A 105,475-nucleotide genomic window follows, 5' to 3' on the forward strand; every position below is an offset into this window, starting at 1 on the left:
ACTTCTATTCATTTTGCATCAAATTAAAACTTTGGGTGTCAGATAATTATTTATTAAAAGCTAGACATTTTAAATGAGAATAAGAAAGAAAAGTATGTCTTTGTGCCCCCTTTTCCCTGTTAATGCCCTATCGGCCCCCCTGGCTAAACTTTGCTAGATCCGCCCCTACACAGTTACCAGCCGTCAGCTACGTAGAAAAAGATCCTCGAGTAGAAAGTAATATTAAATACATTCTAACAACAGCTGATCAAGCTTAAACGTGCTGCTGTTGTTCAGCCGCTGGTTTCCTCTTTCTGGTGCAAAGTGGGCCAAAAGCAAACTAGAGACACGGACTCGCGACAGAAAAGCCGATCAGCTGATCGTTAAGCAGTTTCATGATTGAAGTAGCAGCAAGAAGAGGCAGTCGCTCCATATATCGCTTGTTAAGCTTAACGCAGGAATGCTTTACAAACATTCAGAGATGGACTTACACACTTGCTTTACTTCTCTCGGGATAACTTTGTCGGAGATGAAATGCCGGGTTGCTAGCGAAGCTCCACATGCTATCCAGACCACCGACAGGTCCCGCATGCCACAGCCGCTCTATCACGTGATGCATACTGCTCCGACGTGCTAACGTTCTGAGGTGAGTTACGGCGTGTTGCAAGTTTTGTGAGGTGCTTTCGTGATATTTAATGGATCGGATTACATTTTTTATTTTTCTCCGATATCCGATCCAGTAATTTAGGTCAGTATCGGACCGATACCGATACGTAATATCGGATCGGTCCATCTCTAGTTTATTTATACAGAAACACCAGATGAAGATATATACAGTGCGAGGGATCAGGGGCTCCAGGGATGCAGGGAAGGAAGGTGTTAGAGTGAATTGTTAAATGTTGTCATTTTATGCATGCCAACTCTGATGAAAGGAATTCCACTGCCCCCCTCCCCAGATCTCGAGGTTCTGGGTGGGGGGGTTGTAGTCCTTTATTACAGACACATCCTTGTGCTTTTTGATGTAAGCTTCCTGTGTTTACGACCCTTTGGTCAGCAGGACGACACACGCACATTCTTACTTAGATACAGAAGTTCACACATATACATACAATGCCTTGTCTTAGAACCATGTGGGCGTTGCTTTGCTGTGATGTGTTTTGTGTGAACTGTTTCTCAATAAAAGGCAGCGAGAGGAGGCCGGATTTGGGGTCATTTCATGGTAGACATCAACGAGGCCTTTGCAAGTGAAACGATCGATCGCTGTTGCCTTGTTTTTCTTTCACGGGAATAAGTCCTGGATACAGCGGGGTCTGAGTTTAGACCCAACAGAAGGGAAACAGGTCCAAAATACACACTCCTCTCCAGTGTTGGTCAAGTTACTTGAAAAAAGTAATCAGTAACTAATTACTGATTACTTCCCCAAAAAAGTAATCCCGTTACTTTACTGATTACTTATTTTCAAAAGTAATTAATTACTTAGTTACTTTTTAAAAACCCGATTTACAACCTGAATAGGTGATAAAGCGATAGATCTCTCAGCCCAATTCTACTTTTTCTACATAATCCATCATACAAAATGTAATCAAATGGAAAAGTATCTTTTTTTTAACTTGTTTTATCAGTTTTAATCTTTTAACTTTATGCATCAAGCAAAACTTAATTATATGCAACATTCTCTGACTTGACTAAATTAGTTTAACATTTAAACCTATTTTCTGCACATTCCAGCACATAAAATAAAATATTTTTTGTGTTTACACTCACTCTTTCAAATAGATGCAAGTAAAACACAGCAGAAAATAAATAAAGTCAAAGACTCAGCGGTCCTGTTGCTCTATTTTCACCTGTAAACCAGGACTGCGGTAGGCGGAGGTTTACCCTGGTGCAGGTGTGCCACGGTCAGTTGAAGAATCCGCGAGTTTCTCTGTGAATTTCCCATTACGTCATTGCGCACTCGGTGCTTGCTTGGAAGTTTAGGGGTTTTTTTTCGCTGTAAAAATAAGTTTTCTTCCCACGCACAACGGACACTAATGTTTTTGTCACTTTTTATGGAATCAAACTCAAAGTAAGGTCAGTACTTCCGCGCTTTAAACGCTGCACGCTCATACTCTCTCCCACAATCGATATGTGATCCATTGTTGATCTGCACACAGCTGTTGTGACGGTTTTAGTAACGCAGTAACGCAGCGTTACTACGGGAAAGTAACGGTAATCTAATTACCGTTTTTGCAATAGTAATCCCTTACTTTACTCGTTACTTGAAAAAAGTAATCAGATTACAGTAACGCATTACAAGTAACGCGTTACTGCCCATCTCTGCTCCTCTCCAAACTCCTCTTCACGCACTCGTGCTCACACTCCAAAAAACTCCACACCAGACTTCCAGACTCTCAGATAGGACAGGAAACAGGGATAAGTCCAGGAACCTAATTTTTAAAAAAAGATACAATCAGAAAACACTCTAGAGTTACATAACTAGAGATCACCAAGGCTGTACTGACTATGGTTACTCTATGATCCAGCAACAAGACACACTGAGCCGCCATCTTATATAGTAGCTCAGCAATCAGACAGATCAGAGGCAGGTGGTTGATTAGACCAGGTGCGTGGGCTAAGGGCAAGAGCCCGTGATGATCTCCACCCAAACAGACGGGAGAGAGGAGAAAGGAAGAGATGACAACAATAACAAAAAACACAAGACCTGAATCTATATCAGCCAAGGAGACACGGAGACCAAGACACCACTCCTGCACAGCTTCTAGTTATGTGATTTCCATCCTTTTTACCCATTCATGAGGTCTTAATGGTGTGCTGATAAGAAATTCTCATGCCTCACCTGTTGAAAATGGTGGTGTTGGAGGAATAGGCTGGAATTCAGGAAATTCAAAGATGGGTCAGTGGAGAGTGGGCAGGCAGGTGAATAACACATGAGTTCTTGTTTCCACTGAGGTGGGTTGAGTCTCAGAGAGGAAAATGAAGTGACTGGCTGTAATCTTGTTGGTTTTATACTTATTGTACTTTGGTATTATGTTACAGGCCTTCGATGGGGTCTGTTTTTAAACTGTTTTTTTAACAGAAAAGCAGAGACAGGAGACATCAGTTGCGTTCGGTCTGCAGGCTCTTCCTCGTCTCATTTATTAACAGAGTTTAACAACGTCCTTTTCTTTTCATTTAGACACACACATTTCGCTTTTAACAACACAAACATTCAATTAGGTCCATAGCTCAAACCCTTTTGGTTACCTTGCACTCTCACAAGAATAAACTTACAAAATAATCATTGTATATGAACGTCCTTATTTACAATAAATCTGTAACCAATTTTACTGCATTTCAGCATCAAAACATTTCTGTGCAGCACCACTAACACTGCAATTAACCCGCTTATATCACCTTTATACTTTTCTTATACTTTAACAGATTCAAACAATATATTACATTTGTAACCAATAAACAAAAATATTCTTCCATTGCTCACAAACAGTTCACAATCATCCACAAACAGTATACATCAGACTATTTACATTTGACACATAAGAACTGGGTAGGTCCTAATCAACTGTAACTTCCAATAATGCCAGGATAAAAGAAGTGTCTAAGAGCTCCATTTGTCACAAAATAAAACAGGTAATAAGACCAGCTGCCTATTTAGACTACGAGTGAAATGGCGGCTGCCATTACAAATGGCGGTATAGTTAGCTTTCTCTCAATCAGTGAAAACACACTCTCTCACAACATTTGCGGTCTTTAAACTAAGACAGAAAAAAGTTTCTTGCCTTTATATGTACATTGTGGTGAGCAAACTTGAACTACTGACCTGTTTTTTTAACAGAAAAGCAGAGACAGGAGACATCAGTTGCGTTCGGTCTGCAGGCTCTTCCTCGTCTGAGGCCGAGACGCGTTGCAACAGCCTATCGCACTCACCACTATCTCCCCCTTGTGGCAATGCCACGCAATTACATTGTCCATAACGCTAAATGAAAAGTGCAATACCACCATAAAATCAGGTCTTTTACATCAAAAACAATTCACAACAAAATTACAATTGTGACCATACACTTGTGGGCGTCACAATTGCAACATTTGAAATTATAAAATCTACTTTAAGGATACAATATATCACAAGATTATATTTAAGAGAATTTACATTGTACTGTGCCCTGTTTTTCTTTAAAGATACTCTTTATAAGTGCTTGTGTTTAAAATTAAAGCTTCCATAATAAACTAAAACAATCAGCTCCACCTCTTTTTTTTTTTCCTCTCGTCTGTCCCGTTTGGTTCTTTTGCCATCAGAATTATTGTCTACAGGCAAAGAACGGATTTACTACCAAATGGACCATCCCAGCCTTGTTGTATTGGTCTATTAGATTTACTTTTGCTTTTATTGTTTATTTTATTTTATTTTCCCTTGCTAAACACGGGACAGACTTGACTGGGGAAAAGAAAAGGAAGAAAGAAAGAGGGAAAGAAAAACAGCGGGGAAGAGGAACGGTGATGAAGGGCAAAAAAAACAAAAACAAACAAAACAAACAGACAAAAAAAATACATATATAAATCACCTGGATCACCTGTTGAGAAAGAAAAAAGAGAAAACAAGCAAAAGAGAGAGCAATATAATAAACAACATCATCGCGAGGATCTATGTGAATATAACAGTAAATACTAAATATTGACTATTATTGTGCAGCACGTAGGATTGACAGGGCACTGTGTGCTTTGAGGTGGGAGCCAAAAAGGGTGTAGTTTGTGTGTGTGAGCACCTGTGTGTACACCTGTGAGCATGAGCGCACTTGTATTTAAAAGGTTCCTTCATGTAATGATCTGCTAGAGGGTGTGGGGGGCCATAGTCCCGCCCTCCAGGGCATGAAGCAGGTATGGAGGAGATCCAGGCTCCAGACATCCAGAGGCTCTCACAAGAGACCAAGGAAGATCAATGGAGGGGCAACCAAGTCACTATCCCGGAAAGAGCTGAGGAGAGCCCCAGATGAGGGGTCACTCAATAGCCGCGGGGCAGAAGCCAGGGGGGGTTGCTGTGACGTGCCCGTGAGCTCCGCCGTCAACCAGCTGTGCCAGAGTGACCGAGCCCCAGGAGCTCCACCTCTTCAGTGCAAATCTCCTTACTTATCCAGTCCAAGAACAACTAGTTGTAGATTCTGGTGAGGTGGATCTGTGAGCTGGTGTGTCATTCACTCATGGCATACAGTTTGCCGTCATCCATGTACGGGAGGGGACTGACAGTCACTTCACTGCTGAATCAGTATCCATATCTGTTGTTAGTGATGAGCTGGCTTGGGCATAGAGACCCAGCAGAACAGTAGCAAGGACAGTGAATCACCAGCTTAATTACCCTTGCATACACAGCTGTGGTTCTGTGAGCTTTGCAAAGTGTCTTTTTCACTTGTTACTTATTTATTTATTTGCCTGTCCCATTCGGCACTGTAGCAATCAGAATTGTTGTCTGAAAGCCAAGAAAAGATTTTTCCAAATTCTTAATTATTTGTTTGATTTTTTTTTTTTTTTACTTTTAAGTTTTTACAAACGGAACAGACATGGCTGGAGGATAGGACAGGGAAAGATGTAGACAAGAGAAGTTCAAGAAAAGGTCCCAGACATCTAAAGGCCCTCCAGAGCGCGAGAGCCCAAGGAGGACCACTGGAGGGGCGGCCGCGCCACCCTCCTGGAACGGCCTGAGGAGATCCTCAGACTGGGCGTCACCCATCAGCCGCGGCGCTAAAGCTACAGGGAGCTGCGGCAATGTACCCGCAGGCTCTGCCAGCTGCGCCAGAGCGGACTGAGCCCCGGGACCAGAGGCTGAAGGGGCCCCCCACCCTTCAGGAGGGGCCTGACCAAGCCATGAGCGCCAGGCCCCGCCAAGCAGCCACTGCAAGTGAGCCAGCCACCAGCAGGGAGTGTGGTGGCTGGCTCAACGTGGAGACAAACAGAAATGAACACTGTCTTCTTGTCTTTTTCACTTGTTAAATATCAGTGTGGGATTTATTTTCAAGATAGACATCCAACATTTCAGTATAGAGTCATTTGGATTACTGAGCGTATTGCTGCTGTCACTGGGAATAAGAAGCTCAGTCGTCTGAGCAGCAAATATTGGAAAAATCACATTTTATTTTTTACCCTAATTTGTTTTAAGCTACTCACATATTCAATATAAAAGTCTTTATAAAGAAAAGGAAAAGTCTAAAAGAAACAGTTGTCGTCTTGTTAAGGTTCAAATATTTGCACACAACAATCACCCCCTTTATGCACTTTAACATACTTAGATTCAGCATAAGATATTAACCCCCTTACAACAACATATCATCACTAAACTATAAATTTCCTATCCAAATCTGCACTCCTGAACAGTCTGCTATACTTCCTCTCCTGAAAACCTCAGTCACACACACACACACACAGGAAGCTTCTTCGTCACCACTTACTCCAGCTAATTTGCATACTGAGTCATATCTCAAGAAGTTGCCGTAACAAGAGAAACACATGTTTAAACATTACCAACTTATTAAATTATTTTATTTCTTTCTACAGTGATCACTGGTTTTGATCACTCAGTACCAGGGCACTCCTAAGTCACTCTTTTAAAACTACTTCAATCACTTTTCTTTTTTCATAACTCACTCCCTTGTCATAAAGCTTCTTTTGGGCTATTCCTCAACTTCAAACTCAAGTGTATTTTATTAAACTTTCACAGCATTCTGTCACTCATACAAATAGCAAGCTGATCTTCATTGCGTATGTTTGTGTTCTTAGCCAGGTTTAATCAATGTCTATGCATTAATCTTCATGAGCTTGTCCTTGTAAGGTTAATGCATTTTCTGCTTATGTATGTGAATTTGCATATGTTGCTTTTTGCAGTGTTTCAGACTCCTCCACAATTCTCCACTTAAACAGTCAGTTTTCTCTTTCCCAAAATTTGCTAACCCAAATTTTAAGTTCCCACCTTAAATAACAGCATTCCTGGTCCTCAAACATAGGTCAGAGTTTGATTGTGAGGTTCAGGGACAGGGACACATGGCGCTGTGAACAATTCAACCAGAAACTTGCCTTAACATGTCCAGTCATGTTAACCTATAAGTTTCTTCCGACCACTGCATGTGGAGAATTGATCCAGGTCTGTTTCGCCCCTGAAGAAACACAACTGAGACATTTTCATTATTATCATGAGGCATCTGAATGCAATATCAATGCTGTAGATTATATTATTAATGCAATGGTAATGATGATGATTATTAACAATAGCAGCAAAATAATTTCCCTGATCTCCACACTCTTCAGTGAATAATGCTCATAACTATATCTTGTGACATGAGCTGTGTGTAGTGATGGTAAATTCGATTCTTTTTACTGAATCGAGTTTTAATGAGTCACTCACCAAAGTGAATCGGGGTTTTTGAGTCATTTGATTCACTGAGTCAGTTGACCAGAGAGTGCAAAAAATTTACATTTTCACTCAAACTTAATTTGTTTCTCTTTTCATGTAAATCCCACTGCTAAGATGAATGATTCTAAAAAAAAACCAACTATTTTATAGAGCAAAAAAAGAGCAAAAACATTTCTAAAATTAAGCAATTTCCTATCAAAATTGCTTAATAAACATTTATTTTGTTTATTTTTATTTTATTAGTATTTTCCTTAAATGTGTTAAATATATATTTTCTCATCGAAATGTCCACTGAGCTGCCAGGGGGCGGTAATGCACCTTAATATTGGTTGCCAACCAAGAAGAAGAAGAAGAAGAAGAAGAAGCTGGTTTTTTTTTGTTTTTTTTTTCCAAAAATTTTAACTTTATTAAGAAACAGTATACAGAACATGTATACAATCAGAACAAAATTAACATATGCCAGGGGGTGTAATACAAAGAATTACAAACATTCAAATAATTTGTAATTACTACAAATAGTAATAGTTTTCATAGCCTTTTTGTTAAGTGATCCACTAATCAATTTTATGTAACATAAAACATCATTATAGTAATGTTTAAAATTAGGTTTTTTGTTACTGTATTTGCATTTGTGAAAATAAAATTTAGCTAAGATAACTAACAAGTTTATTATAAAGTAAACGTCTTCTTTTTTTTGCCTTCGAAAGAAACAAAATACAACATTTTCCCATTTCACAGTAAAGTCTTTGTAGAGATGTCCAGCAATGAATCTACTGAAGTCTTTCCAAAATGTTCTAGCGTATGAACAGATCCAGAAGAGGTGTTGCACAGTCTCAGGATGGGTAGTGACAGGGTGAGAGTGATTCGTTCGTTCGCTCTATGTTTCAGCACAGGAGGGAGGGGGTGAGTGAGTGAGTGATTCTTTCGCTCGCTCTATGATTCAGCACAGGAGGGAGGGGGTGAGCGAGTGAGTGATTCGTTTGTTCGCTCTATGATTCAGCACAGGAGGGAGGGGGTTAGTGAGTGAGTGAGTGAGTGATTCGTTCGCTCTATGATTCAGCACAGGAGGGAGGGGGTGAGCGAGTGAGTGATTCGTTCGTTCGCTCTATGATTCAGCACAGGAGGGAGGGGGTTAGTGAGTGAGTGAGTGAGTGAGTGAGTGATTCGTTCGCTCTATGATTCAGCACAGGAGGGAGGGGGTGAGCGAGTCCTGAGTGATTTGCTTACGCTTACGATTCAACACAGGAAGGGAGCGAGTGAGTAGCTCAAATGTGCTGTTAGCATGTTAGCAGAGCGATGCTACTGTGAACCGAGGAGCTATTTTCTTGATGTGAGCTTCTACTCAGGGTTTTTTCTTCCAGTTCAGAGCAGAAATGCTTTTGTTAAGAAACTGGCTGTTGTGTCCCCCCCCCCCCCCACACACACACAATTTTAATTATAAGCTAGATATATTTCTACTAAGCGAATTAGTTTGCTAACAAAAACAGGGATGAGTCAGTGAGTCAGTTGGGCTTGTGAATCATGATTCACGAGTCAGTAAAGTGATTCTCGAGTATTGAACGATTCGTTCACGAATCGAACATCACTAGCTGTGTGCAGCAGTCAGGAATGGAGGACCCAAATGCAGACTCCAGGAGGCAGAAGGTGAACTCAAACAGCCTTTTTGCTGGACCCAGTGAAAACTAACCTAACTGAGGAACACAAAGGCAGACATAAAACACAGCCTGATGAGGGTACAACATAACACTGACGAAGAGAAACACACTTTTTTAAATACACTGAAAAGCCGGCGATTGAGACACAGGAGAAGAGCACAGCTGGGAGCACAGCTGGGAGCAAAGCAAAACTAGAAACACTAACATGAGACATGGACTTTCAAAGTAAAACAGGAGTGACACAGAGACGCAGACTTGACTGAACTGAACTTGAATGAACATGACACGTGGAACACAGGGAAGGTACAGATACTGAAACTAGAAACTACTACAACGAAATAACCCGAAAAGAACTAAAACCACGAATAACAATAATCAAGAAATATAAATAAAACACAAAACACACCCAGGACCATGACAGGTTAATGCCTAAAGCATATAAACTTAGCACAAAAAGTAAGGAAATTTATTTCGTTTGCTTATTTCTTTGTTGTTCATGTTGGCCATAAATCTTATACTGTTGGAAAACTTATTTTCCCTCTGTATGGTGCCATATTTGGAAGTACAATGCATGCAGGTATGTGTCCAGAGGGTATTTGTGGATTGGTACTACCATTATATCTGGCAATATTAAGGGTCAGGTTAAAGCCTTGACTTTGACTTTTCCTTTAAATGGAGAAGAATAATTTGCATTACTTAGTCCAGATTTCCACAGGCTTTGCATACTGAGGAAGAATTATTTGCGCATACAGGTAAATGTGTCAACCACTACCACCTCTTTCTGATAAACCCTTGTCAGTATCACATTTAGGTCCAAAGACTGAATCAGTTCTAGCATAGTAACAACTGCAGTGCAAACTGCAGAAATTTAGGACACATTTGCTCGTAAATGTAATTTTGGGACAGATCATGAAGCAGTTAACATTAGGTAAGATTCTTTCATTATCTTCTTTCATGTCATGTTTACATTACTTTTTGAGAGATAGATAGTTGACTGGCAACCCTTTCCAGGGTGTACCCCTAGGAAAGCTTGGATATTATTTAAGGCAGTACGTAAAGGTTCTGCTTTAAAGGATCTTGATTATTTAAAATATGAGGAAATAAATGTTCTTACATTATTCTTATGAATGTCTTTACAGTCTTGGAAACACACCTAATTCTACTTGCAGGTCAGTGAACTCCCAGTATTTCTGAAAGCCCTGTTTCTCCTCGGGTAGTATCTCCCACAGCAAATCCCTGTCACCTTCTCAAATGATAAAATTTACTATTAGTTGTTGTCTTAATTTCAGAATTAAGTAGCAATGTGTTATGCTGGCGTAAAATTATGACCTTTCTTCCACAGGGATGTGTTTTCTACCTTTGTATCCCTACCAGATCCAAAACGTCTTATTCTATAGTCCAAAAACATGGTATGAGGCACAAAGCTACTGCAGAGAGAAATGCATTGACCTGCTCACCTTTGACAACATGAAACAGATAGAAACAATTGTTAATTTTCTTGAGAACAAATACAATGATGCTGTGTGGTTTGGGCTTTGGAAAGGCAAGACTCAGAGATGGCACTGGTCTATGCCAAGTAACGATTTCTACAATTATTTGCCTTGGGGCTCCAACACAAATTACAACTGTGGTACATATGAAAATAGGAGTTTGTCTTCAGACCCTTGTCATTACGCCAAAAATTTTTTATGCTTTGACGGTAAGAGAGTACCACAGCTACAATATACCAATATACAAATTAAGTATATTAAGTTTGTTTGCTTTTCTTTAATTTTCCTTTCTTTTTATCAGGAAAGAAAAAAGGTGCTGAGCAGTATATTCTCAGTTCAGCAACAATGGGTTGGAGTGAGGCTCAAAACTACTGCAGAACCAACCACACAGACCTGACCAGTGTGAGGAATGATGCAGAGCATCAGATAATTCAGAGTCTAGCTAATGGTATGGATGTTTGGATTGGACTCTTCAAAGACCCCTGGGAGTGGTCTGACCAGAGTAACTCCTCACTGAGATACTGGCCAGTAGAGCAGAAAATTTGGACTGAAGAAACTGAGCACTGTGGTGCTTTGATGAAGAATGAATCTGGTAAATGGGGGCAACTGCCATGTTCTAACAAATACCCATTCTTATGTGTCTGTAAGGTCAAAGGTAGGTACTTAATTTACAGCATCTCTTGTTGTTTTTACTGTGTAAATATCTGAACTAAACACACAGAAATGATGAATGAACAATTTTCTGCTTATATGTTCCTTTCCACTTATAATAGAAACCACAGTCAAAGTGATTAAATTGAGAATCAGCCTGCAAGACTCTGGGCTGGATCTAAATAACCCTACCATACAAGAGAACATCTTGAAGCAAGTAAGTCTTGCAGATCTTTGCTCTAAGTGTTTTGCCTCCTACATTCTGCTCAGAGAATAAGAAAATACAGTATTAATGACCTACTTAAACCAGGCCAAAACATGTTGTCCAGTCCTACCTGCAAGGTAGTAGCTGGGTTCAATGCAGGCTCCTCCAGTCTGTATGCCAAATATCCTTGGGCAAGAGACTAACCCTATGTTGTTCTCCAATGCATCCATCTGAGTATGAATGTTAGATACTAAGCACTTAACAAAACGTGATTGGGTGAATGAATTAGTTGAATAAAGCGCTTTGAGTGCTCAGATAGAGTAGAAAAGTGCTATGTAAGAACCAGTCCATTTACCATAGCACTCCTTTAATGATAATTTACTTGCTGTTGTTGTTGTTGTTTGGTAACGTGGCAAGTTAAATAGTTGATCACAGAAAATTTGGACATGTGATGTATCTACAAGATCTGAAGATCACATTATGTGCTTTTTGTTGTTCTGTTAGAACATTTTGTGTAAGATGTCAGATCCAAATGATCCTATAAACAGGTCTTGTTTTTTTTCTGTTTTCTAGCTGATGGCTTCAACTGGAGCTAACATAAATCTGAAGTGGAGAAAGCAATCCAGTGGAAAGGTTTTCATCAAAGAGATTCCCTAAAGTGGCTGAGCGCTTAACACCAGTTTTCTTATTTATTGATTGGTTTGATTTGATGATTTTGCCAAACATATAACAGTATGCTAAATCCAACAGCACAGAGGCAGTGTAGAAGCATAACCTACGAGTATAAAACAAATAATCCAAACTGACACTTTTTCCAGGTTTAATAAATATAGGCAACTATCTTACAAGCACCAAAATTAGATCTGTTTGACACTGTCTGAACAGCAAAACATTTCTGGATTTTTATATATATATACATATATATATATATTTATTTATTAGGGGTGCAACGATTCACAAAATTCACAGTTCGATATTTTTTCGATACAAAAAAATGTTCATGCCTTTTTAATTTGTCATTTATTAAAATTATAAATATATATTTTAACTCAAAAGTACAAGATTTCAATTTTATGTTGCTGAAACAACAAAGTAATAAAAAAATTTATCTATCTGATCGACAAATCACTCATCTTTGGAAAAGAGAGTTTATTACAGAGAAATGGCTCTTTCCAAAATAAAAGCTATACTATACGCTTCTTCTGGGCTATATTCTCAGCAGCATATTAAACATATCAGGTCCCCATAAGGACAATCATGTGCTAACTCAGTGAATCTGCGTTCGACTACGCCTAGGCTGCACTGTCGAGCGCAGATCCACTGAGCGCTCAACACAGACAGCATCGTCAGAAGAAAAGTTGATAAAATAAATTAAAATTCTTGTATTGTTCGATACATATGCGTACCAAACCGAAAGCACTGTATCGAACGGTTCAATATCGATACGAGTATTGTTGCACCCCTAATATATATATATATATTCCTTACTTGGACTGACATTACAGAATGAAATGTCATTCATTTCATCTTCTCCTAATTTACATAATCCACACAGGTATCCATGTCTGCCAACTTCACAGAGTAGTGCAAGGATTCCTGTTTGGAACTCTGCAAGTAAACAACTCATGTTGCTGATAAGAATTCCTGATAAGTTTGCAATAACATACCGTTCAGGACTGTAGTTTTGCTTAATTTGAATATATATTTGTAATTTTGGCTTTCATGATATTTTAATGAAAGTATCTTTCTTTTAATTGTGTTCAAAATGAGTGTGCAGCACTTTTGCTTCCTCAAAAACAGTATAGCCTACAAAGAATTATTATTTATGTATTTATTGATTGTGTTCAGCTTAATTAACATCTTATAGTTAGATTATATTTTTATCGTATTTATCCAAGAATTAACTTTTTCTTAGGAGTCAATCAAGCATCTAATAAGAGTTTATTTTGTCTCCATGTAAACACCCACCAAGCAAGTTCTGTGTAGAATCTGCTGTTGTGGAGATCAGAGAAATATTTTACTGCTATTGTTCATGGTCATCATCATTATCATTGCATTAATAACATAATCTACAGCATTGATATTGTATTCAGATGTTTAAACATATTGGCACCCAATTAGCCTTTATTACAGGTGCAGTTATAACCACTTTAAACTGTTGAGTTAAATCTATAATCTTAAATGCTTTGGAATGCTTTTCATAATCTTAAATGTTTATATGTAGATTACATTGCATTATAAAAAAAGGCCTAACTCTGAGTACACTCTGTGCCAAAGTAGACAGGGATCGCAGGCTTTTGCAGAGCGTGCTTGTGAAAGTGAAACTAAAGCAGAGTCTAAGTGTAAGTTACTTTGAGGAGCTGTTGGGAGGATGCTACTCATTTATAGGTGAGAGGTTAATCATATTTTGCTTGTGACTGCAAAACTGTGCCTGCAAAAGAACAGTTTGTTGCAGAATGTGTGCCTGATGTTCCAGACGATAAGGCAGCATCCGGCAGCGACAGGAAGACACCTGGCATGGAGATGAGGCGATGTTGCTTTTTCAAACTGTGTTAAAAGTCATTGTGGTTTTGAAACTTATGCATGTGATGACCCATGAGGGGGCGTCATAAATTTCCCTGATGATATAAAAACAACTGATTGTGTATTGTTAGAGAGAGATCGATGCTGTCTGCGTACAGTGTTCATCTCCCACACGTGTGTTCATTAAAATCATCGTTTGACTTAACCCGGCCAGACCAGTGTTGTTATTTTGGATTTCCTCCTATATCCCTCCTCAGTATTTGAACCCTTAACACTGTTTTACATCCTTTACATTACCCACACCCTGTATCATAGTTGTATATAAAACAGACACATGTACGATAAAGCTGAAATTAAAACATCCAAGATCTTTTCCTACAGTTTGCTTTCCCAGTCAAATTGAACCATCTGAATTTTCAGTTTCACAGTCCCTCAGAGTCTTAGAATAATAATAATAAGAGTAAATCCTAACTATGTGAACTGATATGTATATTAAAATGTAAAATCTTTAAAAGCCAATGCCCTTTTTTCTTCTTTGATTACCTTTAATATTACCTTAAAAAAACAGAATAAAACAGCTTTCCACTGGAACCTATTTGTGAAAGCTGGTATGTAACTTGTAGCACTACGTAGTCTCTATATATGAAATCTTTGCAAAAATAAATTATTATAAATGCAGCAGGTCAAATCAGAACAGACTTTCCTGTCACTGCATCTACTCAAGTAATTTATTGTATTTATTTTATCTCATTTTATTCTTGTATACCGTGGCACATTTTTATGTTTATTTTATTTTGTTAATTTATGCGCTTGGATGACAATGAAACCTTGAACCTACTGTTCAACATTTGTTTTAAGTCAGTGTTTTTGACCACAAGTTGATGAAGCCTTCTAAATTTATTTCAACCTAGCATATTTGCCATTAACATGACTGTGGCTGAAAAGTAAAATGCCTACAGATTTTGACTTTCTTAAAAAGCTTTCGCATCACAAGTTCATACACCATAAACCTCACTACATCAGTAAACACATACATAATAAATTAAAAATTTAATTCAAATTTAAAAAAGAACACACACATCGGTCTCCTGTCTTTAGTATCTTTATTCTTATTATTTTGTGAAAGCTCATCAAAAAAACATTAATTTGAACTGTGGCTGATCTACGTGGGTTGGAGAATTTAACATCTTAGACAAAAAACTGCCTCAGCACTTGTTTATGACCTCTAAAATAGCCTATTAAATCAGGACTTCCCGAAAAAGAGCTAGGATGTGCCAAGATTTCTCCTGAAGCTCTTTGCATGCTGATGTCACAAACCTAAATCCAGACAGGAGACTTTGCATATAGTCAGGCTCAATCTCTTCAGAGGAAATTACATGTATTTACTTTCATTCCAGTCGTCTAGCTCTACTTGCCTAAATATGATCATGAGATTTTAAGACAATATTATTTAATGATCAACAAAATGCATATAAAGTGAAATGCAAAGAGAATTCTAATCAAACAGACCAATTCACGTATGTACCGCGGCACAGAGGTTCGGAAACACTGGGCTATAATACATACAAATCTAAAAAATATTTTAATGAGGGGCTACATAAATAATATTTTTGTCACCTCAGACACATCACAGCAAAAACTTTTTTGTGTGATTTTCAGACATTAAGCTTGTTATTGGATTGCATTTAAACATTGATTAATTGAGGTATTTTATTTCCCTTTATCTTGTTTTACTTCTCTCTTTTCTTTTTTTTTCTTTTCTTTTTTGTCTTTTTAATCGTGGTACTTTATTTGTGTAGACTTAGACTTCTTTTTTTTAACTCTTTTGTCTTCTCATTGATTTTTTTTTAATTTCATTGAACTATATTCTGCTTTTCAGTTATTTAATTTTTTTTTATTATTTTATCATTTTAAATTAAAATATCAGAGAAAGTTTAAAGGGTAAATTGATTTTTGCTGGAATGGCAAACAGCTGTGAATCAAAGAGTCCCAAAATACACATTTGTAAGATATTATTTTATCTTCGAAGTATATACTAACTATTGTGCTACTTTACATTAAATAAATGTAACATTACATTCAAAATACTAAATTGATTAAAATGCTAAACAAGGTTTTTGTTTTTCTACTTTATATACCCTAAATAAAGGACAAATCTAATAAATGGTTGCTGCATTCCAAAGAATCCCCTGTGCTGAAGTAATATGCCTGTTATCTTATTCATGTTGCTTGAGTGTGTGCAACTTATTTTACAATTTCTTACAATTTGATGAGAACAAGTCTTTTTTTCTTCTTTTATTTGTGTTCTAATTGTACTTCTTCATAAGCACAAAAAAGTAGAAATGTTCAAAAAAGAAAGACAAGAGAAAACAAGAGATAAGACAAAAAACAGCTCACATTGTGTTTATGTAACCAATACGTCTACTCACCAAAGAATGACTGAAGCAATATGGATAACAGCAGAGGACAATTTATTTAGGGTCTGATGCCGATTTACCATCGGTGTCCAGCACTTTAAAGGATTGATGGACTGGAGCACATATCCCTCAAAACATTCTATGTACAGCATATAATCTTTTTCAAAACCCTGACTATAGATCCCCTGACCTCCCTGAACTCTTGGTAAATGGGCATAACATTACAGCTAACAGTCTAAAAAAACTCCCAAATTAGGGAATTATTTACCAATGTTTTTTTTCCCTTATAGATCCAATCCAAATTCCATCTCACATCTGTTCCTTGGTGATCAAAAGAAAGAGATCAGAAACAATTACCTAAAACTTCCCATTCCTCAAAGCTAAGGAGGTCCACTACAAAATCCTTTCTGGTATTTACCCTTCCAAAGAATTTCTCAGACGTCGCTTTGCTATTGATAGTAATTCTTGCTCTTTTTGTGATGGGGATATTGAATCAACAGAACATTTATTTTATAATTGTATATTCTGTAAAGCCCTGTGGAACGATGTGCACTACTGGCTCTTCCCAAAGATTCCAAATTTACTTGAATTTTCTAAAAATGATATTATCTTTGGTTCTCTAAGAAAAGAAAAGAAGCTTGAAAGTGTTCTAAATGTAATAATTATTATGGGCAAATTCTTCATTCACAAATGTCGTTTTCTGAAAACAAAGCTGTCCTTTTGTACTTTTCACAAAGAACTCTGCCTCTTCCTCTCATCTGTTAAATTTATGGACAAAAAACAAGCTCTGGTTCTGAATCATATGATTATTGAATTAGATCTGCTAGAAAACCCCTAAGGTATAACGTCTTTTTTTTTTTTTTTTTTTTTTGCTTGTTTGTTTGCTTTGATTCTGTTTGGGGTTTGTTTTTATTTATTTATTTGTTGTTGTTTGTACTTCCTGTTCATTATCTATCTTCTATATGTTGGAATTCAGCCTGTTCTGATAATATTTCATGTTGGGAAAATAGAATCTTTGTAGAGATTGCCATAATTGTTGTACTGTGCAATTAAAAAAAAAAACAAAAAAAAACTTTCTAGACTTCTGTGGAACTCATCAGTTTTTTAAAGGGGTGTTATCTCTTGCACTTCACTGTTGTGACATATGATGAGAAAATGTGACATTATATCTAATCCTCATATTTCTTAGATTTTTTTGTTGCATTGTTCTAAAAAGTCAAAAAGTCCAGACGGTGGATTAAACGTTGACGTATTTTTGACTGTGACACATATCCTCCCTACTAGGGGTTGGCAGTGGTACGTTCCAGATGACAGCTCGTTCTGAGCTAGCCTTCATGCCTGAGCATCAGCATACTGTCGGAGCCACGGACAGTGTAGAGTTATTTGAAAACTCGGTGGTTTATTTGTGCCATTATCGTCTCGTTTGAAGCTAATATTGGCCAGAATGTCTGCTTTAAAGAAAGGAGACTTGTCACCAAGTGAAAAGGAGTTGTTTGAGGTTATTACTGCAGGTAAGCTGGCTAACGCTAATCCCTGAAAACACCATACCGCAGTTAGCTCTTGTTAGCTCTTTGGAGAAAATGTGACTGAATTAAATAACTGAACCGCAGTTAAAGCCGTGATGCATGTTTGCAGCTTCTTTATTAATAGCAGTTGACTTTAAAATTAGCTGTGTCAAAGCTTGTGAATAGCTGATGTTAGCTCAAAGCTAATCATTCAGGCTAAAATGTAGTCCCACCTCACTAATGCAAACTTGCAGGATAACATGAGTTTTAAACGTGATCTAAGTGGACCGAACTACATGGTAGATTAGAATGATTATGCAGTGTATAAGTTGGACTATGGCAGACTAATTTAGAAAAAAAATCTTAATTTAATATAGTTTAGTAGCTGTAAATCGTAGTGTTGTGTGTACTGAAATAATACTGAGGGGTTTTTTGTCTTTAGGAAACGTTCAAGAGGCCTCAAGGTTGCTGGGCTGTAAGGATGTTCGAGTCAACTGTTTGGATGAGGTAAAAGAGTATGTCTGATCGCAATATCGAGAAAACAAAACATGCACATGTAACAAAGCACGTTATCTGTCTCGTCTCTTTTACGTATTTAATCGAATGTTGACTTGCAATGATAATTTTTAGTTACGTTTAATTTATATTAACAGCGTATGCACTAATAATTCTTTTTTTGAGTACAGATACTAAATCTGGTGTCAGAAATTGACAACTTACTGGACATTTTTCAAAAGCTCCTCTCTACCTCGTTTACAAGGGTCAGGGGGGCGGGGGCATCGATTTATATTATTTCTTGTGTCTTATCCTTGTGACAAAAATCGCATTCATCTCTAATTACGATATAATCATCAGGCCAAAAGGTTCAAATGGTAAAATAACTACATCTGAGACACCATCTGTGGTTTCATCTAAAAAGTAAGTCTTTTCATTTCAGGACTGCAGTGTATTTGTGGAGCACACATGATGAGCTATTTAAGACAAGGTCAAACACATGTGTTGCTGAATAAAAGGACAAATTATAAGTCACCACTCTGAAGGACTTTAGAGGACGTTTGTCCTGTCCACCTGTCAGAAGCAGATGGTTGTAGTTTGATGGTTTTTAACTTTACTGTACCTGTAGCAGATGGTGAAGGTAAGTACAGACAGATAATAAAAACAAGCATTTTAACTGTTTAGAAGCAATTGTAACCTTTTTTTTTTAATCTATTAGTTTTGAATTTTTTTCTGTAAATATTTCCTTATTTCTAATCTTTGCTTAAATGCAATAAATATCAGCAGCTTTTCTTAACTTTTTTGTCTTATCCACAGTATGGGATGACTCCTCTCATGCACGCCGCTTACAAGGGAAAAGCAGACATGTGCAAGTTGTTGCTTCAACACGGTGCAGATGTGAATTGTAATGAGCATGAGCATGGATACACAGCGCTGATGTTTGCTGGCCTGTCAGGTAAAACCTGTGTGTGCATGTTGGTTTTAATCGCTCCAGCAGCATCACTGAAGAATCAGTTGTTTCTTTATTAAGTGTTGTGACTTTCCTTCTTTTGTGCCTGCAGGAAAGACTGATATCACATGGATGATGCTGGACGCAGGGGCAGAAACAGACGTAGTTAACTCTGTCGGAAGGACTGCTGCACAGATGGCAGCTTTTGTTGGTACGTTTGGAGTAACGGTTAGCTTTTAGGTCTAGTGGTCTACACACAAAGACAAAAAGACAGAGACAAAACCTTTTTAGTCAGATTTTTTTTTTCTTCTTTTTGCATGGGAAAAAAAACTAGAGATTGGCATTAGCTTCAGTTTTTTTTTATGTATTTCTTTTTCTTAACATCCCTTACCTACCTACTTGACCTACATTAGATACAAATTATTGGAACTGACTGATCTTGGGTATGATCACTTTTTTTGATTACATCACTTCATTTTTTGCTAGCTGGTACATTCCACCATCCGTGCCCTCCATACACACTGAAGAAATCTTAGAATTGCCTTTAGTATTTCCGTTTGACTGGTCATTTGTTGTACATGTGCTAAAACAAATGAACAAACTAATTTGTTCTCTCTTTAGGGCAACATGATTGTGTCACAGTGATCAACAACTTCTTCTCCCGTGCCAGACTGGATTACTACACTAAGCCTCAGGGTTTGGAGAAGGAACCCAAGCTACCACCCAAACTTGCTGGACCTTTGCATAAGGTCATCATGAGCACCAACCTGAACCCTGTCAAGGTAAAGCTTCCCTGGTTTCTAAAAGGTCATGATATAAAAATATATAATTGATGCAGCTATTGTTATTACCCACTGATACAGATTAAAGTGCTGTTGCAGTCTTTATTTATTCATTTGCAAATATTACTCTGATTTCTTCTGGTTATGGGCATTGTGCAGCAAACTTTCAAATACATTTTGTCACTGAGCAATGGGGTATAGTTAAAAACAGCCAGATACTGGTTTAGCTCTGATTGACTGGTCAACAGCAGGGATGTCCTGTGGTGCACTTGGAGCTATGAACGGAACTGAAAACAGATTTTTACATCACAGATTATGAGCAAAGACATGTAAACTGCATTTCTTTTACTAAGAAGAACCTCGGTGTTTGATTTGTTTTCCAGATGGTGATGCTGGTGAAGGAGAATCCTTTACTGGCGGAGGTGGAGGCGCTGGACAAATGTCGCCGGGTGATGGAGCTTATCTGTGAGAAGTGCATCAAGCAGCAGGACATGAACGAGGTGTTGGCCATGAAGATGCACTACATCAGCTGTGTGCTGGGAAAATGTGCCTCCTTCCTCAAAGACCGTGAGGACAAGCTAGACGGTCTCCTTAAGAGGTGTGTGACCTACAATAATCTAGTGTTTACTTTCTGTGCTTTTTGTGTGTGTTAAATAAATGTAATGATAGCACAGGTTAGAATGTGTTCTTAATTAATTTTTTTAATGCTTCTAAGCAGCTTTTCATGGTAGGGCATTTGTTTTTGTCAGTGTTGTGACCAATATGGAGCGTAACAACACTGATGGTGACAGAATTGTTGGTTATTCTACCCACTCTAAGGCTACGTTCACACTGCAGGTCTTAAAGCTCAATTCCGATTTTTTTTTGGTCAAATCCGATTTTTTTGTCTGCTCGTTCACACTACAAATAAAATGCGACAGCAAACGCGCTCTAGTGTGAACGCTCAAAGCGGCCCGCATGCGCAAAAGAAGACGTCACACACAACGCGCTCTGTTTAGACCCAGAGCAAACCGTATTGTTTGACTGCTGGCCCTTAATATAAAGACTTCGGACTTCATGTTTCCCAATTTTTGCTTTAAGTTATTTTGTTATTTACATAATAATGTAACCTAATAATGATCCTTATTGCTGTTTTAGAGGAGCGGTGCTTCAAAGGATAGTTGCAGATTTCTGTCAGAATCTGCAGGTTATGCAGTACAAATAAAATGTTCACGTTTCTCCAACGTTGTCTTCCCAGCAGTCTCACCGGATGGCCAGGAAGCATTCGCAATTTCTTCTCGGGCGCTTCTCCGGCGCTGATAATTGGCGTCTGTCTTGTGTCAGTGACATAAAAGACGGATTTAATGCGACATGACCGTTCACACAGCAGTCGCTTTCTGAAACATCGGATATGTATCAGATTCAGTACCACATACGAAAGTGACCCAGATTGGATTTGAAAATATCGGATTTGTGCCGTTCACACTGTCACACCATGATCGGATATGGGTCGCATAGGGTCAAAAAAATCGGATTTGATGCGCTTTTGCCTGCAGTGTGAACGTAGCCTAACACTCAAGCCTGATCCTGAGTGGAGCTATGTCTGTTAAAACCAAAAATTCCAAAATGCAGTGAATTTTATTATTTTAAGTTATTTTTGAGATGACATCCACTGTACAGTTATAAATGCCTCTAATCCTTGTTTTCCAGCTTGCTGAAGGGTCGGGACTCTGATGGTTTCCCCGTGTATCAAGAGAAGTTTATCAGAGAATGCATTCGCAAATTCCCATATTGTGATGCTACTCTGCTGCAGCAGCTGGTGCGGAGTATCGCTCCTGTAGAGATTGTGAGTTTGCAAATCCAACTCACTGGAAAGCTAAATGGATCAAAAGGCTAAATTAAGCAATGTGTATCTTTTCATGAAAAAAAAAAAAAGTCAGAACTTTGTTTTGAATAGGTTTCATTCAAGCTTAATGTATTTTGTAATTAGCTGTGTGTGGTGGTTGATTTGTGTCTTTCTTTCTAACATCATTGCAGGGTAACGACCCCACAGCTCTGTCAGTGCTGACTCAGGCCATCACCGGTCAGGTCGGCTTCATGGACGCAGAGTTCTGCACGACCTGTGGAGAGAAAGGAGCCGAGAAGAGATGCTCCATCTGTAAAATGGTGAGCGTCAGAGCTACAACAGATTGTCGGTTTTACCTCAACAATGAAGCCTGTTGTTGTTTCTTTGTTTTAATTTGATGTGAAATTTTTAATTATGACCTTTTCTGAGAGTCCTTTCTTTAACTGACTGCTTGGATTGTTTACCTTTTTTGACATAAACGGTGTACAAATAAAGTTGTTGTTTTTTTTTTCTCACCAGGTGATCTACTGTGGCCAAGCTTGCCAAAAGATGCACTGGTTCACCCACAAGAAAGTTTGCAAGAAGCTCCAAGAGCAGAGAGAGAAACAAGAAGCAGAAGCAGCCAAACTGAGGATGCAACAGAACAAAGGTATTTTCTTCATTAGAAAGCTAAAATAAGTCACACAAAATAGTAACGCAAACATTTGTCCCACAGAAGCTACTAAATGTAGCTTCTGTGTTAAATGTTACAAAATGTGTGTAATGACAGCGTTCTATTAAAGTAGAATCAGTTCCATTTTAAGGTCATTTTAGCATCAATATCTGACTTTTTACTTAAAATCGTCTGCTTCAGGATCAGTGTGAATAGAGCCATCATGTTTCAATACTTTTCTTTAAATTTCACTTTTGAGAAAACCCTTAAAAGCTCTAATTTTCTGCTTATGGATTTACAACAAAAAATATTTTCAAATTTTAAAAAAAATTATGCTTTTCTTTTTACATTCTTAAAAAAAGAAAATTTAAAAAAGGGAGGCATACAAAATAACATCACTAATTAAGAGCTCATTTGAATTTTCTCCCATATTTAAATAAACTCACAGTAAAAGCATGCTGTGAAAGACTATATTAAAATATGATCAGTTTAATATAGAATTTTAACTGACGGTCATCAAGAGTTGATCAGGGATAAAACACAAAGCTGCATGTGATTAAAATAGGTTTGAATGACTTGTCTTGTTTGTCTTTCAGAGGAGAGTAAAGCTGTGCAGGATGCCACAGACTCCATGCAGGAGCTTTCAGTAGACACTAGCAGTGAGGTCACCCCTTCAAACACTGCAGCAGAAACGGTAACATCAGACCCTGCAAGCACCCCAGCTGCTGGCAACTGATGAACATCTGACAGTTGAAGACAATGACCATCTTCTCTAGGGTCTATCCACACACCACAGATAGAGAGCAAACTGGCCATAAGAATAAACGCCAGATAAAGACTCGAAGAAGGACTCATATTTATTAACAATCTAAGACTCTCACCATAACGGCAAGACACATCCGAGGAATGCCACAGTCTTTGTGTCCTTTTTCTAAGTTAACTTTTCATATGGAATTGTTATAATATCTGAATGTGAACACTGCATAGGCTAAAGTGTTTTTGGTAGACGTCACTGGGAGGGATTCGTAATGGCTCACATCCATTATGGAAAGCAATTCTGCCTTAAACTGTAGCAAACTGTGGGAATGAAGTAACCAATCAGAGTTGTTTCTTTGCAGTTATTTGATGTATTTCTGGGACGTCTTTTGTACTGAAAACATTATGGGAGCTGTGAGTGAAAGGCATGGCTGAAAAATGTTGACCAAAAATGTATATTTTTAAATATAAATGCCATCAGTTTATTTTTCGTGAATGATGAGATGTGACTTTAATTCTCAGGATTTTCCAAATTCCGACTAAATGGAAACATTTACTCCAGCATCCACTGTTGAACAAGGACATCATGTCAGGATGGCAAGTGTCAGTTTGTCTTGAAAGATCTCACTGTTTTAGTTTTGATGTTCTTTCATTTGTTGTGCACCATGAATTATTAGAGAAGCTGAAGTCAAAATATCAAGTTCAATAAGGCTGTGATTGTTCTGAGAGCTGGTGACTTCAAATACATTAAACAGAGACCAACTTCACTGAAATATGCTGTAGATTCTCATTTTTTAAGTGTATTTATTTATGTTTGTTCACTCACTCCTGAAATTATCAGGGTGTGTTTAGTGCAATCGATAGCATGTAAATCCTGTGAAACACACTTGCCCCTGATCACAAATCATCACAAACTGCACATTACTTTTGTGTTTCCAGCTGTGCTCGATGTGCCCTATTGATTTGTTTCGAGTCTTCCTGAGGCCTTGACAAACATATTCAGCATAGCTTTCCTTTATTGTTCAAAATGCCAATTAACACTTTAAACTTTTACCTATAAACATTAAAAGTTACCAAGATGCATTCTGGGACTTGACACCTTTTCATAGTTTAGTAAAGACGTGGAAAATCATTTTGGCATAAGCATAAATGTCAGCGATGGACGAGGAGGCAGAGCGGTTCTGCTAATCAGGTGTTTCGATTTATCCAGTATGCATGCCAAAGTGTCCTTGAGCAAGATACTAAAACTCAAATTCCCCCTAATGCATGGATCTAGGTATGAGTCCATGATGGGGTAAAGACATTCAAGGAATAGAATAATGAGCTGTATTGATGTGCAAATTTGTGAACGGGTGAATTTGAGAAGTTCTTTGAGTGCTGGTATTATTTATCAAGTGTATTACTTTGAGTTTTTTTGGTCAGAATAAAGTGGAAATATGTATGTATGATATATTCTGAGTGATAACTGGACTATAAATCAGTTTTTATTCTGTAATTGTTAGCTTTAACTTTGCTAATTAGGACCAAGCATGAAAACATCAAGTATATATGTGACTCACATTGTTTGTGCTGCTGTAACTTTACTGTATGGTTTCCATTGGTGGTATTTAACATCCAGAAGTGACGCATGTGAAAGAGCATGGAAATATCTTTTACAAGGAATCTGTAGTTCCGAGTATGTTGTCCAGGAAAGAACTGGTTAAAATGCGACGCTTCCTACTGATTTGAAATCAAGTCTGAGTATATCCTGTTCAGCAGACATAAACCACATTCTCCTGTCCATTAACCCATTAAACTCTCTTGTTTAGTGCACACTTAAGATGACTGTACAAACTGTTACTGCCAGTTTGCATCTATCATTTCATTTTGCATTTTATTCTGTTTGACATTTGTTTTAATTTCTTTTCATCTCTGGGGTCATCTGTGGCTCACTTTGTGTCAAATAACATTTTGACACAAAGTGATTTACTTTTACTTCCTGTGATTGTTATTGGTCTTGGGGGAAATCATCAGTTGTAGCTCTTTTTTTGTCTCAATCCTTCACTGTTTTGGTTTACTGGTACTTTAGGCTATTCAAATTTACGTTTGCAGTGCACCTTTTGCTCTATTTTGAACATATCACAGAAATAATGAGAATGGAGGAGAAACTTTGCACTGTGTAATGACTGAACTTGCATAGGAAGTTAGGAAGCTATCACTGGCATCTTCCAAAAGCCACAGACTGGAGGATGCGGTGACAATCCTGACTGTAAATCTGGAACGACGTCTTCCTCTCTGCTGGCTTCACTTCTAATAACACAACAGAGACAGTTCCTGTGTTTGTAATGACAAACCGCGTGTCCGATATGTCAAAACATTTCAACATCTTTACCTTTTCCATCTAAGATCTGGAGTGAGGGCAGGCGATGGATTACATGTTGGCGATAGCCAAGTTCATGAGAGATGGGATTGAGGAAAAAAGCTGCATTTTAAAATACACAGTATAGTCAAACATCCACATTTGCAAATGGATCTTTAAAGCATGAACAGAATTTCTCAGGCCAGGTTGTTGATCGGTGATGGGTGTGGTTGATGGTTCAGGACTCACTGGCATTTTGGAGCTGCTGCATCCTCCTGAGCTCGTGCATTGTGTCCTCCAACCCTCTGATCAAGTTGTTGTGAAGAAACAGGATTTGCAGGCAGGTCAGATGACTTAGAGCACCTGTGTGGGAGAGAAAGTTTTAAAAAGTCATGACTACATAAGTCTTCTTTTCTAGAACTTTTTCTTCAGGTCCCTACAGCATATCTATATGCACAAATGTGCATGTCGAGGTGAAAAATTACTTTTAATAATTAAAAATAATTTAAGCATTAATTCCAGCACATTAGAGTAAAATGTTTTTTTCACCACTTTATATTCATCTGATTTGTGTAGTAACTTTAAAAAAAAAAATCAAATAACTAATCTAAAAATACATAAGTAAGTATATATGAAAGAAAATAAATTGTTAAATGTTAAATCATTAAAAAGATGGGACTGTGTTATAACAGAGGAAACTATGTATTATTTCAAAATAAAAGTACAAAAGTGTTTGCCACAAATGTGTTGTAGCCTCCCCCAGTATTTCAGGGAGTTTCAGAATTTAGTTTAATAAGGACCTTATATACATGATTTTTTCTTGTAATTCAGGTGATGCTCTTTCTTAAAAGAAAGACTGCAGCACTTGTTTCAACACCTAAAAATTAAAGTACCTAACTAAATATGTTGCAAACTGTGAGTAAAAATAGAAAAATATATTATACGCATATTTAAAAAAAATCTACCATTAGACTTTCTTTTGACCCAGTAAAAATTACGAGTTTGTGTTTCTTTTTGTTGTTGTTGTTGTTTTTTGTTTGTCTCTTTTTTCATTCAGGGGAGAATGAGAGGTTAACCTGAGACAGACTTGATGTTGTTATTTTGAAGGTAAAGCTCAGTCAAGCAACAGTTGACGGAACGGCAGCTCAGCTCTCTAATCTGTAAGAATTAGAGAGAAATAAATTTAATCGTCTGTTCCATCCTGTATGCAAAAAAAAAGCTGTAAGTAGATTACCTTGTTGTTGTTCAGCCACAACGTCCTCAGAAAGTGAAATCTTGATAAATCAGGAACACTGGTGAGTTTTCTGTTTAACACAATACAAACCGTCTAAATAATCTCTGGAAATTTTTCCTCTGTAAGTTAAAGATATACATATATTTTAGAAAAGTAAATGCTTTTCTTACTTTGTGGCAAGGCTGAGTTGACAAACATCGCAGTCCCTTCTTATTCCACGCTTCTGGAGAGTCTTCGATGACCTGTGGGTAGTAGGAAAAGGAAAAAAAGGGGTAAAACTTACATTCATGGCTGTGAAATGGTTGTGAGTGGTGTTGAGGTTAAAGCCGATTCACCTTGCCCACCTCCATCTTCTGCTATATTTCCTGACCAAGGCACACCTGTTGCCAGGATACACCTGTTGAAATCACAACAAACACAAAAGTTGCTCTTCTATTTCAAAAAAAATATGTGATTGTGATATGTGATGTTGTTGGTTTTTCTCTCATAGGGCTGTGGGAGATTTACGCACTTTTTGTTCATTTTTGCACAGGTTAAAGAGTTTATGTTTGTAACATCTGCAGGACAGCCAGAGATCCAGCAGAGGGCAATGCTTCACCAGACCTGAGTGGCAAAGTCAGTAGAATTCATTTAGGTTAACACAGTACATGCAGCAACCTAAATGATTAGTCAGATTTTTCTATTATCGCCAGCTGCATTTCAGCCACTTAGTGCAGTGATTCACATTTAAGTAACAACAGTTTAAGTCTCCATATGTGGAAAGTCATGTTTAAAGTACTTTTTTCCCATTTACTTTATCTGAAATTTGACTGTTTGTTTTTATTAACGTGCTTGCATGAACTATGTGTGCAACAAGGATGGCTTTTTGACCCCAGATACTATGTTTAGTGTCTGTTAGTCATAAGTAGAAACTGTCTCTTATGCTCTCAGACAGTTAACTGTTATTTAATGTGACTGGGCATGAAACAGAGCACTAAAACCTATTTGTGAAACTGACAATGGGAAAATTTGCTAAGTTACTTGTTCTACATTTCTTTCTTTGTCATGGCTCACTCGTCTTCACATTGTTGGAAATAGTTTTACTTGCATAAATGTAAAATCAGGCTACACTGTTACATCTTCAACATTACATAAATATTTTAAATAGAAAATATGTCTATGTAAAGTTTTAATAATCATTTTCATTTACAAATATTTACATTATTATTTTATTTAAGTCCTTCATAGACTTCCATACATAAAACTGAAATTATGGCTCTTGAGGAACTTGTGTTTGGTCACATCTATTCTCAATCTAATCTTAATTGACTTAATCGCTTTTGATTAATCAAAGTACTGATATACTGTAAATAGCCTCAGCTTGCGGTCAATTTGATGGGTGTTCAATCACATTTCATAATCTTCTTTATCAGCTGGAACAGGCTGATTGTAAAGTGGTTGCATAAAAATGAAAACTGTCAGTGGGAAGCATGATGATGACAAGAGTGATACCACTCCCCCTCTTTTGTTTGTATTATACATACAGAAGCTGACTAGCTTTGTTTACCACAAATGCTTGAAATGCAAAAACAGCTTGTTATAAATGGTAACTTAAGACAGCTAGCAGCATTTCTAAAACTCACAAATAACAACACATTTATTTGCCTTACATTGGCGTTTTCTACCTTTCCTTTTCACTATAACATTTCAAAAGTGTAAAAAGCAAACTGGCTAAACTCTGTATTGGATTCCACTATGACACCATGAAATCTTGTTGTTCTAAGCACCTCGGAGGACCTGCCAGTGTTCCTCCATAAATTTCGTTTGTCACATTCTCTTTTATCTTTTTGTGTAATCTGGGATTATGATGTTGAAATTTAGGGCTGGATCAGGTGACCCTGAATCCTCCGTTAGTTACACTGCATTAGGCCTAGGCTGCTGGGAGTTCCCATGATGGACTGAGTGCTCACTCAACTCTTTTCATTTCAACATCATTTCATTTAATCATTAGTTATTATTCATCTCTTGCCGTCTTCCAAAGTGTGTGTTTTATGCTGTCTTCCCAGCCGGTCATGGCAGATGACTGCCCCTCCCTGAGCCTGGGTCTTCCGGTTGTTTCTTCCTTTTGAAAGGGAATTTTTTTCTTCCCAGTGTCGCCAAGTGCTTGCTAATAATAACAGTGTAAATACCAGACAGGTAAACTCGGGAGAGAACAGCAGTGACTGAGACACCAGCCACGTTTTGTTCAGCTTCTGCTGAGAACTTTTCCAAACTGTGTTGCCACATTGACCCTTCCTTCTTGGCTTTGTTCCAGGTGTTGTGCATACCTTTTGTACCCCTCCGGTTGCCCTCGCCTCACCTCTCATTACTGCATACGGGCACTTCCTGGTCATGCACACACTCCTGCTTGTCAATATGCTGTTAACCCGGCCACCTTTCATTTCCCATGAGGGTTGGGGGAAGCGTGTTCCTGCTGCTGAGTTAGAGCGTGTGCAGAGAGGGAGTCGCTCTCACCTTTTTTTTTTCTTTTATATGGTGAGGACACAAAAGGTAGAGCCTATCATGTTTACCCTTCGGCTTTCACCCACTCCCATAAGAAGCTCAGAGGGGCGTCAAAGTGTAAATAGTCCTCTGAGAAGAGTTGGCCACGTTGTCCTTTATTTTCTCTCGGAAGTAGAGTGAATGAGCCCCCGGTGTTCCTGTTTGAGGAAAAACAAAAGAGAGAGGAAACAATAACAGAAGCTCAGTGTCAAGCTTAATGACAGAAACCAATCATCTGCGGAAGGGATAGAAAGGAATTACATTTATGCAGGTGTGGTACTACACTGCAAAAACACCACTTATGAATGAAGCTTCCAATTTAATGTCCATCTCCAAAGTCATATTAATCTGTCTTGAGAATTGTATGTAGTCAGTAGCATTGATCATGTTAGAAAATCCTGAAAGGTGTTGAGCAGGCCAGTCAACGTCTTTCTCACAAACTGGGAAAACCATTTCATTATGAACGTTTCTTTCTCTCCTGCACAATTAAATTTTTCTTTTCACTCAAACTTTTTTCTTACTTTCCTCCCTTATTTTGTCTTGTTTCTTTCCTTCATTGTTTTCTCCTTTTATCTTTCCCATTTCTATTTTTCCTTACTTTACTTAGTTTGTTTTTCTCAAGTCTCTTGATATTCGTTTCATCCTGCTAATGTTGTTTCTATTTGTTTTTCCTTCTTAATTTCCTTTTTCCTTTCCATTTTATCGTTCTTCTTTCTCTTTCCCTTTTGTTTCTGCCTTTCTGCCTTCTTACATTCTTTAATTTGCCCATCCTAACCCACTTCTTTCCTAAATTTTTGACAATTCTTATTAATTTTTAAACAAATTTGGAAAATTTTGATTTTTAACATCGTAGTCCATCTGAGTATTTCTTCCATCTCACTCAGCAGAAGAATGACATCCTCAGGCTGTCTCTCCTGAAAAGGGAGACCAGCCCTAAAAAGTGTTTGTGTTATAATAAAAGCAAACAGGTAAGAGATCTTGCATATCAACTTTCATTCACATGAGCAACAATTAGTGCCTGTGCATGACACCGCTTTTCATATCTGTAAGACAAGCCTGGATTGAGTGTTCCCCACAAAAGTAATTATATCTCTTGTTGTTTTGTACAGCGAACATACAAAGACTCCAGTTAGTCTGGGCACTTGAATCATTAGACGTGTAACTGACAGGAACTGAGGGGTCGGCAGAGGGAGGATACAGCAAATTACCCACACACAGTATCAGCTTTCATCACTGAATTCAAGGCAAGTCCCAACGTGGAGTATGTCTAATGTGACAAACTGAGCAGGAGGTACAGCTTAACCCGGTGTCTTTAACCGTCAGCCTTGCAGACGTTTGCAGTTAATTTTCTAGTATCACTACTGAAGACGAGCACTTTCATCTGCACTTATAATTATCAGGTTTAGTCATGAGTGATGCATTTTTTTTTTTAAACTTTCTGCGATTGGTCTGGAACACAGAAAGTCAGAGAGGTTAGATTTTTATTTTATTTTGAAGAACATGCTGTAAAATTGTTCATAGTTCAGTCATATTTACCTTTATTTAGAGTCAAAGAGCATATTATTATAATTAATCCATTATTTTCATTTCCAGCTCAACTCTATTTTTATTCTTGGACTTCATTAGACGAGCATGAGTCACCATTCTTATGTAGCTTATACTGAATGTTGGTTCAGTCCTTAAGTTCATGCACAGTTTGAAGCCAGCTGTTTTAGCTCATGTTTTTTTAAGCCCACCGTTCCTTTAAGCCTGCTTTGGCTACTCCTCACAAAAAAGAAGGTTTGAACAGCAGGTGGGTGAGGCTGTGTGCCTGAGGTTATCATATAAGGGACATCCACTCTTTGACATGATAAATAGCCAAGAGTAATTTTTTTTTAGGGTAAAACTGAGAGTTTAGAGCAGTTTGAATCTCGAGATTCTGGCTCACAGGGACTCTGCACATACACAGACCTCATTATTATGAGGTCCACTTTATAGACTCTACCTATTCTGGACAGAGTATATATTTTTCAGCCGCATGCAGTTTGGATTTGTCTCATGTTTTAAATTTCACTGTAATTTAGGAAATCAAATTCACACGCACATGGATAGATGGATGGATGCCACATTGTGAATTATACTGACTTTGCTTTGCTGACTCCTGCTTCTCTCGTGCCACCATTAAGTTCACAATTGAGGTTGTATGAGTGCCATGAAATAGCATGGAGATGGTGTGATGGTTTGCACTGTTGCCTCACAGCAAGAAGGTTCTGGGTTCAAATCCAGACTGAGCCTTTATGTGTGGAGCCTGGCCAGCCTGTGTTACCTCCAGTTATTTGAACTTCCTCCTTGTATAAAGACATGTAGGTTGAGTAAATCAGTGACCCTAAATTTGCTCTAGGTGTGAATGGTTATCTGTCTCTATGTGAAGGTGGTATACCGTGCAACTTGCCCTATGACAGCTGGGATAGGCTCCAGCTTTCCTGCAACCCTCATTTAATATGCAGAGGCGAACAGATTTAGCACAGACATTTATGATCTTCCCAGGATGAGCCTAAAATTTGATGACCCTAAAACTTTCGCTGTAGTACCATGTGATCAGGTATAATTATTAATTTGTCAAATCAGTAATGATGTTTATAAGCTAATATTTACATTGCCATTGTGTTCACTTGTAATCATCACATTTAGGAGTAATTAGCAACTTTGAGGAAATCACAGGCCATCTTCCCATGAACCTCTACCAAAGAGTCTTTTCATGACTAGATGAGCTGCGCCCTGCTGGCGCAGTTGGAATCAACTGGAATCCACCATTTATGTGTTTGTGTTGAAAACACAGACGTTCCTGAGCCTCCCATAGCTACTATCAAAACTGTTGCTTTTTCTCTTCTTCCATCCTTATACAGACCACTTCGTGTAAGGTACTTTTTTGTACTTGGTAAGAATCAGCAGGTTTGGCCTGAAGTGAAGTCCCGATGGCTTTAGCAGATATCACATACATTGGGAAGAGGCTCTGCACTGAAGAAATCCACCACTTTCCAAAGAGCTTGGGAAAGCCAATATCAGCTGCCATGACCGCAGTAATGGCACCATATTGGGAGCTGAAAGTTGACCTGGAGAAGCAATTACAGTCAAAGTTGGTAAAACAACTTCAAGGTCAGACATGGCGCTCATTTGTTTCATGAGGAGGATTGTTGTTAATGAGCCAGCCATCCACAGGGGCCAGCAGGCAGGGGCTGTTAAGCTGGGCAGTGTGGTGGCAGAGGTTTTGGTTGGTTCTGGGGAGCCATGAAGCTTCCCAAACACTGTGTGATGATAAAAGATCTGGAACAACCAATGACCCCAGGAAGCACCATATAAGCTGTACAGGTGCATTAAGAGTTTCATGAATTATTTCTACATCTTTTTCAGCTGACATAAAAAAAAAAGCCTCAGAATTTAAGGTATAAGACTTTCACCCAACAAGGACCATTGCTGCCGATTGCTTTCCAGGATGCATTTCCGCCAACATAAGCAATTACTAACGGTACACTATTTATATGTGTTTTAGAACTTATGTAATGATGCTCACACTTAAGCGCATTTAACCAATTTGGGTTTTCACTGCTCTGTTATGTTGTATATCCAGTGCAGGTCTGGAATATTTTAATATTTGTGTTGCTGAGAAATTATTATCTAGTAAATAATATTTAATTAGAGCAAACAGAAATCAGTCATGGTATTCAGAGTTGAAGTAATCTGGAATAAAATGCAACCACTGATTTAGAAACTATAACTGTACGAATAAGCAGCAAATAATTGACTTTGATTGGTCAAAAATGTTTATTTAAATCAATACTTTGTCCTCCTCTTTGGACTTAAAGTGGCCCATACACCTTTAAAGTGGCCCATACACCTTTTTAAGCACCTTATGCCCCTTCATGCCACTTAAAGGATACACTAATACAAACCAGCTTTGCTTTTTTATAATATCAACAGCAGGAGTCACTAAAAGCTAATCTGTTTATTATGGGAACCCAGTAGCAGTCAGTCTTATTGTATGACACCTCAGTGAAACTATTACTTCAAAACACTGGCACACAATAGAGCCCTTTTTTTTTTTTCTTAAGCAGAGGAACAAATCTGATTTAAGAACGTTTTGGAAGTCAGAATCATTCCTGATCTCTAATAAAAAAGGACTGACTACTCAGCTGCCTTTTCTCGAGAATGGAAAAGTTTTATATGATTGATCTGTTTTGACTTATTCTCTGTATTTAAGATGTATAGCTAAACTATTGCATTCAGCTAACTCAAATTCAGACAAAAAACTGCAATGGACTTCCAATCTAATCAGCATTTCTTGGCTTTTCTGCCCTCTTGTAGCAGATTAAATTAAAGGTTAAGCTCTCTGATATTTGATTTTGGTACGCCGTCTCCAAAGAATACATGCAAACTTGTAATCTTGTTTCCATTCACTCGATTCTGGTATGACAAATGAGATTATAAAGAATTATTCTGAATCATGATGAAATTTCTTTAATGAAATCCCAAAGATAGTTTTACCCACACTGTGCCTGTAATTGCTGTTCTTATTTGGCTGAGTCAGAAATTAGTTTTTATGCCGATAAAGGTCAGAGCTGTGGAAACTTGGGAGCATTATATTTCTGTTTACTGCTGTTTGTTAATTTAGCCCAAACTGAATCTGAATGTTTAAGTGAACCAGCAAAACCTGTTGATGTGCCAACTGCTCACATAATCCCATCATGCTCATCACCCTTTCTGCATACTGTTTAGCTCTCCAAAATGAAAAATAAAAAACTGGGCGGGGTTGTCTTACTGGGGTATACTTTTGGCGACCAATCAAATCTTCTCGATGAAACGCACCTGAGAAGCTGCCAAAGCGAGAGGCGGGCGGGCTATATAAAACCCACTGCCCTCACATGTGTCCCTCAGCATCGGTTCGCTTATAAGAGGCGACTGCTTCTCGTTTCCAACGTTACACACTCTCTCTGTCCCCAAACGCAGCCATGCATCTCAGCGCGCACGAGTCTTGCCATTCCCTCTTCTTGTTTTGCATCCTGCTGAGGAGTTGCCAAGCCTTCAAGAACGACGCAACGGAGCTCCTGTTCTCTCACGTGAGCGCCCCGGTGCCGGAGGTCCAAAGCAACGTCTCCATGAACCGTCCACGAACCGGCGGGAGAGGAGCGGGCAGCGCGGCGCACGACAGAAGCGGTGAGTGGAGTGAAGGGACGCATCTTGTTTCAGAGGACCAGAGGATGCTCCTCTGCTTTGGTATTTTTGGAGTTTGCAATGAAGTTTATTCTGCTTTAAACTTACTTTAGAGAAAAAGGTTCTGCTTTGTTGCAGAATGTGTGTTTTTTTTTTTAAATTGCTTATTGTAAATTTCTGATGTTTGGAGGTGTTTCGCATGATATGCGAATATATCCTACCATGTGTGCCTTTAGCACATTGTAGACTGTTTTTGCATCTTTAGAAGCTTGAACGTTTTTAATTTATCTAGTTATTCTTCTCTATGAAAAGGTGTTTGCAACTACAACTAAAACCAGTTTATGAAGATCAGGTTATAATGCTTTTTAAACCACAAAGATCAAATGTCTTTTAATCAGGCACTTAATCCCATCATCACCATACTGTTCCCATTTACACATTCCTACATTCTTAAAAGGGATTATTTTACACTAAATCATCACCAGTTTGCAGACATGACTGGAAGCTTATCGGAGTGTCTAGACTGGAAAGACATGGAGCAAATTTAGGGGTGTTATAAAAGGGAAAGATGGGCAGTGAATGCAGTGAATTTGAGCACACCAACCACCCCCCCCCCCCCCCCCCCCCCCCCCCCTCCCCAGTGATATATTGCTCAGTGTAACACACACCTGATTGGCTGGGGTCCAGACAGGGATGCAAGGCTCTATCAGGCCGAGCAGCGGACTGGATGAAAGTGTTCTCCCATACCATTGTGGCGGATTACTAAACAGGGGGAGGGGGTGAAGTGGCAAAAGGGAGGGAGAGATCAGGCTGGAGCCTTCCTTCATTCATCAAACACTGTCACTGAGAAGGGAGGGCATTGTATATGGAGTTGTTTCAATGGACTCAAGCTTGGGTTACAGTGACAGAGGGGAGAGCAGTGGGACACTGTTTGTAGCCTACGGGAGAATAATGTTGCTGTACAGAAGTAGACCCGCTTCCCAGATTTAAAGAAGAGAGTTTTTCTGTTTCACAGTGCTGTAATTACTGAAGTAGAAATGTCAGGGTGCTCCTCTTGTATCGTGTGACTTGCCAGAGGCTGCAAAAGGACTTATGACTAGTACAATGGGGGTAATCTTCAATCAGACCAAAAACTAGAGATGCAAAATTGTTCTGCAAGGAAAGCAAAAACTCTAAGTATAGCACTTGATTGGAGCTTTGCAACTGTGAGAATCTTCTGCTTTTATTTTTCACTTTCAAAAAGAGTACACAAAGAAATCTGTGAAGTAACTAATAGTCAAATAATTTGTTGCAGCCCAGTTTCTGTCTAGCTGCCTACATATATTTCTTCATATTCTCACACGTCTTTGTTTCTGCCTACAGAGCAAAGTCAAATTGGATGCAGAGAACTGAGGTCCACTAAGTACATCTCTGATGGTCACTGCACCAGCATCAACCCCATCAAGGAGTTGGTGTGTGCAGGCGAGTGTCTCCCAGCTCAGATGCTGGAAAACTGGATTGGCGGAACCCATGGCAGAAGGTTCTGGAATCGACGGAGCAGCAACCAGGACTGGCGGTGCGTCAATGACAAGACCCGTACCCAGCGCATCCAGCTGCAGTGCCAGGATGGCAGCACAAGAACTTACAAGATTACAGTGGTCACCTCCTGCAAGTGCAAGAGGTACTCGAGACAACACAATGAATCCGGAAACAAGTTTGAGGAGTCGGCCCTGTCGCCACCGAGGCTTCTCCACAAACACAAATCTAAGAGCAAGAGAAGGTCGGGGAAGAACAGGCTGAGTGAAAACTGGCACGAGACTGAACCCTGAGAGACACTGAACATGCAGAGTGACTCTAAACCTCAAGAAGTTTTGTCTCAGTGATGTTAAGACACGACATCCAGAAACAGCAGTTGTGGATTATATGTGTGTGACTGGGACTTGATTTATGTGAACTGGTTCCTCACCATGATGAAGAACTCCAAGCAGGACTCTGAGAACTGTTCTTGACATTTTAATCCACATGCTTAAAGCTAATATGACCAGGACTTGTCTGCAGAATGTTCTCCAGCCATGAACCATGCATAGACTGTCCTCTAGCCCTGTGCATGTGTTCATATAGTCATTTGATATGCAGATGGAGATCTTTAACTAACGAAGCGCCAACACCAATAAACACTACCCAACATCTTAAAATAATATTGTGTAAATAGATGTACATATATAAAATTCATGCTTTATAAAGTATGTCCATTTGTATAAAATTTTACCATGTAAGATTTATGATGTAATATATTTTATTTGGCAGCGAACCTGATAAGTGTGGCTTAAGTGCAGTCAGCATGTGGGTGAATCCTCTGGAAAAAGCTTTGTCATCAATCAGTCGTGTAAAAATAACATTGTATGAAATAAATATCCTTTTTTTTTTTTTAATCATATGTGTTGTTTCTAGTAGGAATTTTTGGTTTGATGTGTTTCATCTTCAAGAGGGCTCTCATTAAAACTTAAAAAGCCTCGGACATAAAATGCACCAATAAATTTATATTTTTCAGGTAAGAAAGCTGGATGGATTCAGCACTGGCATATAGCATGATTTCTGCCATAAACACATTTCCACCTATCTGCAGTGTAAATGGTCTTGAAACATCTCAGGAATTAGGACCTCCCAGTCCTGACCAGTGGTCCTGCGGACAGGAGCAAATATTTCCCATAATTCTTTTTTGGAATTACTACTTTACTAAAATGGGAAATTAAACACCGTAACGTTTAAATTATACTAATACAAACAATAAATGAAAGAACAGTAGATGAAACTGATTATGATGCTTCTGGACTCAATTAAATAGTTTGAGTATTGTTAACATTAGGGAATTACCGGGCTAATTGTGTTAATCAAAAATAAAAATCCCCTGGACTTTTTTGGAAACCAGAAAGACATACGTACAAATGAATGCATCGAATAAAAAGTACATTATAGGTGCACAAATGTAAGTATTTCTAAAAGTTCTCTCTTTTACATCCTGCGTTTTCCTCTTTAAGGACCACATATTAAAGGGAAAACACTGTTTTCTTACTTTTCTTCAAGTCACATAAACTTCACAAAGCGAAGTTCACAAACTGTTACCTTTAATCCTCTGTTGTGAAGTGTAGTTAACTTTTTAAAATCAAAATAAATACTCTACGAGCTGTTGTAAGTTCATAAATTTTACATTTGCAACTTTCAAACGCTTTTATATTTATTTTGAAGCGTTCACCGGAAGTGTTCGCCATCGATAATCTGCCCGCTTCACAGCGGTGGTTCCCCCTTTTCCTCTTTTCCATCCACGTTTTCGGTATCTTACCCACCCCGCCCATCAGAAGGGAATGGATAGCTTTGGAAAGTAACCTACAGTGAAACCCCTCACACCCCTATCTGTAAACATATTGAGGTCAGTAATATGAACACGCGGGGTGATAACTGTGAACCGCACAGGCCCGCTCATCCCCGGATTTTCACAATGTGCGAGGCCGGGAAGAGCGACCACCACTCGGCAGAACGCTGCGTGGACTTCCCTGTATCGGTGGTTCTTCCTGCCGGAGGCACCGGAGAAAGAACGGGACTACAGACACCAAAACAGTTCTGCACGTTTCTTGGCAGACCGCTCATAAGCTACACTATTCAGGCTTTCGAGAGGTAGGAAACGTCTACGATAGGAGAGGCGACAAGATTCAATCCCCGTTAGTTATTAGGGAGACACGGAAACAGAAGGAAAAATGCCTCAGCTACTACCACCATGGCCGGATTAGTGGCTCGGGTGGCCCATGGGCAATATTTAATCGTTGGGCCCCCGCAGTGCACAGTACAGTCAATATCTGATTGCTCATTAATAATCATATTAAAAATATATATAAATACTGAAATTGGGGGGAATCCTGGTTTCTTATTCAAAAGAAAACAGCTTTGGCAATTTGAGTATTTGCTTTGGCTTCAGCAAATATGGTGGGCATATTCTCCTATTTTGTGACATATGCACAAAAATTGTGGATCATTTCTATTTTCAGTACATTTCCTGGCTTCCATTAGTTATGAAAATAATTTAAAATAGAAAAATATCTCATTCCCACTCATGCATTTTCAGCCCTAATACAGCAGTCATCCCTATCCATTTGAAAAGGAGCTGTACTGAAAAAATCTAAATCTGGTCACTTGTTTTACGCAGTCCTCTATTTGATGTGCAGATGTGGCATACATACATGTTATGCTTTGCAGGCGACTGAACCCTAAGATCAGGTGTACTGTAGAACTTCTATTTTTACAATAGAAGTTTTTATGTCGTCATCCGATATATATCGTTATATTGAACAGCCCTATGTACTGATGCAGTATGAGGAAAATAATTACTTGGAAATAAGTTGCATAATATTTTTTTTTGTTCCAGTAGATTTTTCTTTGCATGCATATTGGGATTAGCTAAATTTTGCACAACTGGCAGAGGGGGTCAATTGATAACTTTTTCTCTGTCATGCTCCTTCAGCTTTTCTAGCATGTTAATTCTACCTTTCTTTTTCAACCTATAACAGTCCATTAAGTGTTTGTACCCTTTCACATGCTTTGTCCAATTTGGTGCCTCATTCTGATACACCAGAGACATTTTTGTGACTTATTAACCTTTGTAGGAGTAAAATCTGCTCACTCAATTTTTTTATTTTACTCAATTTATGATTGTCAAAGCATTAGGGTATTTTTGTTCAGCAAACAAACATATTTTCTACAGATTTTTGGCTCAGTAACTAAAGTGATGAAAAGATGGAGCTACTCTGTGTTGTGATCATTGTTTGACCTCCATTACAATAATACCAAGACAGCTGGTTTTTGAAATCTGATGTGTCTCCTAGCTTGTTGTCAGTTTATGTGCCTGTCAGAAAATTAACAAGCAGAAAAGACACAGCCTGTGTGCCCCTCCTCGAGGTTACAGGGAGGCTGCCAGGGGTCAGGGGCTGCCAGTTTGCTGGTAAAAAGTGGCTTATTTGAACCCAGAACTTTTATTTTGTTCATGTTTTTCATGCATTTTACAATCAGCTACAGCTGCAGGTAGTACCTTATTAGCTTGGTTTAACATTAAGATCCAAAGCTTTTAATTTTCTATAAAAGATGAGATGATACATTATAGTTATAAAACAAAGGTGCTGGCTGGCAGATTTTTGAACTAGTGGACATCCACTAGTCCCCCCACTTCACTTCTCCATGCTAAGCTAACGGTCTCTTGGGGCTACTTTCCTATTTAAGTCAAGTATGTGAATTTAATGTAAACTGTTTGCAAGAGAAACAACTATACTATTTTTTACCCAAATGCATATGTTTTACTAAATAATAAGAGTACTTTAAGCTAAAATAAAATTAAAACAAGCATTTTTAGCGTGTTAATTGTCATATAAATATTATACATATTTATATTATACATGTTTAAGTGGTCAGAAAATGTCATCCAGTGTTTTGGGAACTTTTCAAATCTTTCCTGACTTTTTCCACATTACACAGCCTAAAAAATACTAAATATTTGAGTACTTGCAGTCCCAATTCTCCATCTGAGGGCTCAGTTTACAAATCAGGCATTTCTGAGCTGATGTTTCTTTTTCTTGCAGTATGCCATGGATCCAAAGCATTGTGGTCGCTGTTGCCAAAGAAAACATGGACCTGATGACGGACATCATCCAGCGGTTTAAGCACAGAAAGGTTCGTGCGGTGCCAGGAGGCTCGACGCGTCACAGGTCGATATGTAATGGAGTCCTGGCTCTGGGTGAGGAGGAGAGGCCAGCAGTGGGCAGACCGAAGGTTGTCATCATACATGATGCTGTTCGGCCTTTTGTGGAGGAGGATTTTCTGTGCAAGATAGCAATGGCTGCCAAGGAACAAGGGGTTAGTGTGACTAAAATGATTCATATTTAAAAGATTAATCACGTATTGGAACCTGACCTGAAATCCACTCAACATGTTGTTACATTTGGTGCTTATTTTGTGTGTTGTTTAGAACAGAGTTTTCATCCTTAGATTGTCTTATTTCCAGCACCTCAAATCTGACCTTTCCTGGAGTAATCTGTTACATGGTCATGTAATCATCCTCTGTGTGTATGTTCCTCTTTTGCTTCTGCCTTGTAATGATTGTTCTTAAAATATCTTCAAATGTTAATATGTACACAAGCTGGCTCATAGCCAGTAAAAAAGAGGGAAGACAACATTGGTTGTGATGCCAGTAATACTTTAATTTACAAAAGTAAAAAATAATAAACATGACATCTGAGGAATCAGAGGTATAAGTCGTGGCATGGAGGCATAGATAAGTGAAGTGTAAGTGAGGTGGTCTGGGCATCAAAGCAAACAACAAATGGAAACCTGGAGGTGTCATTCCGAGGAGGTAGAGAGAGATGACGCTCAGGCTTACTTGAGGTATAATGCAAACCCTGCACAGATCAGTCAGTGGAATGACTCTGTCCACCACCGAGCCTCTGCAGGAGAAAACCTGGCAAAGTATACAGGAAAGGTACTCGGCCTAACTCGACTCGCTTATCTATAGGGAAAAGAATACAGAGCTAGGGAGCACACGGCTCGGCAGGAAGACTGTAACAATATATACATGAGAGGTAACGAGGGAAGGAGAAACAGATGGGGAACTAAACACAGCTGAAAGCAATCTAGACAACGAGCAGGGGGAAGGTTAAACACAATACAGTAGATGTACACAAGATACAAACAAACCACTATCAAAATAAAACAGGAAATAAAACAACTAAACATGGAAACAGCAAGGCAGTGGAACACTAAAAGGCAAAAGAAAACAGAGACAAGACTGGAGGAACAGAATGGAAACAGCAACTGTTAAGAATAGTAAAGTAAATACTAACCCAACCATAGAACCACAAACCTAAACTGCACGTCCTGAATAATCAGCTAAACACAAACAAGAGCCACTGGGAAAGTATAATACATAAAACCAACATATAAACAATGTTATATTTAAAAATAAACATCAGTCAAACATAAATCACGTCAAAAAAACAATGACAAAAACAGGATATCTGAAGGTGCTACCGTCAACTAGGAAGGAGTCATTACTTAAAGCTAGGTTCTAAAACAAAACTTCCTCATTTTTCTATGGTGTTTCCATCTTCTCTACCCGTCCTGCCACCACCACTTTTGAGTCTTACACTGCCATTACATTAATAGCAGTGTAAGGTTGGACAGCTCTTTTAAACTCGAGAAACAAATCTCCTCTGTGGTAAAAAGCAGTTTCTACCAGCTGCGTCAGATATCTAAAGCAAAGCCATAACTTCCTTTGAAGGACCTTGAAAAGCTCATTCATGCTCTTATCACTTCCAAATTAGACTACTAATTCTCTCTACTCGGGCCTCCCATCTTCCTCTATTCACCAGCTCCAGTTAGTTCAAAACGCAGCTGTGCGTCTCTTAGCTGGTACTAGAAATTCTGCCCACATCACACCAGTTTTAGCCAACCTACATTGGCCCCCCGTTGATTATCGTATCAATTTCAAAATTCTTTTGCTTACCTTTAAAATTTTAAACAATTTGGCTCCCAGCTATCTATGCGAACTCCTTCATTTGTATATCCCTAACAAGGCACTTAGATCTTCCAATCAAAAGCTCCTGACGCAACCGAGGTCTCGTCTGAAGTCCAGAGGTGATCGGGCCTTTGCAGTCATAGCTCCCAGACTCTGAAATAACCTCCCTCCTTATATTCGTTCTTCCGAGTCTTTTAAATTGCGTCTTAAAACGTATTATTTTAGTCGGGCTTTTGATTCAAACTAGTATGTTATTTCGTGGCTAGTTTTTGTTTCAAACAATTGTCATATTGTTTCCTGCCCTCCTTTTAACTGTTTCTTTTGTATTCTGTCTTATGCTATTGCTCTGACCGACTGTGAAGCACTTTGGTCAACTTTGTTGTATTATTATGTGCTATGGAAATACATTTTGATTTGATTTGAATAATAGTGGCATCATTAGGACAGATGTCATTAGATGTGAAGGTTAAGTACCACATGACTGTAAACGCATACAAAACAGCAGAGTGTATCTAACAGCGATGGCAGGTTGAAGGCAGGATTGGACACCACTGGTGTGTCTGCTATGTGCTCAGCAGACACTGGGTTTGCGGTGAAACCCAGTGTCTGCTGAGCATACACAGTTATTTTCATTACAAACGTGTTCTCTGTTGTCGTAAACAACACACCTAGGGCCTGTTCTTCGTACCTCGCTAAGTAAGTTAGCTGGATTAGATTGTTGACGATTTCGCGTGATCCCGGATCGTTCGGTTCCCCGAAGCTCATCCGGGACTTGCTGTCATAGCAACAGAGCCGTAAGCGTAAACCTGCTCGGGAGCAGGTTCACTTTATGTAAACAGGATTAGATCGCGGCCACGCAGGTATGTCCGCTTCATTTATACGAAAGCAACAGCGATATTCCACCACTGTTTCACCATAAATAAATAACATCAATGTAACTAAAGATAATGCAGCACCTGATCCTTTTATTGATGTCACACAGATACATACAGGTCATTTCCTAAAAAAGGGAAATGTACTATTAACATTCTATTACATGTATGTGATTATTACAGATGTAATTCATATTTCAGAGTAGTAATTGTAAATTACTTCGTGTAATCAAGATGAGAGACCACGGCTATAAAAGCGAAGGTGGATTTGGGAAGTCTGTCGCAGCCATGTCCTGTCCGTTTACGCGAGCCACCCATTGCGGAAGGTGCAAGATTGATAAGGAGAGTCCTCAGAATTCAGCGTATATTGCGGGATAGACAGGATCCTTTAGCTCAGCGCGACAGTGTGCTCATAGAGAGATATCGATTTCCCCGTGAGGGTATTATTTACTTAACCAACTTGTTGACGAGGGGGTGCAGGACCACCACCTGTCTTTTTTTGCTCTGCCCTTTTCTTGGTTGCTGTTATAAACAAACAAACAGATTATTTCAGGCTCTCTTTCCAAGAGACGAAAAGCAATATAAGTGATAAATATTACCATTCTATAGAATATTCTTATATTTCACTTTTACTTGTTCCCATGTTCTAGTGGGTCCTGTTGTGGCTCTAATGTGAAAGAGGATATAATATAACAATATAATATAATGTAATATAATATTGGATAATATAGTGTAATATAATAAATCTACCCTACCGCCTGCTGGTGTTGGCCAGAGGGGCCGATGGCGCGATATGGCAGCCTCGCTTCTGTCAGTCTGCCCCAGGGCAGCTGTGGCTACACCTGTAGCTGCCTCCACCAGTGTGTGAATGTGAGAGTGACTGAATAGTGGCATTGTAAAGCGCTTTGGGTGCCTTGAAAAGCGCTATATAAATCCAATATATTATTATTATTATTATTAAATTACTTACGAGTTTAATTTGTCAGCAACTTTCTGCCAGCCCTCTCTCCTTGCTTTTGCAGCCTTTGCAGTGTTCCCTTGCGTTCTGATTTAACTCTGAAACTCCTGAAATCCCTCACTCAGGAGTTCTTGCTCTGCTGCCGAAAAATACCGAGCCGAGCGCACTCCTTCGACATTTTCGCCGACCAATCAGAGGGTTGCCGATCACTGTTTCTGCTATCGATGCGTATCCCCTTTTACGGCACCCAGTGATCGCACATTACTTCATCCAGCTGTACTAATCGTCAACAGCAGGTGTGTTCGGGGAACCGGATTAGCGCGCTCACGGTTAGCGCGATGGTTTGGTCTTGGATGTTTCATTTGATCTTGGATGTAGTAAGCGACGTACGAAGCACAGGGCCCTAGAAGAAGAACGACTATTAGTGGCTCTAGCTGAATTTCCCATTAATTGAATTCCCCAATGAATGAGGTGAATTTCCCATTGATTTTCTTCACTGAAACATAAAAAATTTATAAATCTATGAATTTTAAGTCTTAAACCAAAACAACAACAAAAAACAACTGCAAGGTGACTTATGACTTAAAAAAGACATACTTATGTTTAACAGTAAAGGAACGACACATCCCATAACTCATTACAAATCCCAGCGTCCACAACAAACAACTTCCAACCTTCTCAAATGTAATCCTGTCCATTACTGCAATGTTAATATGGTTAATATTAATGTTGTATAATAAAAATTATTTATATATATATATATATATATAGTAAAAGGCAGAATAAAGTCAGAATAAATTAAATAATCTTTATAGTAAGGTAAAACACACAGATTTCTTTCGGCAAGTTTCACTTTGCTGGTGCATAGTTGTGTATTTAAATCTCAGAAATTGTCATATCATGAAAAATCTGGTACGTATTCAGGAAACCTCTGTTTTCATCACAGGAGAGAGAAAGATCTTAATCCTCCTGCAAAAAGAGGAAAAACCACGAAAGCCACTCGTTCCTCACGCTTGGAAAGCGTACCTAAATGAAATTGCAACTTTAGTGCATACTTCATTTTTTCTTGTGCTTTAGCAGAAAACCAGAGAAGGCCAATTAAAGCACATGGTGTAAACACATCAGACATCCTGCTGTTTTATTTTTCTGTGAGGAGTACAAGAAAGTTAGCCACACACTAAAATACAAGAAGTTCAAGTTCTCCCGTCAAAGAAAAACCAAAGTGTTTTTGATTGCACCTTTCACTCACCCCTTTAAAACCAGATGAATCCATCTTCTCATAAACTGTTTATGAGACCGACAGCTCCATTGCTCTTGGCGGTGGTGTTTATGTCACTGGTAACATGCAGAAAACATTTAGGCCGAAGCCACGGCCTCGTTGATGAAGAAACTCACAGATTAGCTCCATTATGAGTCATGATTGAAGAACCCAAACTGAGAGAGGTCACACAGGTTATGAAAAAAGCAAGCGCTCCTTTACACAGGTCAAACATTTGTGGTGTTTCTGAGAGTCCATGCGTGCTATGTGACGTGCATTCACAGCGGGCGATCTGGTCTTCATTATCCTGCCTGTGTCCACGCTCATGATAGAAAGCCTGTCTCTACTAAAACGTAACAGATTAATTTTGATTCTAACAGCGTGTGTAACATGCAGAAACACATGTTTGCTTTCCTTTCATTTGTTTCTTCCACACAGGCTTGCTGAATGCCTACTCTTGGAGTCTGTCTTCAATCTGCCACAGAGAGATGAAAATATTATCTCAGAAGTTGTTATTATTTTAAATATCCAAGGGAGGAAGTGCAGAGTGTGTAGTGCGTACTCTGGCTGTTCTGGTTACGATGGATTTATTGTTACCGTGAAGCTGCCAGCTCATGTGATCAAGGAAATGTTCTGTCCTCGAAATTTTCACTCTTGGCTGAAAAATAATCAGAATTATTTGATGAAAAAATATCTGAAGTGAAGGCCAGTTTACTACTTGTATAGTAATATTTCATGATTCATGTACATGTTTAGTAATATTGTTTTAAAGGTCACACTTTGATCATAAAGGGCAAAAGTTATACTAAAGCGTTGACATTAACTCACTATAGACTTTTGCTTTGATGGAAGGTAACTGCATGTGCTAGAAAAACTCTGATTTTCCTCTTTTAAGTGTTTCTGTCTGTTCCTCTCTCTGTTCTGTAGAACTGTATAGTCACACAGTATTTGGTCAGACTGATTTGTGGCACCATCAGCTCATTGCACACTGCCTTGTGTGAATATTTTTGGTTCCCTTGAGTGTGTCTAAGTATGTGTACATGTGAATGTACTTATTCACGACATTTACCTTAAATATTTGGATTTAATTGTGCCTTACTTATGCGTTTGGAAGCAAATGTGATCCTTGTCTTATTGAGGATTTTCCTGTCTAGATATTTTAATTTTTCTGTGTATTTTTGCATGAATATGTTGATAGATATGTATCAGTGTGCTCCCAGTATGCTTTCTCGTAAAAGGCTTTTTGTTTTTTCTCTAGTCTCCCTTCAAAAACTATTAACTCATTCACTGCCAGCCATTGGCAGTGAATGAGTTAAACCCATTGACTCATTCACTGCCATTGACGGCTATAGACGTCAATGGCAGTGAATGAGTTAAAAATTGTTAGAAGCATCTGTGATAGTTTTTACAGCGAGCTTTATGGCAGTCAGGTATATATGTATGCAGAAATGTTCCATACATATGCATGCTAACTGTGAAATTACATTCCAGAGCTCAAGATAACACTGCTTTTATAGCATGAAATTATTTCATGTTCTTTTGAAGATAGTTTGGGACTGACTTCATTGTTTACAGAGCTTTTCTTGTTCTCTTTTTTCTCTTATACATTCTGTCCTTGTGAACTATTGAGCACAAATACGTTAACCTAAATGCTTTGTCTTTTGTCCAAACAGGCAGCGGGAGCTATCCGACCTCTTGTTTCCACAGTAATCGCCACCACATCCGAGGGCTACCTAGACCACTCTTTGGAGAGAGCCAAGTACAGAGCCAGCGAGATGCCTCAAGGATTTACATATGATGTCATCTCTCAGGCCTATCAGAGGGTAGGACCTATACTCTGATGTATCTTTAACAAACAAATGGGCTGTTTGAGGCATCTTGTTTTGGGTCTTTCTGGTTTGATGCAGTTATATGCACGATAAAAAGAAACCTGACATTCTGTATTTAGCTAAGATTTCAGTTTACAAAAAGGAAAATACGAAATACTTGGCTGTCAAGTCTTGCTGTAAACACAGGTCTGTGTGCGACCATTTCTGTAACACCCACTTCACACATTGATTGGTCAAGTGTGGGAGGTGGAAAAACAAGCTGGATTTGAGCTTTTCTTTTTCTTGTAGTTTGTTTTGTAATTCCTTTCAGGACAGAGCGTCTGTAACTGTGTGCCTTTTTCACCATATTTGGCTCTTTTCTGTGAAGGCTGGCTCCTCACCCCACTTTCAAAGGTGACTGAGGGTACACATCAGTTTAAATATTGATGTTTAACCACAGTTTATCTCTTCCAGTTTTGGTCTTTGTTTTTCCACCTTGTACTTCATACACAACGTTCACATTTTGGACAGAGAAGAAATATGGTTTGAAAGACGAGTGAAAGAAGCCATCTATGTCCACTGTGAACGGCCATTTTTGAACAGAGGCGGTGGTTTACGGCACCAACTGTCTGCCATCTATAATCCAGTTTTGAGATCCCTGCTCAGACCCCTTAATGTCCACTCACATCCTGGGCCTGTTGACCTCAGGAAATCACATGATAGGGTGGGGCTAGACTTCACAATGGGTTCACTTGAAACCCTGGTTGATTGTGATCTTCAGACCTTGGCTTGTGTGTGGTAGAGGATCAATAGGGGGTCCATGACCCTCTCGGGGGACACTCCCATAGGGCTTAAAATCTGGGACTCTTTACCAATTGCTCTTAGAGCTGAAGAAGCTTCTTGGATGAGAGATGAAACGTCTTCAAGAAATCTGAAGAAGTCTAGACACTTTTCTTTCCAAGGTCCTTAGACTGTTTTGCTAAAGATTAATTTTAGCTGTTAGTACAATGGTATTTTCAACCAGAGAAAATATTACTTGATGCCACAGAATTGTCGCAACTTTATAAATAACAATAGAAATTTCCTTAGCCCAACCTCATTGATTTTCCAGTGGATTCCCCTATCTTTTAAGAAACTTCCTTTTGATTTGCTGCTGCATGTAAATAGAAAGTAGTGGTCCTTCTATGCTCCCAGTCGGAGCTTGTTGCCTGAGATGAAAAAAGTAAAAGTACATTTTTGTATAAATTTTGTATAAACATATCACAGGATAGATGGTTAAGTCCTGCAGGCATGTGTGACTTATTTGTGGTGTCAAATAATTACTAAAAACCATCTGGGAAATCTTCTAAAATGACATATTGAGATTTATGCACTAAAGCTTACATGAGTTGGATGACAAAGGGCTTTATGATTCCCATACATCATAACGGACCCTTATAGTCCTTCATGGTTCAGCTGATATGCCAGAACCTGCAGGGTTTCACTTTGAAGAGCTTGTGGCATGGGTGCTATCACTTTCTCTTGGCCTCATCTGCATCTAGGAAAGAAATCACACACGATTATATTCTGCCACAGTGCAGAAGATTAGTTTGTGGAACAAAAGTGAACAAAGGCTAAGTTGGAAAAATGGTAACATAGGACTGAAATTACACGGAACGTCTAGGTGGATTCAGATTAATGTTCTCGCATGTATAGGGTGTTTTACTATGTGTACCTGAAAAATGGAAAGAATTATATGCTGACGTAAACTGTAAATGCGTTAATTGTTCTCTGAAAGCAGAAGTTTATTGCTAAAACGTAGTGGGCCAACGAAATGTGAAACTTAAGTCGATGAAGTTGACCTTATTTATTTTTCAGATGCTTCCAGTTTGCTATTTCAACCTTTACTTCATTAGATGGTTCTTCCGATAGCCACTTTTTTCAAGGGCACGGCAAACTTTGAGCTAAGACGTTAAGTATGCCTTAAATTGGAGCGCCGTGTGTCTGCAGTTATTTTTACTCCTGGCACACATGGATCTTCAGATTGCTCTGAGAGGCCTGTTGGCTTTGGCCTTCTCAGAAAATGAGCTCACTTTTCTGCAGTATTTTCAAGGCACACTGGAGAAGGAGGTCAAGTAAGATTGCGTCCCCCTCGCCTCCTTTTCAAACTTTTCAAAAGAAGGGAAAGTGTAAGGTATCTGTCAGGTTAAGACTCTAGGACATGCACATGAAAAATCTCTAGAGCTGCTCATTTGTAGCGTGACATCTATTGAAAGCAGAAGAACTCAGGGCTGAAAAGACAAAAGGGAGGACACTTTATCCAGTCCCCAGCAAGAGCCTTTGTACCAGGAGAAAATGCTAAAGGTTAAATTACCACAAAACCAAGAGCATATTTCTGCTGTAATTTCTCTCTGCAGTTCCATGGTCCCAGATATAAAAGACTCCCCTCTCTTTTATAGCTTGATAAAATATTACCCTGCTATAATCTCAGGTAGCCTGAATTTGTCTTTGTAGTAGAGAAAACCTCATCGCCTCAATCCAAACTTGCATGTGATCTTCAGAAACGGAGCCAGCAAAGCACAAATAAAATATTCATTGGTAAAATTAACTCTAATGAGTTTAGGGAGGGAAATGACACAGAGTAACAAGGACATAAAAACACTAGAACATTAGTCTAATTGCTCTAATCAGCATAGTTTCCAGCAACAGACAGCAAAAAATCTCATATAAACCCATTGCACTTTACCTGCTTTGACCCAAACAGCAAGCAGACACAGTTAGTGAAGAATTTAGCAGCTAAATATGGAAGTATTTTCCTTGGAGTTGATATTGTTATTCAGTGCTGTTTAATGTTGGTTCGTATCTGCTGGATGTGTTCTTAAGCAACTCTTTGCTATAACCCAAGGTCTTTTTTGCCTAATTAAAGCTAAACTTTTTATTTTTTAAACTGAAATAATAAAAACTAAGTAAAACAGTACTGTGTTCTTAAGATAGCTAATTAAAATTAAATGTATGTATAGACAATGACTTGAGTTTTAGTCTCGGTCAATTTAGTCAAAACAAGAAAACCATCCTGAGGAGGCTTTAGTGATTATCTTTATTGCAACTGTGACCTTTACATTACTGTGAGTCGGTCATTTTTAATGTAATCCATGTTTTCAGACACTTAAATTGTGCCGCTGAAAACTACACTACATGGACAAAATTACAGCACCTATTAATCTCTGAATTCAGGTCTTTTCAGTCCCATTGCTGCAGGTGTATACATTCAGTGACCTAGCCATGCAGTCTGGAGGAACAGTAACTGCATGTGTATATAAAACCTGCAGATAGTCAGATTAACAGTATTTTGTCTCTATCTGCCATTCTGCAATTCATCTCATGTAAACAATAACGTGGCGCACAGCGTGACGTGAAAAAAGGCACATACCTTTGACGTTGCGTGATGAACTCTGTATTCCTCGTCCACACGTAAACGCAAAAAATGAGTTTTAAAAAATCTCAGTTTTCAGTGATTCGAAACGCCGTTTACGTGTGGACGAAAGACCCAAACAGCTGCGTTTTTAAAAATACCCATGTAGGTGTGGACGTATTGTAAGAGTTAGTAATGTATTTTATTACTACCTCTAATTTATTGCAGTTTACTTGTATCTGCTTAATTGTTTACTAAATGGTTGAGGTGTGAAATAAACCACAATGGAGTTTGAAAGGTGAGGGGGCGCGAACATTTTTATTGTAAAACCAAGGGGGGCCTAGCAAAAAAAGTTTGGGAACCACTGGTCTACAGAGTTCATGAAATCTGAGTGTGGTACTGTAATATATTGTGTAAGTGAAGTGACAGACCACATAGAGTTACAGAGTGACTGAGTGCTGAAGCATACAGGGAATAAAAGACTTTGGTAACACTGTAATTGCAGAGATCCTGTCCTACACTGGTATTAACATCAGCATAAAACTGTGTGCAGGGACCTTCAAGGCATGGGTTTCCATTGTCAAGCAGCTTCTGTAGGCGTAATGTGTAGATGGCCAATGCTTTTTTCCATGTAGCGTATACTCCAACCTAAACTAAAACTCACGCTGTAACATATAAGAGTAAAACTAAAGCTAAAGTCTTTCAAAACAATGAAAACTAAACTGAAAGAGGGATAATCTCTCTGGAAGCTAAGTTGAATTGCAAACAAAAAATCCCTAAACTATAAAACTCAAACCAAAAAACCCGATTCACTAGGTTACTTTTAAGATCCACCAGTCTTTGAAGTCCTTACACTGCAGTGTAAAAAAGATACAGTTGTGAGACGTACAATTTTGGTCATTCCTTTAACAATTTATTTATTGTTATAGGAATTTCTTTCAGGCGAAAACCTCAGAGCCTGCTAACCTTTTAACCTCGACAAAATAACCAAAAAAAGCTCCTCTAAAACCTCTGTACACCACATCTTCAGCAGCAAATAAAACATTTCACATCTCCCACAACAATGTGGGAAAATGTCTTATGAACCTGATGAAACCAGTGTTGCACATTTTAAATCTTATTTCAGAAAGATAAGAGGGTTACAATTCCAAGAGCGCATTAGCCAAAGAAAACAACGTCCTGTGAAGCATCCGTTGAAAAATGTGGTGACGGCAGCTTTGTTTTATGAAACCTTTACTGTGTAAACATTGTCACAGTATGGAGAGTGAAATAAAAGGCTCCAGATATGGAAATCTTTTCAGCTGAACGTCTAACCTGTGTTGCACAAAGCCAACTTATCTGAGGAGCGCCCAGAGGAAAGAAGTACCTTATTTAGCAATTTGCACATCATACCAGCAGTACATAATAAATTAGATTGTACCTGAAGTCTTTTAGTAATAAAAATGTAAGATAATTCTTAAACACAGGTGCACTAAGTTAACTAAAATCTTTCAAACCAATAAAAAGAGTCAACGTAAGAAGTATCTATAAGAACTGTTTCACATTTGGTGCTTCTGCTTAGCGTAGAAATCGTAGAAGTCATCATTTAGTTCGCTAGTTTAAGAATTTGGTGCACAATGAACTTTCTCAACAACTACATGTAAAATCTCTAGGAAATTTGGGTTGGAAATGAAATGTCTCCAGGGGGTTGTTTATTATGATTTTGGTAATTGGTATAATCAAGTTTAGGTTCCCCATAGGCCATGGACAAGCATCTCAAGGTATAATGACCACATGTCCACAAATACTGGGAACAATAGTAGAAGCCAAAAATCAAATTTTCTGGCTGATGTGAAATTTACTGAGTTAATTAATTCTTCACGTTCCTCAGAGGATAAACAGTTTGGATGTGTTTTTGATGTCCCAAGACAAGATATTTCTCTCTGGCAGCACATATGATTTAAAACTCCAAACAATACAACAAGTGATTGATTAAGCCACTCAGTGGTTGCTCTTCAAGCTTTTTGTTTTGATTTAGGCAACATTTGTTTTACTGTAGGTGTTGAAGATTGGATCAATGAAGAAAAGTAATGCTGTTTGCTTTCTGCATGGGCTGCTTTTCACAAAGACTGCTTGAAAATGGCTCTTGTCTGGTATAATTCTGATATTAGCTGGCATGGTGAAAACGGTTTTGGCAGTCACTGTCTGAGATTTCACAACAAAGGCATGAATCTAATATTTTTAGCCCCTCTACTATAGATTATGTCTAAAAGATGGATGTAGCCATGATGACTTCATCAAAGGACTGGATAAGTGTGTGTTTTAACAATGCCGTGGGGTTTTTTTTTTTAAGGTAGAGATGACCATATTTTGCTGCTGGCAGTACCTGCTAATTGGTGCAAGATTCGAGCACATACTATTTGGATGCTCTCTACTTCAAAGCACACTATATTAATTCAATTAAGAAAGCTTCCAAAGGCCCCAGCACCACAAACACAGGCTGAGAGTTGTGGGTACGACTGTTAATCAAAGTGGTCCACACCCTTATCTAACAAAAATAGAGACCTTAACAACAACATTCAGACTGGTGAGTTATAATTTACTCACTGAAATATTCTTAATGAAATGTTATGAAGTAGGAAACTACCCATACCTACCTGTAAACCTGCTTATTTCTGCTCTAAAGTTGGGCATTTTAACCTGGTAGTTTATGGGAACTAAGTCAGGCAGCCTCAAGTGTCCAGCTGGAGGAATTGCAGTTTTTGACATTTATGTGTTGGATTCATTTTTCAACCCTGAGGTTTCTGCTTGTCCTTTACTGGCTCTTTAAATATGAGTAATCGTCCTGTTACTCAACTCAGATTGTGGTAAAAGGAGGATTACAAAACAGAACATTTTCAAACTTTTGTAAAAATCTGTTAGTAAGCAGAGCAGAGCAGAGCATACACTGTGGTGGTACCTTCATTCCGCTGAGTTTGATGGAAATACACTGGTGTCAGCGACCGTCCACAGCATCTGCTCTCTCTTGTGTCCCCTCTGCAGTGCAGTGAGTCAGACTTCGAGTTTGGCACAGAGTGTCTCCATCTGGCTCTGCAGTACTGTGGCACCAATGCCAAGCTCATTGAGGGTCCGCCAACACTGTGGAAGGTGAGCTCGCCAGGGGCCTGCTTTGGGTTTGGGATCGAGGATTTTGTGACATTTTGGCTAGCACAACTGCACGCCACTGATTTATCAAATGAGTAAAGATAAATCATGAATTGAAAGTTTGTGGGTGCTGGCAAAAAAGGAAACACACATAAATTGACTGTGACATCCAGGATAAGCATATACCGGTAGAAATTAGGCTAACTACTGTATTAATGTTTTCTTCTCAGTTTTCTGTGTGATCCATTCTTAATGACGTGTGTTTTTTTAGTTAGACGTAATGTTAACTTGATATGAAGGCAATTTGGTTTTACATGCTGAAGGCTCTGCTCCATTATAACAGGTTGAATTTACTTTGCGGTGCTCAAAGCAGCACAACAGTGACCCACTGAGTCAGAGTTACGATGGATCGCTAACCCTTTTTTTAGCAGGTAGTTTGAATATTTATGGAGTCAAAAACTAAATCAAGAATCGTACATGTGTTATGAAACTGTGAGATAATGCATTACAAAACAGAGTGTAGTCTCAGATGATATTGTTTTTGCACAAGGGATACATTTGTGGTGTTGTTTGAGCACCTCAGTTTTACTTTCAAAGTAGGAACATATTCTATGGCAAACTAACAGAAGTGCTATCTTCTTCAGTCAAATAAATTTTCTAAATACTTAAAATGCTGCTTATTCCACTGGAAGTTACAGAGTTACTATCATATTGTCTCATTTGAATAATCTTTAGAGATGTGAAAGTGCATCATGACATAAAAACTGGAGGAAAGTCCAAATCTGAGGTCCAAATCATTGATTGAAGCTAAACGGGTTGTTGTTGTTTTTGGAAAAACACATGTATGGCTTGTTTTGTATTTGATGAACACATTAATTTTACTCAGAGAATATTTCTAATAATCTGAGAAAACCTTTAAAAAGCAACATAATCAGCTCAATTGTCAGTGTAGCTCACAGATAAGATTCCAGCGAGTTTCTGGGAGCAGATATCTGAAAATCTCTGCACATAAAACTGAAACAATGTGCACAGATCTCCATAAATAAAACGTTCCTTTCTCTCATTTGGGTAAACTGACTGGATAAACCCAAGTTATTTTGTCCTCCAGGTGACCTACAAACGGGATTTGGCTGCCGCAGAGTCCATTATCAAAGGTGAGTTTCTTTTGTGGATATGCTTTCATAGAACTTCCTGTATGTACAGTACAAAGTACAATAGTTTTTCATCCTCTTACTTATATAAAATGTGTATGCTGACAGGTAGACATGAATGGTTGATTCCACTAGGTCTTCTCACACAGGTTAAATGGTCAGAAATAAGCAGTGTAGGAGTGTCTACATTCTTTTTGTGTGGTCTGGAGTTGTGAATAGGTGACATTGAATTAAAATAGGCTATTGTTTTCAAAGGAAGAAATTCTTTGTAGTATTGTTTAGCCTGGGATGAACACTGTGGATTTACACAGTCAGTGAGTACTATAGAAAGCAAGTCAGGACAAGGGAGACTATCATAATCAGAGAAATGGAAATAAACACAGCACTATATTTCACCCCGCCAGCACCTGGACCAACAAGTACCTGTTTGATGATGACATAAGTGATTATTCTCAGAGCCTCTGAAGTGAATGAATTCATTGTTTGATTTTTAGAAAGGACGTGGAAAAAAGTTCTCATATCTGTCAGTACAAGAAACTGACGAGAGCTTCAATTTGTGTTTGCATTTCTGTGTGATTGCATAGAGCCACCACAGAGTGTGTGTGTGTTTGTTTGAACATTTATGGCTACTCTACAGAAGGCTTTCAAATAACAACAATATATTTAGTCTTCCTTTTTTTTTGCTGCAGCAGTAGTGTGCAATGGGATGAATGTCACAGTGAAATTGTGTTATTTCTATCTATGGACTTTTAATTTTGATTTGTAGTCCTCCTTTGAATCCTCAAAGGGCCCACAACACAGTAGGTGACGCTGTTTGCCATCACTAAAATTAAGATAAAAGTCAAATTGAGGTAGTCATGTTGGACTTGCTGCTGTTCAGTATTTGTTAGCTTTAACTTTAATGAATTCAGGAAAAATAATAAAACTTCACAAATACTTTTTTCTATAAATTAATTGTCATAACTATGAAAAGTAGGAATCAGGCTTTGTCTACAGTGCTATTTTTATAGCTATTTTTAGCATTTTGAGCGTGCAATATAAGTAATATGTGGTTTGCCCCGGGCTGGCAGACCCTTGCGAATAAGGGAGCACTGCATATTACTACCAAACATAAAGTGTCACCTGAAGAAGCGCAGTATTGTGTCAGCGTGTAATGTCATAATTAGCTATGTATTACATTTGGTGCTCGCCTCTCCTGATAAGCTTTTAAAGTAGAACAAGTTTGCAAGTGTATCTTTCATTTTCATACTGAGGAAAGAACTTTGACTTTGAGTAAGTTTATTTTCTTGTTTTGAAACTATGGCAAAGTGTATGGATCCTACCTTATTTTAGTGCAGTTTGATTCAGACAACTCAAGTAGAGGATTTCAGGTATCTTCTGCTTTTCTTTACAAATGAGGGAAGGAGATGAGAAAGTGGTGCAATATCAGCAAAAGTGAGGGCTTGGTTTGTTGTAGTGAAGACTTGTTTGATTGTGAAACCTAAAGCTGTCGATTTGCTTGTCAGTCCACATTTCCCCACAGGAATGGCCAAAAGCTGGGGGCGAGTCTCTCTCTGACTGCCGCCTATTTGTAACTGCTGCTTATCCATGTCCAGTGGGTGATGGAGGGTAGCTGAGGGTCTGGGTGTCTATAAGCTACGTTTTCCCACACAAACTGACAACAAAGATGTAAATTTACAGAAATAACTCTCGAGAAAAAATGATCAGTGATGTATATTTTACTACACATCACTGATAACTGTACCGATTGTTTTTTTTGTAGCTACTATTAAGTCAATGCTGTTTTGATAATTTATATTCAATCTCAAATTCTAATTGTTTTCCAGGCAAGCCAGGTTGTGGTGCAGTCATGTTAATTTTTCAAGTGCACCTCTTGTAATGTGCCAAGATTGATTTATTTGTCGTTCAGAGTTTTGCCATTTTTTGTTTATGTGGAGGAGTTTTTAAAATCACACGTCTTCTCTTTCAGAGACTTTATCACGATCAGCATGCGTTATCACAGGTGGATTGGCAGAAGCTGTGAACCTGGCAGATGCTCTTCGGAAGGCTGTTGGAGCTCTGGATATGGTACGTACGGGGCAGTAACAGCTAATTCAAGTGTTGTTTGTGATGACAACAAAACTGTAGAGCCTCACCAGTTTACCATTATGTTTTCCTCTATCTCACCCGTATCCGTCTCCTGTCATATACCTCAAATCTCCCCATAAACTCTATGCGAGCTCCACTTGGGTGGCCCAGTGGTGAAACTTGCCATTTGTGGTCACACCTCTAATGGAGCCTGTCTGGGACTTCCACACCCTGCAACTTTCCTCCCCACAGCCCCAGCCTCCTCCTCTGACTCTGCACGCAGGAGAGCAGATGCCCCTTCTCCTTAACTTGTAGTCACTTTGTGGGCACATCAAATTCCCACGTTGCCTTCAGTCCATATAGCAAACATCCTTTATTTAATTTGTAAAATTGTTCCTGATAGACAATGAGTAAAGTGTCCATGTGCAAAACAGAAAAGAGTGACAATCTGGGACATCTGACAGCACAGACCACATAGAGGCTCCAAATATGAATTACTCTCCTCTTACCTCAACAACCGTTGGGTTTCCTTAGAGGAAGCCACGTAACAGGTAACTCAAACAACCTGGATTTTGAAAAGAAGGCAAATAAACAAATGTGGCAAATTACTTTTAATCAAAATAAACTGTTCTTAGTATCCAGTTAGAGGGATATCCAGTAGGAAACAACTGTAATAAACCTACAGTCAACCATTTTAAACATTGTTGTACTAATAGGCATAGTTTGCAAATGAGCATAAAACAATTTTAGTTTGTTTATTGTACAAAACAATTCAATGAGTTCAGATGAATTTTTGAAGACTTTGACGGTGAACTCAACTTATTGCTTGTCTTCGCCAGCAGTGATATTCAGGGATAAAAAGTAAAAAGTTGATTAGCCTTACCTAACTGTTAAAAAAGCCAAATATTTCGAACTGTATCGTCGGTTATTCGCTGCTTTTTCTTGCCTATAAACAGTAACCTATTTATTATTAATTATCGGGATGTGTTGTCTGCATATAGCCACTGATGACTGTTATTGGTCTGTCGGCAGGTCTGACAGTAATGCAAATTATTTGTCAGCTTCACATTACTAATGAGAAACTGCTTCTCCACCAGTGAGATCTGGTGACTGTGGAGACCATTTGAGTACAGAGAACTTATTGTCATGTTCAAGAAACCAGTTGGAGACTTTTTGAGCTTTGTCCATTATTCTGCTGGAAGCAACCATCAGGAGATGGGTACACCTTGGTCATAAAGGGATGGACACGGACAGCGACGATGCTCAGCTGTGTCATTTAAGCAGTGCTCAGGTGGAACTAAGGGACACAAATTGTACTTAGAAAATATCCCTATGCCTGAGCTGTTGATCCAATTGAGGATAGATCCATGCTTTCATGCTGTTTACATCAAATTCTGACCCTACCACTAGAAATCAAGACTCATCAGAACAAGCAGAGCTTTTCCATTCTTCAATTATTAGAAGTTTTCTGCTCTTAGCTGACAGAAGTCCCACCTGGTGTGGTCTTCTGCTGCTTTAATCCAATTGCTTCACAAATGATATTTTGGATGCCTCGGTTGTAATGAGTGGTTATTTGAGTTACTGTTGCCTTCCCATTAGCTTGAAGTAGTCTGGTCATTCTCCTCTGACTTCTGGCCTCAATATTGTATTTTTATCCAGAGAAGTGGCTTTTTCTGACCATTTTCTCCAGAGATGGATCTGTAGGAAAATCTCAGTAGATCAACTGTTCCTCAGATACTCAGGGCAGCCGCTCTGATACCATCAACTATGCCAGACTCAAGCTCAATTTGAACTTTGGTGGGCCGATTTGACCATGTCCACATGTTTTATTGAACTAACTACACCGACTGGCTTCCATTTTATTGGATGACTAGATATGTCACCCAATAAAATTTAACAATTGAACAAACAATTGAACAGATATATCTAACAAAGTGGTCAGTTAAATAGCTGACTTATTTGATCCCAACAAACACCTTAAATTAACAATTGCAATGGACGACTGTTGATTTGAAAACAAATCATTGTTGCCTAATAAATTAGAAATGTAAATGTCTTCTTAGCAAGCAAGAGTTAATTAACTCAATTTAAAAATAGTCTACATTGTCTGCGTACCATACCTTGTCTTTTTTGTTAATATAGCACAAAATAGTGTTGCGGGAAAAATTGATGCAGCAAAGTAGGTTTCAATTCATTTATTTATTTAAAAGAGGCAATGCACTTTCACATATTCCAGTTTTGAGCATGAAACTGATCTGCGGTCATTAGTTTCTGCACAGTTTAGAGCTGCTGCTAATTTTCAACCCTTGTCTCTTGTGGCTTTTACATTCCCAATACACAAACAAATTTACAACATTCAATTACATGAAACCAAAATACACTATGATTCCAAATCTACAAAGAATTTAGTATAAAATATATTTTGTTTAAAGCAAGAGAAAGATGGAAAAAAACGTATAATTTTAAAAAGTATGAATACTTGTAAAATATAATATGGTATTCTAGTTACATAACTATAGAGCAAAACGGGTGCTGAGGGCAAAAAAATGGCAGACGCGCAGTGAGATTTTAAGTACACAGTGTGAACGCTGATTGAACTGAAGAAGGCCAGGAGAAAGATGATTGGACTAGACTACAACAAATTTGTGACTTTCAAAAATGTATCACAATTAATTGCAATATTATCATAAACAGGCTACAGGTAATTGCCAGCTTTACCCCTTTCAGACACACACTGATATCAGACTGATATGGTTCACAATATCATTTTGTAGCAAAAAAATAACTGAAGTGAAATAAATGTATCTTATTGGATAAAACGGATATTGACAAGTAGAAATATATGTTTTTTCAATACTCGAATATCACAGAATGTTAAAAATCCCAATTATACTGTATCATGAGTGAAGTACTGTATTGGTATTACATCGCAGGGTTTGAGATGATTTCCATCTCTGCCACATAAGCAAATAATTATGGCTCTACAATCCCACATTGTTTGAGTTGCAGCAGCTGGGAATGAAAAAATAGTAGTTTTTTAGGATAAAATAATCCATGCGTGCTTTAAGCAGTTGAAGAAGAAGAGTTGACTCATCAGTTCTCTTACACTATGAATCGTGCGTATTTACATCAAATGTATTTTCATAGTGTTTATTATACACTGAAATTTCACATCCATCAGTTATTACACATCTATACATGTTTAGTAATGTTTTTCCTGTATTTTTTTGATGTGGTATAGATATTCGCTGGGCATTACTGCAGACAATGGAGTGCAGTGGCACAGCAAGCTGCAAGTCATGATTCCATATTTGTCAGTGATCCAAACTGTTCATCCTCCTTTAAACTTGCTCCAAGTCCCTCCTTAGCTGGTGTCAGAACGAGCGGATCTTGCTGTCTGGTGCTGGAATGGGCCCCAGAGATGGATTTGGGGTCATGTTTTCTCCTCCTTGGATCGGCTGATTAGACCTATTCCAGTCTGTACTTAGGTGGCCGGTGAGGCTGTGTTTTTTTCCGGAACACGTGTTCGGAACCAGATACATCCTTTTCAGGGAGTATGTGAGGGAGGAAGAAAAATGGGGGAGATGAAAGGCAAGTGGAAGAAGCGGAAGATGAAGAATTAGCTTTGTCCCAGTGCCATTGCCTGAATCTAATACAGGGATAAGTGGGATATGTGTGTGCAGGTGGGTGATTTGGCAGCATGTGTGCACAAGAGACAAAGACCGTGCAAGTAAAAATATGATTAGAGATTCTTTCAGCAGGATATTATCTAAGAGATCAATTTGATGCAGTTTAAAGGGCCGGTTCACCTCAAAATCACATTTACTGATTTTCCACTGGCCTGTGGTGCTATCTGTCTTTCTAGATTTGTTTTAAGTGTTAGTTGCCCAGTTTTACTGGCTGTAGAGATGTCCAAAACTGAGCATCTCTTAAATATAATGGAGCTCAGTGGTACCTTGTGGTAAACCTTGATGTGAGTAATCTCATGTGGAAACCAAAGAGTGAAGAATGAAGCGTGCACCTAACCATGACGAGAAGCTTGTGGTTGTGACAGTGTGATAGAATGTAAACACTTGCAGTGTACCCCACACCTGAGCCACAGTCTTATCTAGCTGTGGTGGCTGTAGGTAGTATGAAAAATAATTCTCCCATGAACTTGCTCATTGCAATGTTCAGATTTTTATGAGCCACGAGCTCTGAAAAGAGACATTGTTGCTGAGTTTTTCAAAATTAAATTCAGGAAAAGGATTGATATCTCTACAGATGCAAAACTGGGTAGCTCATACCAAAACAGTCTGCATACAATGTATATGTTTTATTGAGGGACACAGGACAATTATGTGCATTCAGTTATGGAGTGAAATATTCCTTTTTAAATTTCTAAAAAAATGTATAAAAGAAGATTCTCTCATGTTAACTCCTAAAAATACCGTACCACCACCAATGTGTGAATATGTTTAAAACCTTAATAGAAGCACTTGCTCTTAAATTCCCAGATATTGTTTTCCATACTAACATTTACCCACGTTTGTGACATTGGATTGGTGAACACTAGTGTGGTTATTTTGGCCAAACAATGTAGCGGTTTTGTCATTATAAATACTTAATACTGTCATTGACATGATATGCAGCGCACACATGCCTTTGTTTAACCTCTTAAGACCCAAACTCTTTCATGGCATGCATTTTTTTTTCTCTTTGCTATTTGGGCTGATTGGGACCTGATGAATGTAAAAGCAAAGAATTACTATTTTTTTTTTTTTTTTTTTACCTGATTTTTGTTTCCGAGAAAAATTAGATCCACATATGAGGATGTTCGTTTTAAATTTTGATAGAACAGTGGTAGTATAACGTCCTCGTAAGTGGATATCAGGCCCTTGTAGAGCAAAATTTTGTATTTTGGTCTAGACAACCCAAAATGTGATGTCCACATATGTGGACACCAGGTCCTAGGAGGTTAACCTACTTTACTAAATATGAAACAAATATTTTTGTGTCTAGTATATCCAGTGTTTGTTTCCTTCAAGTGACCACATCTAAATACACTGAAAAAAGTTAACATTGTGATAAAAACCTTAACCTCTTCCAAGAAAATTACTCTGCATTGAACAGTGTCATTAAATACCCGACAATTGCTTTCTTGTTTTATTAAAAACACATTTTCAGTATTTGATTGGAGTAAAATCGAAACAAAGACTGACACAGACAAGTAGATGTTTTATGGGAGGAAAAAACACATTAAACTTTTTTTTTTCAAATCAAATTATCTCCTCTTTCTTCCCCCTGGTATCGTTTAATCTTGACACATGTTGTTATTTTAATATGCTGTGCACATCAAAGGGAATCCTCAGATCCATATCAGCTTAGTAAAGGTTTTTGATAATTACTTTCAACTCAAGAGAATTTGTCATTTAGACAGAAAACAAGTAGTATGATTGGACAGACAGTGTGCCAGCAAATGTGCTTTTTTTGGCTGTCAGCCACAGATAGTTTTAAATAATGGGTTCTAAGCTTTGCTTGCAATTTGCCAACAAGTTGTTTTTTTTAGACTAGATGATTGATCTTTGAATATATTTTAGGGCCAAAGTGTCTGGTAGCTTTAATAAACGTACCATATTCATACTGTCAGCAGTATTTGTAGCTTGCAGATGTTGTTAATGTTTCATCTTGATGCAAACACAAGCTTAAATATGTATATGTATATGTAAGTACCTGTGTCTGATATAATAATTACCTTTCATGCTGGAATCTGGACTTAAAGCACATAAACTTTGTTTAAGAAAAGAAAATGATAAGAGTATGCGATACAAGTCACTTTGGACATATGAGACAAATAATAAATAATGTATTATTCTTACACAAAAAATTATGTAAGAATTGGACATAAGTATCATAAATGTAGGGTAATTTCCAATAAACCAAGTTCAAAAAAAGGGAGTCTATGGCTGACGCGTGTTCCTGGTTTCCAAGAGAAATGCTTCCAGTTGCATTATGGTTTGAAGACTGTTTTATTTATTACAAACTGAGGATGTAACAATGAATCTCCTTCCAAAAAAAAAAAAGGCATGAAAATTCCAAAAAATAGCAGTTATCCAATACTAGCTGTGTACACGGTCAGAAAACCGTGAGACTCCTAACCTCTCTGTCCATGCTCCTCCCCTTCCCTCTCACACAGGGTTTCATGCTACTACTGCACTTATGTAATGAATCTATGAATAATAAAACAAACATGAACTCAATCGTAAATAAAATATAAAGCAGACGTCTGGCGCTTACATTACCGGCCCCTAATTGTTCTAATAATGTATTGCCTTAGAACAATTACCACATTTTTTAACTTTACAAACTTAATATGAACCACGTTTAGACATATCCAATGTTTAAACACATGACAAAATATTATTTATAGACAAATGAATTGTCCAATACTTTGCCAATCAGCTTTGCAAAGTATATTAAGGCTGGTTTCTGTCCATTTCCAAAAGAACAGGTGAAAAAGAATAAGAAAGAAAAGAAGGAAAGAGAGAAAGAAGGAAAGAGCCAGAGGTTGCTAGCACATGGCTCATCGTAGGGGCTTAGTCTTTACCACTAGCCCATTCAGATTCCACAAGCAGACACATCTTGGTGATGGGTCTGTCCAAAACATTAGTCTTTGTCTTTATCCGTACTCGGCGAACGAGACCCTTCTTGTCTGGAACTGTTTTGATGATCTTTCCCATAATCCATGAATTTCGTGGTGCACAGTCGTCCACAAGAAGAACAACATCTCCTTCTGCAAAGTTTCTTGATGCTGTGGCCCACCGCTGACGTTCCTGAAGTTGAGGTAGGTATTCTTTAGTCCATCTCTTCCAAAATAGATTGGACATATATTGCACCTGTTTCCATCTACGTCGTGAGTAAAGGTCATTCTGGTCAAACAATCCTGGAGGCAATGAAGATTTTGTTTTCAACAACAAAAGATGATTAGGTGTCAGAGCCTCCAAATCATTTGGGTCGCTTGATGCCCTGGTGATTGGTCGGCTGTTGATGATCGACTCTGCCTCGCATAAGACTGTATGAAGGCATTCTTCTTCCAGAACTTGTTCTCTCACAGTAGAATTCAGCACTTTTCGTATTGATCTTATCAACCTCTCCCATGCTCCGCCATGATGTGAAGCAGTGGGAGGGTTAAATGTCCACTTAATTCCATGCTGTTGAAATAGATGCTGAAACGGTGAAGTGTTCCAGTCAGCGATTGCTTCCTTCAGCTCACGATTGGCAGCAACAAAATTTGTCCCATTATCTGAGCGAATCGCCCTCACTTGTCCTCTCCGTGCTATGAAGCGCCGGATTGCATTTATGCATGAATCTGTGTCTAATGATGAGGCCAGCTCTATGTGTACTGCACGAACCGCTAAACAAGTGAATATAACACCGTATCTTTTTAAGATGGTTCTTCCACGTCTTACTTCGAATGGGCCAAAGTAGTCTACACCAACCCGGGTGAAGGGTGGATCATCTGGCAACACTCGCTCTTGTGGAAGATCAGCCATCAGTTGTTTCCCAACTCTCCCATGCAGGCGACGACATGTCACACACTTTGCGATGATCTTTCTAATGGCTGTGTTGGCACTTGGGATCCAAAACTTCTGTCGCAATTCAGAGAGCATGTGATTGCGCCCTCCATGCCCAGTTTCTTCATGTATCTGTTGGAGGACTAAGTCAGAAATGTGAAAGTCTCTAGACAGGATAATAGGCTGCTTAGCGATTTCCGGCATAGCTGCCCAGCTCAATCTTCCACCAACTCTCAACAGATCTTCCTGTAGTACAGGGTTCAGTTTGTATAAATGGCTGTTGCGCTTCACACTTTGTCCCTTGTGAAGAGCTGAAACCTCTTCCGAGAATTTCTCCTTTTGGCAAAATCTGATTATATCGAGCTCTGCTTGATTCAGGTCTTCCACTGAAATTTGTGTAGGCTTAAAGCTTGTCCTGAAACTGTCAATCTGACTTTGCCTCAGCTGTCGATCATTGTCAAAGCTATTCTCCACACTGGTTACGCATAGCTCTTTACGTTTTTGACAGAGACTCCAAAGTAAGGCTTTAAGTTTCAGGAACCACGCCACCGCTCTTTTCAACTTTGTCCATGATGAGAAGTAATTTATCAGTCTCTTGAATGGAGCAACATTTTCTTCCACCTCTATTTTGTTTACTGTGGCCTTCTTGATCTCAGGATCACCAGAAGTGATTTCCGGACAATTCAATGGAGTGTTAGGCCAAAACTCTACTGGACTGCGAAGAAAATCTGGCCCAGACACCCACGTTCTGTTCTTCATAAATTCATCTACTCTTTGCCCTCTTGAGGCGCAGTCAGCAGGATTCTTGTCTGTGCTGATGTGTTTCCACTGTTCCACATCAGAGCCTTTCAGAATAGCTGCAACTCTGTTTGCCACAAACGTACGAAAACGCGTGGTCTCATTCCGGAGATACTGGAGCACCACCGTACTGTCTGTCCAAAAAACTGATTCTGCAAGGTTCAGTTGTAGCTCTCTTCTCAGGACACTATCCATCCTAATGGCTACTGTAGCAGCAGTCAATTCCAGACGGGGTATGGTAGGAGGCCTGAGAGGCGCCACTCTGGACTTGCCCATCATAAATGCACATTGTGTCTCATTGCTCGTGTTACGCATGAGTAGGTAGCTGACTGAGCCATATGCATCCTCACTTGCATCTGCAAAGTGATGTAGTTGTGCAAATACATCATTTCCAAAATCTTTGGGCTTGAAACATCTTGCAACTGAGAAGTGTTCCAAAGCAGGAAGGCTGGTTAACCAGTCAGTCCACCGCCTCTTTATGTGCTCAGGTAAGTCGTCATCCCACCCGATCTTCAATCTGCACAATTCCTGCAGGATAATCTTTGCTGGCAAGACTGCTGGCGCCAAAATGCCTAATGGGTCATACACTGATCCAATGACAGAAAGAAGTCCTCTTCTTGTGAATGGGCGATCTTTGATGTTGATCTTAAAGCTGAATGTGTCTGACTCAACACACCAATTGAGACCAAGGGCCCTCTCAAGTGGAAGTTTGCCATGATCCAGGTCCAGGCTTTTCATTTCTGCTGCCAGTTCAGACTTTGGGATGGAGTCAAGCACCTTCCTTCGGTTGCTCACCCATTTGTTGAGACGGAAGCCTCCGTTGGCACAGATTTTCATTAGATCTTGACACATTGATATAGCTGCCTCCTCCGTAGCGACAGACTTGAGACAGTCATCAACGTAAAAGTTCTGCAATACTGTTTGAACAACTTCAGCTCTGAACTGCCTACTCTGGTCTTCAGCACACTTCCTCAAAGCGAAATTGGCACAACTGGGTGAGGATGTGGCCCCAAACAAATGCACAGTCATCTTGTGCTCAGTCAAAGCTTGATTGCAGTCGCCACCTGTCCACCAGAGGAACCTAAGTAAGTCAGAGTCACCGTCAGGCACCTTCACCTGGTGAAACATTGCTTCAACGTCTGCCATAATTGCAACAGGTTCCTGTCTAAATCGTATGACAACACCAATGAGACTGCTGGTCAAATCTGGACCCTGAAGAAGTTGATCATTCAGGGATGTGCCCTGATAGGATGCTGCACAGTCGAACACAACTCTTAATTTCTGCTTCACAGGGTGGTACACGGCGTGATGGGGTATATACCACACTTTTCCTTCTTTGTGCGCCAGTTCATCATTTGACAGTTGTACTGCATAGCCCTTTTTAAGAAGGTCTTCCATGAAGTCTGTGTACTCTTGTCGGAAGCAGTCATTCCTGAGAAATTTAAGCCTCAAGTTACGTGCTCGTTGTTCAGCGACTGAGCGATTATTTGGCATGTTGACCAATCTGTTCTTCAGAGGTAGACATATTGTATAGTGGCCATCCATCAGTTTTGCAGATTCCATGGCCATGTCCATAAACTGATGGTCCTCTCTTGACATTTCCACTTCATCATGTTTTCTTCCCTCTGGAAAATCCACCATGAACTGTTGAAGCCACAGGTTCTCTAAACGGCTCACTGATATGCGGTTTGCATTAGCCTTGGCTGGGTTTCTCTTGTCTGCATGACAGCCAGTTTCTCTCAAAGGTCCATTCACAGTCCAACCTAGCTTGGTTCTTACAGCATACGGTCCATTACCTACACTGCTTACAACCTCCCATGGCTCCATTGCTTTAGGTACATTTGCTCCTATAAGCAATCCAATGTCAGTCTCAATTCGAGGCAGTTTTACTTCTTTAAGGTAAGGCCACTTTTCGAGATCTTTCTGTAGGGGTATGTTTTCTTTTCCTACAGGTATTGTCCTTTGTGTGAAGACATCTGGCAGATCAATAAAGTCGTCACCAGATAAACTACTGACCTCCAAGCCTGACACTACATGAGTACAGACAGGTTTCTCTTCATTCATAGTTTTCAGTAGTATGTCAGTTTTCCTTCCAGTGATCTTCAATTTGTCCATTAATGTCTCTGTACAGAATGTGGCAGAGCTTCCTGGGTCCAAGAAGGCGTAAGTCTGCACTACTACACTTCCCTTTTTGGCCTTGACCTGTACAGGAACTATTGCAAGTGTGCAGTCATCTTCCCCGGCCCCAGTTGGCCCACAATCCTCAGACTCTGCACAGACAAAGGCACTTAAGATTGTTTGACTTTCACTGTTCTTAGTTTTCTTCTCTGTGTCAGCGTCTGTGTCCCTTTTCTTGATATGCAACAATGTATGATGAGCAAGAGAACATACCTCACAGCTCACCTTTCTCTTACAAAGTTTGCTCATGTGACCTTGCTTCAAACAGCTAAAACACAGTCCTTTGCCTTTCAAAAATTCCAACTTTTCGTTGTGTGGCTTGCCCTTAAACTTACCACACAGGTCTATGATGTGCCCACCGTTACAGAACAGACATGCCTGTGGAGTGGGTTTCACATAATTTGTGTTTTCCATTGTCTTTGTGTCTTTCTCCTGAATGTCCAATGGTATGGCACTGGTGGTGAATGACTTCTTCATTACAACCCTTTTCTGATCCTTGTTACTGTTTTGTTTAATGGTGAATGGTTTAGCAGTGGTGCTATCCTTTATGTCACCAAAAACAGGGTGAAGTGCAATTTTGGCTTGTTTATTAATAAACTCCACCAAATCATTGAACTTGACTCGTCTGTCGCCTTGCTCTTGCATACCACACACAACAGATCTCCACCTTTCACGTAACTTGTATGGAAGTTTTGCTACAATGGCTTTCAGGCTTGCGACGTTATCAAGTTCCTCCATGTAACTCACTTCAGCCATGGTGTTACAGCAAGCTGTCAGAAAGAGTGAAAACGCATTTAAAGCTTCTGCATCTTCTGGCTTGATAGGTGCCCAGTTTGAGACCTTGTTCATGTAGGCTACAGCAACTTTGTAGTCATTTCCGAAATGCTCTTTGAGGAGCTGTTTAGCCTTGTGATAGCCTACATCTGGCTTCATATGAAGGCAGCTCTTTATTAGCTCTTTCGGCTGTCCATTAGTGAACTGCTCTAAGAAGTAGAGGCGATCCTTAGGACTTTCAGTGCGAGACTCTACTCCGTGCTCAAAGGCGCTTACAAATGTATTGTAATCTAGAGGATCACCACTGAAGGTAGGGATGTCTAAAGGTGGCAATGTCATCATTTTTTGTTGTTTCACCATCAGCTCTGTTATATTATTCTGACGTGTCATAACAGTACAGAGTGTTTCAACTGCTTGTTCATCTGCTGCAAAATCCACTCTAGACTGCTGCGTACCAATAGGGTGATTTTGTAAAGGCATGAATTCCCCATATCCATTTTCTGTGTTGGTGACTGGAGTTTGACTTACAGGTAATGGTATGAATCCAGAATCAATAGTCGTTGGGTATGCAGGACTCACATGTGACGAGCGCTCATTTTCAAAATTCTCTAATACCTTTATTTTAGCATCAGAGGCGGCAATAGCAGTTTGCAGATCTAGCTGCTCTCTTTTTGCTTTCAACTCAGTTTCCTGTCGTTCAAGCTCTTGTTTTTGTTTGAGAGCAGTTGCTTGTGCAAGCAATGTGGCTCTCTCCATTTCAGCTTTGAGGCGTACTGAGGAAGCAGTGGACACTTGGCTCCCAACGGCTGACCTGCGCCTCCTGCTTTTACTGCTTAATGCAGCGGACATCACAGAAACACTGTCGGAAGGCTGGATGTCTGCATCACACTGTCTAGCTTGTTCTGTGCGCTCCTCAGCTGCTTTAACCCACGTTTCCACATGTTGCATAAATCCGCGAATACGACTAGCATTAGGTTCATACCAAGAACTTTGGTCCTTTTCAAATTCTTCCTCATGCATTAATACTCTCAAACTATCATTTATCTTACACAGTTCTCCAAATGAATCTTGGTAGTCTAAACGCAATTTCTGCTTAACAGCATTCACGTTAGCATCATCTTCCATTAGCCGTTCGAGCTGATTAGCTTGGCTAGTTAGGTGGCCTAGCTTAGCCTTTCTAGACTGGGTCAACCTGTGCAGCTTTTCCTCGACAGCCTTTTCTGTCATTTTTGGTTCTCTTTTTCCACACACTAGTTCTTCATCACTCTCATGCATTATGACAAATTTCCACAGTAGCAAAGCTTGTTTTCACTGCTTACCGTGATTCTTCCTCCAAGTAGGCTATTGCCTTCAATCCACAGTGCACGGCGTTGCTAAACATGATCCTTTTCAGTATTCCTTTTTCCAAAAAAGGAGCAAGAGGGTTTTCTGACTAAATGTAGGGTAATTTCCAATAAACCAAGTTCAAAAAAAGGGAGTCTATGGCTGACGCGTGTTCCTGGTTTCCAAGAGAAATGCTTCCAGTTGCATTATGGTTTGAAGACTGTTTTATTTATTACAAACTGAGGATGTAACAATGAATCTCCTTCCAAAAAAAAAAAAGGCATGAAAATTCCAAAAAATAGCAGTTATCCAATACTAGCTGTGTACACGGTCAGAAAACCGTGAGACTCCTAACCTCTCTGTCCATGCTCCTCCCCTTCCCTCTCACACAGGGTTTCATGCTACTACTGCACTTATGTAATGAATCTATGAATAATAAAACAAACATGAACTCAATCGTAAATAAAATATAAAGCAGACGTCTGGCGCTTACAATAAAGACAGTAAAAATAACCAGTCAATAATGTTACAAAGTAAAAGCTTTGTAAAAGAATTCACATTGTAAGTCTGAGTACCTTGTTCTTTTTGTACCTTAGAGAAAAAAACCCAATTCAGGTATTAATTCAAGATGGAGTCCGTTTTATTCATAAAAGTTGGATTCCTCTTTTAAATCTTGGAACTGAGCAATTCTGTGGTCACCATCTTGTTGTTTAAAGGAATAGTGGTGAACCAGTGACAGGCTCATGGGCAGCCAAGGCTCACTGATGCATATCGGAAGTGAAGCATGTGGTCTGATCCAACAGACTAGATACTGTAGCTCAAATTGCGGAAATTGGTTCTGATAGAAAGGTGTCAGAATACACAGTGCATCTCAGCTAGTTGTGTTTATATATATATATATATATATATATATATATATATATATATATATATATATATATATATATATATATATATATATATATACATACAGTGGGGCAAAAAAGTATTTAGTCAGCCACCGATTGTGCAAGTTCCCCCACTTAAAATGATGACAGAGGTCAGTAATTTGCACCAGAGGTACACTTCAACTGTGAGAGACAGAATGTGAAAAAAAAAATCCATGAATCCACATGGTAGGATTTGTAAAGAATTTATTCGTAAATCAGGGTGGAAGATAAGTATTTGGTCACCTCAAACAAGGAAAATCTCTGGCTCTCACAGACCTGTAACGTCTTCTGTAAGAAGCTTTTCTGTCCCCCACTCGTTACCTGTATGAATGGCACCTGTTTGAACTCATCATCTGTATAAAAGACACCTGTCCACAGCCTCAAACAGTCAGACTCCAAACTCCGCCATGGCCAAGACCAAAGAGCTTTCGAAGGACACCAGGAAAAGTATTGTAGACCTGCACCAGACTGGGAAGAGTGAATCTACAATAGGCAAGCAGCTTGGTGTGAAAAAATCAACTGTGGGAGCAATCATCAGAAAATGGAAGACATACAAGACCACTGATAATCTCCCTCGATCTGGGGCTCCACGCAAGATCTCATCCCGTGGGGTCAAAATGATCATGAGAACGGTGAGCAAAGATCCCAGAACCACACGGGGGGACCTGGTGAATGACCTGCAGAGAGCTGGGACCAAAGTAACAAAGGTCACCATCAGTAACACACTACAACGGCAGGGAATCAAATCCCGCAGTGCCAGACGTGTTCCGCTGCTGAAGCCAGTGCATGTCCAGGCCCGTCTGAAGTTTGCCAGAGAGCACATGGATGATACAGCAGAGGATTGGGAGAATGTCATGTGGTCAGATGAAACCAAAGTAGAACTTTTTGGTATAAACTCAACTCGTCGTGTTTGGAGGAAGAAGAATACTGAGTTGCATCCCAAGAACACCATACCTACTGTGAAGCATGGGGGTGGAAACATCATGCTATGGGGCTGTTTTTCTGCCAAGGGGACAGGACGACTGATCCGTGTTAAGGACAGAATGAATGGGGCCATGTATCGTGAGATTTTGAGCCAAAACCTCCTTCCATCAGTGAGAACTTTGAAGATGAAACGAGGCTGGGTCTTCCAACATGACAATGATCCAAAACACACCGCCCGGGCAACAAAGGAGTGGCTCCGTAAGAAGCATTTGAAAGTCCTGGAGTGGCCTAGCCAGTCTCCAGACCTCAACCCCATAGAAAATCTGTGGCGGGAGTTGAAAGTCCGTGTTGCTCGGCGACAGCCCCAAAACATCACTGCTCTCGAGAAGATCTGCATGGAGGAATGGGCCAAAATACCAGCTACTGTGTGTGCAAACCTGGTAAAGACCTATAGTAAACGTTTGACCTCTGTTATTGCCAACAAAGGTTATGTTACAAAGTATTGAGTTGTATTTTTGTTATTGACCAAATACTTATTTTCCACCCTGATTTACAAATAAATTCTTTACAAATCCTACCATGTGGATTCATGGATTTTTTTTTCACATTCTGTCTCTCACAGTTGAAGTGTACCTCTGGTGCAAATTACTGACCTCTGTCATCATTTTAGGTGGGGGAACTTGCACAATCGGTGGCTGACTAAATACTTTTTTGCCCCACTGTGTGTGTGTGTGTATATATATATATATATATATATATATATATATATATATATATATATATATATGTGTGTGTGTGTGTGTGTGTGTGTGTGTGTGTGTGTGTGTATGATATGCCTTATTATTTGTATAAAAATGAGAATAGTTTCTTAACACTTTTAAATTCCGTATTAACCGTATGTCTCTGGTTTGTTTAACTGGTCTTTTTGGTGTTTGGGGTTCTGTGGCTTCTTGGCTCTCTAGGCCTAAACTAAAATAAACACGTCTACTCTGCGATTTCATGGCCAACCTGTTTTAGATCATGTCAGATTTTTTTTTTAGAACCCTGCAAATCGGCATGTCGGACCAAAAAGATTTTCCTCCTGAAGCTGGGGGCAGTTATCTTTCAAGAACAATTAACCATTGAGCATATGGTTCCCATAACCATTTCACATTCTCATTTACTTTCAGTTACTTTAATGAGGAGAACAGTGACATCTCAATGCCAAACATAGATTTTGAATGTTTATTTCTGTGTTTATTTCCTGAATGTTTGACACTATAGTAACAGGTTATATTTTTAAGGGAAAACAACAAAAATGAATTCAAAATGGACATTGTGGGCTATCCAGTTGCCTCAATTTATTTGTGTGCCAGAGCCAAAATTAAAAGATCAGAACGTAAATGTCTCATTTCTCTAAGTAAAAAGGCTTTTACAGTTCTTGGCTGCATGTCGGCTTCAACTCAATTTGCAGCATAATGAAATTTAAGTTGGCTTACGTATGATTGCTGTTCCCGTTTTTTGCGTATGACAGAATTTTTCTGCCAGTTCAGAAGTATAAGAAGCCCAGAAATAGTTTCTTTTTTACCCTGTCTCATTTGTTCTAATAAGTTTCTGACTGCAGTTGATGGAAATAAGCCACTCAGTTATGTGATCTTTAGGCACAAATCTTTTCCTTTTTTTAATAACCTTTTTCTGTAATCATAGAATGATTCATGGCAGAAAAGCAGGTGGATGTACTCTCGCAACAGATGACTGAAATAGTGGCTGAAACAAAAACCAGAAGCCTCTTGACCTTTGAGCGTTGGAGTCGATCAGTCATTCTATATGAAATGCATTAGGACCTTGGCACTGGTGGACCTACCTTAAATCTTATCAGTCAAGCAAGATACATCAGCTGAATATTTAACATGAGGGTATCTCTCATTCACAGGAGTTGGACATCGTCCCAGATCTAATGGGAGACAACGCCAGGTGTCTGTTAAAGGAGTGGAACTTCATCCAAGTTTCTGTAAGTTCTTATTCTATTTTCTACAACTTCTCTGTGAAAGTAAAATATGCCGCTGTAAGTAGTCATGAATTTTTTTGTTTTTGTCTTTGGTCTTTAGGTCAGTCACTCATGCTTGTCTGAAGTGGAGGCGATACTTGTGGCTTTAGAGGCAGAAAATCGAGCTCTTCTCCACCCGGTGGTTGTTATTTGGGTGAGTTGAGATGTAGATCCTATAACCGTACATCTCACAGTTAGAGTGCTAATCCATGTCCATCATCTTAGTGTGGCATTTTTCTAGGTTCCTGGACTGGAAGACAAGTTATGGGGGGTGTAAAAACTGAGATGTAATGAAAAACCCAAGGAGAAATTAAAGCCTCTAAAATTTAATGAAAAATCATCCAAATGTTGTTGACACATTTGACTAAAACCACCCAAGTCAAAGGCTTCGGTGGTTTTAAAGGAAAATGTCAGTAACAATCATCCTCTAGAGCCCACGAGTGTTCATGCCAAATTTCAGGGCATGAACTTATTAACATATTTCAGTCAGGACCCAAGTGGTGCACTCACTGACAGATGCAGCCATCCTTACTGTGATTTCACATACAAATCTACTCTACGTCCCCCACAACTCTGTTTCCATTCCTTGCTGGGACCTCGTGTATTCTTGTTGTTGTCAGATTTGTAAACCATTAAAAGACAAAGAATGTATTGCTGGCAATTACAGGGACAGCACAGCAGCTCTTGCATGCAGTTATGTGGGGAAAACGCATCATTTTTTAAGTCATCATTGCCATTCTCAACTTTTTAACTCCTACAAACTGTGTACCTAAAAAACAAAATACAGTTCAGGAATCTAGTTAACAGAACCTGGAAAACCTGCTCTTGATTCTGTTATGTACAGTCCTGCCTTGAAAGCATCCACAGGAAGTATCCATAAGAAGTGTGCACACTGGCTTAGTTATTGCAATAGACATATAAAATAAATGGGCATAACTTAAAAAAATCCTAGTTGGTTTAACAAGTTATTTTTATTTTATCAATGTCAAGCATTATTTACACAGTCAATTCTGCTGCCTGTATGATTTTTTGCTTCACTGAAACTAGACAATAGTTTCCTTCTCCCATCTCTGCTGCCTCAGATGTTGTAAGCCAGCGAGGCATGAAGAAGGTCTAATGACATTTGGAACAACCATGATTCAGTAACTTTTAGAACCAACTTTAACAGCAACACCTAGAAGTAATCATTTTCTGACTGACTTTATCAGTCTCTCATATTATTTTGGAGGAATTTGTCCCACTTTTTTTTTTTTTATTAATTCATGCACAGCTCTCTTAAGTTCCTATCACAGCATTTCAATCTGGATGAAGTCTGGACTTCAGTGTGATGGACTGAAATCAGCCATTGTGTTGTAGATTGCTGTTGTGCTTGGGATCACTGTACTGTTGGAATGCCAAACCTTAGCTTGGACAGATGGCCTCACGTTTGTTTGTTAAATAATTTGGTAAACAGAGTTTAAGGTCCCCAAGACGTGTTTGTGCTGATATGCTGACTTTTCTCCAAATGTGGCTTTGTGCATCATCTCCACTTTGGTCTTGTCTGTCCAAAGGACATTGTTCCAGAAATCTTGTGCTTTGTTTCGACGCAGCTTTGCAAACCTTAGTTGTGCTACCATGTTCTTTTCTGAGAAAAGAGGCTTAGCAACCCTTCCAAAAAAGGCATACTTGTTCGTACTTGTCTTTTTTTCTAATTGTTCTGTCATGAACTTTATAATTTAACATGCAAACCAAGGTTTCTAGTGTCTGAAATGTAGCTCTTGAGATTTTTAGCATTTTCTCGGAACATTGTATGATCTGACCTTGGGGAGAATATGCTGAGACGTCCACTCCTTGGAAGATTTTGACATATTGTTATAATATATACCTGAAAGCCCCAGACCAACAAACTGTCAGAACTTGTCCAGTGACATCCATGTTAGGCTACTAAATTGGACAGATGGATGGAGAGAATGAAAGCTATAGGCTATATCATACAAATGTTATAACCAGTGCATTAGTACAATAAAAAGGCTTCTAGGTATACTTAGTTCAGTTTCTTTTTAACAGGAGGGGACCTCTGCCAGCTGTCTACTATGGCTGGATTGAGAGGTAAAGGGAAAAAGAAAAAGGGGGGGGGGAGAGTGCATAGAGAGATGAGGACAAAAAACATACTATTCGAACGAGAAGACAAAAGTTAACAGCGTGGATTAGTGTTATATATACACACGCAGTGAATGGAAAGAGGTGAGTGCTGAACAAATTTGTCTGTGCAACATGTTAAGACCCACAGGAGCCTGAGCCTATTGCAGCATAGCTTTGTGTTGTGTTGACTTACTGTTATCATCATGATTCAATCCAAAATTGATCCAAATGGGACTGAATCATTTTCCTTTTACAAATAACTACTCGCAGTCTCACTTTTTCCCAGCTCACTGAGCTCAGCTTCCTGTCGGACCAGTGGAAACTGCTCCAGTGCCACAATACAGTTTTTCCACACCATTTTAATAAAGCCTGAATCATGAAATTGACAGAAAATAGCATTTTTTTTAAACTGAAGCATTCAAACGTAGCATCTTAACAAGTTTTTTTAAACCCAATTAAATATTAATTTTCATATATGTTTTAATTTGTATCATATTTGCTACATCCAAGAAATGATACCAATGATGTAAAGTCTCAAACTCACAAAAACTGCATACATCAACTGTGATACATTAACATTAGGGGGTTCTGTTTTTTCAAGTACTGAAATTCATACCGTTGGGAGTTTAAACTGTTATAATTGATACTACTCAAGCCTTCTATACATCGCCACTCTCTTTTCTTGGATATCTACATACAGTTCAACTCACTTGTAATTCAAAGCACACAGGTTTGACGTTTCTTTAAGCAAACATTTTTTCTTTTTTATATGTAGTGTATTCAGTATGTACTCTTTTTTTTCTTTCTTAAACGAGCTATTAATACCATTTGAGGACTAAAGGTGTGTTATTCGCAGTTGTGTGTTTGTTAGAGAAGCCACCTAAAGGGTTACAAGTTTGTCTCTTTAATATATAAATAAAAGCTCATAAATCTATAACATGTCCTTAAAGTCATACAGTATATAAACTACTGTATGTCTGTGCATATAATGTCTCAGTGTCATTTCCCCACACAACTGGTGCAGCACAGATTAAGTTTCATTGAGGTACATGTACTGCATAGCATTGAAAACCTTTTCTTTTTTTTTTCTGCTTGTAAAAATCTAACCTGTGGTCCACCTCACGTCCCTTCTGGAGCTCTGTAGCTATTTGGAAACTCTACACCTCCCTTGAAAGCACCTCTGCACGACCTCTCTTACGGCTCGCTTTCCTTCAAACTGTGGCTGATCCCACCAGAGCTACACTAACCTGAGAGCTCACTGAGGGAAAAAAAGAACAAACTGCTTTAATCTGCTCTGGGAAACATTTAAATGTTTGTGAAAGGCTTGTTTACTTTTTTTAATTTGGAAAATGTAACTCTTCATCTAAAACAAAGAGCCAGCATCAAAAACAATGCCAGGTAATGAGAACAACATAAACCCACAGAGGCTGATTTCTGTGACAAAACAAGCCAGATGTCATGCAGAATTGCTCCGCTAAAGCCCCTGTTCTTACTTGTGTTAGTTTTCAATAAAGATTGAAGCACATAGATTCAGAGGTGTAAACACTCGGTTTGAAGCTGTGGGGTTTAATGGGATTGACTCCCTTCCACATCAGAACAAACCAGGTTCCCACAAAACTCTCACTGGTAAATGTTGCTAGTTCATCCTAATCTTATTCTGTTCTAACATTTATTCCGATCAGCCACAACAATGAAACTGCTGACAGGCGAAGTGAATAACATCGATCATCTTGTTACAATGCAATGTTCTGCTGCGAAGCCTTGGGTCCTGAGATTTATGTGGATGTTACTTTGACGTATACCACCCATATAAAGATTGTTGCACACCAAACTGCAACCTCCAGGGATGAAAAATTAAGCCAATTAATTAACTGTAGTTCCTTGGGAGGCCACTTGAGGCTATCTCATAAAGAGGTTCAATGCTTGTAGACTGCACTGTTTAAATGCCAAACTTTAAAGCAATTAAAACATTTTTAGATGCATCCATTCTCTGCCACTTATCCTTCTCAGGGGGGGCTGGAACCTATCCCAGCTGTCTTGGGGTGAGAGGCAGGGTACAGCCTGGACAGGTTGCCAGTCTGTCTCAGGGCTAACACATAGACAAAGACAACCATTCGCACTCATATTCACACCTCCATTCACACCTATGGGCAATTTAGAGCTTCCAATTAACGTACCCCCACTAACTGCATGTCCTTGGACTGTGGGAGAAAGCTGAAGTACTCGGAGAGAACCCACATGCAAACTGCACACAGAAAGGCAGGTTTGAACTCAGGTGGAATTGAACTCAGGACTCTATGGATAGGTCTTGATGCATGCTCATTCATCCAGGTAAGTAAATCTCCAAAAGTTGATTTTGTTCATCTGGACGTAGCGTTTTTAGTGGGAGAAACATTTAACTACTCATCCAAGTGACTTCTTCAGTCCCAGCGGACTGCAAGTTTCCCCAATCTTATAAACAGGGAGGAACGCTGTTTTGAGCGTGGAGTCAAGGAGGCCATTTACGTGAAAAGGGAAAGACCATCTTTGAATTGAGGAGGGGGCCTAAGGGTACATCTTTCGCCATCATACAGTGATGTGATTGCAGCCATTGCCCAGCTCTCTGTGAATGGTTCTCATGGCCATTGATCAGTGGTTGTTGATCAATGGTCATGAGAATTTTCATAATTATGATGAAGGAACTGACCTCCCAGCCCTTTGTTCCTTCAGTGGTGCTGGTTTCAGTCATTATGCAAATGTACCGTTTATAAGATTGGGGAAACCTGCAGTCAGCTGAGACTGAAGAAGTCACTTGGTTGAGTGACTAAACGTCTCTCCCACTGAAAACGCTACGTCCAGATGAACAGAATCAACTTTTGGAGACTCTATGGATAGCTTTCACCTTCCAACAACTCTACTGAGGCGGATATTTTTAGTAACTCCATCCATCCATAAACAGCAGTATTGTTTCTTGGTGGTGAAATCGCTGAACTAGATTTCGCCACCATATTTGTGCTGTTTGTGCCTCCTAGGTAGTTTTAGGTTGAATTTTAATTAAACAATTAAGACACAAAGCTTACTGTGTGATATAGCCTGTCCAAGCAGTCTGGGATTTGAAAGAGAAATTCTAGTGTTTTATCAGTTTGTTACTTGTCTGCCTTTCTGCATCTGTTTTTTTTTTTTTTTTTACTGCTGAATGCAATTTGCAAGCTTCTAGCATTAGATGATATGTTAGCACCCCCCCCCCCCCCCCCCCCCCCTTTGCACAAAAATGGTTAAAAAAAAAAGACAAAAAACACAACTATGGACAAAAACTAGAGTTAAGGATTGAAATTGTTGAATCCCAAACTAGTCCATCTTTTGTGTTGTGGAGTGACACTCTGTTGCTCCAGCACTGTCGCCCAATGAGAAGGACCTGCAGAACACAAACAACAGCCCAATTTGCTGACTGGGCTCCAAACATCAGAGTTTGTGGTTCAGTAGATCAGAGTTCTGTTGGCAGCTTAAAGGAGCCTGGTTGCTGCATATTTCTGTTGTCACTTTTTTGTCTTTTGTTGTTGTCTTCTATGCTGCTGTATTAATGAGTGGTGTCCTTTTCTTATTACATGAAGAAGATAGAAGTTATTAGAATTTGATTGCTCCTGTAATTGTATTCTATCAGTCTATATAGACCTAGTACTTCCTTATGTAACATGCAGTGATGCTCTGATCTACAGTGAGACTGTGAATTATAAAACCACGCTGGATTTCAGATTATTTTTTGTTACCAAATTGCTATTTAAAGGATTGATTCATTGATTGGAATATAAAAAATGCCTTTAGAAATTTGCAGGGGAAAACCAAAAGGGAGAATTAAAGCGTATTCTATTAAAGTAAATCACATCTGTCATTTTTCCCCCCATCTATGCCTAACCTAATTTCGTCAACATTCAAATGTGCATAAACTCAGCCTGGAAAGTTGAGAATACGGCAAAACATGAGGCAGTCCTCCTAAGCGATTTGATCCTGCACCAGAGTGTCTGGGTTTTTTTTGGGGGGGGGGGGTTTGCCTGGGGCTATTATTAGATTGCATATGCACCCCGTTATTTATCCCAGGCTTGATCACATGGTAGTGATCACTGAGGGATCATAGAGTTTCAAGTGTTGGTGTTATCCATGTGATGGTGGTAGCCTCAAGGGGAGTAAAGGAGACCGGATAATGGAGGTCACTTTGTTTTACTTAGTCTAAGATGTTATGGCCTTGAGCAAGACATTTCAAAGAAAAAAAATGTTGCTGTTGAGTTTACGCTATAAGAAATCACCAATCTATGATAAACATTTGCCTGAAGTTTATTACCATTAATATCAATAATATTATTATTGTATAATTATCACTCAAGCAGCTTGTACTTGATTGATTGTCAGGTTGTTGGGGGCTCTTCAAGTATATTTTACATCAGCTTAGCATCCCCTCTAAGTCATTATGGAAGGTGCCCAATAACAATAGTGTCTATGTTCAAGTTTTTTTTAATTTCTGGTAAAATCCAGTCTAATAAGGACAAATACTCTCATTCTTCATGAGCTCGCTCACCGTTGAGGATTCTTGGCCCGAATAAGACAATTTGGTGTCCTACCCCTGCGAATGTGCTGAATAATCAGTTTTCAAGTTGGAACTTCAGCTGATGACAACCAACATTTGATTGATATTCAAGGAGAGTGCAATAATTGTACGTTTAAAGCAGATGTCTTGACATTTTTGAAACTATTCTCCTGACTATTGCATCTCACTGCCGCAGTTTTTTACGATATGTGACAGAATAATTGAAAGGAATAAATCTCCATTTAAGTTGCTGTCAGCAGTATGGTTATGGAAATCGACTAAAGTTTAGCTGCTCATAGAGATGACACAGTAACCTGAACCATTGTATCTGGATTATGCTACCCTAATTGAGGAAAATAAACCCCAGAGGTCCATAAGATTTACAACTCAATTAGAGTCATTATATCCTCAGACAGGATTGTGTATCAACCAACCTCTGTTTACTCTAAGCAGACGCTCATGCTTCCTCGAACTTCCCCAAACATAGCCCTAAACAAATAAGCCTATTGAGCTGCAACATGTTTAAACTACTGCTTGAACAATGTCCTGTAATTGCTCCAAAATGGGGCGTAATTGCTATTCTTTATTGGCAGTTGTTTTCTGATTGGGTGCGGTGGTCTTTGTTTTGATAGGTGCACTTCAGCAGGACTGATGAGCTCCCTGTCAGCGAGAGAGCACCCACGGCAATCACGGAGTTGGCCTCAACAGCCAAGCACAGAAATATTCTCATCTATGGCATCCAGCTTAAACAGTCAAAGGTAAGAGTGTTGTCTTTTCTCCATCTTCTCCATTCCTTCCTTTTATTTCTTTTTAAAGTGAACTTAAGAGTTATTGAGAAATGCACAACTAAGAAAGGCCAAATTTAAAGCAGTGGAAAAGTAATTTTTAACTGTGTAGTTCCAATGTCTTGTCTGACTTTTTGTCTTTCAGGTAATGTTGCTGTCTTATATCAGCCATCTGTACATTTTAGGATGCACACACATCCTCATTTGCATTGGAATAAATGTGCCCAGTAGTGCGACTAAGAGGATGGATAGAAACTTTAAATCCTCTGTTATATGAGTTGTTTTTTGAACTGAATGACAGGGATGAAAAATATGCAGAGGTGCTTTAGGTCCAAAGCACTGTGCAGTTCGAATGAAGTACATGTAGGCCAAGTCACAACAGTTAACCTGATGTGGGGATCCTATGTAAGGCCCTCCAAATGTGTACTGGAGTCATTAGGATGGATGTGACTGTCAGACTTGATCTGAAATCCATATCTGACTTCTTACTTATTGCAGGATTATATAAGGAGAAATTATTCTTCCCCCACAGTGAGAAATATCAAGATTCATGCTACTAAAGCCATCAAATCAAATCACTGTTTTTGGGCCAGATGTGTAAAGCAAACCTAAGACAATATAAATGAATATTCATGGCGTTATTGGCCTTAAATATGACATTCGTTGTGATTCATGTTCCTGACAAATTGGCAGCTGCATCACTTCACAAATAAATGGTAAAAACCTCTTTGCCTCAGGCAAGAGGATGTTTGAGCATGTCGGGTTTGTTCACATTGGTGAGAGGAAAAAGAAGAAGAAGAAAAATGTGATGGGTGAGCTGGTTTTGTTCGTGGTCAGTGAGATGGTATGTCGCATCAGGTCTTGACACTGCACTGTTGTTTAATTAAAAAGAGATGTTTTGTTTTCTCGGTAGTGAGGCATGCAAAATGTCGCTGCCCCACATGTGAGATTGATTCTACTATCGGATGTTGGATATCATGGTTTTCCTGAGAATTGCGAAGAGTAAAGTTGTTAATTAGTCATCCTGTTTAACTCCTTAGAGAGAAAAGAGGAAAGGGAAAGGGAGTGACAGAGATAATGCGCATTTCGCCATGATAAAGTTCTTATCGTTATGAGATAGTGGAACAACAGAATACAACCTCCTATAAATCACTGATAGCTTTTTGTTATAATGAGGATAATTCTTCCCAGATGTCCTTATTCATACTTGCGGCGATGCCTGCCAACACACGCTCCATCAGCCGTACACCTTATATGAATATTGCTTTTATACCTAAGTTTGCTGCATGTCTTTGACTGAAAGCAGACACCACTATTAACATTGCTGTTAATTTGATTTTAATATTAGTGAAAGATTCATTAGCTCCACGTGGATTATTAGTCTTTAAATAAACAGAGCCATTAAAAAAGAAGCTGGGGTGGCATGAATTCACATGAGTGAACATGTAACTATTGTTAGTATCTTTGCCATGATTTTCAGAAGTTTGTCATCCAGAGAATTATGATGTCTACAGTTTGGTCGCATGAAGACGAACATGTTGTGTTTTCCCCATGACAACATGGTCTGGATTGCATTTTCTGTTCCTTGCAAAGAAAGGTCAAGTTTTCCTGTTTGGATTTCTCAGAATGTCTTTGTAAGGGAAGCCAGTGCAGACTGCAAACATTTAGTTATGCCTCTGTCTACAGCTTTATACATATATCTTCCCTGTGACACTTGATAGCTTGCTCTCTATTATTAAACATAGTTAGTGTGCATTTTTTGCTTTTTATGACTCTGTGTATGTGTAGAAATTTCACCACTACCATGCAATTTCTAAAGAGTTCCCTCCATTCTGTACAAAACAACTCAGTGGTCTAAATTCTATCTCGCTAAGAGAATGCCTGGCTGTCCTGGATCCTAAGATTGGATGGAGGTTATCTTGCTTATTAAACTATTGCCAGTAACCAATAATCAGCTTATTGCAAGTAGGGCTGATGTGCTGATTAAATGTCCAAAGTAAATCACATAAGGACCCAAAAGACTTGTCTCGTCCTTTATTATCTTTAAGATGAACAAAATTAGTATTTCTTCAGCCACTGTCCAAATTGTTATTTTTACACATCCGTATTGATTTCAACCCAAAATTTCACAATTGGTGCTTTCCTGTGCAGTATTATGAGGTCATGTTGTACAAATCAGATACACAATCTGTCACAATTTGAACTATGACTACTGTTAATGTGTGTAACAGTAATGATGAAGGATTATACTCCTGTATTATCAGCACTGAGGTGTTCCTGGAGAAGATGGATAGCTGCTCTAGGGGACAGCAAATCAACCAGAATAAATTATTGTGTAAAAAAAAATCATATATACACGGAGGGGAAAAAACTACAAAACTGCTGATGCTTTTTTGCTGACCTGTTGTTTTAAGGTTTGGGCTCATTTTGGTGTCTAAAAACCACTAATTTACTTCATTTTAATTTTGCCTCCTTGTTGTCTTACTGAAAGAAGATCAGCACAAGGGGTGTGTTCAGTCTAAAACTACAGCCAGGAGTAGGTTAGCTTAGCTTACCTAATAGTAGAAATATGACTAAACTCTAAAGCTCAAAGTGCAAAGTCTAAGTTCATAGGTCAACACGTTTCTTTATTCTATGCAAAAATTTGAGTTTTACTTACTTGATAATTAGCCAGGCTAATACTGCAATTAGTAAGGCAAGGCAAGGCAAGGCAAATTTATTTGTATAGCACAATTCAACAACAAGGTGATTCAAAGTGCTTTACAGAGACATTAGAAACAAAAACAAATAAAAAGCATGATTTAAAATTGATTAAAACAAGCAAACAAACAAACTAACTAAACACACACATTTCACACCTGTTCGCGCGATCTGAACCCTTATCGTAAGGGGAGCTACCAGTCCTTCTGTGGACGAGCTACTTTCTATTTTAAATTCCCTGAATTTAAAATACTCTCTAGACCCAGTCTAGACCCAGCTGGGGAGCTACCCAGAGCTCTAAACCCACTTAACAAACAAACAAACAAACAAACAAACAAACAAACAAACAAACAAACAAACAAAACAGTATATAAAATCAAAACAGATAAAATCAGAAATAGATAAGATCAGTAGTTAATGTAAGTTTGGAAATTTAAGCTTAACAAACAAACAAAACAGTATATAAAATCAAAACAGATAAAATCAGAAATAGATAAGATCAGTAGTTAGTGTAAGTTTTGAAATTTAAGCTTAAAAGTGTGGATTTGGTGCTTTATTCAAATGCAGCTGAGAATAGGTGAGTCTTCAGCCTGGATTTAAATAAACTGAGTGTTTCAGCTGATCTGAGGCTTTCTGGGAGTTTGTTCCAGATATAAGGAGCATAAAAGCTGAATGCAGCTTCTCCGTGTCTGGTTCTGACTCTGGGAACTGATAAAAGACCGGATCCAGATGACCTGAGGGATCTGGAAGGTTCATACTGGGTCAGGAGGTCACTGATGTATTTTGGTCCTAAACCATTCAGAGCTTTATAGGCCAGCATCAGAACTTTAAAGTCTATCCTCTGACGGACAGGCAGCCAGTGTAAAGACCTCAGAGCTGGACTGATGTGGTCCACTTTTTTGGTCTTAGTGAGGACTCGAGCAGCAGAGTTCTGAATGAGCTGTAGTTGTCTGACTGATTTTTTAGGTAGACCTGTAAAGATGCTGTTACAGTAATCAAGCCTACTAAAAATGAATGCATGGACTAGTTTTTCCAGGTCCTGTTGAGACATCAGATCTTTTATCCTCGAAATATTTTTGAGGTGATAGTAAGCTGATTTTGTTATTGTCTTAATGTGTTTTTCTAAGTTTAGGTCTGCATCCATCACTACACCCAAATTTCTCGCCTGGTTTGTGGTTTTTAGATGTATGGATTGAAGTTCTTTGGTGACCTGTAATCGTTTTTCTTTGGCGCCAAAGACTATTACTTCAGTTTTGTTTTTGTTTAGTTGGAGAAAATTGTGGCGCAACCAGTCATTAATTTCCTCAATGCATTATCATTGAGTATCAAAAAAATCCTTTAAAGTAAACAATCTGTAAGGACATAGTGTTAAAACACTAATGCTGGTTTTGAAAATTAAAAATAATAATGAAAATATCAAGGATTCATTATAGAAAAACTGAACAGGTACATTATGAGAATGTGTTTAGTTATAATTTCTCTTCAGTGGAGTTTAACCTTTAGGATGTTACTACAAAGTAACGTGGTGCTGTATACTGCTGACCAGAATACTGTTCTGTGAGAAATGTGAATATTAGAGCCACATTCCAGTGAAAATATTTATATAAACACTTTACAAAAAACGTAACAACGCTTTATAAATTTAAGATGTTGTAGCTTTATTCTCAATTTGCCATCAATAGTAAAAACATGTGTAGCATCACCACAGTGTCTATTTTCCAATTTTTTACACGCATCATTGTTAATCGTCCATAAATTTTGGGTGCCTTTTGTTCCTCCCTAAATGATTTCATCCTTTACTCTGACATGACTGCTCGTTGTCAACTGCACACAAGTGAAAAGCACAACTGGGGAGTGCATTTGAGTGTCCCTCACTTCTCATTATGCATCGCACTGAGGAATTATTGGACGCACCCGCTGCTTTGGAAAAGAAAAGCTGTTTGGCTAATTGAATTTTAACCTTCTGACAGCTAAAATGCATGAGCACATGGAATTGTGCTCGTCCCAGTGAGGTTGGAAAACTGATCCACCTCATTGACCTTCGGTGATGTCTTTTTGGATAAAAAGTGTGTTTTTCTTAAATGAGGCCCGATTGTGGTTTTACTTTATAACACCCAGCCGCTGAAGCACAATGCATCCAGCAGCACGTTGCCATGCATGGTACTTCGCTTTGTCAACAGGAGAGAGTGAAATGGAGTCTTTGGGCAATGAACAGCACTCTCTCTGAAAGGATCAAAGAGCTTCTCTAGAGCTCTTTTCCGTTTGTGCTGTTGCCTCTTTGAAGATGCCCACAAGCCAAACATCAGGTGCAACAATGTGTGAAAACCTCAAACCGATCTGAAGACGTTGGCTGAGAATGCGAAGACACCGGATCCTCATAAACTAACACGATGTTGTGAAAACGGTGACGGTATATGCTATCGGTGTCTGCTGTGTTGATAGGAAGTGTCATTGGATCCTTTCTCGCACAGGGTCCTGGTGACTTGTCATTTGTTGAAAAGGGAGTTGTCTCAGTGATATATGGGTGTTGTAATCCCTGCAGTGAGAGCCCTGATGTTTACCCAACCCCATATTTCCTCCTCCTCAAAGAGCCCGAACCGGGAACCCTAAACCTGAGAAGAGATTAGCCGGCCAGGAAGAAAAGAGAGGGAGAGAAAGGAGAAGAGGGAGGGGAGGGAAGAGGAAAAGAAGAGGACTCTATAGGCCTATTCTCCTCTACCTGTTCAGATCTGGGTCTGAAAGGCAGACAGGTGAAACCGTACACGACCAAGTGAAAATCTTGCTGTGACGCCCGTGGAGTTGTACTCCTGCTGAAGTCGGGGGGAGATTAGGGAAGGCTGCTGTCTCTGTGTTTTCAGCTCACTCCTGACTATTTCACATCCTAAATCCAACAGTTATTCTGTGCCGAATAAAAGAATGGTTTTTCATGGCGATGCAGAGCATTGGATAAAAGGAAACAAGTTCAGTGAACTGGATATCTCTACTAACCACATATCACAAAATCTTTGCGTTCTTAAATGATTTTTTAAAGAAAAAATCATTTAAGAATGACTGCCGGTAAATTCCGCCAGAGCCACTGCCGCCCCTCAGATAAATCTGAGGGGCGGCAGTGGCTCTGGTATCAAGCCAAAGCGTTTAGGAACTATTATGATTGATGATCGATGCAAACAAGGGTATTTATGCTTGTCAAAAAAATGAAGTAAATGTAGCCAGGAATGTGCAGGGTTGTTTTACTACACAAACGTTCCTACTTTCGCCCATTAGTAACAGTGTCTAAGTTTTTTTTTTTTTAAGGTTTTAAAGATAAAATTGTTTTCTAAAAATCCTGCTATGCTAGATGCCATAATACTACCCAGGACTAATTGACTTGATGAAAAGTTAAGAGATCAGTAAATCACAATATATACCAAATTTTATTATAACTACTTTGGTTCTTACTGGTACTTTTTAGTACAAATACCAGCCTAATAGTAGTCCTACTGAAATAACTGGATGGCAACTACAGCTGATGTTTAAAAAAAGAAGAAGCAAGTGGATCACCAGACATTAGAAACAAACAAGTGAAGCTCTTTTCGTGACATCTCTGTGTTTGCCTGCTGTTAGGGTCAAGAGAAATCAAGGATGGTTGCTGTCTCCGCTCACTGCTAACCTTTCTGTTAGATGTGACTGGTGTCTGGTGTTAATTTTTCTGTTGGAACGTTAATAAATGTATTCAATTATAACCTACGATTGCATGCAGTAGTCTCCTCTGATATTTTAGTCCAGTTGAAAATAAGAGATAAATTGTGAGTTAAAATAATAAACACTAAGTAACATCATATAACTTAATCCAAACAGTGCAGAAAACAACACAGATAAGAAATGACGTGGCATTACACAAATCTGTTTATTGTTACCAAAATGTTTCTGAGACACATTTGGCAGGTCTTTCAGTGGGTTCAGAGAGTAAAAGTTCAGTATCCACCCTGCCCCTTCACATAATTTTTCCCCTGTTGTTGTCTAAGTACTTGTCTTTCTTCTGACAATTATGTCGTTTTTACTTTAAGATCCTTCTGGAAAAGTGGATGAGAGCACTTGGCTCCCTCAGTTGAATCCTGACATCTCCATAAAGACAGAAGCCTGGGATCACTCCCCTCTTAGTAATGTATTTGTAGAGTTAGGGTCGAGCCATTCACTGCCTTGACATGTGCAGAATATCAAGCTTGATCTTCCACGCTGAGTGCTCCAGATGTGTGTTGGTATGTGTGAAACTTGACCGCTGGAGTTTGGCTCAAAGAATTAGACATACCAAAGCGGTGTTTACTCAGCTTTGATTTCATAGATTAAAAAGACCAGCAGCGTTGTGTTTGGGTTGATGTGTCTTGAATCAGGGAGAATCTTGCAGACAATTGGAAAATGACATTCCAAGAGGGAATATATTTGAAACAGAGAGTTTATTCTTATGGAAGATCGGTTTAAGCCAGTTCTTCACAATGAGTTTGTAAACATTCAGTCACGCAGAGAAAGAGCCGAACATACATGTATATTTGTTTTGCCACTTGGTTTTTAGGCCTTTCTGACCACCCACGGTAGTCCTGGTTTCAGTTTACCTCCAGTTATGTGGTGGGGAAGTGCAGCTCTGCTGAAATTATGCTTTCAGTTAACGGACCTCATCAAGGTTTGTTTTTGTGCCACTCACCTTCTTACTCTACTCGTGCTTTTATTTGCAGAGACCTTGGCACACGTGCTTGCGTGGCTGTTTATGGTTGAAAATAGCTGTAGAACAGCACGTAACAAGTTCAGACCAAAAAAAGTAGAGCAGAAAGCCCCAAGAGGTTGGTAAAAATGTGGCCGTCCTCATCAGTCCTTATGGAAAATTAGAAACGAGGATTAAAATCCATATTGCTTTCCTCCGAAAAATAAAAAATACTTTTTCTCATGTAAACTGATATCGATATGTATCCCAATATAAATCAAATCACTATTTCTGTTAACCCTAAAGGTTCCCCTTTAAACCTAATTTGATATATAAACATAAGGTTAATTTTTTTCCTGTCAGAAGTTAAATATGATAAATATACTGCAACATTGTACAACTTATGTTTATATTGCTAAGACCTTTGCATGATAATTATGTTATTGTTTTATTGCCTAGCTCTGTGTGCACCCATGAAGTCAATTGATGCAGTTTTCTTGGTGCTAGCACTGAACCCACTCACCAAAATACGGCCACTTCTGGCTACAAAGCCTCAAGATGACAGTGGCCATTTGAAGCATCAAAATGCAAATCCACAAACTATGATGTTATGTCTCTGGATCTGCAGCCATCCTCTATATACAGTCTATGTGCCCAACCGACGATTTTCCACAGCTGACATGTTGAATTTGCCTGGTTAAAACTGCAAAATGAGTTTTTCCAAGAGTTTTCTCACGAAGCCTTGTGTAAAAACATTTTTCTTAACAGTTTCTTGTAGCAATTCTGTTCACTCTTCATCTCTCAAACCACATGGGTAGCATCCCCCTGTTGTTTAGTCTGCAGCACACTGGTATTTTGACAGGAGTATAAAAACATTGTGTTGCACCTATGTTTGCATGTTTAGCATTAGCGATGGAAGTGAGGGCACCGAGTCTTGGCCAGGATGCTGCTGAAAACCCAGGTAGTAATAAATGTCTTGTTTTCTAAAATCTGCCTGCACCTGCAGCTGACCTCAGATGACCTGCGATATGGAGTGTATTTAGCCTCCCTGGGTTTCTGTAAGTGATACAATGTGATCAGTAAATGAGGCTTCTGTGGCGAGTGTGTGTGCGCTTGTTCTTCTCTCTCAGCGCACGGAGGATTTGGTATGTCCCAGTTCATAACTCCCCACCCATGCCTTCATGCATTCATACCTCCTCAACTAAAGATCCATTGTTCTTGCACACTGTTTTGAGGTCTGTCTTTCGGTGAGTTCAATTCAAACAAAGTCATCTCTCACCAGAGCTTGTTCAAAAAGTTCTCACTGAAGGGCTCCGGTGGAAATACAGACCACCTCAGTGTCCCATTCTTAGCAGAGTTTTCCTTTTCTCTGGAGGGTACACAGAAGGAGAAGTCGCACATGGAACATGACTAACAAACTGCTTTGTTTGCCCGACGGATGCCCCTAGACAGGATATTTTGGAAACCCTTGTTGAAAGAGCTTTTCCAGTGTACCGTGAAAAGGTTGTGTGGCAGCAGTTGTTCTCTCAATGTGATCTCAAAAGGCAGTTATCAGGACAAAAGTTCTTTTTTTTAACCTGTCAGCTCTTTTGGACTTTTGGAAAGTCTGAGGAAGCCTCACAAAAGTAGGGCGGGATACAGACTTATTCTTTTTCCTACATTATAGTCCCTTTCAGATGAAGTGAGGCAGAATGGGAATGATGGGAATATCTAAAATACAGACATTCAGGCAGCAACACTAAATACCTCAGCAAAATTCAATAAAAACACACTCCCTAGAGACGCTTCATCTCTGAGAAGTACGAAATAATACTTATGTCACTGTCATCTCTGTCAGCTTTAGGTCCCAGTCTCTTAGCTTGGATACAGACGGCTTTTAAATTTATGGCTGAACTTTCAGTGTAAGCCTGATATATACTCTGAAAGTTGTTTAGACCTGAAGCTCAGCAGTAAATATTAGCACTGTTTGGATCTAAATCTAATATTTGGATGTATGTGTGTGAGCGTTTTCTTTCTTCTCTGTCTCCTGTCACTTTAATCCAAGTGCCTGACTGAAGTTTGGCAGTTATTGGTCATCTTTTATTCATTCCATCTCAGTAGATTGAAGATAGAGCCTCTGTTCGTTTGTCCCATAATGTGCTGCGGTCAGTATCCCCGTCATTATCATATCTGGAAAGTATGTTTACTGATATGAAATACTTTTATTTTTAGTTTTATTTCCTTTCTTCTTATCTCCTGTCGTTGCATATTTTGTTTTTGTCTTTCAGTTAGATTTACTATCTTTTCTCCAAGCAGCAAAACTGAACATTAGCTTTCACATAAAACTGCACGTCTTGGTACAGATCACAATTATATACATTTCCTTTCCTTGCTCTTTCTTCTATCACTTCCATGTATTATTTCTAACTTCCTGTAGAGCACAAATTTACCATGGATCTGAAATGTTATGTGCAAGAAAATAAATTAATCTTCATAATTGATTTATGTTGTTTTTTTAAGCACAGAATGCAAAAACGATGCCAGGACTTTTAATACTCTCTGTTGTGGGTTATGTTGATCAAACAAAGGGAGTAGTTTAAAGGGAAGAAAAAAAGTATGACGTGTAGCCTAAAACTACACTAAAACTACATTTTAATACTGATGCCTGGACTAAAAGTACTCTTAATGCTCCAGCTAGAGCTGAATATAAGTTTACCATTTTGGCAAAACGTTTCAGTTTTCTTCCTGCTTTGTGCACATTCCCATTACATTTCTTTTCTTGAACTGCTCTGTAATCTTCATGCAAATTCTGTAACACAGTTCTTCACTATTACTGTTTTAACTGTTTTAATATTCTCATCTACATCTACTTTTTTTAATCCCAATAACCCACCAGTCTATTGGCTCAATGTGTCGCTAATTATATGCTGCTAAACAAATCCACTAAACCAATCCACAGAAACTTTTGTCAAATTATATCCGAAAAGAAATCCCAAAGTTTCCAAAATTAACTTGACACCAAAGAATAAAAAATAAGATAAAATGTATTGTACTGGTGTATTGCTTGGTGCTGCTTTCAGTAGAGGGAGTTAGTCATTCTGCCACAGCTCCTGATTACATCAATGAATCTCTACAGGACATTGGTGGTGTAACATTCAGGGCTCTAATCAGACTGACCAGTAATTGAACCTGTTATCCCCCTCTCCTTTCTCAGTTTAGCCCCTAGCTACTGCCTGTCTTCAATGATACACGGAGAGGAGGGAGAGCAAGAGGACCACAATACCCACTCAGGGACGAGCTGTCAGAAGCCCTGAAACACTATCCTCTCTGTGTTAAAAGCACTGGGTGTTTTTAGCAGTATTATATCACTGGGATTCAGTAAGGCAGGTCGTTTGGGAAGAGTTTTCCTGAGAAATGACTTCTATTAAAGAGCATTGCTCACCGAGGCTCACATTAGGTGATGGTTTTGACTTTTAAGACTCCCAGAGTGGAGAACGCTGTCTGGCCACAATGCCAGTAATGATACTGCCCTCAAGTGGATCCTACAGCCGTTTGTACTACAGCACTTTTATGTCACAGAGAAAAATGCAGAGACAGTAAAATATTAGGATGATGAAAAGAGGTGATAAAAACTCTCCTGATGTTCTTGGCCACTTTAGCTATGGTAGCTAGTGTGACTCTAACAACTCTTTCCAGTTCTCTTAGCTTGGGGTCAGTGCCAAGCCTTTCCATAAGCTGTTTTTATATTAGGACCTGGTTCTTGGCATTTTATAAAGGGAATATGAGTGGACCAGAGGGCCCAGGTTCTCATGAGAATGACAGAGATGTGCAAATTATCACAGCTAAAAGCCCTAATTGCCTGAAACCTTTCTGCATCAAAGCTGGCCCTTCTTGTGTGGCAGAAGTGCCGCTGCGTGCTCTTTAAGATGGAAAGGTTGATTGCATCAGTGGCATTTAGAAGTAGAGAGTTTGAGGATCGCTTATTGTGTGGTCCACTGATGCTCTCCTCCCCCATTCTTCCCCATGTATTTCAAAGACCTGTCACCTCACGACTTGTCAAAATCTTTCCTTCAAACAGTAAGCAAAAATAGAAGCTAATGATTGAAGTTCCATTCTGTAAACTTGCGGTTGCCGTGTGGAATAACAGGCCTGTTGCATGTGTTGCATTTGTACACATGGGAATGATTGGGAACATTTTCCCTTTAGTTACTGCACCGTCATAGGATTATACAGTAGATCGCATTGTTTATGTGTCAAAACAAAGCTGTAACTTAATTTTCTAATGGGCCTGCTTGCCGCAGCTGAAATCCGCGTTTTTGTAGCACAAGCCTAAAAATTAAAAGAAAACCCTTAAGCTCTCCACAACTCTCTCCAGCTGTGGTTTGTATCCAGTGGTATTTTCCCCTTGATACCAGTTCATATATTGTTTTCTCTCTGTTCTAAAATATAAAATCTGTGAAGAAAAACTACATGAATGCCATTTTGGCCACCGAGAGATTGGACGTGTCACTAATGGATGTAGCAGACAGTGTTGGGGGGGAAAAGTGTTTCAAAATGTAAATGTGTTGCTTTCCTATTTAATATGACATACACTAGCGATCGTCCTTCCACTAATGTGAATAAATGATGATACTTTTGGCTTTAAGTGAGGATTTGTGGCAGTTAATCATTATGAAGTGGAAAGTGAGGTTCCCTCACGAATAATAATAATAAAGTGAATCTCGTAAAATCCAGCCCTTTTAAAATAAAATAAAATACCCTCCTGCTGTCTGCACTTAGACTTTGGCACATGTGGATTTTCTGCCTTTGGAACATCTGATGATTAATTCCACATTGTAAACAGGTGAGGAGTGCCTATTAGCTCATAAAGGACCATCAATCAAACTAATTTGCTTGTGGGTTTCATCTCACGGGGGCTCAGTTATGCTTTGGCTTGAGGTTTCATCTCATGTCAGTCCAAATGCCCACTCCCAGTCTGTTTATCTCAGCTCTGCCACAGTGAGAAAAATTCAGCTTCGAGTTAACTGGTTTATTCATCTACATACGACTGGAGAGGCCGGGTCTGAAACAGTGGAAAACCATCTCAGTCAACGCTGGAGGACATGGGTTCTGATGATGATGAAGATCTGGAGACATGCAAATCCTCCAGGATCACATTCCACCTCCTAGTGTGTGTGTATGTGGGCGCATGCATAGGCTCATGCACACTAAAGTGTCTATGCGGTCTGTGCATGTGTTCAGTCTTCTGTAGGCATCTGTCCCAACACATGTAATCCCTCTCATGGATGTTTGCGTGCCCATAACAATGAGCCAGTGAGCTGCTTTATTCATCCTGTATGGTCCACAGTGGAAAGAGGAGACACGAGCTGTGGCACCCCCGCCAGCGGCAGCTAAACAGACATACCAGCTCTTGTATGTCAAGAAAATCTACTTGCTGGAGTAAACTGCGGCTCTTCCATCAGTTTGCAAGTTCCTCACACTTAAGTCATATATAGATTTCAGCCTGAAAGCAGTTTAATATGCAAATGTCTCTGAGGGCTTGGAGTTTGTTGTTGTAGTAAGTAATTCTACCCTTTTTCTTATGCCTTTTCCTCAACCGCATTTGAAGCCTGAGTGGCAGTTGTGACTACTTAAAGCTGTGCCACGAGTCAGTGAAGAGCTAAAGTCGTATTTGTGTTCCACTGTGCAAGAAAACTACTGGATTTAATAATGATGTTTTATGAAGCGTGATTCATATTTCAAAGGCTGCATATCTGGAGTGGAAATAATTCAGCACTGGGTCTTAGGCAGGCTTAAAACTTTGATCCTCCTTGGTGATCTTGACTTGATTTTTTTCTGTGTGTTTTTGTGTTCAAATTAAAATGTTTGGGTTTTTTTTTGCTTGTCTATTAGAAGACAGACTTCTATAATTGAGTGATTAGTTGTGGTTTAATAGCCGTAGCTGTCTTCCATTTGCAAAGAGACACCCGGCATTCTTGCTACTTTCCCAGGGTCCTCGTCCCGTACACTTGGGTGGTAATCAGCTGATAATCGTGCTCATCACATTTATCATACCCACAGTATTTCAGATCATCCAAACACATGTAGCATTTCAAAAACCTTCCGTGTGAACATGTAATTGGTTTTAGATAACAACTGAAGGAATGCTTTCATCTAATAAACAATGAAAAGACGCAATCACATTTACCAAAACTTTCGGTTTCTCGCACTGATGAACCAGTGCATATTCCTTAGTCTATATGAGTAACTTTGTGCTATCAGCCACATTCTGTTGACTGCTTACAGATGTACTGCCCAATCTCCTCGTTTCATTGTACCATTGATTAAACCACAGAAGAATGGCTTGGGTACACGATAAAGAAAAATGGCACCCTTGATCTTATTCCTCAGAAAAATCAAAAGGCATACTAAGAAGCGGTGGCATATGACAGAATGGCTCTGGAGCCCATTCATCATATTTTAATTCCATATATTATTTATTTATTTTCTTCCATTTCACCTATGTTACTTTAATCAATGAAGCTAAAATTGGTGATCTGTACTCCAATACCTCAGTTCCCCCTTCAGTTTCTTGGTGTGGAAAATCAATGTCATCTGATTCCTCCTCCTGCTGGTTCTGATTATTGAGGAGTTCTCTAGGAGCTCTGGATCCCAGGTTTTCTTGCTCCCTTTAACCACGGTCAGGCCCAATTCCACGCTCATCGCTCTCACACCTCGTTGCACTCCCATCCAGGCCCTGCACAAGCTGGCTAGTGGAGCTAGGCTTTAAGGTCAAGAAAGGACAGAGTGACAGAAAGCTTATTTTCTGCTCCAGATGCGTTAAACTGCCGACACCAATCTGTAATACTAAATGTATTTAGAAGCCAGGTCCAAATATGTGCTAAACAGGATGTTCCAGATCACAAATCACAGATGATTTGTCATTTTAGCAGGATATATTTTTAATATATTTTTATTTTCCTCTATGTGGGTGTTAGAAAATTAAAAGCTTTGTGAAAAGCCCTCCTAAATGTTTTTATTCCTTTCTAAGAAACCCTTCATTTTGAGAGTTGGCTGATGAAAGCGGCTGCAGACCCAGGAGAATAGCTGTCAGCCTGGTTGGTGTTATTTTGCTGAAATACTGCAAGTCTGATTCAAATCTGTTGTAAGGGATAATTTGCCATTACTAAAACCTGGATTCTGCATTGTAGGTTTGACCATTCTTTTTGTCTGACAGTATTGCACTTTGATAGGTTTGTTTTTGGATCTTAAACAAGACAAGCGAAAGTGGGAATAATGATAAAGACTTCCTGAACAAAGCATGGTGGGTTTCTAAGTGACAATATGTTGAGTGGATTATATAGCTTTTGGTGGTATGTCTTCCACCGCAAACATTGCAAATATGTGCAATGTTTTGGAAAGCTTTACAGACAGTAACTAAAGGTTGAAGGGCTGAGCTAGTGATTACTTATTATAACAAGGGTTGCATACCTCTGTCAAGGCAGAAAATTCCCTCTGCACTATGCATGAGTTGAGTACCAGGATTAAGAAGAACATCTGGACCCAGTATAGTCTCTGATATTTTCTTGGGAACATCCAGGCGATATCTCACAATGTCTTCTTATTGCAATCTCTGTGAGTTCGATGTGCCCACTTCAGGCCAAAAACAAATTTACTGCCACAGCTGGAGGAGTTTAAGTATCACCGGGTCTTGTTCATGAGTGAGAGGAAAGTGAAGCAGGAGATCGACTGATGGATTGGTGCAGTGTCAGCAATGATGTGGACTCTGTAGCGGTGAAGAAAGACCTGAGCACGAACGCAAAACAGTCGATTCATTGGTTGAGCTCTGCTCCTACACTCACCTCGCGGTAGTGTCAGAAAGAATACGATTGTGGATACAAGCATTGGAAATTAGCCTCCTCCTATGGGTGTCTGGGCTCAGAGATGGGATGAGGAGCTGGCCATTTGGGACTCAGAGCTTCCTGGGCACCTCCGAGTATTTGAGATGTTCCAGTCGTGTCCTTTCCAGGAAGAGGACCTGAGACACCCCCAGGATATGCTTTCAGCTGGCTCAGAAGTGCCTTTGTGTCCCCCTAAATGTGCTGGAGGAGGTGGCCGGAAAGCGGAAGGTCTGGATGTCTCTGCTTAGACTGCTGCCCCTAAACCCAGATAAGCAGTGATAGATGGATCTGATATGTATTTGAGAGGTATAGAGATGGTCAGAATCAATTGCACAGATAATAGGGTGCCAAGTGAGGAACTGTGATACTGCACAAGGAAGTCACAGTAAGACAGTGGTGAAGTGTGCAGTAGGAGTGACAGATGGGTTTAAAGTGGGAGTAGGATTCGATCAGGGATCTGCTCTGAGCTCCTTTGCGATGGTGATGGACAGGTGAACAGTTGAGGACAGGTAGGAGTTTCTGTGGACTATGATGTTCATAGACAACATTGTGATCTGAGCAGGTGGAAGAGAACATGGAGGGGTTTATTTATTTATTTATTTATTTAGGACAGTGCAGTTTAATGAACATAAATGTAAAAAAAAAAAAAATTACATGAATGTAAACATACCAGATTATAGCCAAGGGCTAATTTCCATCTGTTGTCCTTAAGCATAAAAATAGACATAATAATTCATAAAAATTCATCATTCATTCATAATAAAAACTCCATCACCAAACTTACACATACACACCATTCTGTTCCCAAATAAAACATTAAAACTATACAACTTATACATGATCACACACTTGATTTGTCCATAACCAGTTTTTAACCTTTGCCTTAAACAAATTGAATGTCGAGCATTCTCTAATGGGTTGAGGAAGACTGTTCCACAGATGGCCACCCTGGACAGAAAGGACGTTCTGCCCAAATGCTGTCCGTCTGTGGGGTATAAACAAGTCTCCTCGGATTGTAGCTCGAGTGGTCCTGTCTGAGCTTTCTTTATGCCTAATGAACTGCTTTAGTGGTGGTGGAGCAAGGGAGTGTAAGACTTTATATATTAAACTCACTCTTTTAAGTTTCACTAAGTTATTGAAGTTCAGTAATTTATGTTTTTTTAACACATGACAGTGGTGGTGGGAAGTCGGTTTTTTGTCAAGTAGTTTTAAACTTCTTTTATAAATGTTTTCAATAGTTTTAAGTCTTGTTGGACAAGCAAGTGACCAGGACGTCAAACAATAGTCCATATGAGAGATGATCATTGAGTAAAAATAAGTTTTTGCAACATTCATATTTAAATTATTACGTATATGATTAAAATTTCGATTATTTAATTTAAGTACCTGGGACACTTTATTTATGTGACTCTTGAAGGACAATGTTGGGTCTAGAATGACCCCAAGATATTTAAATTCTGGAGCTAATTCAAGCTCTACTCCATCCAGGAATATGTTTGACTGCTTCAAGTTTAAGGGGCGTTTTGAAAAATACATACCGACAGTTTTTGAGGTGTTCAACATTAGGCATGAGTCCTCCAGCCAGCTATGCATTAATGCTAAAGCAGCTGTAAGATCTTTTGCCACCTGCTAGACACTATTTGCTTGCGTATATATAACTGCATCATCTGCATACATTTGAGTAAATATATTTGGACAGACTTCAGGTAAGTTATTGATAAAAAGAGAGAACAATAAGGGCCCAAGAACAGATCCTTGAGGAACCCCTGTATCACAGTCTAAATATGGAGATTTAACCCCATCCAACACCACACACTGTTTCCTGTGTGAGAGATATGAGGCAAACCACTGAAGAGCCTGACTGGAGATATTAAACCGAGTCAATCTGGATAACAATATCTGATGGTTTACAGAGTCGAAAGCCTTCCTCAGATCTAAAAATACAGCTCCAACACAGGGACTCTTGTCCAGCAAGCTCTTCAAGTTCTCCACTAACATACACAGGGCAGTATCTGTGGAGTGATGTGCCCGAAAGCCAAACTGCAATGGATGTAATGAGGGTTGGGTGTTTTCTAGGTGAGCAGTGAGGAGTTTAACCACCCACTTCTCAGCTATTTTAGATACGACCGGGAGTATGCTTATGGGGCGATAATTAGCCATGTCAGTCTTCACACCTGCTTTGAAAATTGGTGTAACTGCAGCAATTTTCCAATCTGTTGGAACAATGGAGTGTTTGAAAGACATATTCAAAACATGAGTTGTTGGACGTACAAGAAAATCCATATGTTCCTTTAGGAAGTTTGTGTTAATACCATATACATCAAGTGCTTTTGATTGTTTTAAACCTGTAATTAGTTTAGCAACTTCAGTGTCTGAAATATGAGTGATGGTGAACAAATTTTGACCAACATCATTCACATTATCAGAGCATATGACTGAGTCAAAGCTCTGACTGATCTCCTTAACAGATGAAATAAAGAAAGTGTTTAAGTTACTGGCAATAGATAGAGGCTCTCTAACAATAGAGTTATTTACATAAAGTTCAATTGTGTTTTTACTTTTGTTTGAATGACGGCCAAGTAATTTATTTAAGTGTTGCCAGATAATTTTACCATTACCTTTGGCTCTTTCAATTATATTTATAAAAATTTTTGCTTTGGCCTGTCTCAAACTTCTTGTTACTTTATTCCGCATTGAAGTAAATCTCTGTCTATCCAGAGTTAGACCTGTTTTCAGGAACTGCTTTAGTAATTGATCTCTTGTTTTCATTAAATTCTTGCACTCTTTGTTTAACCAGGGCAAATTAGATGTTGTCTTTATTTTTTGTCGAGCTCTAATGGAGTATGTTGATATAACATCCTTGACAATGTCAGTGAAGTGACTGCTGCAGAATTGTGGATCATCACTACACAATAAAGGCTCCCAGTTAACTGATGCTAATGCTTCTGCTACATTTTGTCGCTGACTTCTTGGTATGAATTCATAAAAGGATCTCCTATTAGATGAACTTTGAAAGTCATTCTTAACCTGTGATTTTATAAGTTTTCTAGAAAATAATATAAAATTGTGGTCTGAAATACCAGTGATAAAATTATAAGATTTAATAATTCGCTCGGGCTTATTACTGAAAACCAGATCTATTTTAGTTTTAGAGTGTCTTGTTATTCTTGTGGGTTGTTCAATGTGTTGAGTAAAGTTCAAAGTCTCCATTATGTCCTTGAGTGTTTTTCTGTCCTTTTCACAGTCCCAGTTGACATTAAAATCTCCCATTACAATTATTTCATTAGACTTATTATTTATAGCATGATATTTAAGTAATATCTGTAGTTGTTCATAAAAAATATTCTTTGCTGAAGGAGGGCGATATAAACAGATCAACGTAAATGACATTTCTGGGGAAAGAGTGATTTTAACAGAAATATGTTCTATTTCGACATCTATTGGTGAACTAAGTAAAGAGCAATCCAGGTGTTTATTTTACATACACAAGCATTCCTCCTCCTCTTGTTCCAATTCTATCCCTTCTGAATACTGTGTACTCTGGAAAGACAACCGCAGACTCAGGAGAAGAACTTGTGAGCCAAGATTCAGAGATACCCAAAATAGAAATATTGGAATTGCTTAGAATATGTTCCAGTTGCTCATGCTTTGGTAACATACTGCGAATGTTAATGTGTCCACATAGAAGCCCCTTTGGTTTATTTTTAGTGTCCCAGATTACTTTAGCCTGATTAAATGTCTTGCAGATCTTTGTTCCTCTGTAAATTTTAATAGCAGGATTTCTTGTCCTTTTGTTGACAATACTATGAGCATTTAATGATGAGAAACCCTTTACCGGAGACTGTAGTTTGGGTACAGCAGGTGGGGGCCCAGGCAGCTGAGATGGGGGCCCAGGCAGCTGAGATGGGGGCCCAGGCAGCCGAGGTGGAGACCCAGACAGCCGAGGTGGAAGCCCAGGCAGCTGAAGTGTAGGCCCAGCTAGCCGAGGTGGAGGCCCAGGCAGCCGAGGTGGAGGCCCAGGCAGCCGAGGTGGAGGCCCAGGCAGCCGAGGTGGAGGCCCAGGCAGCCGAGGTGGAGGCCCAGTCAGCTGAAATGGAGGCCCAGGAAGCTGAAATGCAGGCCCAGGCAGCTGAGTTGGAGGCCCAGGCAGCTGAGGCGTAAGCCCTGGCAGCCGAGGTGGAGGCCCGAGCAACTGAGGTGAAAGCCCAGCTAGCTGAAATGGAGGCCCAGGCAGCTGAAATGGAGGCCCAGGCAGCTGAAATGGAGGCCCAGGCAGCTGAAATGGAGGCCCAGGCAGCTGAGGTGTAAGCCCAGGCAGCCGAGGTGGAGGCCCAGGCAGCTGAAGTGTAAGCCCTGGCAGCCGAGGTGTAAGCCCTGGCAGCTGAAGTGTAAGCCCTGGCAGCCGAGGTGTAAGCCCTGGCAGCCGAGGTGGAGGCCCGAGTAACTGAGGTGAAAGCCCAGCTAGCTGAAATGGAGGCCCAGGCAGCTGAAATGGAGGCCCAGGCAGCTGAGGTGTAAGCCCAGGCAGCCGAGGTGGAGGCCCAGGCAGCTGAAGTGTAAGCCCTGGCAGCCGAGGTGTAAGCCCTGGCAGCCGAGGTGGAGGCCCGAGTAACTGAGGTGAAAGCCCAGCTAGCTGAAATGGAGGCCCAGGAAGCTGAAATGGAGGCCCAGGCAGGCCTAGGCTAACTAGGCTAATTAGTTGTAGCCAGTCCAAATCACTGATGTTTGAATTAGGTCCAGGATTTAGTTCTATATCACCAGCCAAAAGTAGCATCAGAACAAGTTTCAGAATCTCCAGCGACAGTTGTGGTATATCTGATTGTTCATGTTTACCTGGGGGTGGTCTGGCATGACCAAAATCCAAGAATCTTGTGAACAAAAGATGTTGACTCCATTTGGCTGGGAAAGTGGTATAATTATCCAGCTTTCTTGGACATGTCGAACTCCACAGAAGATAAAAATGTATAAAAACAAAAAGACAAGTTGATGTCAAGATCCAGGGGTTTTTAGATGGTTTTTTAGGTGGGTTTTTTGGCAAACGCACAGGACCTGCCAAGCCGTGTGTCTGCACCCTAGCAGCCATCTTGTTCTTTGTTCAACTCATGGTAACATGGTGTATGTAGGTTGAAGGTATGCAATGGAGAGAAGAGGAACAAAAGTAGAAGCAAGACAAAGTACAGTTGGAAAGGTGAAGATGCAAGGAGAAGAGGTAGTCAAGGTAGAGGATGATGCATGGTTTATAGATGGTGGCAATAGTTAAAAAAATTCAAAAAAGCTTCATGCAAAGAAAAGAGGAAGACAACAGAGAAGATTAATGCAAAGCATTAGTGTGACAGGAGGTGACGCTTGAGATAATGTTGGTGAAACTAAGGCAGTGGCAGTCCCTAAAGTGAGGAGCTGAAAGATCTCATTACAGTCTAATTATCTGCTGGGAAACACTGGATCCTTTGGGGTCTTGACGTGTGCCTCCACCCCCAGCCTCAACAGTTCAGTGCTGATTTGTCAGCACGAGGGCGAGCTGCGCAATATGAAGGAGGTGGTTTTTAGCCATAAGCTGCAGGTGCTGTAGCAAACAAAAAACATGAATGTTTTTTGGTGTTTGAGTAGAAAACATTTTACTGCATTACAAAAATTTAATCTTTTCCAGACCTTTGCTTTTCTTTTTCTCTCTCTGTGTGTGCTGTTTTGTGTTCTGAGTATACTCTTTGCTGCGTGTTGTTGCACATTTGTCTTTAATGCTTAATGCTACATCAGCTACATCAAAAGCCATAATGAAGTCCACAGTTTCTATATGAAAAAGGGCAGGTTGAGCATGAAGCATAAATCTGTGTAAGGAAACAAGCCATGGTTTTAAAAAAGCGAAGCTCCTTGAACTCCATTCCCTTTGAAAAAATGGAAAACAGGTCACTCACTGACGTCATCAAGAAACTAAATCAAAGTAGGGAGTCAATGCAGCCTAAAAGGAATGAAATCAGGGGAGTGAGAACCATTTAAAGTGCATTGCGCAGGCGGTCTGCATAGAAAAAAGAAACAGATACAGACGAGAGGAATCACGAAAGCAAAACAACCACAACAGTGGAGCCCACCTTAAAGGGCCAAACTGGTCTCCTTTTGTCTGAACGTGTGGTTTACTGCAGATCTGTCCAATATCATGCACCATAAATATCAAAGGAGATCTTATCGGTTCACATTAAGAGAGCTTGACCACATTTCTGAAAAAAGAAACTGGTTTACTTCTGTTCCGTTCTGATCTTTTCGCCCTTTTTTGAAAATTGCTTTCGGCTGTTGATTGAACAAGCTGTGAAACTGACACGCTAGTCGAGAAAATCCACCACCAGAATTTGCGATTGTTAATATCAAATTAAAGTGGTGAATTCAGAATACCATGCACTTCATGCCGTGTTTAGATTTTTCTCTCGTTAGGGGAATTCTTGTGGAAAGCGTGCGTGTAAATTTTAAACATCGAATTTGTCACTCGTGTCTGTGTAGAGCAGAGCACAGCCAAGCCACTGATGTTACAAATCCAACTAACAGATCTGTTTCTTTCTTTTGTCATTACTGCAACTGGAACAACATGGGTGTGCTTGAACATTGTTTCCAACTGTTTTGAATTGGCTGCTAATGCTCACTGGATGCTTCTGGCTGAAGTTTTGAGGTTACAAACCCTGTGATGACTTAAACACACTCATGTCTCCTGAGAAGAGACATAAAAGTGAACAAATGGTTATTTGAACTGTTATGTTGGGACTTTATTCACACTAGCAGTGTGTTGTTGTCTTGTTTTAATTGAATGTTCTTTAAAAAATGACCTCACTGTCTTTTGTTTTTCTCCTCCTGTTGTCTCTCTGGCACCAAGCACTGGGAGAGGTCAGCGTCGCGGGTCGCCGAGATCGCGTCAGCCTTAATTCGGGAGAGGAGCCCTGCCCTGGTGGGACAGCTTCTGCAGGCATGAAGGAATCAGCACAACTGGAAACCACGCTGTGACTCATGAACACTCCTGGGATGAGATCGTCTGAGACTTTTCTTTGTAACCTTGAATCAATTACTGTAAGGTTAAATGTGTAAATGTATAGATCATCAAGAAGCAGACTGAAAAAGAGACTTTTTTCTCTGTTGTTGGCCTGTTTATCTGTGTGTGCGTGTGTGCATGTGTATATAAAAAAAAAAACTGTTGTGGTTCATCATAGTAAAAAAGAACCATGTCATCAGTTGGCTTATTTTTTATTTTTCAGAGTTTGTGTTCCCCAGACAAACAGTGTCGCTCTGTCGCACTGATGATTAAGATATGTGGCGCTTTGGCTGCAGATGATTCTTGTTGTCGGATCAGTTCAGTTCTGGTTTTTAATTGCTTTAAGAGTTATTTTGCTGCGGTTGTCACAGATATGCAATAACAGGCCACATCGCTTTGAATTATTACTGTGGAAATGTGAACTGCAGCGCGTATGCCAAAAAAGCTGGGTGTCAAATTCGCTGCCTTTACCACTGGATGAAGCTTTTTATGACTGAAACATGAACACGGAGCTGCTAATATTTTTGTACTTGAATAAAACAATGAATATGTCAAATCTGTGTTGTTCTGTGAGTCTTTCTTGAACATAAGTCATTCAAAGATGTCAGGAAAAAAAATAACATTTGAGAGTAGATATTACTAATACTGTTTTCAGAGAAACTTGATTGGTAATTGAAGTCCGTGAAGTCTGCCTGCGACCACATGCATCAGTGACGCCCTCCGGTGAAGCCGCTTAGTGCAGAAGAAGCTCGTGTTTCCTTCAGTGAGCCAACTCTGGTGAGCTGGTGGAATCCCATGTTCTTCTTGGAGAGACTTTGGAATAATTAGCATTCATTAAAAGTATGTTATTATTATGCAGTGCAGCTTTGTTCTGGAGCTTCCCTGCTCTTCCATGGATATATACAGAAAACTGACAGCAGGGAATAAAGAACAGAGTAGATATCAATGACAGCAGATTGGTATTTCTTTATATTTAACCTTTCATCATCTAAGTATCATACAGGCTGCCTGGATGTATTGTTTTACTGGCTGTAAAATAAAAAATAAAAAAGATCTTACAGGATCCTTTGGATTTTCTCTTTAGCTCAAAATGGTTGAAAAGTTAAGGTAATGTTAATACTGTAGCTGGTAAAATCTTTATGTCTTGATTTCTGTGTTCAGACAGATTGCTTTGTGCATCTGTGAAGGTCCTCTTCTCTCCAAAGCCATTCAATTTGAATTTTGTCTCTTGGACAGAACAGTAATAGAGTCACAGCCTCTTAAGATGTACTGGGATCCCTATCTTGGGGGTTTGTTTGTGCTGCAGTGTTCATGCTGGGCTTCTGTCCTGAAACACCATAAAAATGTTCCCTGACTTTGCTCCATTTTCATTCCATCTTTGCTTTGTTCTTAAATCCATTTGAAATCATACCTTAACAAGATTAACCAGAAACACCGGCCTTTATAGTGAACAGCTTCAGCATTAAAACCACCTGTGGCCCCACCTCACAGCCCTTGTAATAGGTCAGATTTGTTAGGCCATGGACTCCAAATCCTCAGAAGATGACTTTTGATATGAAGCAACAAAAAGTAACCACCAGATCCTTTAAATCCTCTGAGATGCTAGGTATGACTTCCATGGATCAGACATGTTTTTCCAGCATGTTTTCCAAGATGCTTCATCAGATTGATATCGGGGAAATTTGGAGGTTAAGTCGTCACCTTCATTTTTCTGTGTAATGTTTCTCAAACCATTCAAAAGACCAATATTTATAGTGGATCAGAGTGTGTTAGTATTCTGAAGGAGGCTAATTTCACATCAGGATGGTGCACAATTAAAAGAAACATTCAGGTAGCTGGTATGTAAAGTCATAGCCACATGAAAGCCAGAACCCAAAAATTCCCAGCAGGATGTCTTCTATAGTGCATCCTACTGCCTTTCCTTCCCACAGATAAACAAGAGAAAGAAAGAAAAATGCCAGGCTACTTACTTCACCTTTTCACAGTCCAGTTTTAACATTTGTACATCTAATACAGTTACTGTCTATAATACAGTCCCGATCAAACGTTTAAGACCATTTGAAAAATGGCAAAAAATCATATTTTGTATGGTTGGATCTTAAAAAGGCTTGAAGTAGAGCTTCAACATGCAACAAGAAGAAATTGGAATGAGACAAAGAAAAATTTTGAGCATGCAATTTATTGAAAACAACACTTAACCTGAAACAGGCTGTTTTACAGCTGATCGAAAGTTAAGACCACATGTCTTTAAAAGGCCAAATCTGTATAAAAATGTGGATTCATTGTCACTTTCTGCCAGGTAGTCACACTGTCACGACGTTCTGGTGGTAAAGGCAAATAATCTTTCCCTTTTTGAACACAGTTGGGTTGTTGAACTGCATAAGCAGGGTCTCTCGCAGCGCACCATCGCTGCTGAGGTGGGACGCAGTAAGACAGTCATTTGGAATTTCTTTAATGATCCTGAGGGTTACAGAACTAAAAAGTCAAGCAGAAGACCCAAAGAATTTCACCAGCAATGAGCCGGAGGATCCAATTAGCTGTCTGTCAA

General features: G+C 39.3%; 3 protein-coding genes and 2 long non-coding RNA genes across 7 annotated transcripts; 3 read left to right on the top strand and 2 right to left on the bottom strand.

Annotated features, from left to right (window-relative positions):
* Positions 1 to 17,632: 17,632 nt before the first annotated feature.
* ankmy2a (ankyrin repeat and MYND domain containing 2a) lies at positions 17,633 to 24,050 on the top strand. Its single transcript, XM_080895624.1, has 10 exons — positions 17,633 to 17,824; positions 18,261 to 18,325; positions 19,130 to 19,268; positions 19,375 to 19,473; positions 19,884 to 20,044; positions 20,428 to 20,642; positions 21,734 to 21,869; positions 22,061 to 22,189; positions 22,389 to 22,518; positions 23,118 to 24,050. Exons 1-10 carry the CDS (start codon positions 17,758 to 17,760, stop codon positions 23,255 to 23,257), a joined length of 1,281 nt encoding a protein of 426 aa, XP_080751750.1. The 5' UTR covers positions 17,633 to 17,757; the 3' UTR covers positions 23,258 to 24,050.
* A 149-nt stretch (positions 24,051 to 24,199) lies between these two features.
* LOC308405168 lies at positions 24,200 to 26,775 on the bottom strand. Its single transcript, XR_013973283.1, has 4 exons — positions 26,692 to 26,775; positions 25,865 to 25,978; positions 25,649 to 25,738; positions 24,200 to 25,566 (listed from the first exon to the last, which is right to left on the bottom strand). It is a non-coding gene; the product is annotated as an uncharacterized lncRNA (long non-coding RNA).
* A 7,498-nt stretch (positions 26,776 to 34,273) lies between these two features.
* sostdc1a (sclerostin domain containing 1a) lies at positions 34,274 to 37,139 on the top strand. The gene is made up of 2 exons (XM_080896763.1): positions 34,274 to 34,559; positions 35,919 to 37,139. Exons 1-2 carry the CDS (start codon positions 34,355 to 34,357, stop codon positions 36,362 to 36,364), a joined length of 651 nt encoding a protein of 216 aa, XP_080752889.1. The 5' UTR covers positions 34,274 to 34,354; the 3' UTR covers positions 36,365 to 37,139.
* A 671-nt stretch (positions 37,140 to 37,810) lies between these two features.
* Positions 37,811 to 103,483, top strand: crppa (CDP-L-ribitol pyrophosphorylase A). 2 transcript variants are annotated; one of them, XM_080896702.1, is made up of 10 exons: positions 37,811 to 38,207; positions 40,157 to 40,430; positions 46,849 to 46,998; positions 53,396 to 53,500; positions 54,606 to 54,651; positions 56,618 to 56,715; positions 73,107 to 73,184; positions 73,282 to 73,374; positions 80,532 to 80,657; positions 102,775 to 103,483. In XM_080896702.1, exons 1-10 carry the CDS (start codon positions 37,972 to 37,974, stop codon positions 102,868 to 102,870), a joined length of 1,302 nt encoding a protein of 433 aa, XP_080752828.1. In that variant the 5' UTR covers positions 37,811 to 37,971; the 3' UTR covers positions 102,871 to 103,483. The 2 variants fall into 2 exon arrangements, with proteins under 2 accessions (XP_080752828.1, XP_080752829.1); XM_080896703.1 differs by lacking the exon at positions 53,396 to 53,500.
* Positions 42,832 to 44,313, bottom strand: LOC308405907. 2 transcript variants are annotated; one of them, XR_013973419.1, is made up of 5 exons: positions 43,930 to 44,313; positions 43,715 to 43,811; positions 43,559 to 43,626; positions 42,925 to 43,481; positions 42,832 to 42,893 (listed from the first exon to the last, which is right to left on the bottom strand). It is a non-coding gene; the product is annotated as an uncharacterized lncRNA (long non-coding RNA). The 2 variants fall into 2 exon arrangements; XR_013973420.1 differs by having other exon boundaries at positions 43,715 to 44,313.
* Positions 103,484 to 105,475: the final 1,992 nt, after the last annotated feature.

This window comes from Rhamphochromis sp. 'chilingali', assembly GCF_963969265.1.
Source record: "Rhamphochromis sp. 'chilingali' genome assembly, chromosome: 11".
NCBI lineage: Eukaryota > Metazoa > Chordata > Actinopteri > Cichliformes > Cichlidae > Rhamphochromis > Rhamphochromis sp. 'chilingali'.

Coding starts and splice junctions, on each gene's coding strand:
- ankmy2a (XM_080895624.1), top strand. CDS start 17,758: ATGTCTGCTTTAAAGAAAGGAGACTTGTCACCAAGTGAAAAGGAGTTG. Junction 19,269..19,374: donor GATGTTTGCTGGCCTGTCAG/GTAAAACCTGTG, acceptor TTGTGCCTGCAG/GAAAGACTGATATCACATGG. Junction 20,643..21,733: donor CTAGACGGTCTCCTTAAGAG/GTGTGTGACCTA, acceptor CTTGTTTTCCAG/CTTGCTGAAGGGTCGGGACT.
- sostdc1a (XM_080896763.1), top strand. CDS start 34,355: ATGCATCTCAGCGCGCACGAGTCTTGCCATTCCCTCTTCTTGTTTTGC. Junction 34,560..35,918: donor CGCGGCGCACGACAGAAGCG/GTGAGTGGAGTG, acceptor TTCTGCCTACAG/AGCAAAGTCAAATTGGATGC.
- crppa (XM_080896702.1), top strand. CDS start 37,972: ATGAACACGCGGGGTGATAACTGTGAACCGCACAGGCCCGCTCATCCC. Junction 38,208..40,156: donor ACTATTCAGGCTTTCGAGAG/GTAGGAAACGTC, acceptor TTTTTCTTGCAG/TATGCCATGGATCCAAAGCA. Junction 73,375..80,531: donor ACCCGGTGGTTGTTATTTGG/GTGAGTTGAGAT, acceptor TTGTTTTGATAG/GTGCACTTCAGCAGGACTGA.